The following is a 107,455-nucleotide window of genomic DNA, read 5'->3' as shown; positions in this document are numbered from 1 at the left end:
GTAGCCACAAATCATGTTATCATTAGCATTTATTTTAGATCACTTCAACTCTATGAGAAGCCCTTTAGAGGAAAGCTTGTATCCTAAGACTATCCCAAGTAAAAAGCTCAAAAACAGGCACTAAGATTGGTTAAGATTTTTCTTCAAATGACACCCTTGAGTTTCAAGGGGAAATTCACCCTACATTATGCCTTTGAGCCTCCACTGGCCTAACTCTGTGTCTCAAGACTTTTCAAAACTGATTTTGGAAACAACTTAATGCAGTAAAATCCTTGTAAAAATGTTTTCCTTTCCATGTTCCCTGGGTCATTCTCAAAAGCAGAAGTCTACATTAGGTCAATAAATTCATGCTAGACTTTTTAGTCAACACCATGTTTGACCTGGATTCATATTCAAGGATATTTTTAGACTCATTTCTTAAACAACCAAGATTTATGCAATGGTGGTGAGTGTGTTTGTGTGTGAGTATGCACCTGCCTGTTTCCTCAACACCATTTACCTGTTCCTGACCCCCCTGCATAATTCCAAACACACTGACATTCACAGGTAGGGACATTATTAGTGCTTCAAGTCAGCTTTTATTAGGTGTCAAAGAATCCCTACCAGCCAAAACCAGACTTAATTTATTACAGCACTCTTGGAAACCATGTGTGTTATTAGCTGTTCTAACATTGCTACTAGTCTGTGTAATACCCTGAGCATACATAACACTTGGCATATGCAAAGCATAGGACAAAGATTTTGCCTCTATTTTCCTATTTAAGTACCACTCCCCCACTTTGTTTTGTAGTTTGGCAAACAATTTATTTTAGTAATATAAATATTTGAGCTGCAAACCACCAAAGCATTCAAAGCCTTTGGCACTGCATGGCAGTCATGTATTATTTGCTTCATTACAAAAGGTAATCCCTGTGTTTCTATTAAGAAGCTGGCACCACCTGTAATCAAGCTGCTGGTTAAACATACCAAACAAGCAGCAAATTCTCAGCCATGATGTACAAATTCAACATTATCCTCTAGGACCTGTAGTCCCCTGAAAAATACCTTCAATGTTGCAAGAGAGGCAACTCTTAGGAATTTAAAATCAGATTTAGGAGAAAAAAATATTGTCTGTGATGTGTCTGTCTGTTTCCAAATGCACAGCACCAGCCAAGCAGCACCTTCAAAGGTTTTGTTTTGGAGAACATAAAATTTTTCTTTTCCTTCAAAACTGGCTTTTCCTTTCTTTTCAGCCCAAGCATGTGGGATGCTTTATCCTCTTCCTAGATCTGCCAGCAGAAGCACAAACTTAATTCCTACATGGGCCTCAGCATTGCCTCCAAAGCTCAGCTCTCCCAGTAATGCCTTGTGTTGTTCTACAGCAAAGAAACTCCTCCATGCTCAGATGGGCAGAAGAAAAAATGAGCAAAATTTGCTGCACCCGGCAGTGCAGACCCCCAGAAACAAGAGCAGCAGCCACACTTTGGCTCACAAGAGAAGGGCTGTGAGAGCACTTAAGGTGTCCCCAAACTGGGAGGAGGTTTGGAGATAAGCTCTCAATACCAGGGGCTACCACATTTTCCCTTTGGAAAAGCAGAAAGCCAAAAGGTAACTCTAAGTCCTCATGACTTGTTTTTACTACTTAGAATTAAATCTGCTGGAAAATCTATGGTGATAATCACAGTACTGGTTGCCAGACCACCAGAAGCCAAAGAAAAAGGATGGAGGGAGATTATTCTGTGGAGTTGCTGCAGAGGGCCTGAGCAATTCCTTTAAGAAAACAGAAGTGCAGATTGCTAAAATGGTACTGGAAGAGAGATTTCACTTAACACACAGGCAGATCTTGATGTCTGGAGCTTGGCTATGACAAGGAGCAGGGAAATGTAAATGCAGTGGTTACTGAAGGGCATTATGAACAGGCAGGTAGCTTTGACAGCAGGTTCTCAGCTGGAAGCTGCATTCCCAGGGACTCCTTATCTTCCACATCCACTTCTTTCAGCAACCATATAAATGTAGCAGGCAGATTTGCCAACCTCAGGCATGCAGCTGCTGGATAATGGTGGTGGTTGCCAGTTAGGCCCATAGCCAGAGCTGCTACCTAGACAAACTGAGAAAGCCTGGCCTCCCTGATTCCTATCACCAGCATTTCCACTGACTGCTGAGGCACACAGAGAAAAGATGGGTTTTCAAGGCAGGGACTTCACTGCTATCAAACACTGGTTTGTATTCTGCAGAGAAGCAGTTTGCCTCTCCTTGCTGTGGGGACTCCCTGCACAGGCAGACATACAGTGGAAGAGGAAGAGGGAGGGTACAGGGAACCTCACTGTGACAAGGGCAGATCTGGGGCAGAGCTCATGCTGTCAGCTGGCACTGAGCCCTTTCAGAGCACTCAGACCCAAACACTAGCTGGGAGATTTTAGCATTTCTGCATAGTAACAGAAGGAACAAAAGTAACTACCATAAGTAATGGCTGTATGTGTGTGTAACATCATATTCATGCTCTCATGTTTTTCTCTGTTTACTAATTCCTGAGCTACTAATAATGGCTAACAGGAATGATGGTGCTACAGAGCATGGAAAGAAAAACATTTCACCAACTGAACCTCCCCAAGATGGCCAGTGAGGTGCTGGACAGAAATTACTAGGGCTCCTGAGCAGTAAAACCAGAATTAACCTCTGCCCTTGTGACTGATCAATGCCTAGTGTCAATCCCTATGGATTTCAGACCCACCTTCCCTAAAGGTTACCTGTTCCAACCTGCCATGTCAATAATTAAACTTTCTTTACACATTGCCAAGACAGGAGGAAGAAAGGCTATTGCTATTCCACGTAGCTGCAGATAAGCCTGGCCCTCCTTCCATCTCCTGAAATTACAGCCAAAGCCATGAAGATGGCACAAGGAGGAATCTCTTACTCAGGTGCTAATGTTCCTGCCTGCACTGGGCAAAATAAGAGCTCTGACCCAGCCACGGGGAGAAAACACAGCAGAGACAAAACATTCAAGGCCAAGGTCATCAGGAGGGTGTTGAATTAGGGTTGTTTGCAGCCAGCTGTACCCCTGAGAGAGGACAAACTCGCTGAATAAACCACAGAAGGACATCAAGCTGCCAATCAGGGATTAAAAGAACACATTGTAACTGTTCAGAAAACAAACCTAATTCTGGAGGTGGTAAATATGTTAAGAATTTCAATAGAGTTTTGATTTTGCTGCATTGTCACAGTCGTTGAGTCTTGGTTATTTCTAATAAAAACCAGCTAAGGCAACATGGAACAAACTCGGTTTGTTCAAGGCTGAACTCAGCAATAATAATACATTTCTGTGATAAGGAAATGCACACTAAATTCAACTGTGGAAAATTTCCTATTCTTAGGCGTTAAACCATTTGCAAAACCTGACTTAATGTAGTTTAAAATGTTGTATCTACAAAATTATGTATAAAACCTGCATAGTTTCTGTCAATAAAATGCAAAGTACACAAGCAGTCTGTATTTTGAAGGTCACACAAGCAATGTGAACTATGAACTTCAGGATTCATGAATGTGTGACATTTTAAAGTGGGAGAAGAAAAAAAATATTTTTCTGTCTTGTCCATACCAAGAAATATTAAAATGAACAAACTGTAAATATTAAGATTCAGTAAAAAAATATTTGGAATCCAACATTTAATGTTAATGCATTTTCTACTGAGGAAAAAAATCAACAACTAGGCACCATGAAGTCAATAATCCACAATTTTAGTCTGATTTGCATAATTCAGGAGAATGTCATGTGACTTCACCTGGATGAGTCCTGCTTTTTGCAGAACAAATACCATCTTAAAAGGCACCTCTTTAACTTTGTCAATTTATATGCTATATTTTAAAACCATCTTTCTTTATGCTATTAATGGTAAGGGTTCAGAGTTATTCATAATGTCAAGCACTACCAAATGCAGGGTCTCCTTCCCAGCAGCTCACTAAGTGGTGTTGGCAACAGTAAACTTTAACACTTGTAATTTATTAACCCCCCAGGTGTTGTAACGCGGAGCTAAAGCCACAGACAGGAGGCATTTAGCAAGTTATACGTGCCACATGGTTTTACAGCAGAGGATTTGCTGCTGTGCTTTTCTTGCCTCACACTTTTTTATGACTTTTTTCCCCTCGTGGTAGCTGCCAAGCCTCACATTCCTTGGAGATGCTTCCTTATTCTGCCCTAGCACACTCTCTCATTTCAGAAAGTGTTGCTGTGCATTTCTCAAGGAGACATTTAACATATCCTGAAGAATTTTTACTTTTGTCAAATGCTGATAGTGAAGTCGAAGACAAACTTACATGATGAACCCTCCATCCCTGGAAGTGTCCAAGGCCAGGTTGGATGTGGCTGATCTGGTGGGAGGTGTCCCTGCCCATGGTGAGGGGTTAGAACCAGATGATCTTTAAGGTCCCTTCCTACCCAAACCATTCCATGGTGCTTTAAAGGACAGTGTCCTGGCCAGAACAACCAGCTATTCCACATACTGAAAGGAGACATGCAGCAAGGGCAGCTGCCACAATGAGGGTTTTGATGGAAAGCACCAAGATGTGCACATTTTTCTCTGGTTGCTCCGGCTGAGGAAACAAGCTTGTTTATTGTCACTGTGTGCTACTGGAAGTGGCAGTAGCCCTGCTTTCCTGACTTCTAAGAAAATATCATTTATCAGCCACCTTCTTGAGTGCAGTTCTTCTGCATATCAGACCAAAAATGTTCAACATGTACTTCAAGGTTCAACAGGAGGAATGTCTCCTTTGACCACACTAATGTGATATCAAAGTCAGGCAGGAAAACTACATGTCAAAACTAACTTTAGGCAGGAAGAGATTTAGAGTATATAACATCATTTAATGTCACTACTAGTTTTATTGTCACTCCCTCTCTTTTCCTCTATACTCCCACAGAGCCATCAAGAAGCTTTACAACATTACTGAGTAAGGCAGTGACAGGAACTGAGGAGCATTGCTCTGCTGGGGAATCTTTATAGGGGTAACAGAGCTGGTTGCCCACTCAATTCACCATGTGAGGAAAAAATTCTCTGCCACTTGAACATTATTGACACTCTAAAATATGCAAAGCATTTAACTCCTGTAATACTGTGGGAGTGTAGATGGGAGAAGATGGGAAAGAACAAGAAACAGGGAAGAAAGGATGCAAATTTTCTGCTTTTTCCGTGAAAATAAATCGAGACGTGCATTTCATTCAGGGCTCCAATTCAGCTCCAAAGGGCTGGCAGCATTTTCCACTAAGAACAGAGCACACGCATTTGACACTTGTGTCATCCTTTGTAAGGCACCCAGAGCCACCCGACGCTGAGCCTTTATGACACCGGAGTTAAATAACAGGCTCTTCCCCACACCCCGAAAGCCGGCTGTGCAGGAAAAACACAACTTATTCAGCAACTTAATTGCTTTAAATTCTTTGTATTATTACTTGTAACATAGTTGCTGAGATGTCAAGCACTGGGTCACTGCCCTCCAGGGAGTAGCTCGCCCCCCTCCCACCCCAGAGGCAGAATCTGGGCACACCGGGCAGGACGGAGGGGCCGGGAGAAGGTGGGAGGCCCCTCAGCCCCGGCCGGCCCCTCAGCCCCCGGGAGCCCCATCAGTCCCCGCCGGCCCCTCGGCCCCGTCCCCGCCGCACCGGCCCGGTCTCGCCCCCCCCGGCCCCGCACTCTCTCGCGAGACTCGGTCGCTGTTAGACGCGATGTCCTTTGGGGCACACGCGGGGGGAGGGCACGGGGGAGGGAGGCAAAGCCTTGATTGATAGCAGCTGTAACCAATAGACGAGGGGAGCGGCGAGGTTTTAGCCAATAGCTTTGCTGCGGGGCAAGCGGTGAGCCAATGGTGACAGTGGGGGGCGGGGCGCACCGCTGGCTGATTGATCCCAGCTCTGGCGTTGTTCAGTCGGAGCGAGAACATTCTAGAGGTGAGTACGGGGCAGCCATTGCCGGGTCCCGTCCGCCGTCCCCTCCTGCCTCAGCTGCGCGCCTCTCGCCGCCTCTCCCTCCCCCCTTCCCTCTTCTTCCCCCTCCTCCTCCCTCTCCCTAGGTGCCGCCGCTAACGATGCTCCTGATTGTGTCTTGCCCGCAGATATCCCGGCACCGCTCTCCCTGGTGATACCGCCTCCCCAGGACGCCGGGACCCGGAGGCTGCGGCGTCCGCCTCCGCCTCCCTCTCCGTCTGGATATAAGCGCCCCCTCGGCCCTGTTCTCCTCTCACAATCGGCTTCGTCGCAGCCCGGGGCGAGCAGCGTTGGGTTTATGTCTTTATTGGACGAAAACGGTGAGTGCTAATAGTGGACTAGGGCGTTGGGGGGGGGGGGCGGGGGTGACGGGCGGGCGGTTTGCGCTGGGCTGAGGCCTCGGGCGGTCGGTGAACGGTGGATATTTGGGGAGGTTTTGTGTAACGAAGCGTCCGGGACTGACGGGAGGGGGAAGAGAAGCAATGCGGGGCGTGGAGGGGGGGCGGGGGAGCAAACAACATAAAAACGCCCAGCAAAATTCAACTCTTAAAGCAGCAGACCTTCCGCTGTGAGGTTATTGTTCGTTTTTGGGGGGGGGGGGGGCGAGGCTTTCCTATTATTTTTTAATTATTTACTTATATTCATTTCGCCGCCGCCATGCGACGAGACAAGATGGCGGCGGCGGGGCCGCGCCTCCCGCGCTGTGGCCGTAGCGGGGGGGCGGTGGCGCAGTTCCCCCCGGCCGCGGGGGGGGGCGCTCGGCCGCGCTCCCGAGGGGCGGCCCCGGGGGACGCTGGGGGGCGGCCCGGCCTGGGGGGGGCGGCGGAGCTCCCCCGAACGGCGCGCGGCGCATGCGCGGCCGGCGGTGACTCCCCCGTGGCTCCCGGCGCTGACTCAGTGCTTTAATTGCTGCATTTCTGAGTCACCGCGAGCGGGGCGGGGACGCGGCGCTGTGCGGCACGGAGTCGGTGTGTGCCTTCCCGCTCTTTCCTCCGTGTACGGCATATGGCGGGGTGGTGCTTGGGATGAGGTGGCGTAGGGACCAGGAGAGGGAGCTTCAGCCTGCAGCAGACTAAGTGCTGCGCTCTGGAAGGAGGGAAAAGCGGTTCGCTCCTTCTGGGAACTCGACCGCCGAGAGAGCCGCTTCCTCAGCGTTTCTGCAAACACGTGGTGGTCAGGTTACGCGGTGGTTCTTTTTAGACATCCTGGGGAAGGAGATTGTGTGTTTTAAACGGAGTGCGCGTTGTACTTTTTGCTGAGGAAGGGTAAAACTGTATCGGGGCTAGTGTAGAACACAAGGCACGTAGAGATCTGGGTTCTTATTGGGTAAAAAAGTTGTAAACCTGACCAGAGAAACTCGGATCGTGTTGCACCATAGGCACGCTCTTCCACATAAATTCTAAGAAAGCTTTTTTAATGCGTCAGCGCTTCTGTCATTAACGATAACAACATGATGACGTGTCAGAATAGCCATGCTCTGTAGTCAGGGTTGCCTGTGTACTCAACCAATTGTGGCTTAAGTGCTCTTAGATCTGATTATAGAGGCACGTGTTAATTTAAATATGTAAATACTGCTTAAGGCAACTTTAATAATAGGATTCATCCTCCTTCCCCTTCCTCCCCCTCCTCCCTTTCCCCCAAGAAAAAAATCAACTGGAAAAGCTGCCGCACTGCTCTGTACCTCTGCATTGCTAGGCTTTCTACAGTGAAGCAACTTCTGTCAGACTTTATCAGGCTTATTGTTAAGTCAGAACTCAACAGAAGCTGCTATGAGAATCCATAATTGAGAGGGAGAATTACGTAATTTTCAACTCTTTTCCACTCCGATCCAAAAACTGGTAAGCCATGTAGAAACTATGTTGGGCTACAGATTGCTGCTGCTTCATCTTATATTTCACAACATTTTGGCAGACTTTGGTTTGTGATAGGTTCATGATATGATGTGGAATTTGAAATGGATTTCCAAATCTTTCTCCTGATTTCCTGTGCCCTTCAGCCTGAAACCACACCATGTGACCCTTATGGTGCAAGTCACTGGTCTGCATAATAAATTGAGGAGTGTGCCCTCCCTTAGTGATCCCAGAACTCCTGCTGGAGTTGATTGTATAAAGAAGTAGTTGTAGGCTGTTCAGTGGTTCTAGGGTGGTAGGAGAGGGTGGAAAGCTTTGTGGTGCAGTGATGGATTTCAGTTCCATAGGTTGAAGAAAGCCATAGCTTAACAAATACACTTTTCCCTTTTTCTCAGCCTAGATTTCATCCCTTCTATAGCTTTGTAGCAAGAGTGGATTGATATACATTGAGCTAAACTCAATTTTTTTGTGTGTTAACCCTTGCAGAGCTGTTGCGCAGCCACTGGTACCTGTATTGGGGAAACATAGCGTGCAAGCAAGAACCTTACAGCCTCAGTGGCGAAAATTTTTTCATGTCAGAGACCGAGAACTCTTGCAGTCGTTTATGTCATCCCGTCTTCTCCAGACAGAAGATACCAAAAAACTGCAATCAAAGATCTCTTCATCTTATTGATAAAGCTACTAATAAGGCAAAATGTCTGTCAACGTCAACCGCAGTGTTTCAGATCAGTTCTATCGCTACAAAATGCCCCGTCTGATTGCCAAGGTAACTTCCTAAGCAGCAGCTGGGAGCAGGGAGTGTTCTCCCAGGAGGGGAAAGAGAGGTCATGGTGGTGCTTGGCCACTCAGGGCAGGGAGGGCTCTGCTCCTTCAGTCACACTAAGTGCACGTTAGGTCTTGGGAGGAGATGCGCTTCTGAGCACAATTTTGGTGTAGTTAAATGGGAAATGCACGTTGGGTTTGGATCTTGCAAGCATTTAACCTTGAAATATTGTTTGTTTTCTTTAGGTGGAGGGCAAAGGAAATGGAATAAAGACGGTTATAGTCAACATGGTTGACGTTGCAAAGGCGCTTAATCGGCCTCCAACGTGTAAGTAGTGTTGTGGAATGACACAGCACTTTGTAATGCTTTTCTGTTTGAAGTGGTAGTGTTAATTTGGCTAGCGAAGCGTTAATGCTCTTCTTTAAGGATTTGTAAGAAAAAAATGTGATTATCTCAGGATTAAATAATGGACAGTAGAAATGGAAAGAAACAGTAGCCTGTTTACTTGCTGTTTAAGAATCACAACAAAGATATGAATGTGGCAGTGACTGTAATTCTTCCTTTGCAGATCCTACCAAATTTTTTGGTTGTGAGCTGGGAGCACAGACCCAGTTTGATGTTAAGAATGACCGTTACATTGTCAATGGATCTCATGAGGCGAATAAGCTGCAAGACATGTTGGATGGATTCATTAAAAAATTTGTTCTCTGTCCTGAGTGTGAGAATCCTGAAACTGATCTGGTGAGTGCTATGTCTGCATTAACAGTAACACTGTGGAAACACTGTGTTAGACATTTGTGAAAGCTGTGCAAAGTTTAAAGACTTCAGTATCTATGAACAGAAAATCAAGTACACATTCTTGCACCCTTTGGGAAGGTTTACATCTCTAACAGTTCATAACTTCTGAGATAGATTGCTACTTATAAACTTTGTCTTTAGAGGGTGATACAAAGTATTTAAACCTCTGGCTTAAAACATAGATGCCAGGTTTTGATGCGGTTGTTCTGTAAGTAGTAAATTAACTTGTGGTTGTTCTCTTTACAGCATGTCAATCCTAAGAAACAAACTATAGGTAACTCTTGCAAAGCCTGTGGCTATCGAGGCATGCTTGACACAAACCATAAACTCTGCACGTTCATTCTCAAAAACCCACCTGGTAAGTGCCTTTCCTTACTTCTGGGGATAAAGAGAACTTCTGTATTAGTGGTGTTATGGAAGTAGGAAAATAAACAGCTGACATGTAATTGAAATGTAAACAGGCACCAGCATACTCCTAGAGTGTGTTTGGGGATCCAGATGAAGGAGCTGTGCTGGTAATGTCTTTCCTCGTTACAATGTGTCCCTCCCAAGTAGAGCTATTTGTTAAAAGCTGGATTTGCCTGTGCAGGACAAAACTTACAAGGAAGGGAGGTAGTTAGCAGTAGCTCATGGCAGTTGTTCCTTTAGGTCAGCAAGAAATGTGAGAGTAGGAAGTAAAAACTGTCGTAAACGTGAACTGTAATCTGTGCAAGCAACACTCTGTAGTAAGCATCTAGTTGCCTGCTGCAATTTAAGCTTGCTAGAATAGAAAAGTCTAACCTATTCCAGGGGTCTCTGCTTTGTGAGGTCACCTGTTATATAGACTTGGACAATTTTGGTGACAAGCAAGACATTGACTGCAGCTGGGGGTTTCCCCACCAATTAATTGTACATCTTCCTTGAGTGTGTTTGGGGATGGGTACTGCCCATGAGTTGCAGCTAATGAAAGCATCCAAACCCACTTGGGGATTTGGCAGAGGTGCAGGGACTTTCTAGTTTGCTCTAGTTCATAGAACAAAACATTAAAATTCACTTGCAGAAAGTGGTGACACTGGTACAGGAAAGAAAGAAAAGGAGAAGAAGAACAGAAAAGGCAAGGACAAAGAGAATGGTTCTGTGTCCAGCAATGAGACACTTCCACCCCCACCACCAGAGGAGATTACTCCTCCACAGGTTGTGGTAAGTAGAAGGGAAAGTGGGGAGATAAGGGTGTGTGGTGTGTCGCTCAGATTTAAACCTCTGAAGTCACTGGCATTCCTTGCTGGTCAGCATTGCACCTGAAAGTCTTACTGTGTCCAGAACTTAGTGCTGGAATAGAAGGGTCCCTGATTGTCCTCTGTAGCAGCTTTATCAGCTCATCAGTACCAGCATTTGTGCTCCTTGCTAAGTGAAAGCTGCCTGTCCTTTGTCACTCCTTTTCAGGCACCTGGGTTGTCTCCTGTGTACTGGGTAGAATGATTGAACTGCAGTTCAGGGAGCCCTGCAGATGGCTATAGAATTAGCTTTAGCTTGCATTACTTAGTTCCTGTTTTTGCACTTTCTCCATGATCTTTGACTTGCAAGTTGTACTACAAGCATTTCTTCAGTTTTATGGTGCTGTCGAGTCCATATCGTTTCTATCCTCACATAATACTAAGCCTGCAGTAATATTGTGTGGATCTCTTGTTTTGGTTTGGTGTTGTAGGAGGAGGAGGATGATGATGACTGGGGTGAGGACACAACAGAAGAAGCCCAGAGGCGTAGAATGGATGAAATCAGTGACCATGCAAAGAACCTCACACTAAGTGAAGACCTGGAAAGAACCATAGAAGAGAGAGTCAACTTGCTATTTGATTTTGTAAAGGTAACTATGCTCTGGTTGTTGGCTTGATGCAATCACTCAGCTGTAATTGTACAAAATGTTTGTAAGGAAAGCAAAAGCACTTTGCTCAAGCGTCTGCAAAGTGCTGGCTCTGTCAGCAGTGGGAAGGGATGATTGCAAGGAGCAGACCTCAAGTGGCATTAAAATGGTTCTCCCTGTACCTGGTTCCCTGTAGAAAAAGAAGGAAGAAGGTGTCATCGATACTTCTGACAAAGACATTGTAGCAGAAGCAGAGAGACTGGATGTAAAGGCCATGGGCCCACTTGTTCTCACTGAAGTCCTTTTTGATGAAAAGATTCGTGAACAAATCAGGAAATACAGACGTCACTTCCTTCGTGTAAGCCATCTCTTGTGCACTCATTGTGACAGCTGATCAGAGCTTTTTGTAGCAGTTGCTTGGTACTATGGGGAAGGACTTTTTGTAGTGTTTTATTTTTAAACTTTTCCTTAGCTAGGGGGAGCTGATGGGAAGGGATAGTGTGAATTATTGTAAATTTTGCAATCTCATAGAGCTGCTTCTGCTCTCTATTCAGTCTGGAGAGAGTAAAAAAATTTACTCAATCAGTTTTGCTTTTATCACAATTCTAGTTCTGCCACAACAACAAGAAAGCTCAGAGGTACCTTCTCCATGGCTTCGAGTGTGTGGTAGCTATGCATCAGTCTCAGCTTATTTCAAAAATACCGCATATTTTGAAGGAAATGTATGATGCAGATCTTCTGGAAGAAGAAGTCATCCTTGGCTGGGCAGAAAAGGTAAGGGGCAGTATGTAATGTACTGCAGCAATTAAATACCTGAAGGCAGCCAATTGCATGTGGCTTCTCCATTCTGCTGTAGCTTCTGCAGCAAGAAGCCTCCTTCACAAAAATGGGCTTTGGAAGGCAGTGGTGAGATTAGAATTCCAGTTTAGGCAGTGTTTGGGTACAATCTGGTGTAAACTCCTTCAGTGTTCACACAAAGTATCTGTCTTTCAGGCCTCAAAGAAATATGTCTCAAAGGAGCTTGCCAAAGAAATCCGTGTCAAAGCAGAACCATTTATTAAATGGCTGAAGGAAGCTGAAGAAGAATCTTCCGGTAATGAAGAAGAGGATGAAGATGAAAACATAGAGGTAGGAAAGGCTCATTTCCTGTCAGCAGCTCCAAGGCTGTGCTGTTCCTGCATGCCTGAGTCTTGAAAGCTTGTCCTATGCACTCTGAAATGGATTACTTGGGGTGTTAACACTCCATTTACGCTGTAAGTGTTGTTAATTGTCAGGTGTCTGCATGAGATCACTGTAACGCAGTTGCACCTGGGTGTAGCCCAAGATTTTACCATTCTGCAGTGACAGTAGCAGTCATGTAGTGCAAGGTTGACAGGAGATACCAAGCATCATGTCTTGTGTTGTAGATGAGTTAGTGGGGATGTGTTTGTTAGATAAGCTGATGGAAGAATAACTGACCACCATCTTCCTCACAGTTTAGGCCTAGGTAAAATCTGTTGGTTACCCTCCAGCTGGCTGTGGCTGGAAGTGTTTTTACACAGGGATTGGTTGTTCTCCTCCCAGCATTGTATTATTCTGCTCCTGAGTAGGAGATGCTGCTTCTTCCAGATGTACATGCACAGCTCTGCCTTACAAAGGAGGGGTTCATGGCCGTGGTCAGGAGGGTGGTTGGGTGCTCGGGTGTTGGAATTACTCCAGTGCTTAGTAGTAGTAGGTGCTGTAATTGAAGGGAGTGTCTTGTCTCCACAGGTGGTGTACTCCACAACTGCCAGTGTACCTAAAGTTGAAACTGTGAAGCCTGCAAACAATAAAGATGATGATATCGATATCGATGCCATTTAAAGTGATGCAACATAGCTTCCAGCATAATAATGCAAACTTCTCTGCGTTTTCTGCCAGAAGTGTGACTTGTATGTGCACAAGCTGAAATGGCTTAACATCCTGCTACTTTGTACTCTAAAATGTATCTTTTTACTGTGACTGGTCTTGTGTAACTAAGCCTAATACAAGGAGTCAGCACGTCGGTGAACTGATCTAGTTTGCAACTGGCATGTTCAATTTTGTTTTTCTAACTTGTGTTGGACACATACTTGGAGCACATTTATACAGTTGTGGAAATAAAGGATTTGGTTTTGGTCAATCTTCATTTGTGATTCAACCCCCTTATTGTATTTCAAGTAAGTATTGACACAGCTCAGTGAAATTTGTGAAGCTGATCACACAGTGACAATCTCTGTAATGAGACAAAAAAAGCCACCTTAACCCTAGACTCCACTGTTCCAACAGTGGAGATTTGAAACCTGGGCAAGAAGCAGGTGTTGGATAATCAACAGTGTGCAGCTGCCAGCTTGTTAAAGCAGGACAGCTGTGTCTGAATTCTGATCTTTAGAGGTTTGGTTTTTTTAAACAAATTTCAGTTGTAATCATACATGAGTTGGGTTTTGGCTTGGGTTTTTTCCTTTCCTGTGGTTTTCAACAGCTCCAAGTCCAGGATTAAAGCAGCAGGAGCTGGTCCTGCTGCAGTTGGTGTGTGCTGCCCTGAGGAGCTGGCTGTTAGCAGGGGTCCAGCTGTGCACAGGCCCAGCAGTGTCCAGCTCCACCCTCATTTGGGGAGGGAGGCAGAGGAGATCTGCCACCCTGAGTGCAGAGGTACCCAAAGTTCACCTGCTTGTCTCTGAAAGTGAATGTCTTTAATGCCAATGTTGAGGAGGAATCAGATTCCTTTAGAAGCAGGATAAACTAAAACTTGGTCCATCAAAATCAGGAACCTGGTATGACGTGTGTGACAGGTTTTGGCCAGGCACAAGTTAAGGGTGGGGGTTTTGTTGCCCTTCACAGCTGCCTGCCAGGAAAATCGAGATTGGGTTTGAGTTTTGTTTTTTTTTTTTTTTTTTTTTTTTGTTGGATTCAGTATGAGAAGTTTCAAGAGATCAAGGCTGTGCACAGTGAGCTGCTTTTTCTATTCAGATTGTTCTGGCAGAACTTGGAATTGGACAAAAGCAAAGATGGTGTTTGGGTAATTGCAGCAGGGGTGCCTTGAGCTGCAGTTCTGTTCTGCAGTGTCTTGTGTTGCATGTGAGTCATCATGGGCACTGGCAGCTGTGGCAAACAGCACTGGAACAATGGGGTAGAGCCATGGAGCATTTCAAAGTGCCCTTTTATGTGGGTTTTTATTGCTGTAATACAAACCCACCGTTTTTAATTCAGAGACAGGTTCGTTCCTGGTTTCTTTTGTCTGAAAGAAAATCTGTTCTCCATTGGGTTTAAACCAGGTTTGTATTTCCAAAATGCCCACTGGGAATGCATGTTTGGGAACCTGGAGGATTGATTACTGATCCCTGTTTACCCTCTCAGGAAGACATCTGTTCCTCCTGGTGCAGGCACATGCCTCCTTTGTGTAACTGTTGTGAGCACACCCTGATGATAAGTGTCACTCATGACCAGAAGGTTTCTGCCTGAAGTGGGTTCTTTGTGATGTTGGCTGCAGTGACTGGTGACACCAGGGAGGTCCCATTTCAGAGCAGACTTGGTGGCAATTGCTGGCTGCCACCAATAGGGATAATCTCTGGCTGTTGGTTTTTCCCCCCAGGATGTAAATAGCAAGACATACCTGTTCCTTCCTGCAGGAAAACTAGGAAATAAATTACCCAAAAAAGTGTTTTATAGGGTCAGTGAAGTGATGATGCCATACCAAAGCTCTAGGATGGTAGATTTGCTGTAAAACATGGTGGGGGTACGCAGGGAGGAGAGGTGTTCTTGTCTGTAGTAACCCACAGGTGGATCGGAGTGTATCACAAAGTGGTACCCTAGTCCAGTCATGGTGCAGGCTTCTAGAAGTGCTGAGGCTGCCACTGAAATTCCTGGTGCTGAGTTACACTTCTGACCCCGTTTTCACATTCATGTTTCTGTCTCATTATTAACCACTGATTCCACCAGCTCATAAAAATTGAGTGTTGGTTGTGTGACTATTTCTTTAGGGAAGGAAGTCTGACTTGAAAGATTCATGAGTCTTTGAATGGATTGCCTCGGCTGTCTGATTGAAAATAACAAGTACATCTTCAAAAGGCAACTTGGAGTGCAGATAAAGCCTGCTGCAGGCTTCCAAGTTAGATTCTGGCACCCGGGAAGGAGCAGCATGGGATGGTTCCCCTCACTTGGGGCTGTACCGTGTCTCTGCTGAAGCCCCAGTGTGAGCACTGCCCTTGGGCAGCTGCGGGGGCTCATGGCAGCTCCATCAGCCCCAGCTTTTCAAACCCCCATCTCCTTGCAGGAGCCTGAGATTGGGAGCTTTGCTGCAGCTTGGCAGCCTCTGGCAGCGGTTTCTCTTCATCCAGCAAGGATGACAAGGAGCTGCTCAGCTGCCAGCTCTGCTGGGGGCTCAGCAGCTTCAACCAGGGTTTGAAATCCTGACTGTTGTTGAGCATGTAAAATTGCCTGGTTGGATCTGGTTGGATACCTGTTAGATGAAAATGTGCTTTTTGCTCCTGAGCATGCACAGCTTGGGCTTGTAGTGAGGTGAGGAGTAAAGATGGGAAAAGTGATTTGAAGGGATTGCAGTAGGGACAGAAATGCACTCAATGCTTTTGTTTTACTTTGCTGTGGTAGTGGCTTCCCTTGCCAGTGTTCCTGTGATGTGGTGCTCTCCCAGAGGTCACCTCTGCTGGGCCACTGGTCGGAGGCATCACCACAAGGCTGTTGTTCCTCCCCACTAAGACCTGCCCTGTTCCTTGGGGTAGGAGGTTGTGGAAAAATCCTGATCTCCACCCAAGTCAAATAGCTTGGTTGATTTGTTGCTGTCCAGATGTACCACAGAGTTTAAAAAGTTAAAAATTATTGATGATAAATAATGCTTACGTGGGTGTCTTCCAGTTGTGAAAGTTCTGAACCTTGCTGTTTGAAAAGGAGAGGCACCTCTGAAAAGTATTTAATGTAGTGATCTGTAATAAACTGCCCTTTTGTCTGAGAGCTGCTACGAAGTTGCAATAAAGGTCACAGGACCTCTGGGCTCCAGTGAAAGCAGGGACTGGAAATGGCAGGGAGAGATGGAACAAAAGTAGCTGACCCCCAATTAGTCTTTCCAAACTGGCAGCTATTTTCTCCTCAAACTAATTAGTCCCAAAGAGCCTCTGAGGCCTGTTACTGAGGATTGACTCCTTGGCATTCAGTAACACCAAGGAACCATGAAGTTCTGGAACAGAAAACCCAGAAGTAAAGGAAAAAAAAAAGGCAAAAAAAAAAGAAAAAAAAAAAGAAGAAGAAAAAAAAAAAGACCAAAAAAAACAAAAAAAAAAAAAAAAAAAAACCAAAAAAAAAAAAACACCTTGAAAACAATTAAACAATGCTCTTTTAAGCCTTATCTGTTAAACACTGCATGGCAAAATTCCAGCTTAAGGTTTATAAAGTTGTTGGAGCTGTTGGGGTTACTTACATGCTTGACAGGCTATGGGCATTTTCATTTTGTAAATGATCATCTTGCTGCCACAGAGGTGTCAGAATCTGTCTCTTGCCCTGGAATTGCTGGGGAGATGTTCTGGAGCCACTGGCAAGCAGCTTTCCCAGGATATCCCTTCCTTCCTTAGTGCAGACCAGGGGATCTCCACAGCTCCCTTAGAGCTATTGCAGCTGACCTCCATCAAGGGCATGGCCCCAGTGCCCAGGTGATGCTGCTTTTATTCAGTAAAATTCTAAAACTCTTCCATTTTTTTCAGAGCAAAATCAAAAAGCGTCTTGATAGTTTGGGTTAGGAACCTAAGAAACAGATTCCCTCAGAGGGAACTCTTCTTCCTATTGTTACTTGTGTCAGGGAAACCAGATAAGTGCTAACCCATCTTTTCTGCACATCAGTTTTTCTACTTGCATGTGCTTCCAAGTCATTGCTTACTCAATAACTGGGGCTCTTTAGGCTCATTTGTTGTGGCCAAATTACCAGTCCTGGGTGTCCTGTGGGTGAGATGGCATCAGCTTCCAGTGCTGGCCTCAGGGATCAGCTGTGACAGGGCAGGTTTGGAGTGAAGCCAGGCAGCAGGGTCAGTGAGGCAGGGCTGGGACCAGCAAGGCTCAGGGCTGGCACAGCTGGCACCCCCACCCACGGGGGTGACCAGGCTTTACACGGGCCCTGCCCAAGTGCCAAGGTGCCTTGGCCCCCGGTGTTTTCTCTTGGGACTTTCTCCCACCGCTCCTTCCACGTCACTCAGCTCCAAGGTTACTCAGCTGCTCCACATTTGAGCTTGAACACTGGCAATCCTGCACCTGCCAGGAGGGGAAAGGGGTTGCAGCCCCCACTCCTGCTCCCAGGTCCTTGATATTTTCTGAGTCTGGAGGGGATTTTCTGGTGCTGCTCTCACCCCGTTACTGTGGTGTTAGAGGCATTTTCTGCACATTATTTTCTCAAGGGGAAAAGAGACGATTCAAAGGAGTGCTCTGAGCACAGAGTCACAGGCACTACAGCCCCACATTCCAAATGAGGGAAGTATCAGCACCAGGAACAACTCTACTGGAGGTTTGTGTGGGTATTTTATTATTCTCTGTGAATTTGTGCTTGATACTGTTTTTTATATTTATCTGATATTAATAAAACCAAGTAACTGCATTGACGTCAATGGAGTTTGGCTTTGATTCTGTGCAATTAAGGTAGACATCTGACATCTTGAAAAGAAACATGAGGAAAGTAAACTTCCCCAGGAGAATCCTATCCCTGTCTTGTCAGGGAGTTGTTAATAAATTATTTATTAATCAATTATCACTCTTACAGACAAAGTCACAGGTATACAAATTGTGAACAGAGTAGTTCACATAGGAAAATACTAAATAAAGAAGTAAAATACTATAAAGAAATAAAATGCTAAATGAAAAGACTAAGGGTGGTCTCTGGCGTTGGGAAAACTGGATTTAAAAGCTTCCATCTCCTGCCTCCTTTCTTCCTCCAGCCTGTGCTTACATTCTGTATCACAAGCCAGAGGAGCTGGTGGTTCCAGCTGGATGTGCTGTGGAACTCAGGGTGGTTTTGGATGGTGGGCAAACACACTCAGGCAAAATTGCAAAGAGGAACACAGCTCCAATGACAAAAAAACACTTTGCTGTGTGGAAGTAATGAGATTTTAAATAACATCTTTTAGATTCTTATTTATCAGCTGACATTTAATACAGGAGTTTGCATTCTCCATGCCTTCTCCATGAACAGGATTGGCTAGATTATAGGCTTGATTTATTCTGCTGAAAGATGCCTATAAATGGTTCAGAATGCAGAAGGGGAAATTTTAAAGAAACTTTAAAAAAAAACCCTTGGCTGTTGGTGGACTTCATCAAAATTGCAAGAAACAGTTTAGACAAGGTGAATGATGTGGTAGCTGCATGCTGTCAGGAGCACACCGCCTCCAAAGAGCAAAACTCCTGCTTAGGGGAGCAGTACAGAAACAGGGAGGAGGAAACCTCTCTGAGGAAAGCAGGCTGGAGCCTACTCAACAGAGGTCACAGAAGAACAGCACCTTCACTTTGCAGTCAATGAAGGAGCCAAACTTTTATGAAGTAGCACAGCTTGCTGAAGGGGAGTCCAGGGATGAAAAAACCCCACCATAAAAAAGCAGTAACATATAGAGAGAAATAATCAGCTGTGCCCTCCTCATGCTGACTAAAAATCAAGGAGATGGAGGGGTGATGAGTTCTTCTAACCAGCTCCTGGTCAATCCTGATACCAGAAGATGGGAACAATGCATTTGACTTGGGGAAAAAGTGCCGTAGGAAGCAAGAGGTGCTCCTGGAGTCCCCAGAGCTGTGCAGTGGGCAACCAGCCTCTGTGACCCTCCTCACCTGTGGGGACCTGGGGGTGCTCTCAGTTCTGCATGGCCAGGTTTGTGTGCCTGGGTGAAACATCTGCTCCAGACCTGTCCCTGGGAGAGGCCAGGAGTGTGTGGGCTGGGGAGAGACTCAGGGCAGCCAGGCTGAGCAGCACAGGCATGGCTGGCTGCATCCTGCTCCGGGTCACCGAGAGGGAAGCCAGGAAGGGAAGGTGGCTGCGGTGTGTGGGTGGTGAGGATTGAGAGGTGAGCGGTGAGGCCTTCCTGTTTATAACACCAAAAGGCTTTTCCTGGGCAAGGGGGTGGTTTTATCTGAATCACTGAAGGGGAACTGAGTGTTCCTGGTGGGAGGAAAAGTGGGAGAGCAGGTACCTGTCTGTTGTGAGAGCCTTTCTGGGGGCGTTCAGGGATGTGCGCTGAGGAGCTGCGGAGCTTCACTAACGCAAGGCACTGACTGCTGCAGTTTCTTCTTTTTATTTTTACACTCTTTTATGATACTGTCTCTGCCTTTGTTCCTTTTTTTTTTCACCTCAGCACTGTGGGGTGGGACTGGGAAACAGAAAGAAGCAGTGGTATCGCTAATACCAGAAAACCTGTTCTGCAGGAAAACCTGCAGATGTGTGCAGGATGGGGAAGGAGCACTCATGACCCAACCTGCCCTGCCCTGCACACGGAAGGCCAGAGGGTGCTGGGGGATGACAGGCTCCTTCCTGCCTTTCCCCTTTCCCATGAACCCATTGTCAGCTCTGGGCAAAGAGGCCACGTGCTGCTCAGGGCCTGACCTGATAACCCTCAAGGAGCAAGGGGAAGGAAGGTCTCCTGCCTTTCCTGCTCCATGGGCCTTGCTCTGCTGTGTGTCACACAGCCTGTGACTTGGTCCGGGCTGGTCAGTAATGGTGGATTTGGAGTTTATAAGGGAGATGCCTGTAGCTGTCAGAGAGCTGACATCCTGGGCCATGCCCTGAGAAGGCACCCAGGTGTCACAGAAGCTACCAGTGCTGGCAATTTTCTGTGGCCTACTTTTCTTCCTGAAATTCTGTTTCATGACACTGGCAAAGACCCTTTCCTCAGGAACATCCCCATCCCTAGGAACGTCCCCCAGGCTGCAGGAGGGATCCCAGCCGGGTCTGACCTGTCTCCTCCCATCACCGTGACACACGCACGGCCCCTCAGCACCGTGCTGGGACACAGCCCCGGCAGGCAGGACGGGGAGGGCACAGGGGCACATTTTGTCCTGCCACGAGGCCTGGGTGCCACCTGCGACCCCGAGCATCCGCCACTCCCGGCGGGGCAGGGCTGCGTGGGGCGCAGGGATCGCGGATCGTGGCTGAGATCGTGGCGGGGAATGCGGGATCGGGCTGGGGAATCGTGGCGGGGAATGCGGGATCGGGGGGAGCTGGGGCCAGGCACTGGAACGCCTGCGGGGAGGGCCGAGGCAATGCGGGGTACCGGGAATGCGGGGGCCGGTAGTGCGGGATCCCGGGATAACGGGGTCCCGGGATTGCGGGGTGCCGGGGATGCCGGGTGCCGGTAATGCGAGGTGCCGGGAGAGAGGAGTGCTGGGATTGCTGGGTGCCAGGGATGTAGGATGCCGGACTGTGGGGTGCCGGAAGAGTGGTGTGCCAGGAGTGCGGGATCCCGGGAGAGCGGGGTCCCTGTAGTGCGGGATCCCGGGAGTGAGGGGTGCCGGGGGCCGGGAATGCGGGATGCCGGGAGTGCGGGGTGCCGGTAGTGCAGGATCCCGGTAGTGCTGGATCCCGGGACTGCGGGGTGCCGGTAGGGCTGGATCCCGGGATTGCGGGGTGCCGGTAGCGCTGGATCCCGGGATTGCGGGGTCCCAGGATGCCGGGATTGCGGGGTCCCGGTCAGGCTCCCTCACACCAGGGACCCCTCGGCCCCGCCCCGCCCGAAGCGCAGTGGCCGCCAGGGGGCGCCCGAGCGCCGGCGGCGCCGCCCCAGCCCAGCGCGGCCCCGAGGCGGGGACGGACCCGGGGGAACGGCAGAGAGAAAAGAGAATAAAAATATAAACCAAGGGAAAAACAAAACAAAAAAACAAACCTCAAAAATAAAAACGGGGGGGGGGGGAAAGTAATTTAAAAAAGAAAAGCACGAGGAAAAAAAAAAAAGAAAGCCACCCCAAAAATCTTCCTCCTTCCAATTTTCACCCTCCTGAATATTGTCTGGCTACAGATCTGCCAGAGCTGCACTTCTCCCTCAGGTCACGTTGTCTGATGTTCGTTTTTGGTCAATAACTGCAAAACTCTCGTGTTGGATGGGAAGGGGGTTCCCACCTCACAGCTGCCCCTGCTGGGTCACAGCTGCTGCAGGGCCCAAGAGGTGTGCACAGCCTTGGCACAGCCTTGGCACAGCCTTGGCACAGCCTCGGCACAGCCTTGGCACAGCCTTGGCACAGGGAGGTGGCTCAGTGGCTGGCTTGTCACCTCTGCCCTGGGGTGGCTCTGTCATTGCAGAGGGAGATGTCTCTCTCTCTCTGGAAGGGAACAGTGGGGAGCTGTGTGATGGGGAAGGGCATGAGGGTAGTGAAAATAATGCTTTATTGAAAGCACTGTCAAGAAAATACTTGAGACAGGGAGAGAGAGAGAGAGGGAGAGCTGCAGCTGTCTCTCCATCACACACAATCCATGGGTACATCCATGTCACACTCAGGGAGTGATTGTTTTTTTGCATTCTCCAACCTGTGTCATCAGGATGTTCTTAAAACAACCTCAGTGCACATGCTTTGAGAGCAAAGTGATGCCTTTGGCATCACTGGGGGAAATATTCAGGTCATACAGGGCCTGCTGCCCCTCAGCAGCAGTTTTACCTGCAGGAACAAACCTCCTCACCTCCACATCTGTGTGCTACCTGACTCATTCCCAGTAACACGTCTTGCAATGAGCCATTTCACCAGCTGCACTCACCCAATGTCATGTGAGGAGATCCTGCACTCACAGCCAGTGGCTGCTTTGCCTGCATGGATGCCTGCCCTGCCCTGCCCTGCTGATGATCTCGGCTGTTCAGATTTCCTCCTCCAGCAGGGAATTGTGCTGGGAAGAAGATGGTGCCCTCTCTCACACAGCAGTGACTCCCCGTGCAGCTCCACGGCCTCCCCTCCATCTGCATTGCTGTAATTAAACACCTCTGAAGAGCTGTGTTAGCATGGACATACCCAGAGCTGCAGGGAGCCACAGAGAAAATAAAACTGATGGCAAACACCGTCCAGCTCCTGCTCAGCAGTGCAGTGGGGGAATCTGAGAATCCATTTCTTTTTCTTCATTTTGCTCTGATGTTATTTTTCTGTGATCATATTGCTCACAGCAAAACTGAAATGAAAAGCACAACAGCCAAGAGTATCAGCAGTGCAGGAAGAGAGAGTCCCCCACAAGATCCTACCTCAGGCTGGTGCTGGGGAGCAGTGCTGAGCACCTTGGCTTTGTTTGGGCAGTGAGGGAGCTGGTGCAGCGTGCTGGGATGGGTTGGTGGAGGCTGAGCTGCCCAAAATCAGCTGCTGGCATCTGGCTGCATCCCTGTAGCTCTGCCAGGCAGGTGAAAGGACAGACACAGCCACTATCCAAAAATCATCAGCAAATCATCAGTGAGTGCACACCCACTTTTCCTGGTAAATGAAGACACCAGAGGGGTCTGGGTGTTTTTACAGAATTATTTTTTTCCAGTATTCCTAAATTCTTCAAAGACAAGCATAGGCTCCTTGTGGGAGGGCCTTAAGGTGACTGCCAGCCAAGTGAATTTACGGCCTTGCAGGTGTCAGAGAAGCAAAAACCTGATTGCCTGGGTCAGACTGGGGCAGTTTTAATGTGTGTGAGCTCCTCTGGCTTGACAATTGCAATGTCAGATGCTCACAGAAAGGCTGGGTGGGCACAAGTCTCTCCATGGACCAGCTGGACACCAAAGGCAAAAAGGGAGGTGAGGGATGATCCTGGGCCATGGATCTGCTGCAGGGACAGGTGAAGATGGGCTGGTGTCACCCTGAGCAGCACAGGGGGGCTCAGAGGGTCCCTGCAGGCCCCTGCTCCAGGGCTCTCCATCACTCCCCTGGCCCAGGAAGGGACAGACAGGTCCTGCAAATCTCAAGGTGGTCCCCACATTCCTAAGTAGATTTTTTGATTTTATTTTTTTTTCACCAAAGCAGGAATATGATGAAAGTTGTGTCTCTGCATCCCAATTTTCTTGTTTGGCTCTGAAACATTAAAGCCTGGTCAGGGCCTCAAACCATCCTTTGTTTAGGCTCTCTCAGGCAGGTAAATCCTCTGTGCTGGGGTGCTGATGGGGATGGCAGGTTCCCCCTCCCTGCTTCCCCCACCTCCCCAGGCTTTGATCACAGCAGCTCTGGAAACTAGGCTTTGAAAATGCAGTCATTTCATGGATGTGTTGATTAGGAAATGAAATTCCAAGAAGCAAATGACAGCCCAGCTGCACTGCCTGACTCTGCAAGGTTGGAGCTCCCCACCAGGAAATGTATTCTCATATTTTTTTGACACATCCAGGGTGTTGTATCATTAATAAAAAATGCAGACAGAACTTCTTAAGAGAAAATGACTTCCAAAGAAACTACCTTTTTCCCCCCAGTTTTTCCTGTGAATCTGCAGCTTCCTTGAAGACAGCTCAGCTCAGTTCTTTCTCCCTTTTGCAGTGCAAAATGAAGCACAGTTTTACCCTGGAGCAGTGTCTTCTGGACACACAGTAAGACCCCAGGGGTTTGTTTCTCCTAGCAGGCTGCTAACCAAGGTTTCCAGCTTCATAGGAATTTGGTTTTATTGGGGGACAGAGAGAAGCTGTGGGCCTTCATGGCTAATTCTACAGAACAACAGTGCCAGCCTTGCAGTCCTGTGAGGACTGGATTCTGTCCAGTCCATCCAGCTGGGACAGGGACAGCTCTGACTGATGTGTCTGCCACACACTCACTCCAAGTAAGCCTTTCTTATTCAAATAACCCCAAATCCATCTCTGAAAAAACAATCCTTTCCCCTTCCCTTGTGTATTAATAGCACTGTGCTTTTTTGAGTATATTATATATTATAGTGCTGTGCTATTCTGGGCATATCAGCCCAGGGTGGGAGGGTGTTTTGGGGCTGATTCACCTCAATTTTGTTGCTGAGAAAGCAGGACATTCAACAAGGCTGATGGCAGAGGCTGGGCTGATTTGGTTTCAAAGTGGGTTCAAGGAGCTCCTGAGGCTTCTCAAGACTCACAAAGGCAAAAAACCCAAAAAAGGCCATGCCTGTGTGGGGCAGCCATGTGTGGGGCTGAGGGCCGGTTCAGACCCACTGGAGGGTCACAGCTGCAGCAGCAAGTGGGACTTTGCAAGTATCTAAATTTGCTTAATGTTTAATGGGAGGCTGTTTAAGAAGGGCTGAAAAGAAGATGAGGTATTTGGAAGAACCTTTTTGTGAGTAAGAAATACCTCTGCAGGAAGAAGATTGTTTGCTGGGACACAAAGGAGCGCTCAGCCCCTGGCTGGCAGTTCTGGTTTGTTGTGAAAATGTTATAAAGGGCCTTCCTGTAAAAGGCAGATCACCTTTTCCTGAATGCAAGGAGGAAAGAAGAGCCAGGGGAGCGATACAAAGGAAACCTGTCAAAGCAAGAAGCAGGAAAAGCAGCTTTGCAGAAGGGCTTTGAAGGGCTGCACATGCTGTGGCAGGGGATGTATCAGAGCCAGAGAGGCTAAAGCATGTAAGATGAGAGATGATGCTGGCCTGGACATGAAGGGCCTTCTCCTGCTCTTCTCTGGTTTGTATATCCAGAAATAACCAAGCACACAGGGTCTGACTTCCAAACACTGAGAACTGAGGTAGATACCAACAGCCTTTATCCCTGTGCTTCTTTCCACCCCAGCACAGAGTGGTTAAAACTATTTCTCTCTCAATGGGCTGCCTCCTTTCCCTGGGTGCTGCTTTAAAATCACCCCAAAAAAGGTCAGCTCTTACACCATTAGCTCATTCTGCACAAGACACCCCATTGGGAAGGGAGTTTTACTGGTGATGGCAGGAAACCCATTTAGAGCCCAGAGCACTTGTGCTGCAGCAGCCCCTTTCCCTCCCACTGCTCCTGCCCACAGAGGCACCCCCACAGTGCCAGAGGCTCCCCTGCAGCCGTGGGGATGCAGGAGGAGTGGGGCTGCAGGTGGGGATGCAGGAGGAGTGGGGCTGCAGGAGGGGATGCAGAGTGGGGCTGGGAGTGGGGATGCAGGAGGAGTGGGGCTGCAGATGAGGATGCAGGAGTGGGGCAGGGTGGGAGCAGGCTGAGCAGCCCCAACCCTGACCACATTCCCCTGGGGTATGGGGCTGCTCTGGTCCCTCCAGCTGGTTGCTCTCACCCATCTCCATCCCCATCCTGTCCCCATCCCCACAAAGAGCAGCTTGCAGGTGACATCTTTGACACCTCCAGCTGTCTTTCTGCACACTGCAGCTTTTCATCCCTGGCAGCTAATAGCAGAGTGCTGGGGGAAGGGAACATATGCCAAAGCAGCTCAGCTGAGGTGCCTTCTCACTAATCCCATCACCTGCCCCCCCAGCAGGAGAGAGGGGCCAGGGAGGTTCCAGAATATCTCCCCTTGCTGTAGGAGATGCTTTTGCCTCTGTGTGGGCTGCAGGAGACAGCTCCGAGAGGGGCAGGGAATGGAGCAGCCCTGAGTGGAGGGATCCCACAAAAAGCAGAGGCTGGACACAGCCAGGAGCTCATGTTCCTGACAGAAGTGCCCCGGGAGTGTGCGGGGTTGCAGCTGCTGTGCAGCACCGCAGGGCTCAATAGACCTGCAGGAAAAGCCGCCCTCCACCGCTGCTGCCTGCAGGGCACTGCTGCAAGGACAGCCTGGGGCAATGAGAGGGCATGAACCTTGGGCTCAGCTCAAGGAATCTCGCTCAGCTGCAGGGAATCTCACTGCCCCCCTTGCAAACACCCTTTGTAGCTCGATAAGCTGTTACCGATGTATCCTGCTAATGGCTGATGGTACACGGTGATGCAGGTGTCAGGAATGCGGGATTCAGGCGGCAGCAGCAGCAGCAGCAAGGCCATGGTTTGCACCGGGGGAGGGGAGGAGGTGTCCTGGTACCCTGGGGAGCCCAAGGGAGGGGGAGAATCTGAGCTGCAGGTGACGCTGTCACCATCTCCAGGCCCTGTCTGCTCCCTCCTGAGCTCAGCTGCATCCTGCCTCAGCCACGGTTTCATGGAGCTGGTGCCCAGGGCCTGGCTCTGGGGATGTGGCAGTGACAAGGTGTGGTGCCAGCGGGGGCTTGGGAGAGAGATCCTGCAGAGCAGTGATGGGGTTACCTGTGGGGTTTGGCCCATGAGCATCACAACAGTGCCAAAACCCCCTTCTTGCCCTCTGCTGGCCAGCCTGACAGGAGCTGAGTAGCTGTGAAGGATGAACCGGTGGCCTTTTCCATCTCTCAGTGCATAAGAAAATAAAACTCCTGCACCTTTTCCTAAAGTACATGGGAATGCCAAATGTGCAGGTCTGCTCCTCCAGAGCCTGGGGCTGTGTACTGTTGGCTCTGCTGTGTGGCTGCTGGAAGGAGCTGGGGACCAGCCTGCACAGGAGACAGACAGACAGACAGACAGACAGACAGACTCTCCAGGTTTGCTTCCCAGCTGGGGAATCCTGACCTGTTTCTGCTCTCTTCTGATAGATAACTTTTCTGTATCTCCTGCTTGTGTTTAGGACTCCTGAAACCCCTGCCAACAGTGTGTTCTCTCACCTTTGCATGCCTGGAGCCCTTTGGGGTCTGTGTCTCACCAGAGGCGTTACTACCTGGGGTTTTTCAGTGACTGTCCCCTTCCCTGCTCTGCTTGTCACTATCCAACTCATTGGCCAGAGAGGAGGCATGGGCACGCACATGTTTCAGTATGAGTCTCTTTTTAATGCATTTATTTTTAGCTTGTTTTTGTGGCCCATAGAGGATTCCACAGGAAATCCTGCAGCCATGGGATCATGAAAAGCTCAGGTTCCCGATTGTGTTACATACGTTAACAGAGATGTGATCTATACAGGTTTTTTTAAAAAGCAGCTATAAATACTTCCTCCAGCTGCACCAATATCCCCTCGTCCCTCTGCTCTCCATGGCACCTGTTGACACTCGTGTACCCAGTTAAGATTAGCTGCTGCACAGGGAAGGGGAGCCCTGGCTCTGCAGCCATCCCTCCCTGCTCTGCACAGCAGCACCTGGCTGTCCTGTTTGGGGACACGCCTTGGGCTGGCAAAATCTGCAAAATCCCAAATGACCAACTCCCCTGATGGGTTTGCTTGGGCCAGCAGTGGTGTTGGGCAAGAGCCACAGGAACCAGCCCCATGTGGTGTGGTGGCACTTTGCCATCTGAGCCCCGGGCAGCCTCAGGCTCCATCCAGGCAGCCCCATCAGGGTGAGGAGGTTGCCAGTGCTCAGCCCTGCTCCTTCCCAAGCCCAGGCTGGCTGGGGAAGCAGGGGTGCTCAGGGCTGGTGTGCACACTCACACTTCATTCTGCAGCCAGGGGGTGTGCACTGCCAAGTGCATCATTTCCCTCCAGCTGTGGAAGCTGATGGCTCTTTCACACGACCCCTCCGACCCCTCCAGGCTCACCAGGATGTGTAATGCCTGCAGGGCTGGCCTGTGTTTGGGAAATATGGAGATATGCAGGCATGGAACTGGAGTTCATGGCATTCAAGTGTGTGGGAGACCTCTGGGTCCTTATGACTGGATGCAGAGGGGTTTTTCACCTGAGAGAGGCAGCTCTCAGCCTCCTCACTGCCTTTGAGCTTTGTGGGGGAGAGGTGCTGCACAGGGTGCCCCAGAATGAGCTAGGACATGTCTGGACGAGGAATCTGCTGGGAACATGTTCCATTCATTACATGGTACATGCAGCCTCCAAACTCAGCCCTGAAACACTTTTCCATGGCGAGCAAACCCCAGCAAGGCAAGAGGGAGCTGTGCCAGGGTCCAGCCCCTGCTTCCCTGCAAAGATGCCAGCCCCTGCACGGGGGACACTGCTGGGGAAAGTCCAGTTCCAAGCTGGGCCCGTTTTTTCCCTGCCCATGTGTCATCATTCCTGGCTGCTGGTGAGTCAGCCCCTGGCCCTGCTGGTGCCTCCACAGCAGCCCTGCTCTGCTGCTCTGCAGGAAACCTCAGCCATCAGGGGAGCCCATCATGTAGAGGCTGCAGGCAGTGTTCCCCTTCCATGCTGGGAGGGAGCCAAGACTTTCTTAAAGGTTTGTTTATGCAGAAATTATTCAAATCATAACGAGAGATTCCTTCATTTGCCACTTTCTCCCCTACGCAAGAAGCCAATGCCATAACCCTTCACATTCCTCTGGTCCTGGATTTGCCTAAAGAGTCTGTCCTGGAGCCAGAAGAGCTGTCTGATGAAACTTCAGTTGAACCTGAAACATGAAATATTGGCTGCACCATGACACTTGATGTGGGAACTGGAAGATGTACTCAGTTCACAGTTAAAGCAATCAGAAATTTACCCCAGCACTTGGAAACTCTTCTGATCCCCTCCTACACTCTCCCAAACTACACCTCTGAGTGTGCCACACTCCCAGGCTGGATGCTGGGCTGTGCCCCTCTTTGCCAGTGAGGGGGATGGATTGTGAGCCAAGCAAAGTCCTTGTGCCCAGCAGGCCCTGCTGGGATCCCAACGTGGGTCCTGTACAGGGGGGTTCAGACAGGTCTTGTCAGCCCTGTCAGTATTGCTGTACTCCAGCAGATCCAGAGCTTGTACAGATGGGATGGCAGAAATCCAAGGAAAGGCTCATGATACCAGCTCAGAGAAGAGCAGAGAGGGGAAAATGGGGTTGTGCAGGCTGAGCTGATAGAGAAAATGGCAAAGTCAGAATCAGAAGGCAGAGGGTTAGAGGTAAACTAATTCTGTTTATGTAGATCTGATGTTCATTGGTGTTTTGGTTGTCCAAATCGCCACAGTGAAGCCCGTCCTGGGGAAGATGCTGTCACACACTGTGGCACACACCAGGACTGCCCTGGTCCTCTGACTGACCAAGGCTCCTGGGTCTGGAGAAGGTCTTGCCAGCAGGATCAAATATAAAGAGTGGAGGAAAAGGAACAGAAGTATTAGCTTTCTTCTGCCCTCCCTGCTCCCAGGCTGTCACTTTAGTCAGGGCTCCTGACAACCCCTTCAGATGAAGTGTACTCCAAGAATGCACGCTGGGGTTATGTAACACTCTGGTACCTTTGGTGACTCACAAGCCTTGTCCCAGCACGCCGTTCCCCAGAGCCATTGTGTAACCTCACTGGGAAAGCACGCAGCGGCCAGCCCGGGATGGGGAGCTGCTCTGGGATGGGAGCCACGGCCCCAGAGATCTTCCTTTGTGCCCCAGGGACAGGGAGCTGCTCTGGGATGGGAGCCATGGCCCCAGAGATCTTCCTTTGTGCCCCAGGATGGGGAGCTGCTCTGGGATGGGAGCCATGGCCCCAGAGATCTTCCTTTGTGTCCCAGGGACAGGGAGCTGCTCTGGGATGGGAGCCATGGCCCCAGAGATCCTCCTTTGTGCCCCAGGGACAGGGAGCTGCTCTGGGATGGGAGCCATGGCCCCAGAGATCTTCCTTTGTGCCCCAGGATGGGGAGCTGCTCTGGGATGGGAGCCATGGCCCCAGAGATCCTCCTTCCCAGGAAAGGCAAACCCACTGAAGGACCATCCCATCCCTCTCACACATGGAGATGAAGGAGTCCTGCTGCAACATTGCTCTTGCAACTGGATTGATGGTCAGGGAGATGAAAAGTGTGAAATTTGTGAGACTAGAAAATTTCTGGTTGGCATCCAAACCTATGGTTTTCCCTGTTGTGTGCCGTACTGAAAGGTCTGCTAGTACTTGTAATCAAAGGGTTCACTGGTAGGAGAACAGGAATAGGGATATCTTCTTCCCTTGTCCAGGGAGCCTTCTTCCTACAGTGAAGGAGCCTGAGCTTTCTCTGGTTTAAGCATGGAAGCATCAGCATAGACTTTGCAGCCAGCAGTGGAGATACTGCCTGTCCCTCTGGCACAAAAGGAGGACCAGGCCTTTGAGCAGTGAGGGGTGCAAGGACCCAGGGGCAGCTGCACTGGAAGTGGGACAATATTCCCAGCAGTGGGGTGGGGACAGAACAGCCCAAGGGTGTCAGGATTGATAAACCCATGGGGACAAATCACATGTGTGTCTGTCTCGGTGTGAGAGGCTGTGAAGGAGAGGGACTGTGCCTGTGTATGAGGAGCAGCCTGCCTGGGGCTCCTTGCACACAGGTCCAGTCTGCCATGTTCTGCCATCTCCTGGGACAGCACCCCAGCAGCACAGGGCAGAGGGCTTCAGCTTTCCCCCTATTCTGACTCTGCTGGAGTCTACACTTGCTGGACACAGCTATCAACTGGACAGCTGTACCTCACTCAGCATTCTGTGTGGCTGTTGTTTGGTTTGGATTTTCACCCTGCCCTTATTCTGTGTTTGAATGCATGTGCTGTGAACCCAGCCCAAACACCTCAGCCCTCAAAGCAGCAGAGCTACGGTAATGTGGGTATGTCTGAGGAAGGCTGAGACTTGGCAAGTCAGCAGCAAACTCTGCTTCTCTGAGCTCACAGTGCTGAGAAAGTTCAGACTTCATCCTGCCTTGCACTCGTGTCTGTCAAACAAATGAGAGGCACAGAACAGCATGCTGCAGGTTTGGTGCTGCCTTGTGACTCCAGGGCCAGCTCATCAGCTGGGACAAGTGAGGGTAGCTGCCCTGAGGCAGCCCAGATGAGCAGGTATTTTCCTGACATCTTGCCAGTCCTTGATTTCTGTCCAGGACTCCACACCTACCCCAGCCAATCTTCTGGTGCAAAAGTCAGAGGTTTGAATCATGCAATGGATTTACTGCCTGGCTCATAGGCTGAACTGAAAAATAAAGTTTAAAGAAACTTTTCTTGTTTGACTAAGGATCTGTTTTCTACTGTTTTGTAGCTCTGCAATTGAGTGATAACATATTAGGGCTGAGTCTTGGCTTCAGGACTCCACTTTTAGACTTGTATAAAATCACAGTAACACAGGCATCAGACTCATTATTTTTTATACAGTTATGAATTATACAATTTTGCCCCCTCAGTCCATAGCTAGAAATCACCACTTCCCACATACAGCATATGCAATGCTTTATTTTTAAAAAACAACTTCCATCTTTCTAAAGAGTAAAGGCAGAGCAAAAAAACGAATTTATATGACCTATTATTAAGTTATGAAATGCTTACAGGCCCACAAAACCATGCATGGACTGAGCTTCCTCAGGAGAAAGGGCAACTGCAAGGAATTTCAGAGCCAGCACCTTGCCTGATGGAAAGCAGAAGCCACTGACTTCAGCAGGAATGTCTGCTCCTAACTGCAGAATTGGTTCCCAGAACTGGCTCACCATGAAGCCCAGAGCTGGTGGAGCTGAGGGATATTCATGAGAAGCAAGCCAATTATTTTTCCTGATTAATAAGGCAGAATGATCCTCAAGCCATGCTCCAGTGGCCACAACCACATGGGCACCAGGAGCCAGGGCTGCAGGAACACAGAGGCCCTGCCCCTGCCAGGCTGCTCAGGCACAGGGTGTCTCTGCTGCTGTCACCATGGCACGGGTGCTTTCTCTAAAACCTGCTTCAGACACATTTTGTCAGGCTCTAACCACCAGGGCTAGCCCAACAGATACCAGCTGGCTGCCACACCAGATCTCAGGCAAGGTAGTCTGGAAAGGGAGAGGCTGGGAGATGACACATTTTGTCCCTCACCTTTTGGGATGAAGAGGTAAAGAGAAAAGATATGGGCATCCTGGGAACAGAGGGGGAAGTCTGAGATAGGGTGGGATGGCTGATGAGGATACAGAGCTAGGGGAAAGGAAGGAGTGCACTTCAGAGGAGATGGGACAGCAGGAAAGAGGAGTCCCTTCTCCCTATTAGCATGTGTCTTCATAAATGTCTGGGGAGAATCACATGTTCCCACTTGTGTTTCTCCTCCTTCATCAGCTGGAACCTTCTGGCCCCATGTCTCACGTTGGCTGATGCTTTGTGGCTGGCAGCCTTTCACTGGGCTAGATCCCAAAACACTTCTCCCTGTAGCCTCTGTACTCTGGCTGTGCTGCTGGCCCTGTCACCCCCAGGTGGGCCTGCTGGGGACTGCCATGTGCTCTGCTGGAACCCAGGAGCAGCCCCACAGATGTGAGCATGTGTGCAAGTGACCTTCAGAGAGCTGAGGTCACACAGCCACTCCAGGGGCACGAGGAAAGCTGCCTCTGCAGGTTTCCCCTTTCACTGTTTCCTCAAGGCTCCCCACCCAGGCTCATCTCCATGCACAACATGGATGGCTCCTACCAGCAGAACAACACCAGAGCCACAATCCTGCTCTGAGAGATGCCTGAAGCAGCTTTGTGTGAGCCCTAAAGCAGTGTAACTGCTGAGCAGAGAGGAAATCAGCCCATTCTGCTGTGCTAATATTGCATTTATACTGCTCCTGGTAGAGGTACCTGCTGTAACCCAGCTAACCCAGCAAAGGGAATTCCTCTCCCACACACAGCTCGGCTCCCAGTGCAGGGAGAGTGTGCAGGGGCCTCTGGGAAGGCAGCATGAACTCCTGTAATTAAAGCCTGGATCCTAATATGCAGGTACTGAGAGACCACATGCTGGCTGGTTCTCTTTGTAGCTTGAATAGTGTTCCTTTAATGTAGGTGGGTTGTTTTTTTGGTTGGAGGGTTTTTTGTGCGTGTGAGAAACATAAATAGGCCTTCATCTTTTATGCATTTCCTTGTGCCTTCCAGACCCAGAGCTCCTCTCCATCATTTGACATCATTTCTAGCTCTGAAAGACGCACTTACTAGAAAAAGATAGAAAGGCATTTTCATTGCAGTACATCATATTCACATACATAAAATATTAAAAGCAATATAGATGCACCCAAAAAACAATGCAGCACTTTAGAAAATAGTATTAGTGTTTTCCCTAGGTGTTAGAGAAGGAGATAAATCCTACCCTGAGAGACATTACAGCCTCCATGGACACCCAAGGGGAGTGTGTGTCATGCTTAGAGATACCAGGAGGGTCTTTTACAAGGGGAGCAAAAGATTTCCTGCTATATGCATGCAGACATAGAGGAATATAAATGTGTGTGTGTGTGTGTGGATGCTTACACAGCATTTGTCAGCACTGCCAAGGAGCATTGGCTGTGCCTGCCCCACACTGCTGTCTCCTGAGGACAGAGTGCATTTCCTGAGCCCTCTCCCAGCCTGTGCTGGGTCTCTCCAGAGGTCCTGAAATCGGTGGCACAGTGCCATGGAGAGGCCTGCAGGACACTGAATGGCAAATGCAGCCCAGTGGAAACAGCAGGTTTTTCTCTAATGGACAGCCCCACTAAATAGCTCTCCAATGTCCTCCAAACATCCTTGCTCAAGTCACTGCAGTCAGACTTTGGCCCCAGGTGAGCCCAGGCTCGGTCTCAGGTGACTAAAGGTGATGGATGTGTCTGACCTTCAGCAGCACCTGGAGACAAGTGCCCTCACAGGTCATCTCCCTCACATAAGAAGGCAAAATGGTTTTCTTCCCCTTAAAGGGTGTCCTAGAAGCTCAGCCCCATAATAACCAACTGCAATACTCACTGAAGCCCAGTAGGATGAGGAAACAAGAACTCAAACCATCCAGGATCACACCCAGCATGGGACCTAATGCAGCTCTGAGTTCACTCCTCTTTGTGAGAAGAGATTTACTCCCAGGGTTAGTGTCTGCATGTTTTTCCAGCTGCTAGCTCTCTCCCCATCCCTCAGACCCATGTGCCTTCCCAGTCTGTCAGTTCTTCATTCATGTCCACATGTGTGTTCCCTTCCTGCTCTCCCACTGGGAAGCCTCCCACAGCCCACCCAGCTCCTCCAATGCCATCCTCCACTTCCCCTCCTGGGACAAGGCAGCAGGAACCAGCACTGCTCCCACGTCCCTGCTTACTGGGGTTAAAACCACCTCATCTGCTAATGTAGACACACAGAAGTGCTTCCAGGAAAAGCTCTTTGGAAAACAGGAGCAAGCATTTACTGAACATTTAAAAACCTGCAAATTCCTCTCCATTCCATTATCTTCCCTTTTTTTTCAATCTTCCCTCTTTTATTCCCCTTTTTTCAACAGAAAGATCTTATATTAATAATTATTGATGTCTCCTTTTCATGGGTATTTGATTCCATATTGCTGCTGAAAAAAAAGGGTAAATATAAAAGGTTCCTAAAGCATTCAGTCATACACCCACATTTCTCTCCAATATTATCTTGCTTTGCAAAGTTAGACTGAAAAATCTACAATTATTGTAAAAGTTTTAAAACTAATTTAAAGGTCTGATTCCTCGAAGCTCAGGTCGTCCAGGCTTCAGTAGCCACCAAAGAAAGTAAAATCAGAACCAACAGAATATATGAAAATCCTTTTACAGGCAGAAAAAGTTAATGGGAGAAATGTTAAAGGTGTTAATAGTACCAATGCCATATTCAGCATCTCCTATAAATGGGGAAGGGAATGTTACTGTTGGCAACCCCAGGCAATGACAGGAAGTATTTATTAGCTCAACGGGATCCTATATTTGCAAGGGTAAATCCAGCCAGCAAGAATTATCACTCTGCTGACAGACAAGCTAAGGGGCCAAGGAGAAGGTAGGTGGCAAAGTGGGCACTCACTGAGGGCAAGGGAGGGGTGCAGAGCCCCCAGAAAGCAGCATTTCCCAGGCATGAGGGTTCCCAGGGCTCCCCTCCTGCCCTGCTCAGAGCAGCTCACAGCTGTGGCTGCTCTGGTGGTATTTTTATGAATGGTGAAAGGAGATTTTGGTCCAACAAGTCATAGAAGTGTTGGGCTAAGAGAGAGAAAGGCAAAAGAGAATAAAAGCAGTAAAAGGTGATTCATGCTATGTAGTTGTAGATAGATGCTTGCCTATAAATCATGTGATGGTGTGTAATGTGAAAAGAAAATTGAAGCATGTTATTCAAAGGGAAACTCCATGACACATGGAGAAAACTCTTCAGGTGTGCACCACAGGCTTGATTTTCTCTGCTCAGAATACCTGCAGCAGGAATGGACTCCACTGCCAACAGGGCCTATTCATTTATTACAGTTATATAGTGCCAGGCACTTGAAGAAAGTCCTACAAAGCTCTGTGATTCATACAGACCACAGACCTAATCCCAGAATGTTTATTGTCATCAGTGAAAAAGGCTAAGCTGTGACAGGCACTCTTGGCCAGGAGGAAGCAGAGCTGGTGCCCTGACTATTTTGGGACAAAGACGTCCTGTTCCTCCGTGGCCTGGGCTGGGAGTACATCTTTCCCACTGGGAAGCACCAGCCAGGCTGGCTGCAGGGCAGCCAGGGGGAACCTGGCCCTCTACAGCAGCTTCAGATGCCTGCTCATAAATACAGATGAATAAAGGACTTGAGTTTATTTTTTGTGCGTGTGTTTGAAATGATGATAGTCTTAATACTTGTTTTTCATTATGATAATAATAAAGCATTCCTTCTAATTCATCTTGCTGTTCTATGCATCTTGAAAACTGTCCCATGCTTAGATGATAAAACAACCCCTCTCCCTCCAGAAGTGTTTTTATGTTCTTGTGTGATGTGAATTATAATCAGGATTGGGGCAATAGCATTAATGTGGTATTTTTCCAATTCAGTTAGAAGCTATTGACCTTCTACCCTTTGTAGCCATAACACTAGGTTGTGATACAGAAACTCAGGATAAACACGCAAATAAAATATTTCTTCTTTCCTTTTGCAAAGGTTATTTATGATTATAGAGTTATTATAGTATATTGTTCAAATCCCCCTTGTTTCAGTAGCACATATAATGTTGCTGACTTTGTCTGGGTAATTATCAACACATAAGCACAGCAACACAGATGCCTGTGATATCCAGTAACTTTTTGGGCAGTGGGAAAGCTCCAAAGGAAAGCAAATGTTGGAAAAGATTTTGGGAAAGGTAGAGAGAAGGATCTAAGTAATTACAGGCCTGCCTCCTGACACGAGTCCCAGCAGTATAATGGAATGACTCATATGGATCCAGATTAACAAAGAATCAAAGGAGGAAAATATCATTAATGCCAATCAACAGGAGTTTATGGAAAGAGACCCTTTCAAAGTGACTTGTTATCTTTCACCAAGGAGATTGTAAGGGTGAGTGATAAATGTAACAAAGCTGATGTAAAACACTTGGATTTCTTTGAGGCCTTCAACTTGTTGCAGCAAGACATGGTGATTAAGAAACCGGAACAATCCAAAGCCAACGTGACACATACAAATTGGGTGTCTAACTAATCATCCCTGAGACACCACCATGGGTTCCTGGAAGGGTGCTTGGGGCATTGTGAGCAGCAGGCACTGCTGGGTGCCACCCTGGGACCTTCAGCTCAGTGTCCCACCCCAACCATTTATTCAGTCCTCAGTCCTTGCACCCCTTCCCTTTGCTTGCTGGAAGACCTCATTAATCAGCTGTGTTTTCTCAGAGCTGTTAATTTTTCCTTTCCCACCCTGGATGGCCCATGCATTGTGTGAATTTTCAAGATGGTAATTACTTACTGACAATTTTTAAACATCAGAAAAATGCAATATGGTCCCATAACACTGCACAATTAGTTCTTCATCTTCACCAGGTGATATTTTATCAAGAACTGTAAAGAAACAAAAGGATTGTTGATAAGGTTTGTGGATGGTACCAAGACAGAGAAAAAAGGCTAAAAATAAAAGATGTGTCACCAGTACAAGCAAACCAGTTTACAAAATTGCATTCAGATGAACAATAGACATTTGAGTATGACCAAAGGTAAAAATCACACCCGTAGGAATAATAATAATAAAGAGTAGTTTCAATATGGGAGATACCAAAGGGGAACATAAGACACAGCTGAATGTGAGTCTCCAGAGTTCAGTTACAGTAGCTGAGAGGGCTAAATGGGTTCTTTGGCATCAGCTAAATAACCTATGTCATATCTGTATTTGGGTTTCATGTTATTACAGATGAAAAACCATGTTCACATCTGGTATCCACAGCACAAACCAATGGATAAGGCAGAAATGAATCAGAGGAAACATGCATGCTACTGCTTACAAATTTGAATAGGATGCCTTTGACAACAGACCCCAGGACTTCAATCTCTTTAGTCTGTTGAAGAGATGGATGTGGGGTGAGCTGGGTCCTGATTTGGAGTAAAAGTCTGATCATCCATGACACAAAAACAGGAAAGTTCCCACAGCTGGAAGATGTCATTAGCAGGCATACCCAGAAGAGAAGCAAAGGTTTCTAAAAGCAAGGAGGAAAAATCACATGGACAGTCTTCCTAAATTGTTCACTGATTCCTTGCCTCTGGTAATATTTAAATAAAAGATACAACCCAAATCAAACACAAGTTACATCAGGGAAATACACAGAGGGACTTCAGGGCTTGGTTCTGCTAAACTTGGAGACTGTATGAGCAAAAACCTGGGTCTTCACCTAAAGTGCCTTCAGAAAATGTTGAAGCTCAGCCTATGTCTGGACCTTGACACACACTCTAGTATGAAGAAGGTGAATTTAACAACTGTGGGCAATACCAATTTTTAATACAACCTGTACCCCAAAGCCCTGAAATTTATCTTACTGCTACAAAACACTTACTTCCCACGATTGCTTGGGCACCCCAATTCTTAACCAGCACTTGAAAACATGACATTTTCAGGAGTCATCTATTCTTTTCCCATCATTGTGAATAGAGTCATTGATTTAATATCAACCACATAGGAAATGGCATAGGAGGCACAGTAACGTGCCTGACTTAGATGGCAAAGTATCTAGGATGTTGCTTTGGTGGGGTCATGTGCTAAGGAATGGAAGAGGCTTGCTATAAAACACCTCTTTTAGCTTCAAACACACAGAGTCAAATTCAGAGCTAGCACCACCACCAACTGGCTACTTGTCCTTTGCGTTGCCTTCGTAACCCACATGGTGCCAGGGTCACAGAAAGCCAAGGAGGTATTTTCCATCCTCTGCTTCTCTAACAGTGACCTTGTGCCAAGCCATGGGAGCAGTGCTCTCAGCAGCTCTCTGCAGCACTGTGATTCTGTCCTGGAGCCATGATCCATACAGGCATTTGTGTCAAATGGCACCAGAACTAGTGCAGTTCAGGCACTCGGTAGCGATCCCACCATGAAGGTTCACGTGCCTTGCACCACACTGCATGGCTCTGCAGGACAAGCACAGCATGCCTGGCCCTGCAGGAGGGGAAATAAATGAGGCATGCAGTCCAGGAACCAGCACTGTTTGCTCCTGTTTGCCCACGGCTGCAGCCCAGCCCCTGAACCTCTCCCCACCTGAGCAATGCAGAGCAGCCGCAGTGCCACGGCCACTCTGCTGTCCCCAGGCACTGGCATGGACCAGAGGGAGAAGCTGACACACACAAAGTCTTCTCCCACCTCTCAGATCTCAGTCTCTGCTTGAAGGAAGATGTTTTCCCTTTCCAGTGTTTTCTCTGCTGTCCACACCACATTTTGCTCCAGCCTTGCAGGAGGTTGCACTTAGGCCTCATCATAACTGAGTGTGGACTATTGATTCAGGTTGCAGACAGCATCCAGTCCTTTTCCATCAATAGCTTTGCCACTGACATTTAAAAAATCACACTGTTAAAATTATGTATTGCCTGGAAATTAAGATTTTAAAACCAAATACAAATGCCAATTTCAAATGCAAGGAATTACTTCAGTTCTAAAGACAACTCTAATGATAAAACAATCATGGAAATCTTTCACTGCATGGAATTACCCTAGAATTTCTACAAGAAAAAAAAGGCATTGGAATAAGAATGAATAATATTATCTATATCCCAGTGGATGTAGCATATTTTAAAATGTGTTTTTCAAAGGCTTAAGGAAAAAACCAAAAAGTTTCATCAGGGTTAAAGACTATTAGTCTAAACTGGAATTTTGTATAAACTAAAATGATTTAATACCTGGGCAGGTTTCCAGCTGGTAAGCACTGTCATAGCTGCAGAACACAACAGAGCACCTATAACAATTACATTGGCTGATTCTCTACTTGTCTCTACCAACTGATGTCTTTCAGTCCCCAGCCTTTAAAGAGCAGTGAGTGGAATACAAATTCCTCAGTCAGTTCTGCATTTGTAATCCTTCTTCCAGAATTAAGACTCAAAACCTGTGCATATGAATACATTAAACTTAATCCTTATGTTTTGCCCAGCAATTGTAATCAAGTCCAACATTTTTTGCTCTGATTGCAAATGCTGTTGGACTCTACTCTGTGCAGTGCAGTGTTAAGGGGATCTTAGCATGGCTTTTAATGTCCACAAGAAAAAATTCTAAATTTTTCCCCACAGTGATGTCATTCTGTATCTTATTGTTTTTTCTGTGAGGTGGCAGCCAAATGAGTGACATAAAAACATTACCTTAACTGGCAGAATCTGCTTCCTGTATGTTTTTGAGTGATATTCTCCAGCTGTACTGCCAAAAGTTTTCATAACTGCTAGCACTGCAGCCAGTACAGCTCAAAACACAAATTGCTGCCTATTCTGGTAAGACACAAACACTATCACTGAAGTCCCCCTTACAAAATCACTGCCACTATTACTAGTGATAGCACAAGAACCAGAAAGCATGATAGGATTATCAGACTGCTTTCTGAGTTTTCAAAACCTTTATATAGGAAAAGAAATCACCTTGTGATTTGTGAATGTGGCTTAAGCAGTACCTGATAATACACAGAATATTTACGGACAACAAAGAAAGACAAAACCCATACAATCAGCTTTTTTCTATGGCCCAATTTCTAAGAAGAATATGAATGCATTTTGAAATTAACTTCTCTGTTCAAATGGGAGAAGCAGAATATAGCAACAATGAAATGCAGAAGAAAGCACCTGCTATGCAGTTTGTCATTCCCTGTGCAAGTTTTGCTACACAGTAAAACCAGCTCTAACCAATGTTGTCATTTAATGGCAATAAAATAGCAAAATCAGCTACTGTTATTTTTGTGGTCTTAAGCACTTCTTCTGAATTTCTTACTTCAAAATCCCTTTGCCAATCAAAAACGTGACTCTGAAAGATAGTCATCCCCCACAGCTCCCCTGTTCCCTTTGCCCTTTAAATTTGGACTGCAAGTATTAAATGTAGGCTTTATCAAGGGCAATAGTGGAACTCCTACTGTATCAACAGGCCCAGGAATTCCATCTGACTATCCACCATTGTACAGCTCAGATTTTATCTGAGTGACTACTGCTTCCACAGAGCAGAAATGCAAGTATGTAAAACACAATGCTGCTTTGAATGCCTCTTCATGCCCGTGCACAGAACTTGCACAGATCAGGGCAGGCACACTCCTAGGTGCAAACAGCATTACGTGTGCTTCCCACGCTGTGCCAACAGCTCCAACATGGGCAGCTCAGCCTTCCCAAGCTGGCTGCAGTGCCCACGAGTGCAGGGTGAGAGCTCCAGGCTGGCTAACCACCCAAAGAAACCTCTGCCCAATTGCTGCCCTTTTTCTGACTCTGTCATAACTCAATTACAATTTTTTTACAAACACATCATAAAGAACATATTCTACTGGCAACCAAAAAGAAAAAAGATGAAGCAGCAGCCCTGTGGCAAAAGCAGAGTCAGGAGATCTGGATACTTTTCCTGGCTTTGCTTTAGATTTGTGACTGACCTTGACGAGTCAGATATAGACAAATCCCACTCCCTGCTCTGTGCAAGGGGTCCTGCTTGCTTCCCAGGGACAGTTGCTCTGCTATGAGCATGTATTGCCTGAGCAAAGACACACATGGATGTGCAGGTACACACAGAAATACAAACATTTGCACAAGGGGTGAGTCCTGAAATCCAAAATTCCTGTCACTGACACAGAGCAAGACATCAGCTTAATGAGAGGTTGGAAGGAAAATCTGCAGCTCAGACATTGTGGAGCATTTTGTAGTCCTGATGATGAAGTAACAGACATACAACATTATTGGGGGGCATTCAAAGGCCATCTTTCCTTGTTCATGTCTCTAAAAGCAAGGGAAATATCATCTACATCATAGGATGGATTTCAGGGCTGAGCTGGCAAATATTTATGAGAGTCATAAAGTTTAGAAGTCTAGTCTAATCTTTCCACTTTAGAAAGACAAAATGTTACTGCTAGGCTGCCAGATCCACAGATATGCCAAGTCTCTACAAATCCCACCAGACCCAACATTTTTTTTTTTCTACAGAGGTTCATATTTTTTCTGTTAAAAAAAAGGACAAAACCAAACAGAAATAGGTTTGGTTTTAAACCATCTACATGCTGAATATACAGAAGTTATTTCTCTTCCTTGTTTTTCATTCATAATTTGATCTACTCATGACGATCTTCTTCATAGACTTGAAAAGGACTATGCAGAGTAACTACTGGATACACAAAGAATGTTTTGATAGCTCAGGCTTCCACCCTCCTTAAACAAATGAGCCAAGCATCAAGCTGGTATGAAAACACAGTGCTGTAACACTGTATGGGTGTCTGATGGCACAGGTGAGATCTGCCAGCAGCAGCCTCAGACCCCCGCCAGGTGTGAGCTCCCTTCTGTAACACACACCATCCTCTGGGCTGGGAAAGCCCAAGGAAAGGAAGGACATGCTTTGGCAGATGGCCCAAGGACAGAGCCCTGAACATGGATGACCACTCCCGGACTACACTGTCTGTGTCCCTTCCCTGGCTGTGAGCGGGCAGTGGGGTCTGTTCCCTTCCCCAGCCAAGGGCTGGCTCTGTAGGGAGATGTGCCATTTCTCCAGCCACTCTGTGCACCATCCCCTCTGCCCCACGGTGCTCCCCAAAACCTGAGCTCCCCACCCCACATCTCTTCCCATGGCAGGGGAGCCACAGCTCCCTGAGGGCCTCTTTACAGAATCAGAATCAGAATCAGAGGCTTTTGAGGGGTTCGAAGAGCCCAGTGCCAACCCCCTTCCATGGGCAGGGACATCTCCTACCAGACCAGGTTCCCCAAAGCACTGTCCAGGCTGGGCTTCAACACGTGCAGGGATGGGGCATCTACAGTTTCACCTGTTCTGGTTCCTCACCACCCCCACGGTAAAAAATTTCTTGCTAATATCTAATCTAATTTTCCCATCTTTCAATCTGTATCCATTACTGTTTGTCCTATCACCACAGCTGCTCATGGAGCGTCCCTCTCTAGCTTCCCCGCAGACCCTCTCAGACACTGGAAGGTTGCTGAGGTGCCCACACCACCTTGTCTTCTCCAGGCGGAACAGCCCCAACCTTCTCCATCTTTGTAGGGAAATGCTCCAGACCCCTTAACAACTTCAAGGTCCCCTCTAGACTTGCTCCATGCCCTCCTTGTATTGGGGACACCAGAACTGTATGCAGTGCTCCAGGTGGGGTCTCACAAAAGCGAACCCGCCCCAAGCCGTGCCCCCCGGGGCTGCTCCGATCCCCGGAGGGCAGGGGCCGATCCCCGAGGCCAGCGGGGCCGGCACGGAGGGCAGGGCCGGTCCCGAGAGAGCAGGGTCCGATCCCCGAGGCCAGCGGGGCCGGCACGGAGGGCAGGGCCGGTCCCGGCCCCGGGGCCCCCGCACACGCCGGGCGGGGGGCGGGACCTTCCGGTTCATGTCGGCGCTGGGCTGGCGCGGAGGAGCAGCGCGGCCATCTTGCCTCGTTCGGGAGCAGCAGCAGCGGCGGCGGGGCGGGCGGGGGGCAGGCACGGAGGGAGGGAGCGGCGGGCGGGCACCCACCGAGCGTCCGCAGCCCGCGGGGCGCCGGCCTTCTCGGAGCCTGGGGCGGGCCGCGATGCGAGCGGCGGCGCGGTGAAGGGGGGCCGCGGCGGGGGAAGGAGAGGGCAGCCCCCCGGGCGGCGGGCCTGCGCTAGCCGTGCCCCGGCGGCAGCGGAGAGAAGCCGGGCTGCGCGGCGTCCTGCCGCCGCCTCCTCCCGCCCGCCCTGCGCTCACCCCCTCCCCCCCGGAGCCGCTCCCTCGCCGCCTCCCTTTCCCCGGCTCCATCCCTTCCCTCGGCTCCATCCCCTCCCCGCTGGATGAGGCGGCCCCCTGCCCGCTGCTGACCCCTGCGGACCCCGGCTGTAGGATGAGCCCGAAGGACTCGGAGGGGGCGAGGCCGCTCCGCTCCCCGAGGAGGATCTAGTGGGGGGGCACCGACGCGACGCCGCCCCCCGCCAGGCACCTCGTCCTTCATGGTGGCTCCCTGCGACCACCATCTCGGAGCAGACGCGCAGCCCGGGGCCCGTGTGTGTGTCTGTGCGCGCCGCCGCCGCGGCCGCCCGAGTGAGGGAAAATGTCCACTCGGACTCCATTGCCCACGGTGAACGAGCGCGACACCGAGAACGTGAGTACCGCGGCCGCGGGGGACCTGCCGCGCCACCGCACCGCGCCCGGCCCCGCCGCGCGGGCATCGCCCCGCGGGGCGCTGTCAGCAGCCGCCCGTACGCTGCCCAAATTGCCGATTTATGCTGAATTGATTGTTTTTTTAACCCCTCCGCAGCACGGTTCGCCGGCTCCGTGGCGTTTGCGGGCATCCCTCCCCCCTCCCAAAGCCGGTGTCCCCTCTTTAATTTCCCCGGTTCTATTTGAGTGTCGCAGGGTGGTGTGAGGATCGGGTTGGTCGTGTCGGTAACGGGGATCGGGGTGGGGAGGGGAGCGCTGGGGGGCTGCTGCCTTCTCCTGATATGCCAACTTACTGCCAAAGCACCCGAATAAACCTCTGGTAAACAGATGGGAATAATTCAGCTTGGCTAGGGGTGGGCTAGGTGACCTAGATAATAGGCCTCTTCCCTGCTTAATTTGCAGGGTTCTCGATGGTAATGACGCTGTGAGACTAGTCACCTGTTCAGATGACATTAAAAGGGTTTCTTTATTGGAATTACCCTTTGCGGAAGGGAGCCTGTTCCCTTCACACCGAATACCCCCTCCTTTTTTTTTTTTTTTTTTTTTTTACCTTGACAAAGCCAAGGTTTGGGAATTGACACTTTATTTACAATATTAAGTCAGTCGCAAAGGTCGTATGCTAAAGGAAGAAAGAACAAAAAAATAAGCTAGTCCTACCTACCACATGAGCATATAGCAACAAACGAACTCGGTAGGAGACTCCCTTTCTGCAGATAGAAACTGTGTTTCTCCTGAGTTAAAACTTACTTGATCCTGGTGTATCCTGTCTGACCATTTTTCTGCATAGGCTCTGACATGTCCCCGAATGATAAACAGAAGGGAGTTGTCACTCACTGTGGTCTAAAATGAGTTGATAGGTGAACTTTGTATTCAGCTTTGTGTGAAGGCTATCTGATATTCTTTACGCATCAAGATAGATGCTAAGCTTGACAGAAGAGGCTTTTTTTTTTTCGTTTTTCTTTTTTTTTTTTTTTATGAGGGTTTCTTATGTTTTGGACTGGCATAAAAGGTGGAAACTTTGGTTAAAGATCAGGAAAAACTGTTGGATTGTTCCAGACCATAAATAGTCTGAGAAAAGTGATGGTAGCCCCATTGTTTAAAACAAGACCAGACAAAGCGTTAGAAAACATGCTGCATGGAACAATTACTGCATTACCAGGGATTTAGATTTTATTGACATAATAGGCACTTCTAACTTCTGTGATCTTTATTTGCTTTAGCACTACATGCAACCTGCAGGCTAAGGGCTGTATTGAGCAAAAAGCCAACTAAGCATATTTGGTTGTAAAATCTCAATGAGCTTCCTGTCTTGTGGAAGAAAATAATTAAAATATTATGCAGCCCTTCCTATGCCATGGGGAGAGTTGAAGTTGAAACATACTCTACAAAATACTGTGCAGAGTTTATTTGGATGAATTTGGTCGATACCAAACCTGACTGGACTTTTCAAGCTCCATGTGAATGTGTGGAGGCCACATAGTAAATAATTTTAGAAAATGTTCTGATCAGATTCCCCAATTAATTCAAACTCTACTGTGGATAACTTAACAGTGGAAAGACTTAATGTGTGCTTGAGGAAACATAATTATTCACAAGCTGTGTGTTCTAGCACTTGAAGTTAGGTTTTTACATGTCTTCCACTTAAGGCACCTTATTCTCACTTCAAAATATTGGTCTAACACTTCTGTTTAGTTATCTTCATAATCTGACATACATGGATTGTCTTGCTTGCAGAAAAATTGCCTTAGGTTTAGAATGAGGCATATTTTTAAGCTGCTGTATTCTGTGCTGGTGTCCACAGAAATACCTGTAGGCAGTGATATTGACAGGGAGTGATTAATGCAAGCACTCGCCAGATCCAGTCAGCCAAGCCCTCCCCAGTACAACGCATATTCCTCTGGAAGCTCTCTGATGTTTTGGCCATCAGCTGTCTAGAAATTTACCAAACTCTATTTTGTTATGCCTTGCTTAAAAACTAAATTTAAATCTGACATTTAGTCTATCTGAATTACCCCTACAGCTGAGAACACCAGATCTCTTTTTTTAATACCAAATGCAATAATTTTGATTCTTCAGCTAACTGTTCTTTACCCCAAATCTGGGTGTGTTATGTTGGCAGGTAAATTGAACCTTGATTCATTCTCTTTCACATAAGAGAAGTCTAATTAGTTAATATTCAGAGGGCTCTTTGAAGAGGCTTAGGAGGTGCCAAAGTATTCAGCTAGCCTTTGGGGCCATGGTTGTGGACCCTGTTAATGCCTTCTCTCTGCTTGGAAGGCTACCACTGCTGACAAAGGCTTGGCTGGTGTTGAATCTGGTTGAAGTGTGCTGATCACAGCTTATCCATGCCTATACTTGCAGTTTTGAAAATGAAGTTAGCCTCCAGAATGACAGTGAGTGTAAATTATCATTGTCTGTGCTTGCACTTAACCACGTTTAGTGGTTGGCAGGTCCTGTTGAATAAAAAAGTGTAATTGCCAGTACTTGATTTTTATTTTTTTTTCCCTAAGGCTTCTTATCAAGACATGCTGAAGTGGAAATACTGACTGTCACAGTGGCTTTCCCCAAAAGCTACTCAGAGCTACCAAGGCTTTGGTGCCTTTGAGATTAAAGAATTTGGCTGCGAGTCACCTGGTTTTGAGAGGAAAGGCATCCCAGATGATCTGTGATCATAGGAACTTCACACTTGGACAGTTGGAAGCTGGCTGGTGGCCTGCCATGAGCAGAGACACAGCAGCTCCTCTCTGGCCATGTCTTGTGCAGCAGGGGCTGCTCAGGGGACAGAAGTGCAGGACAGGAACAGATCTTCTCTGTCTTTTGCAAAAATATGTCCTGCATGTGAGAAAGAAAGCAGCAGAGACAGCAGAGACCTCCTTCGTGCGAATCTGGGAGACAGGATAGACACAGAAGAAGGACTTTAGATGACAGAAGAATGAGTAAACCTGTTTTACTAGTGATGAGAAGGGAGAGAAGATGGAGGAGAATAGAGTGTGGCAACACAGTGGAAAAGGAAGATAGAAGGTGGAAAACAAAAGATGAGAGGAGTCACAGAGGAATGTGCATATGGCAGGATGGAGGACAGCCAGTGACAAAGAAATAGGAGCAGAAGGAACAAGATTGTGAGGAGTAGGACAACTATTCATTAAAAAAAATATTCAAAGAGTGGGAAGATGATAGCAAACTATAGATAGAAACAAGGAAATACAGGTGGTATGGAGGTTGGAAGATTACTTTTTTTAACAGCATGAAACAGAAAAGAATAATCTTGCATTAAAGAGTTTAATTAAAACCTCTGTGTTTGTTGCACAGCTGTGTTTTTTGGGGGGGAAGAAAGAGTAGCTCTTTTGAATGTGTTGGTTCTGCAGGCCAATCTGAATAAAAAATTTAAATAATTTGAGGGAAAGCAAGACTAAAATATACTCTTATCTCCATGACTGTGCCTAATGTGAAAAATTTGCTATTGAAAAATGCCAGCATGATGGCAACTGTGCTTGCACAAAAGGATTCTGTGCGGCAGTAGTACCACCCCTTTTTGGTTTTTATTTTTTTCTTTTATTTAAAAAGATTTAGCAAAGGCAGAGTTAGGTACAAAAATGTATTTTGAGCTACTGGGAAAGTTAGTGCAGTATGTCTTGGTTTATTACCAATTAACTATGAAATGCATTAGAGCATTTGCAGACAATATGCAAGCTTGCATTGTTCTATATATTATTTATCAGTCTTCTCCTATTACAGATAGATCTGTAATTTGAATGCTTTCTTCCGTAGCATGAAATCCTGTGGGGTTTTTAAAGAAGGGACTGAGGAGGGAAGCGTTCCTGTGGCCAAGACTTCTGACAGATTTTCTTCTACAGGGCCGTCTACACTATTCCATATTTTTCACCAGTTGTAATAAATGTTCTGGTTTGAATTAAATTGGGCAAAGATGGCAAAATAACTAGAAATAAAAAATATTTTAGGAATTCACCTGGCATGTATTTTATAGTGCCAAAATTCCTCAGAGCAGAAAAAAATGCTGATGCTCAATAGGCCTGGTACTGTGTCCTCAGAAAATACCTGGTGAGCTGCATGACACTGCGAGTCATCAAGTGCTAGTATTTTCACATTTTTGCAGTGAGACATTTAATTCTCAGCTGTGCTGAGCAGCCTGTGCTGTGGTGTTTAATCACTTGGCTCACAGTGATGGGAGGCTGCTGGGGGCAGCAGCCTCGGGTGCCCCTTCCCACCCGCGGTTTGTGCCAGCTCTGATTATCACGGGCCTCTGAGATGAGTCTGGTCAGCTCTGATCCGACTGGTAGAAACCCTTAAGAAAAGTGGAGTTATCCCCATGCTGTGGCTGTAAACAGAATGCCCAGTGCAGGTGGGGAAGGTTAGAAATGCTTCCTAGTGGTTTTGTTTTGGTTTGAATTAAGCCAGTCATAGCACAGCACCCTAGGGTAGGGTAACTTGAGTTGTGCTGCAACTACAAACAGATACATATTTACAACAGTGTTATTTGGATGTTTTATTCCTGGAAAGAATCTTATTTTCTTCCTTTCTTACATTTTTTCAATAACTCAGAAAAACTAGGTTGCAGGACCTTACTCCAGAAAATGTTACATAGTTAGACTAAATTCATTAGCACCACCAAATGTGGCTTATATTGTGGGCTTAGAAGTAGCAGTCTGAAAAACAGAACACAGCTACAGGAATTGCTGAAAGAAAATGAGAGTAAATACAGTATTTAGTACACTGAACTTCACAGCCTTCTTCCTAGCTTTTGTTACCCACTCACCTGGTATCCTTACCTGCTTGATTCTCCATTTTAGTTCTAGCCAAAAGATATATTCATGTTGATGTAAGCGGACAGTTCCTGTTGACAACATGTCTCAGGTGACTCAAGTCAAAGGAATTCAAAGAGTGGAGACATTTGTCTCTCCCAGTCTCCATTTCATATGATATATAAGTAGCATGTGTCTGCAACTTCCTCTTCTCCTCAGTCAAGTAATGCTGCCTCATGGGTGTCAGCCAGATCAAAAATGGAGGTCACTTTTTTTTTAGGCTCATGGCGTATCAAGGTTGGCTCTGCTTAGCGTGGAGATCATCTGCCACTAAAATTCTTTGGAACCTATGATAAATAGGTGCATGCTGCTCTTAAAACATAAACCTGAAAGATACTGAGAACACCTGTGATGAGGAAGAAGCCCTAACCCTCCTTGGGTTAGGAGGAATTCTCGCCCCATAAAGCAGCGAGTTGCTGAGCTCAATATGTGTATATATACATATAAACAGAAATTGACTTTCAAATAAAATTTGTTCCTGCAGGGTTTAAGCCTAAGCAAAGCTTTCTATCTACAAGCTCAATGTGGTTTTTGAAAACCAACTGTGAGGTGGTTGGGTTTTTTCTTTTTTGTTTAGCATGTAATTACTGACAGTGATGATTCTGGAAACAACTTAGTTGGCAGTATTGTTGATGAAGAATAGAATATGGTTGGCTCTTTAGCTATTATTCCCCAGGCTGATGTCAATAAATATCCATTTTAATCAGCAGTAAAGGAACTTTGGCTGGAAAGATATGATGAATGTCAGATCTTGATAATGTGAAGCAACAAAAGAGCTTTTAAAGAGCTTTTCTAACCGGCACCAGACTTATCTTTTTGATTATATAAGCAGGATTTCTTCACTGTTTTGTTGTTCAGTGCTAATCATGGAATTACAGATTCACTCTCTTTCATATGCTGTATAGAGCATGAACCAAATACTGCCAAACCCATCTCAGAGGCTGTAGTGATTTTGCATGGGAGGGCTCTTGAGCCAGAGCCTGTGTGTCTGTGGGGGGAGCATCCTGCCTTTGCTGAGGATGTTGGTGCTTGGCTGTCAGCACTTCCCCACTCTGGTCTTCAGGGCACTGCTGCACTTGTCACTAGCAATTCCCACTGCAATTCCCACTGCTGGTCAGTAGCCAGAATTAGGGGTTGCTTTTGTGGCAGTGTTCCCTCTGCCAGGTGAAAGTGTCCTGTGTCCCTACTGTCCCCCTCCATCACACTGCCCAGTGTAGGCTGTTCCATTGCTATGCTCACTTGGAGCTGTGTCCTGAGCATTACTGCTGTTTTTTTTTTTCTTTTATTTTGCCTTCCCCACTGAGGTGTGGAGGAATTAGGAATGTGTGTCAGAGGTATAGCTTCCATGTGCTAAAGGCTGTTTACTCTCCAGGTTCCCCCTTTAATCCAGTGGTTTGACAGATCTGACCTAATTAAAAGAGCCACTCGTTTTCATGAATGTCATACCAATTACATGAATGAACACTGTGACAGGCTGAGACTGCACAGTGAAATCTTCCCCTTTTGACAATGGAAGCATCCCAATTAGTGTTTTCTCTCCCTTAACATCTATATTATATTTCTAGAAGGTCTGCTTGTCTCCCTTGACGAATTCTGACCCTTTCAGTTGTTCCTCTCTATCACAACGTCCGTAATGGTTGGGCTGTAGCCTACATCAGTGAATAAATCTGCCCTCATGGGTTGATAGCTTCAGTGTCACTTTAGGTGGATAGCATTTTTCTTCTTAGCAGACCCTTTAAAATTTTGTGAGATGGAAGCCATGACTGTTTACCTTTAAGATTGGTTATGGAGCAAGCTAGTCTAAAAACTGCCTTTTAATTATATGTGTTGGAACCAAATAATTGGTTATGCAAGCATCAACATATGCATACTGGATCTGACAAAACCCACCTCACTCCATATCCTGATTTGTGCCTTGGTCACTGGTAGGAGGGAAGTAAAATCAGGACAAGTAAAGGGCATCTTCACCTGATGTATTCCTGTTTATAATTTAGGAAAATAATATAATATCTTATAATACATGATGATTTAGGGAATCCCAGAGCAGTAACTGGTATATAAACAATTGTGGATGAGTGTTTGCTGTGACACCCTTTGGTGGCTGCCAGAAACGTAAGTCTGTGTTTTGACTTTCCAGCAGAATTCCTGTGTCAGCAGTTGCAGGATGCCCTGCTGTGCTGTTTCAGGGATATCTGTGCTCAGTAAGATGCTACCCCTGTGCATATCCTTAGGGCTGCATTTTTGCCTTTACACTGGTAGTACTCAGCAGTCTGAGTCTTCCTAAACATGTTTATGAGAATGGGAAATAAAATACATCACATTGTTGGGAAGGGCTGCAGTGATGTTTTGTCTTTGCATGTTTGATTTAAAATATTTTTGAGATTTTAAAAAAACCAAACTATTGTACGTTTCCTGTTTTTCTGTAAATACAGTGCTAATGGAAAGTGCACAGGCAGAAATTACCATTTATTTGTATATTGTGTGCCCAGGTTAAGGTAATGAAGCAATTTAGTGTCTCAGAAATTCATGTCCTGAAATGCTTACATTATTAACATTATAAGGTATAGGCTTTAAGTACAGTTTTTTCTTATTACAATTAAAAAAGCTGAATGAAATGAGGCTGTCATGATTGTTACTGGTCTGACAGATTTCCAAGAAATTCTGTAATATCACTTTGTAGTATTTCATGCAGAGGTTAGGTAACAGCTAAGGTAATAAACATGCCTGGAGACTTCAGTAAGATTAAATTTTATTAGTTCATTTTTGCTGATGATACACTAGTTCTCACTATTTAATTAAATAAATACTTTTTTAAAATGCCATTTGTTCCCTACATTTCAGAAAGAGTTTCCTATTTACTGTAATTAAACATGGATTTTTGCATTGCATGGATTTTTTGGACATTCTGATTTCTTACTGTTTTTCAGCTCTTTGAATGCATATCAGATTCTGTTTCTTTCAGGTTTTTTCCTCAACTTTTGGCACCTTCTTTAGCAGTTCAAGAACTTTGATACTATTCATCCCCTGCCCTGTGTGTTTCTAATTCTCTGAATGTTAAGATATCTTAAACCATACAGATGCTGGATAAAACTAACATCTACCAAAGAGATTTCAGTTGTTGACACCCTCATACTTCATTTGCTTTTTACTTTTTTTCCTTTTCTTTTTTCTTTCTCTTCATGCTAATCATTATCTGGCTATGAAAGGATGTCGGCTCATCATTGGGGGAAGGCTTTTGCGAAAAGGTGGGTTTTGTGTTGTGTTCCAAATGTAGCTGGTCTTGGGTGCAGTCCCTCCCTTGCAGTAAGGTCTCTCACAAATGGACATGTTTTACTTCATTTCCTTCTGGGTTGAGTAATAATAGGGTGGGGCTGAGGGGAGGAGGAGAATGTTTTGTTTTGGGGTTTTTTTTAATGACAAAGGTTGTCCTGTTAGCTTGAAAATGGATGGTGCAAAAAAGAAACAAACATTTAAAGTATTTAAAAGATTTTTAAATGCAATCTGGTGCATGCCAAGACATGGAAAAAAGTGCTTTACTGTCATGAGTGGATTTCAGGAAATTTTTCTTTTAAAAGAGGTGGTGACTGGCAAACCTGAAGTTGCACAAAGTACCTCATCTCCTTGCCTTAGTTTCCCTCTACAGTGCAATGGTCTTGCTTTACATGAAGACAGATATTTTGGGAATCACTTAGCCCTGGTGAGTTCATTAGCAAGTGTTATTCTTACACAGAAAACACCTCCAGGAAATACAACTCACCTACCACAATATATGGAAACTTACTAGAAATGAACACATGCTGATTTTAAGTTGTATGTTTTTAAGACAAAGCCTGTATCTTCTTGAAACCATATAAATGTGGACCTGGAAAAGAAGCCTGAAATTGAAGAGAGTTTTGGAGGATCAGTATAGTGAGGAAGGCAAAATCTGGAGATTTGAGGGAAAAGATAAATGACATTCATCTCAATTTGGGGAGCAGAAGATGCTATTGCCATTTCTTTGGGCTGAGATTGGCACTGTTAACATGTTTGCTGAGGAAACTGCCCTGGGAAGTACTTGAGCACAGCCAGATGCTGTACAAGCCAATGCATGATTTGAGCTTCTGTTGGACCACCTATATTTTGCTTTTTGCCCACACCATTTAGCTTTCCATCTGCCTATCATGGCTTCTTGAAAATGACTAGGCTGGGAGAAACACTTTCGCTCAGTTTTGAGTTTATGCTCTTCATTTCCATATGCAAAAGAAAATCCATGTTGAAATGGACAATCTGTTTTCTGTGGTTTTTAGAAAGCTTGTTGTCTGTTCAGTGTAATAATGTAACTGACAGAGGAAGGACTTGCTGATAGATTTATTTATGTGAAGTGGAATATAGTCCAAATTAGATATGGTTGCAAATGGCTGGATTTCTATAGAGGGAAGCATGGCTTTGAGCAAATCAGTTGGAGAGAACTGAACTGCTTAGGAACACACAGCTTGATACTTAAAACCCACAGCTGAAAAAGGTCATATTCTTGAAAAGAAATAATCTGGGTTGGAGTGGAAATGCAAACCTCCATACAAGGAGATTGTGTTCAGTTTATCAGCCCTAGTCCAAATCAGTTCACAGCTTTTCATGCTGCCCTTTAAATGCAGAGCTAGGAAGCATGAAAAAAGTATAGGACACAAGAAGTCATTTCTCAACAAGAGGACAGTGAAGCTCTCAAGACACAATTACTGTGTGGTTTGCTATGTGGAATAGAGTTTGTTAGTATAACAGAACCTTTCCTTTTCCTGATAGTGCTTATGTGAAGTAGATATGAGTCAGATCAATTTTGGCTAACCTGTTCTCTGGCTTGTGACTGTGTCGTGCCTGATGCCCACATCTCAGCTGCTTCCTAGGCTAGCTCAGGGCTAACAGTGTTTTTGTTCCAGCACAACTACTGTGTTTTCAGAGTCAGCTGTGTGGTTCAAAAGCTGTTGAATTGAAGTTGTTGAATGTGTCTGCTGGAGAGCCTAAGCTAACAAGCCCTGCTGGGAGGCAGTCTGGCTCCTGCTGCAGGCAGCTTGTGCTGAGTGCCCAGGTGTGGAAGGGCTGTAGTTTAAATAGTTCTGATACACTTCTTCTTTTGAGGAAGGTTATCAGCTGAGTGAAGTGCAGTGTAAGTAGTACAGCTGTATTCCTGGGATGCTGTACTTGAACTGAAATGAACCTTCCTCTAATATATCCAAGAAATATCCTTATGGCCCTGTACAGAACATCCTGGTCCCTGATCACCAGGGGTGGCAATGTAGGAGAATGTTAGCACCTAGAATCAGCAGTTGCTGCTTTTTTCTAGCTGGTCTGAATAATTTGACACTGAAAGGTATGAAAGGAGCTGACGGAGAAGTTCTCTGCACTGTGTGTTGCAAGGTTTGTTAGAAGTCAAAGTTTAGGGAAATACAGAGGATTGGCATTGCTATGCCAGTACACACAGGGGTGGCTAAGGTGGCCTGAACAATCAGCACCAGCCTGGCATTAAGGACATGCAAAATACTGACACTGTTGATATAGGATTTCACTGGCTTTAGTAGGTCCTTCAGTTGTTGACTGCTTGTCCTTCCTCTCCTTGAGAATTACTGATTGATAAACACCCCGTTGTTGCAGGTCTCAAGATATTATTGAGAACACTGAATTATTATCAAGTCTTGAATTTTTAAGGATGTCCTTCTTGTTCTTGTGCCAGTTATTAGTGGTTTGGAAAAAAACGTATACTCTTGCTCCTGAAAACTGTGATAAAGTTGCTAGACTATGAAATAGGGCAGGATGGGCCTTTTATTAGGAGCACCTGATATTCTGCATGAAAAGAAACTTTGCATTTCACTTCAGCCAAGTGTGGTCATGCATGTAGGGATCCAGGAATGAGAAGAAGCAGCAGATGAGGGTTGGTGTTGAGTGGTCAGGTACAGCTGGTCTTCTGCAAAGAGGGTTGGTTCTGCCCCTGTGAAATCAGTGGGGTGTTGAACAGAAGATGCAGCCTCTCTGTTAGTCCTGCTGCACCTACTCTTGGTATGGTAGGTCCATGTCTACCATGAGCCCCACAAAAAGATGTTGGAAGAATAGAGGAGGGTTCTCAACAGGAGTACAGAAATGTTTCCTTGTCTTTAATCATTCATACAGCAGCCTGTTCAGGGAGCTCAATGTACATATCACTTACTGAAATGGAAGGGTGTTGTCACCAGAGAAATGAAGTACCTCCATGGGAAGTGCAAATCTTGTGGCAATGCAGTAGCCAGGCAGTAAGGAGAAGCTAAAGCCATATTGATACTAAAACATTGTGTGTTTTTTAAAATAGTAACTATTGAAACAATTTTCCAGGAGTTGCCATAGACTCCTATCTGTAGCATTTCTTAAATGAAAGTATTTTTAAAAATAATTTGATCGCAACTGTTGCACTCAAACGAACAAATCAAGGAGCCCAAGATGGGAGAGTGTATGGTCACAAGGTTACATCAGGCAAGTGAAACTCGCCAAGTGTCATGCAAGCACGGATTTGTTCATTTGTGCCTGTACCATGGTTGTTAGCTCTTGAGGTATGATCTCATCCTCACACACAGTGATTTGCAGACTGAATGTTCCTCTATGCCAGTTTCTTGGTTGTCCCAAATGGGTTTCAGCAAGAGGAGGAGTAGTAGAAGAGCAAGATCTGGGGTTTCTGGGATGACTATGAATTTAATGTGTCATCTTTGGTGGAGTCAGATATTTGTTCCACCTTTGAAGGCCCCTAAACATTTTTAACTAATACTTTAATGAGTGTGGTTGGTGTATGGGCCTTAACCATGAGTGAAGAATGTAAGAGGGCGCCTGCTCTTACATAAACAGGCTATCAGGAAGTGAAAAAATACTTAAATCTTAACCGTGTAATCTAATGAGTAAGGACTGTTACAGATAATATATAACCATTCCTTTTTGCAATCAGTAGCTGTTCAGGGAAACGAGAGTGAAAGGAACTTGAAAGATTGCAGACAGTGTCTCAGATCTCTGTAACTGGCTTTCAGCTTATCAATATTCAAGGTTTCAGTTATATTAGGTAAGATTTCTTTCCTTGTTCTCCAGGTCATCCTGGGTGTTTGCAGTCATATGGATCTGTAGGAACACAAGTTTAGTACCACAGGAAAGAAAAAAACCATTTTTTTAAATTAGTGTAAGTTGTCCAGTAAGGGTTAACAATTTGTGATCTTGGAAAATCTGTATTCGTGTTTCCTTTCCAAAGGCTTTCCTGCACTAGTTATGCAAATGGGAAATAACATTAAACACCTCTATATTTTGTGCCTGATGTGGCAGTCCAAGTAAGTTACGTAGAAATGCTCAGCTGTTGCAGTGCAGGTGATGTTCCACTGTCTTGACCAGGTGACGAGGTGAATTCTGTGTCACGAACTGGGCCCCACTTTCTTGCCCCATCAGAACAAAGTTCAGTGTGAGCGTGAAGTTTCAGTTGGATCCTTTGAAGGTTTCTTCAAAGGCATTGCTGATGTTTTTGAATGCTGTGTGCTTGTCCTCATTGCTGTGTTTTGTGTGTGTTGCTCAGCCTTACCCTGTGTGTGTTTTTGTTGCAGCACACGTCCCATGGAGACGGACGGCAGGAGGTTTCCTCCAGAACTGGGCGCTCTGGAGCTCGCTGCAGGAACTCCATAGCCTCCTGTGCTGATGAGCAGCCACACATTGGAAATTACAGACTCCTTAAAACCATTGGAAAGGGGAATTTTGCAAAAGTGAAGCTGGCAAGGCACATCCTAACTGGCAGAGAGGTAAACAGCATGGTATGGGTGTAAACAGCAGTGAGTTGCTGTAGGTGTGAAGGTTCTCTTGGAATAGCACCATCTAAGTTGGTGAACACAGAGCACATTTTACTAGATATTGCCACTGATGCAGAAAAAAGCAGAAATTGAAAACTTTTTTTTAGTACGATTACAAAACAATTTCTCTTGGAAATGGTTTCTTAAACTTGTATTTTTGGCGAGTCTCTGTCCTGCTGAATTATGTTAAAATTTGCTTCTAATATTCTTGGATAAATCCTCAATTTTCAAAAACCAGATCAATATACAGCAATTAAATAAGCTTGTTGGAAGGACTGCCTCTTAGTGTCTTTATACTTCAGGGCTGTATTGGAGGTAAAGTCAGGCATGAGAACTAAATGTTGTCTTAATTATGTTCCAAGTAGCCCAAATGCAGTATTTTCTGGCCAGAGCCATGTCTGTCCCAGGAATCCTAGGGTGGATCATCCTAGGGTGTGTTTAGTGCTGGGTGGCTTTGGGAGGATGCTTCAGTTTGTTCAGGGATAGTCTTGTTTCAGTGACAGTTTCCTCAATGTGTGCAGTATAGACAAGCTTCCTCTTGCATCTCTTCTGGGAGTCAAACTCAGCTCCATATTTAGTTCCTACATGCCACTGCAAGTAATTAATCCCTGGCACTTAATGGTGGTTCTGATTTAGTGATCTATAGTCCTGTCTGCTTGTTACTAGAAGGTGTTTCTTGGTGCTGTTTTATTAAAAGCAACCTTGAAGTACTGAAAGAGGGAGAAGCACCTTGCTAACCTTTTCTTGCCAAACCTGTCTGATGAAGTGAATGTTTGCTGATACCAGCAAGGACTTTTACAGAAACTGTGCTGCTGACTGCAGTGCTTTGAGGGAATTTCTCTTTTCTGAGGTAATACAGGGCTCAGTAGCAGGAACAGAGGGAAGAAGAGAGGGGACATAATTTTGCAAGAGCTATTGAGATAGATTTTATTTTTTTTTTTGGCTGACAGTTCCCTTTGTCTTCTGATGTTAAAGTTAGTTCTCATTTGTAGAGAAAGTTTTTGATTAATTCCTTTCCCCTTAAGTTCCCTCCTCTTTTTACTGATGCTTAAGATGGGATGTGCAAGTACTTGGTTGGTATTTCTTTGCTCTTACTATAGGTATAGAACTTGGAGATAGGTATGTGTCACACTTTGCAAAAAGCAAATTACATTTTTCTTTACTTGCAGATAACTGTGTTGACCTCTGGTTCATTATTTTTGTTTGAAATTTCAACAAATAAAGGGGACAGTGTAAAATTTTTGGCTAAATTTGGAAAGATTTGAGTACTAAGCTTCTTCCACTGTCATGGAATTGATGTAGTTTGATCAACTGAGAGCATAAATACTTTCTGGGTTGTGGCCATTGGAATGAGTATCATTCCTTAGAAGGGAAAAATTAAGTTAATTTTATAGGAATATCTTCAAGATATTTCAAGCTTTTTTCTTTTTTTTAAGAGGGAGAAGAGTAAAATTTCTCTTCCTGCTGGATAAACTGTACAATGTTGATAATTTTATATGCCTGTGACCAGAATTGTTTCCAATATTCTGGAGAGCAATTTCCCCAATGTCATTACTTCACCCTTGCCCTTACTTTTTATATGTATTTATCTGATCAATCTTCAGATTGCTAGGCTTTCTCATGGCTGTTAAATTGATGTGTTTTGCTTGTGATCAGCAGCAGCACCAACCTTGTATGTTGAATCTCAGTTTCATTGCTAACTCATCTCCAAGGCTGTTTAAATTGGTTTTCCATTGTGTTTGATGGTGCCTCTTAACTCCTTCAACAGATTTAATCATTATGCTTTGACATCCTCTGCTAAGGCCACTGATACAGATATTAAACAAGATTGGCCCCAAAATCTTGTCCTTGAAAAACTCTTACTCATTTATTTCCAACTTAATACCTCTTTAGCTTCTTTTTAAAGGAAAAAATAAAAACAACTCCGTGCACTTTTCAGCTTATCTAGTTGAAAAATTTCCATGCAGCCTCTTAGATGAGGCTTTTCATTAGTCCAGGTAGTCATGTCTTGTGTGTTTCCATAGGGTGCAGTTAACTGTAGGAAAATATGTTGCATTTAAACCTTCTCTTTCCTTGGTTTTCCCTGCCAGTTTCAAGTTCAGGAATTTTAGGATGAATTGGAAAAAAAAAATTGTCTGCTCATTTCTAAACCCAGCTCTGCTCTTCTGTTCTTGGTAGATGCTAGGAACCTGTGCTGCAAGAATGTTTTTTTTCTTTCTCCTTTGAAAATCTGTTTCTTGTAAGAATTCCAGGGTCATATTCTCAGCCTGGCCTCAGCCAGATGGCACTTAGCTTTCTGAATTTGTGATTTCCTGCTTTACACTCTTTCTCCTGCAGCCTGTCCTGTCTTTGTTCCTGTTCTTTTTTCCATCTTATGTACCAAAACCTAAACTAAGTTGGGAGTTACACTGAAATGAGTTTTCATCTCTGCTGTGTTCTTGCTGTATTTGAACCCCACTTATCTTTTCCTTGTTATCTGTGTCTCTGTTCTGAATGTCCTTTTAAGCAACCATGTCAGGTTCACTTTTTGGCAATTGCTTCTTTATATCTCTGTGCTGAGTAGTTTCCAAATCCTGAAGCAGATCAGCACTTTTCTGTCCCTTCCTGGGAGGAGGATATGTTTGTTTAAGCATTCTTTTAGGGTAGCTGCTCATCTCCTTGCATCTGGAGTCCTTCCCTGGGAGTTTTCCTGTTGCTTGAGATGAAGATTTCATGTTTTCAAGTGGAGTAAGTTCTAGGACTCCTTTTCATTTCCATTTTTAGTATGTCTAAATGAGTGCTCATCTTCAAATTACTGAAAGGAACAAATGATCAGAACATCAGCCTAATTTGAAGGGGTTGGATTGTCTTGCAAGGAGTGTGAGGCCAGAGATCAGCTTCACTGCATCAGGGCTGGTGCTTGGACACACCATCCTTCTTGGTCCTCTGCCTGGGAGAGTGTTAATTGTAGGCTGTCTGCCCTTTTGAAACCACAAGTCTTCATTGTCAATCTGCTTTTCTTAATTCTTTGACTGCAATCCATGTATTTGCTGTTGTACTTTTATCAAAAGGTGTTTCCTCTGACAAGTTTTCTGTACTTGCCAAAATGAATCTAAAAGATAAAACTACCTTTTGCTATTACTGAGGTGGCCAAAATTATTCTGGACCCTTCTGTTCTTTAAAGACATGTTCAGTTAATAGCCAGGGAGCTGAAGTTTCCCAGTGAGCTGAATTCTTTCAGAACTCAAGTCTGACTCCAAGGAATCTATTGTCATCTTCTTTCTGTTCTTCTCTTGGAAAAAGTGAAATTTAAGAGGGAGAAAGCGTTCTGAATAGTAGCAGTTTGGCCAATTTGCTCAGTGTTCCAACTCCTGATTTCTTTCACTCCCTTATTCAAATCATGTAGGAGGGATGTTTTAAGTCACATTATTGTGAATGGTGGAAGCAAACTCAGTTCTAATTCTATTAACAATTTCACACAGAATATCATGGCAATGGTGTAATAGTGTAGGTGGATGTGCATTTTTCAGCACTGGCCCCAGCTCACAGTGCATGAAACCATTCCAAATGCACTTTATGTAAAGAGAGCAAAGTTTCTGCTTTAAAAGGCAATTTAATGTTTTATTAACTGTACTTAGAAAAGTCTCCATTTAACTTTGTCAGAACTGCTCTTGAGGGCAGGCTGCCTTTGCCTGTGATTTGGAGACCTTATCAAGGCACCTGAAGTTGTTCCCTGTTCTAATGATGGGTTCAAGCTGTCACAGCCCATGTTAACACATTGTACTCTCAGTGTTCATGTGGATAGGAATTCTCTAAATTCACCCTGCCTTTAAGGCTATAATTAGTGCACTGAACAGGCCTGAGAGTCTGTGTTCTGGAAAACTGAGGTCTCTACCTTCCCTTTATCTCCAGGGCTGAATTTGCTTGACAGTGTCAGAGCTGAGGTGAGCTGGTTTTGCAGTAACATGGCACCTTAAGGCTTGGTGGGTTAAAAAAAGTTTACATCTTGTAAAGATTCACCAGAATGGTGCAGCCAAGAACAAAAATGCAAACTTCTCTGAGTGGAATGTGCTTACTAAGTGAACAGCTGTGGGTAGTCTTGGGGCACCAGGTCACTTTCAAATAACATTATCTGCTGTTGACAAAGGCAGTGCTCACTACATCCAGCATTAGAAGAGTCCAGCAGTATAATCCAGAATTATAAGAGATTGCAGGAAGTGAGTAACTTTGAACTATTGTCACAAAGTTAACAAGAGGCATAAAGGTAGAGATAAAAATCTTTCTTGGTTTTGTACACAGCTGCTAATATAAAAATACCTATTGCTTAATGCCTTTCTCTCTTGTTTGTATTTTTGAAGTGATTTCTCAAGGTTTTGCAATGGAATTTTGCCTTGGGAAACAGTGATCTATAATTTCAGTAGCTTGCCTTAGAAGAAAACACTCCCCAGAGTAAAAACATTCTTAGATGGCTTCTCAGTCATGTCTCCTCGTATCTTGCAGCTAGAAGAGCTCAAAATAAGTCTTGAATATCAGTTTCAGAAAGCACCATATCCATTATATAACTCTGTGATGCACCCAAGCGTTGAACACCGCTCCCCTCTTACCCTCTCCATCGTGACAATCCATCCCTGTGTTTTTGCACTTGAATGTAGGGATATAAATTGGCTTTGATGTAAGATATTCTTTATTCCATATGTCACCAACCCCAAGTTAATGAGGTGACAAAGATAGCTCAGAGTGATGCAGGGAAATGGGAGCTGTGGCATGGGAAGGAGCAGCATCTACTGTTTGAGCCAAAAACTGGAGTTGAAAGCCTTTGCTTTGCACCAGTGAGGTATTATAATCAGCTGAGTTGCAGCATCTTGCCTCTTTGAGAGGCACCATCTCCTTCTGTAGAGCTTCTTCTGGTGTGTTTAGTCTCTAATTTAGAAAGAAAAAATACCAATTGGCATGTAATTCTAGAAAGATTCTCATTTCTTGTTCTACCTCGTCCAGTATCCAAACTGCATTGCCCTGAAGTTTCTGTTGCCTATTCATTGCTTCAAATCTTCAGGTTCTGACTAGTTAGCATGGTATGGAATTCTCTTCTGTTTATTGTGTGAATTTTTTATTATGTTCTTTAATATTTCTGTGCAACATTTACTGAAAAGAGGAGAACAAGGAATGTACTTACCCAGAGTGTTGTACTACAGCCAATGTGTTTTTGTTGATTTCCAAGTGATACTTTTTTTAATACCCATCAGGGAGCAAATTGACACAAATATTTAGTGAATTTCCAAAGATGAGCTTACTTCTTGCCAAATTTGTGTGGAAATGCTTTCAATATGCTCTGAAATCTCTGCTTTTAGAAACTGCCAATGCCCAGTCACTACTGTGTAATCTGTTGTGTAATTAGACTGTGTAAATATTATCTGTAGGCACACTGCTCTCTATCAGGGCACTGTCTGCTGCTGGAGCTTCCACTGTCATGACTGTGATGGTCTTAATGTCAAGTCAAACACTCAGCAAGCTTCTCATCTTAATATCCTAAAAATACCAGGCTTTTTCCATTCCTGCTTCTAGTTTAAATACAGTGTATAATTTGCAGAAGGACCTTAAGCGTTTTTTGTGTAATTTTAATGTTTTCCATGTCTGTTACTGGATTTGAGCATGTTGTAATAACGTGTATTGTTCCTATGGAAAATACTGATCATGAACTCTTCCTTTAGGTTGCCATAAAAATAATTGACAAAACACAGCTGAACCCAACTAGTCTACAAAAGGTATGTTTTTACATTTAATCTTTCAACTTTATCATAACTTGTTTGCTTCCCCACCTCCTTCCATTAACCCAGAATGCCTGTGCTGGAGAATCTGAAGCATTGCATACCTTTGCACACATCTGACTACTGTATTTAATAACTGGTTTTGTAACAGATATTTCTGACAGCCCTGCAGTTGTTCAAGCTGAACTCATGTGGAGCTGTAAACTGAGAAAACAGTGGTATTTGCCACTTCCTTTGTCTTCCAAGCAGAGCTGACTCTGTTGAGAGGACCTGTGGTTTGGTGTCATGCCCCCATGTCTCCTTTGTGCCGGTTGCTTTGTTAAACTTAGAAATGCAAAACTTATGTTCTGTCCTCTTAAACTGGCCTTGAAAACACTGCCTGTGGACTGCAGGCCAGGCAGTATCTGTGCCTTTCATGTAGCTTGCAGCAGGAGAGGTGATGCAGTTGTGTGAAACAAATTGGGCCATGTCTATTCTGGTTTCTTCCCTCTAGCTCTGAATGTTTAATGTGCTGTTACAGTTGTATCACCTTATCTTTTTAGTACAGAGTGATAAACCCTGCTCTTTCATTAGGCAACCCAGTCCGTTTGGGAATCCGTGCAGGAAGTACATTTAAATGTTACTTTTACTTGGGACTTCTCTAGCTCTGTCCTTTTAAGTTCTGCAGTCAAAGGCTTTTTGTTTACTTTTGAGTACTTTGATAAAAACCCCCTTGAAATATTTCTGTTTGAACAAAAGAATATGCAGAATTTACCTGCAAACAAAATGAAAGAGGATAACTAGAGCAAACTGGAGCATATACACATTTGTATTTTATGCAAATACTAAAAAGATCACTTGACTAGACTTTTTATCAAGATTAATGGTGCAAAAGTAAATTGGAAAAACACACAAGTTCTTATATTTTATGGTTTCATTGAGAGGCAAAGAATAACCTGTAGAAGAAAGGCTCCGTCATCCAAGCAGGTGGCAGCTTTTTGTGACTCTGTAGACAGGGTAAAAATTGATAATCTGATTCCATTTTTCTCAGAATTTTTCTCAGTTTAGTCCCTGAGGTTACTGGTGGTTTCTGGGTAAGCAGGGTGAAAATAAAGTGCAAATTAGGTAATATGATGGATCAGGTAAAGTTGATTTCTGTGGCAGATTGCAACTTGGAATGCCTAAATAAAAATGGTTGAATGCTTGAAGCGCTTGAAAGTGAAACAAAAGCTGTGTGATAAAAATGGGAAATACCAGGGAAGAATGGTCAGAGGGAAGTAAAGAGGCCATGTTTTCAGTTAAAAATGTAAAATCATAGTCCTTCGAATAGTGTTACTTGAAAGTGGGCTCTAATGCCGGCTTGAGCTCATGTGGGGGCACAACACAAACCTTTTACACATCACAGATGTTCAGTTGGAAAAGCTACAAGCTGGCAGTGTGCATGATGGTCCTTTGAGTACTGGGTTTCAGCTGGCTCAGTGTCCGCTAATGGCTCCATCTCTGTTGTAATTTAATTTTCATTTACAGTTTATAAAATTCGATTATGAAGTGTGATTTGTAGTGTGATCTTGTGTACCACTGGATTTCTTAACTGGAAATCTGGAAGAATAGTACCGAATTCTTCCAGGGCAGTACCAAATATCTATCAATATTTGGTATCAATAGTACCAAATATCTATTTGGTATCAATAGTACCAAATAGCAGGGCAGATATCAGATCAGATTTTGGAGTGAAATTGCAAATGTGCTCTCGTCTCTAAGCTCGTTTGTTATACGAGCACAAATAGAATTTAGTGAGGTGTATCAGTTTTCACTTCAAAAACTGAAAGTAGCTTTATAAAACTAAATTCCTGCTTGCCATAGGAAGCAGAGGGAGTGCCCAACATACAACTTGCCACCTTTGCCTGACCAGGGCTTTTTGTGTTGCGAGCCTTTGCCCCTTCCCCGAGCGCTGCCGGCGGCGCCGCAGCCTCACAGCTGCACACGGGACCTGTGGATGCGGGGGAAGCTCAGAGGGAAGTGCTTCTGATCCTGCACTTCTGCAGAGGGAGATAAAATATTTGAGGTATGGTGGGGAGGGAAGGGCTGTGCCCAGAAGAGGGTGTGGTGTGCAGCGTCTCAGCTGCGGTGTAGCTGCATGCCCGAGTCATCCTTAGGTGGGGAAACAAATGGTGATTAAAGGCTGCCAGTTGTGATTTCTTTGTGCTCCATCTTGCACATCGATACTTCAGCTGCCAGGAAGAAGTTAACCTTGTTAGGGACAGGCTTTGCTTTCCGGAGCAGCCATTCCTGGTATGCCCTCCCTGACAGCTCTGTGCTGACACTCAGGCTCTGAAGGGTCGGGTTTCTTGTCTGCTGCTGAGGAAGTTCTGTGGCAGCCACATGCAGCTACTCTGTACTGTTGTTTTAGGAGCCAATTCCTGCTCTGCTGCTCTTGCTTAGTGAAGAGGAAGCTGTAACTGGTACTTCCCTGCTTTGAAAGAAAAGGGAATTCTTAGAGGTTTTTTCCCATGCTGGCGGTGTTAGTCATAGTCACTGTTCTCCACAAATGGACTCGTGTGTGCAATTCCAGTGGATATTGGTCTCACTGCAAGCAAGTGCTGATGCTACAGAGTTCACTTCCTCCTAAACAAAAAATAAAACAGTTTGGGGTTTTTTTTTCCTTTGATTTACCAATGCCGTTATATGCAAGGGTTTTTTTAGCAAGCCCGTGTAATAGCACTAAATCATTTCTCATTTTCCTGTTTTAGAACTTGGCTCCTCAGCCAAATATTTTTGTTCATTATGTGCAGATGTTTTGCCACTTACTTGGGCAATATTTATTGTTAAAGCATTTAAGTGTTCTTAAACATCAGTTGTAGCATGGTTCATGTCCTTTCTGACCATGGGTCAATCAGTGTTTTAAGAACTGCAAGAAAAGTATGAGAATTTTAAATGCTCAGGCCCTTCTGTTTGTAATGAGTATCCCTTTCTGTTTCCAAGTTGTGCTTAGTTTGAGGCAAACTTGTATTGTGTAAAGGCTTTTTGCTTGAGGTTCTTTATTAGTTGTGGGGCATATTTCAGTGAGCAGTTACCAGGAGAAGCCAAATACACAGGTCAGGCTTGAGCTGGCTTGGGACAACATCCTGTGAAAAGCCTCCTCCTTTAAGGGACAAGGTGACCAGGAGAGGTTGGTGCTCTGCAGCTGACACTGACTCACTTTTTAGCAAACTTTTTCAGTATTTTTAAAATAATTTGTTACAGTCTTTTGATAGCTACTGTGGGAGCACTTCTAGTCTGTCTTTTGCTGCGTTCAAAGAGAGTTAACCTAAAAGAACCAGCTTCCATTGCTGGTTCGTTGGGGTTTTTTTATTCAGTTTTTTGGCTCACAGCATTAATTAAATGGCATTCTTTTCCTGTATCTGACATGGCTTGCACTCAAAGGACCAGACCACAACAAAGCTGAAAGCCATTTGTTTGGCAGACTAAGGATGTTTGTCTTTGCCTGGAAACGTTTGTAGAGCTCCTGTTGATGGAAAATGAGCTGTTCAACAAGCTGGGAGTAGTTTTGGATCTCAGTATTAGAAATTAAACTGATGAGAACTGTTTTCAGTTGTTTGTGTGCCTTTATGGTTTCATTATGACCAGTAATTTCCTAACACTAAGAAAATAAGTTTCTGTATTGAGAACGTTCGTGTTACATTTTCTGATATTGCACCTTGTTCTGTGTTCCTGTGAGCAGGGAACCTCAGAGGTGTGAGGTTTTATCATACCTGGCTGTTTGCAATGAATTTTATTGTGTGATGATAGTTACCAGGTCATTTCCTAGAAGCTGATGCACATAATAAAATCTGTAAAACCTTTATCCAGCATACTTTGAGAAAGTTTTATGATATGTACATTTTATTCCTCTGTCAGAAACAGACTATAACACATATTACAATGTCAGGAATTTATAGATAAATATATCTATTTCCCCAGATATCCCCATCTTTGTCAAAATGTGACATATAACAGATAAACTGACTAAGGATGCATGATCTAAAGTGCATTTATCTAACTAAAATTACAGTTTGGTGGTGGTTGTATCCTATTCTCAAGTATTTTTATTTTTAATTTCCTCTGAGGCAGAAATAGTCTGTTTTTTACAAGAGCTTGTTCCTAGTCACCCACTTGAACAAATGGCTCATGAAGGAGAAACTGCTTTTTGACATGCTTCATTTGGGTTAGTAAAGCAGAGCAGTCATTTTGTGGACCAGTGTTTTGGTGAGGGTGTGACCCTTTAGGCTTTATCTGGGTATTGGGGGTGGAAGATATCAGGTACCGATTGAGAGTGAATTAATCCAACTCTCTTTGAAATTGTAACAACCGATAAGAGCCTTTCAGTTACATAAGCTATGATTAAAAGTATTAATGGAGCACTCAGAATATATTATACACCAGTTCAGCTGAAATGAATGAAAAGCAAGAAAAAACAGCTATAGATTCAACTGCTTTTAAATTCCTGATGATCAAGAGAGAGATGATGTAGTCTACCCTGTCTGATTACATATGAAAAAGCTCCAGAAATAACATAGTTTAAAAAAGAAAAGAAGGCAATTTTACCTCTCTAGAGGATAAAGCAAACGTGTGCACAGAGGTTTTGAAACTATTTTGCATGGCCAATAATTACTTGATAAATCAATCGTGATTTCATTTAAGCAGCTTGTCATGTAGCAAAGTGTCAGGCACAGACCTGGGTAACAAGATAATTAAAAGCATTTGGAAAACTGTTTGTTTTTTCTCTGTTCAGGTAGTGTGCCAATCCCAGCTGGTGCTGTAGCAGAGAAATGGTCTCCTGGGCAGTGCAGTGAGGATTGCTCCCCAGATGTTGGCATTTCAGAAATTCTGTGATTCTGAAATATCAGAAAGCAGAGCATGGTTAAAACAGCCGGTCTCCAAATTGTGAATTTGTCTTATTGATTTATTTAAAACTCACCCCTTGCATTTTCTTTTATTAAAAATCACAAAGGCACAAGGATTTTGCTTTGTTGACTCTTTGGTTGTTTTCTATGTTTGTTTCTAATGTTTCACCTTTTTTTTTATTACAAAGTTTCCCCTTTTCTTTGCTATTATTGAGTAAATACACTTACAAGTTTTTGAGTTGTTACTAATATGTGTAGACATACCAAATTTCTTCACTTTATCTGAAGTCTAACCTGAGCCAAATCCTCCAGCAGCATTTGTTTTTCCCTACTGTAATTAACTATGCTGTTCTCCCTATTCTATATTTACAAAACTGTTGGGTTTTTTCCTATGTCTGCATTCACCTGGAGCTGTGGACTTCTATTCTACTTCAGTCTCTTTACATGAAGTTCAATATGATGTTAAGTTACTGATATTCCTGTAGAAATTTGTGTTAGGTTTCTCATAAAACCTCTTGATTACTCCCACTTTTTGAAGCATGCTGTTAGAAAATAATTGACACTGAAGAACATCAGCCCTCTGCAGTCTTGGTGAGCTGCAGAGGGAGAACAGCTCCACACCTGGCTGCCATGCAGTGTTGTGCATAAAAAGAGAATTCTTTGGTTTTCTGAATACAAAAGTGTTTATGCTTTTTTTGTAATAATATTTTATCTTGGAACTGCTTTTCATTTATCTGCTATTTACCAGCTTTGTTCAAAGCAATGTTTCATATTGCAGAAACACCACCTGTGGCATTTTTAGTATTATGGTTATGAATTTCTGTGTATCTTACAATAGTCTTTTGTGGAAGAGAGGTGAAAATAATTATCAACTGTTCAGTCATGACTTTGCTTTCATTTCTAGTTTGTTAAATGTCACTCCCTATTTTCATGAAGCTGCAGAAGGACGGAGTTTGCTCTGTGTGACAGGCAAAATTGAAATATTCAGAAATAGTTACTCAAGCAAAGCGCTCTTCACATAAGTATTGGCAGTGGGGGAGGAACAGACAGGACATGAAACATGACAATATCCTTACAGTCAGTACACAATCTGGATTTAGGGCAGGGGATATAATCTCATCCTGCAGCTTGAAATGGGCAGTTGTCCCTCACCATCATCCTTCTGGGATGGGCTAGAGATGGAGTGCTTTTATATGGGGAAGTTGTGTGTTTTGTGAGGTATTTCTGTTAAATCATCCCTGTACCTTGTGTGTCAGTCAGGGTTAGCAGCAGTGCTTGCAGGAAGGGAAGCAGCAGACGGGGTCAGGAAAGCACCATTTGTGTTGTGCCCTGTTAATTTTGGCCGGTGCATTCATTGTGCTGCACCTGGGCAGTGTCTGGGGCTGATCAGGGGAGCTGTGCTGGCAGACCAGGCTGCTGTGCCTCTGTTGCCTTGCAGCAATGCTTCTGAAGGGCTCAGGGCTGCCCTTGTCTTCCCTGCTCTCTGCAGAACCTGCTGGTGTAGGTGGATAACATGGTTTTTGCACAATATAAACAGCTGATGTTTCACCTGTGAGCTGCTGCTGTAGCACAGGAATTCTTGGGCTTTAACAAAGTACAGAAGAATGCTGAATTCGTACCAGTAACATACTGCAGTGGTCTTCTGAAGGTGTTCTGGTGGGGATTCACAAGAATTTGGAGCTGTACTTTTTGTGAAGGGAGTGAAAGATGTGTGAGATGTATTGGTCAGCAGGAAGCTGCATGGGCTCACAGTACTCTTCTGACCCCAAAAGTCTGCAAACCACAGGGCTAAGGTCACTTCTTTCCTGAGCTGTTTAGAGTTCTTCCTGGGTGTTTGCAGGTTTTTGAGTGTTGATTTGTTTGGGAGGGGTGTTAGGCAGGCATTTAACTCTTCCCTTCAAAAAGTGCCTATTTAATGAACTTCATTGATAATGTTTAATAATGTTTGCCTTCTGTTTAAATGACTGTATCAAAGTCTTTAATCTTTAAGGAAAATGGCTGCTTGTTAGTGATTTCATTAACTTATTTCATGTTTTATGTTTATTTCAGCTCTTTAGAGAAGTAAGAATAATGAAGATCTTAAATCATCCAAATATAGGTATCGTGTTTCTTTCACATAATTTCCGTCTCTGGAGAAGTTTTAGCTTTTTTACTGTTAAGATTGCTGTGGCATGAGTTTAAAAGATTATTTTGCACTGGAGTGTGAATTTACTCTAAGATAGCAGTAATAACTGGTATTTCAGAACTGTGTGTTTAAAAAAATAAAATAAACATTGGGATCCCATTGCACAGAACTGTTATTTGCATAGCTAACTGATAAATTTGCTCCTTTTGAATATAGTATTGATTTTTGACTGAATTCAGGTTCTCATTAAAAATTAACATTTAAAATTTAAAAAATAAAAGATCTCATTAAAAATTAGCATATCAAAACGAAGAAGTGGTCAAGAATTTTTTCAAGTTTGTACATTTAAATGATGTGGTACTCCTGTGGGAGTGTCAGCAGGCTGGTAACTGATTTGTCACCACGTGTGTCAGTTCAGTGCACGTGTGTGGCTATTGCTGATGCTCAAATCTGTGCATGTTCTGCTTAGTTCAGTTATGTTCCCATGTAAATGAAGCAAAGTACTGATTCTTGAGAATATGTTGTTCTGTATGAGTTGGCCAAACGTGTTAGAGTATTTTCTGCTTAGGAGCATTAGACAGAAAGCTTCTTTAGAATAAATAGTCTGATATTATCAAGTGGCAGGCAAACAGTTTGGGCATTTTTCTCTCACAGGATTCTGTGGGGTGTTAACATAATGCTTCTGCAGTAGTTAACTGATGACTAAATGTCTTTCTCTTTTAGTGAAGCTATTTGAAGTCATTGAAACTGAAAAAACTCTCTATTTAATAATGGAATATGCAAGTGGGGGTAAGTACCTCTTTGCTGCAGTGACACTCTAAGCAGATTGCCAAGTGAGAGAAAGCACTTGTTTTCTTGAAAGCTTTGCTTTCTTTTTCAGCAAATATTTATGTCAAGGTAGTGTAAAATATTAAGCAAAATCTTTAATATTCACTGGGACTTGTTTGGTCAACATAAATAATTCATGTAACTTGTAAAACCAGCTTCTAAATTTACTATAACTTAGTAACATTTGCTTTTTTTTCACAACTCTAATTAACTGGGAATCTTTTCTCAGCCACTGATTGTTCCTGCCCATAACAAATACTAATGTTCTCAATTTACTGTATTCAGTTCCCTACCTCTGGTGTCCTGTTTTGTATAAGATATTTGGCAAAATCATGTTCAGATGAAACATTTCTGTGTTTCTTTAATTGTTACTTTCAAAAGCATGAGCACTGCAACTTCTGTTTTTAGATGTTGATGACATCTTACATATCTTAATCACAGGCCTTCTACTGTCATGAATTGTTAGGCTTAGCCTTATGCCATTTTAGAAGGAGCTTAAATGCTCTTCCTCATTCTGCAGGGGATGGAAAAATGCACATTGTGCAGTGTCAGATATTTTCACCAGAGCCAGAATTAAGGTATTCAGGCTTAAGTTACTCCTTGCTGGCTAGAACTTAATATCACTCAGCTTGTCAGTGTGACCCTTGAGCACCAGCATCTGGGAATCTCAAACACTTGAGGCTTTTCTTTAAGGAAAAGAAAGGGGCAGGAAGGAGATAGACTTTTTTCAGAGAAAATCAGTGTTGAATTCAGACTCTTACATTACATCATGTGGAGTTTAATCAATTGCTGCAAATAAAGCAAGATTCTCTACCCACCTGTCTTTTCTTCCAGCAGCTTCCTAAATGCTCAGCCAAGGTTTGCCTAAACAGGAACAGAGTGGGAATAGTCCCATTAAAATATTGACTAGTACAGGTGTTTGGGGAGACATCTTTGTGTTGTTTGATAGTCTTAGACTTAAAAGTGAAGTCTTATTGCCATCTAGTGATTGGCTTCTAGGAGGAAGAAAGGCCAGTGGTTCTCTAAAGGAGTGAAGACCTTTCCTGGGGTGATAAGGGAGAGGTAAGCACTGTTCTGGTCTAAAAGGCCAAGAGCTGTGCCTTTGATGTGCCATGCTGTGCAAGACAGGAATGGCTGGCAAGCACAGAGCAGGCATCACCTTCCCTGTTTCCTCTTTATCAAGGTAGAGGTCATCTTGTTGCACATGAACTCTGGCTGCAGGATGAAAGACATGATTGCTACAGCTGCAGCACTTCACATAAATTTGGGATAATTCTTTCCCTGGTGTCTTTTCCCCTGAATTATGAAGAAGTGTTCAGGTTTGCTGCTTCAAGGTTTTTTGAGAAGCAGCTGTGAAATACAGCTTGGGAGAGTTACCCGAGTTGAGTATTTAAGGATACCCTGCAGAGAGAAAACTATTTTATGGAAAATCCTGACATTCCCTCAGATGGCTCAGTGCTTGCTGTTCCTGCAGCATGACTCCTTTTTTTTTTATTGCAATCTGGTGGAGTTGCATCTTTTAAAAAAATAAATATGATATTACTCAGCTCTTCCCTTGTGAGGTGGCTGTCTACAAAACCATGTTTCCTTGCTCAGTAGGGAATGTTTAAATATTTGAACCACTTCTGAAGATTTTATGGTTTTTGCATATGAGTGAGTACTTTTAAAAGCTGTGTTATTATTCTGTGTTTGTAGTTCTTACCTACATGACTGTTGGTTTTTAGTAAAGAAAATCTCCCATGCTTTCACAAACATGCCAGTGTTTCATAGGCCTGCACCTAAAGCTCAAACATTGTAGTCTGTGTTGATGTGCTCTAAAATGACTGCATTGGTTAAAGAGGGGAAAAGTGAAACACAGATTTTCAGTAATCTTTGGTCATGCACAGCTGTACAACAGTGGCCTTGTTCTGTGTGCTTTACAGGTATGATGGTTGTGTGAGGGATTTATCAGTGTGTCCTGCTGTGCTTATTCTTGACCCTCCTTGTGGGTGCCTCTTCCAAGCCTAGGTTAAAGCTAAGGCTTTTGGTTTTGTTTAGAACCATTTTATACACATGCACAAATTAAAATTCTAGTGCTGGTATGATGGCATTTACAAATATCATCAATTGTTCTCATGTATTAAACTTTTTTTTTTCTGAAGCCAAAGAAACTCTTGTGAGAAAGTCTGTGAAGGGGTAGATGTCATCTTTGTTTACAAAACAGAAGTATGCTGCTCAGTTTCTATCCTAAGTAATTGGAAGGAAATGGTTTCCTTTGTGTATATCCAGTCACTCATTATTTTCTTGTAAAAGAGAGGATGGTGTAGTAAATTGCACAGCAGTTGTGCCTTGTTCTCTTGAGCTGTCCTGTAATCATAAACTTGAAATACAGTAATTCCAGTGAAGCTGCTGTGGGCAACTGCTGGAGAAGAATCTCTGCTTTCTGAAATTGGCATTAATGTATCTTGTTATTGGATTGTAGGGGAGGTGTTTGACTATCTGGTTGCACATGGAAGAATGAAGGAAAAGGAGGCTAGAGCTAAATTTAGACAGGTATGTATAACATTCCTATATGTCAGCTTTCCCCTCACCCCTGTTTTTACTGGTGAAATGAGTAAAACAGCTGTCCTTTGCATTTGACTTAGAGCAGTGTTCAGCATGCTGTGGGCTTGTAGCTCTGAGTTAGAAAGAACTTGTGTCACAGCAGTGCTTTAAGGAGTCAGAGTCTGTTCAGTGGTGCTGTTTCCTTAGTGCTGAGTGCCAGGGTGTCCAAGAGTGCCAGAACACAGAGACTGCTTGGTTTGGAAGTGTATTCCATTCCAAAATGCATTTCCTCTGGGCTGATTTCATATGTCCTTAGCTCAGCAGGTCTGTAACATTTTGGAAGTTGTTCAAATGTAGCAGGCTACCAACAGGCCAGTTTCAAACTGCAGACAGTGCCTGTAGTAGGGATCCATTCACATTCATCTGCTTACATGAGAAGATACTGTTTAATAGTTGTTCTAAAAAGTCACAGAAAAGTAATGTCTAGACTTGTTAGTTTAGCTTTCTTTATGATGGATAAGCTAGCCCTGCCAAGGTGTTAGAATTTCATTGATCTGCAAAAAGCATTTCCATTCTGCAGTCAAGCAGTACTGAACAAAACCAGATATTTTTGCATAGCTAATTTAAATCCAAATGTCTGCTCTTGTAGCATGTGGAGTTTCAGATCTGACCAGTCTTACACACTTGTTTTCTGCTCTTGTGCTGAAATTTGTAAATGCCTGTTCCCTTTGGCCACTTGGATAGATTCAGTAATGTTGTGACAAGTAATAAATGTCAAAATTATGCTCCAGCTTAATGGCTCTTGAAAATAATGAGTAGGGACAAGAGTGGTTTTTTGAATGGTGTGTAGGGGTTTGGAACTGCTGGATCAGGGCAGTGATGTTGCCCTGTTGGAAGGGGAGGCTCTGATGGTTTCATTTCTTAAGCATAGCCATACATAATAGAAATTTGATGTAAGATATGAGACTTCCAGGAACCAAGTAATTGATTTTGCTTTGTTTTCTCTCATCTTATTAAGTCTTGTATTTACCCTTTTTAATCTTTTGGGGGAAAAAAACCCACACCAAAACCACCACCACCAAACAAACAAAACAACCTAAAAGCAGCTGTAGACTTCATCTCCCCAGAAGACATTTGTGATTACTGGAGTTATACAGCTTGACAGTAAGGAAAACTTTTCTCACTCTTCAACAGTCTTATGTGTCTTTTTAAAGCTGCTGCCTTCACTTTCATACTTTGGTAGGTAGGGAGTTTTCCTTTGTGATTGAAGGTTTCTGGTGTGTGCTTCTGTGCTGTGTTGGCAGTAGGAGTGGTGGGACAGCCATTCCCACTTCAGCCATCTCTTCTACATCCCTGCCTGTTGCCTTTGTAATGTCACTTGAAGAGCTTCAGAGTAACTTGAGAGGATTGATTGTTCTCTCTCAGATGTGAATATTGGAAAGTTCTGCTGATGGACTCTTTGCTCTCAGTCCTCAATTTCTTTCATCAGGAGCTATGTGGAAAAAAGATCTTGCAGTAATTACATTGAAATTACATGTTTCTTCAATAAATACCTATTTTTTTCTAATGATTCTACTCCCCTTTAAGTAAAAACATACTTACAAACAGGTCAAACATGTTTTACAGGTACACTTAGTGCTTAATTTTATGGGATAATGTGGGTAGTACAGGATATATGTAGCTTCATTTTCAAAAAGAAATGTGGAGGAAAAGAATTTAACAGGGAGTTACCTGCTGAGCTGAGTGTTTGACCCATCAAGAATTGGGTTTATGTACTCTCAGCCTGGTGATTTTTTGAGTTGGTTTGTAGAGTTTTTTGTATTTCAGTAGAATAATTGCAGTTTATAAAGATATATAGATGGGCTCACTTGTTTGCACTGGAATACACTTCTCAGTTTTTTCATGCAAGTCTCCTGGTGCAGCCAGCTGTGCTCTGTCCTCCCCCAAGAGCTGATTTCCTGGCTGCTGAGCTCAACCAGTTTTAGAGGACCTTGATCTCAAAGAAGGGAGGTTCTTTAAAGCTTCAAAAGCTTCAGTTCCTGGGAAAAAAGAGAGAAACCTGGAAATAAGCAGAGGAGAGAAACTGTAGCACAAGCTGATTGGGCTGAGCAGGAGAGAAAAGCATTGATGCTGGATGAAAGTCAGGTAACTTTGATCAGAGCTTGGCATTTTATTAGATGCTAAAGCTCAGCCTGAGGGACAGTGTCAAAGGAAACAAGGAAATTAGATCTTGCTGGGTTCACAGGTCATGAAACTATTCATTTCACCTTACTGTAGCCCTGGAATAGCTTTGTATCACTTTTGGTCATTGTTGGAGGAAGAATGCACTCTGCAGACCTTTTATCTGATGCAGTGCAGCTGTTCTCTGTTAGATGGAGACTTGTGACATAATAGTCTTTTTTTTTTTTTTTAATTTGTTAACTGTTTTAGCAGACAGTGGCTCCTTCAAAACTGAAGAAACAGTTGTGCCATGGTATTGAGATTAGTTCTTACAATAGGTTGTATTATATCTCGTTTTCAGATCATGTTTCTTCTTCCAGTAGATGTGATTTCTGGATCAAACACTTGTGTTTTGTCTGAGGAGACACTTCCTCTCTAGCAGGCAAAGAGCAGGTTTTGGTAATTCTCCCTTCTTTGTTTGTTAAAGATTTTTAAAAAATGGTTTTTAGTCCATTTTGTTAAACATATGTAAGGTTTTCAGCAGGAAAAGGGAATATAAAAGACAGTAATCATATTATTTCAGTTGCACTTGACAAGGAACACAGGAGAAGGTACAAAGTCTAAGAATACAACTATGCTACACAGTTCTCCATTTCAAACTCCTTTTGTGTAGCCATGTGGGAGAAATTCAAATTGAGAATGTTTTGCATTCTTAATGTCACCTTAATTCTTCTTCCCCATTACAGACTTCCAGGCAGTTCTGGTTCAGTTTCATCCTTTTTCCATCAAAAATCTGATGCAGAGCAGCAAGTCTTGTTAAATTTGTGTGTATTAATTCCCTCTCTTTTCTGCAAGCAATAAGGTCTGGCCTTTTTCAGTGTTCTCACTGTTTCCCTGCTGAAGCAGTTTAGAATTCTTAATGCTGATAGATGTTAGGACAGATCTTAGAAAATTATAAAATCCACAAAATACATCTTATTGGTGTGTTCCAATAAAGCAACAGAATGCTCTTAGCAGTGTAGAAGGGGCCTTAAGAGGTCAATCATCCTTTTGTCATTTAATCTTTTTAAAGAATGGTTCTTCTGCCTAGAGAGAACTTCTTCAAAACCTGTATTTATCCAGATTTTTAAAATCACTCTTTAGAAAAGTTTTTCAATGTTCCAATTGTTACTTCTAGCAAAGAGCTCAGATGCCTCTCCTCCCCTTCTCTTCACCTGCCAAGTGTCAGAAAATTCCTCACACGAGAGGGTTAGGAAGTGAGGGAGCTGTCAGTGGAAACAGTGATGGAAGCTGGAAGACAAAGGTTTCAGTCTGGAGCAGCCATGCTTTGTGCTATTTTTCATTCAGTTATGTTCTTCAATTATTAATGTCCTACACGTTTGATGATTTCACTTCACATGGATGGGACTCACTTCTGCAGTCTCTGTGCCATCCTGTTGCAGTGCAGAGGAGTTCAAAAGCATCTCCAAAGGAAGCTGCTGATTGATCATCTGCTCAGCCTTCTGCTCTTAGGCAGGCACAATAAAGCAGCTCAGGAGTGAGTGAGTGGTGCTGGTGCTGTGTCTCTGCAGTCCTGAATAAAGCCTGAGGTGTTTGTCATGCTGTCAGCACTGGAAGCCCCTGCAGAGTGAGCTTGTGGCTGGGGCTGAGGTAATGGCAGCAGAGAGAAAAGGAAGGGAAACCAAAGAGGGGACAAGTGGTGGCACGGGAGCACCTTGGCAGTTTCAGTAACTGGAAAAAGCTGAACTTGGAGTCTAAAGAGGGAACCAGCATATAAAGGAAAAAGCCAAACCAGAATGAAGGTGTAAGGAATGGAAATAGTACTTCAGCTTTCCACCGTCTGCGTGGTTTCTAAGGTGACATTTTGCATGGGAGTGATTCAATGTTACAGGGCACAAAGATCACTTTGGTGCTTAAGTTTCAAATACAAAACTTACTGGTGCATCAGTTATTTGACCTACCAAGAACCTACCAACCCCCTTCATGTGCTGTAAATGCTGAGGGAGAGAACCTTTGCTCCTTCACCAGTGCAGGGGATCCTTAACTAAACTGGTGATCTGATCAGGAGTTATTTTCTTGTAACAGTAATGCTACCTCATCTTTCTGCTGGGGAAGTTTTCTTACTCTTGAATGAAGACTGAAAATATATTTATTTAAATATAATTACTATTTTTATGTGCACTTCCACTTATTTTAACAGGTCATAACATCTGCCTCAATTCTGACCATGCATGCATGACAAAATGCATTTGACTGCATTTGTGGTCATGTCAGAATAATACTTTATCCAGCTTTTCCATACATGTGAATTTCTGCAGCAATGCTTATGACTCTGAGAAGCAATGTACTATGACACTGCACTGTGTAAATAGCTTATATGGTTTGCAGGAAAATCTTTATGATATTTGGAAATTATCGTGGAAGAAATTATTCCATTGCACTTGAGAGACACAAGAGAGTTTTTCTACTGAGCTTGCTATGGTATACAAAATACACTAAACCATATGCACTTAGCAGATCTCTGTCAGATGCCTAGTTGCTTCTCATTGCATAAATTTTGACAAACAGGCTGTTTCCCAGTAGTTTCTCAAGTCATCAAAGCCCATTTCTTACCCTTTTCTCTCTGGCATGGCATGAAAAATCACTTTTGCAGAGGGCCTGGAAAACCTCAGTCTAGGGGGAAAGCTTTTATAGCTGTATACAGTATTGGAATGGAAATACTTCAGTAACCTTTCTGAAAGTCATTGCTTCTACTGGTCTATAATTAGCCCCACAGGAAAAACAAAATCCTGGTTCAAGTATAGGAGAAAGCAAATAGATCAAATAACATTGAAGGTATTCAGCAGCTTTTCCCCAAATATACTGGTCACTGTAGGAGTTGGTTATGTAGCTCTGACTGGATAACTTCACGTCAACTTCAGTAATAAATGTTGAAATCTTTGATTAAAGCTACTGCTTCTTTGAGATGTCACTTACATAATTTGGCTTGTTTTCTATCCAGATAGTATCTGCAGTGCAGTATTGCCATCAAAAGCATATTGTTCATAGAGATCTCAAGGTGAGTAGGAAAAAGTGTGTGCAGTGTTTGTGTGTCAGCTTCTGTACCTGTGGGTGTGACCTGTATTGTTTATAAAATACAGTTTATACTGAGCTTTCTGATTTATTTATTTATATATTTGCATATGTTATAGTGAGTCTTGAGAAATATTTGCAGCTTAGAACCAGTTTAAATAAAAGGAAGAGGATTTATAAAGCTTTTAAATGCAAACATTTAATGGCTGCTGAAAGATAACCTCTCCCCCAGTGGTTGCATTCAGATCTGATGCAGGTCAGTGTTAGATGAGAAATCTTTTTTTTTTTTTTTTTTTTTTAAGTGATAGTTTGATAGAGATATGACAAGAATTGATGTTGAACAGAATGAATTACCAGTAGTGATAATGAAACTGAAATATGGCTTCTTTGTAGCTTGGCATGAAACAGCATATCTCTTCTTTTAACTGTGCCTTTTATATTAATAGTACTGCCACGTAATTTGTTCAGCTTGTCATAGCTTTGTAACTTATAAAAAGCAAAAAACAATACCACCATTAAAAATAAAAAACACTTGAAAGCACTTTAAATGTTACATTTATTAGCAAATTACTGCAAGAATACCACATGCTATCAAGTATGGGTAGTGAGACTATATCTTATTTTCATCTGAATAGATCAAAATGTAAGATACATTTCTGTGGAGAAAAACATGGTAACAAGTTTTTGGGCAGTGAAACAGCTCCCATAGTCTGAAGCCATTGTACAGAGATTTTTAAAACAGGACATGCTAATGATTGACTAAAGCACACCTAAAAACCTTGCAAGGAAGGGAATGTTCATGGGTATTTCAGCTTCTTGCCTTTAAAGAATGAGTAAAAGCAATCAACAGCATTTTAAATCAAGTATTTTATTCATCTGCAAACCATTCTTTCTCTTCCAGGCTGAAAATCTATTGCTAGATGCAGATATGAACATTAAAATAGCTGACTTTGGTTTTAGCAATGAGTTTACAGTTGGAAATAAACTGGACACCTTTTGTGGCAGCCCACCATATGCTGCTCCAGAGCTCTTTCAAGGGAAGAAATATGATGGACCTGAAGTAGATGTTTGGAGTTTAGGTGTTATTCTTTATACTCTTGTGAGTGGATCTCTTCCCTTCGATGGACAGAACTTAAAGGTAGATTTTTGGGGACTATGTTGGCCATGTTTATCTAATATTTTATCTAATATTTTAAGTAACTTCCTGCTTACAACTTACTTTCTGTTCTTGTTCTGTTGCCAAGGAACTTAGAGAAAGAGTGCTAAGGGGAAAATACAGGATTCCTTTCTACATGTCCACAGACTGTGAAAACCTCCTCAAACGTTTCCTGGTGCTAAACCCAACAAAAAGAGGCACTCTAGAGGTAATTGCACAAATGAGGTGCATCAAATTCTGCAATGTGCATTTTTGAGCTGTAATTTATTATTTCCATGCTGTTCCTATGCATATTTGGGGTGGAGGTGGGATTGTTGATGAAAGCACATGACTCTTTGAAGATATTGTTAACTAGGGTTGTAATATACCTGTTTTGTTACTTTCAAAATCAATGTGTCACAACACTTTCTATGTCATATATAACTTTTCTTGGTGGTTAGCTTGTGGATTCCTGCATCAATGGATGATCCACCACATTGTTTTCCACATTTTCAGTTGTGAGCTGGAGGTATTGGCTGTTGTAGTTGCCCTTTGTACCCTCATGGAGGAGTCAAGACCAAAACAGGGCTTCCATGGAATTCTGTTGGTGGGGCTTGGAATCCCAAGCCATGTCAAAGTTGTCACGCTGCTCCTGGTCTGCATTGCAGGCTCTCAGCTGTGAGCTGGAGTACAGCTGACTGTGGGGAGAAGCTTGGCTTCATGTGTGTAGCTGATTCTCCTCACTGGAGCAAAGCAAGAGGTGCTGGAAATGTTCTGGAAAACAAAAACTAGGAAAGACCTTAGTGTTTGTTGCATAAAGAAGTTGTTCTTCTCACAGCTTGTTTTCTTTGCTGCTAAGTGTACTGTACTAACAAAACCTTTTTTTCTCATAGCAAATTATGAAGGACAGGTGGATCAATGCAGGGCATGAGGAGGATGAACTTAAACCTTTTGTTGAACCAGAACTAGACATCTCGGACCAGAAAAGAATAGGTAATTGGTTACTTTCCAGAACCACAGTACTGTTTGCATGATGTGGGAGGGTTGTTTTTTTTTTTCCTCTATCACCACTCTGTATTTGTTTGACATTTGGAAAAAGTAACTAAACCTTTAAAACTGATACTTGATCAGGTTTATGTTCTCAAAATTAATAATTCTGTTTTAATTTTTTAAATGTTCCATCCTTTTTTTTGAATGCTCAGCCAGCCTGAACATCAGAGTTTCAATTACTTACAGAATGTCTGCTTGGTTTTAGATATTATGGTAGGAATGGGATATTCTCAAGAAGAAATTCAAGAATCCCTTAGTAAAATGAAGTATGATGAAATCACAGCTACATACTTACTGCTAGGAAGGAAGTCATCAGAGGTAAGTGCCATTCTTAAAACTGCAAAGAAGCAAATCAGAAAGTGTCCTTAGCAGAGTTAGAAGCAAAAATTAAGTCAGTTACTGTAGGCATTGCATTCCTGCACAAAAATCCTTTGCACTTAAAGTCATGTTGTTCTATTCATGAGCAGTCCAAATTAAGCAAATTTGTTCTCACCTGATTTTGAGCCAGTGAACTCTTGCTTTTAGGCTTTCCAGAACTGCCCTGTTTGCTCAGCAGTTACTGTCCTGGCTAGTCTAGGAGCTCAGGTGTGAATGTGCCAGCTGTAACTATTTTAAGAGAACCAAGGAGCAGGACTGACCAACCTGAAGAAGTTCTTTCATTGTACATTGCCTTTCCATGCAATGCTGAGAGGGCTCAGTATCAGCAAGGTGCTCTTGGTTCCTCTGCTAGAGGAGTTGGTGTGGTGGCCTCTACAAAGTGTATCCTCTCTTCCTGTAAAAATCTTGGAGACCTCTGAGGGGACAGTTCTGAAAGGGCAAATGGATTTTCTTTACTGATTATCCTTTGAGGAGCTGAAAATTCCACTGAGTTTTATCTAAGACAGTTGTACAACAACCCTAAAGAAGGTGGGACCTCTAGGCAGCTGCCCATGCCATCAGTAATTTCCCATATAGAGCCACCTTCCACCCCCCTGTTCCTGCTCCCAGAATGTGCTGGATGTTTTAACTTGTTTTGTCTGAACTTCTCATTTTCATACTCTCATTTCTATCGTAGTTGGATGCAAGTGATTCAAGCTCCAGCAGCAATCTTTCACTTGCCAAAGTTAGGCCCAGTAGTGATCTTAATAATAGCACTGGACAATCTCCTCATCACAAAGTTCAGAGAAGCATATCTTCCAGCCAGAAGCAGCGGCGGTACAGTGATCACGGTGAGCTTTTCTCATTTCCATCTTGCAGAGTACAGTGACTGCCAGTTCTGCTCAGTTTCTGGGTTTGTCTCCATCCCCCAAGTGTAAGGAGGATGACAACAGCATAGTTCACAGCATGGTGTTTAAATATTTTAGTGAATAATTGATTTTTTAAAATTGGTTTTGTTATAAAGCCTTCAAAAGAGCTTTTAGAGGAGCACTGAATACACCAACTTAATTCTCTTGTTCTGCCTTGTGTTGTCCCATAAATTCCTGACTGTGCTGGCAGAATCTTGTTACACAAATTGAAGAGAATGTTGAACCCCCTTTTTCATGAAAAGCACAGCACTCCTCCCCCATCCTCTTGTATGTCTGTTCATCTTTTGTTTTCTTTTGACACTAGTAGGTCAGCTTGTGTCTAAAACTTGAAGAAATGTCAGTTTGCCAATATTTCTGGTTTCCTGTTTCCTGAGGCTAGTGTCACTTGGTTGTCCCCCAGGAATTCCATTTCTGAAGAACAATGACTCTGACAAACTTACAACTTTTCTGCTTAATGAGAGTGCAATGTAGTAGATTAGGATTTTCTAAATGTCTTAAACATCCTCCTGCTCAGACACTTAACTCATGAAAGGAATCCCGGTTTAGGCATTCTCTGCATTCAGAGGTTGCTTTGCTTGGGGAGTCTTCTGGGATGCCAGTTACTGGGGTTTTTGATACTTGTAAAACATGTTTTAGCTACATATTATATATTTATATGCTTATGCATTTATATGTATTTTTTCTGTGTGTGTATATACATACTTACACTTTTTGATTAATTCTGACTAAAACATTTAACTAAGAAGTTAATGTAACTTGGTGTTACAGAGGTAACATCCGAGGTCTGAGATGTCAGAGAACCCAATCCTGCCACACCCCACAGACTTTTCCCAGTCTGAAGAAGGTTGTTAAAGCAGGAGGGAGCCTGGCACTGTTGAAGGGGCTTCCTCATTCTCAGGTGTGGGGCAGTTGTGTGTTCCTGGCACACGTGGGAGGCTGAGCCACTGCCGCTGGTGCAGGAGCACAGAGCAGCAGGCACCAGTGCTGCTGTGCCCCAGGGCTGTGTCACCACCTGCCTGTCTCAGGAAATTGGCTTGAGCAGCACATGGCAGCTCTGTGCTAATGAGGGATGCTCTGGTTTGAATGAGTCAGTTGCTTGTTAAGTGTCTTTAAGGTGTCTCTAAAATGTTTTTCTAGCAGCCAAATGAGAAACCTTAATGAAATTCTTGGAACTTTCATGGAAATCAAGTTGTACCTTCGCCTTAAAAGGTTTTTGTTTTTCACAATATTCTACTGCTTCCTGAAATACATTTATTTCAATAATTTAATTATCTTTTTGCATCTCTGGTTCCCAGTGTTAACTGTGTTGGTTCTCATGTGAATACATTTCCATTGTGGTAAAAAAGTCACTGAACTTCTGAGAAGAAAAATCCTTTTCCTGTTTCTTTTGTTTGTTTCTGAAGCTGGACCATCCATCCCCTCAGTAGTGGCATATCCTAAAAGAAGCCAGACTAGTACCACAGACAGTGACCTCAAAGAGGAAGGAATTCAGTCAAGAAAATCCAGCAGTAGTGCTGTTGCAGGAAGAGGAATTGCACCAGCTAGCCCAATGCTTGGGAATGCCAGCAATCCCAACAAGGCTGATATTCCTGAACGTAAGAAAAGTTCAGCTGTCCCTAGTGTAAGTACAAACGTTTATTTATCAAAACCTTGAATTTTTTTGAGGTGTAAAAAAGTGTTAAATGTGTGATTTATCAGTGGTGCTGATTTTACTTTTCATTTATCAAGAGTAAATGTAGGTGTTTTTTCCCTTGCAGTGTCAGCTATTCAAGTTACCTCTTAATAGTCTTGAAGTAGTCAGTATTCATAATTAGCATAAAGTAGCTCTTGGTAAACAGACATGATTTGGGTATTAAGAAAAAGTAAAACAGAAAAAGGTAGTTGTGTTACTCCTGATACCAGCCACTCCTCTGTGGCCTCTGTACAGAAGAATGAAATCTCTATTTTTGTTATCCTGTTTTATAGTTTCATGTGTATAAGGAGCCACCTAATCTTTGTCCTCAAACATTACTATTTTAAGTCATAGTTATGTTGTTAAGAATATCAAAGAAATGTAGTTCTAAAAACCCTTTAAAGATGTATTTCAGCCTGTATTCAAAAGGAGTGTTCCTGGCTTTTGTCCTTGTGGGCTTCCCCCACCTGCCTCTAAACCACAACAACAACAATAAAAACATACAAAGGAGCAAAATAGTAAATGTTCATGGTTTAGCAACAGGCAGTGTGCCAAAAGAAAGAAAATCCTTTGTTCATTTTGGCTTTAACTTGTGTCCTCTGTGGTTCCTCCCTCAAAGGCAAAGTTGGAAATATGTTTTCACATAATGCTTCAGTCATGTGACATTTAATTTCTAAAACTTTGGGATTTTGTATTGAAAAACTTCCCTCTTTTCAGAAGAAAAAAATTCTCAGTTCTTTATTCAATTTGTTCAACTTGCAACAGAACTTTTATTTTTTTAACTCATCATACAAAGCTGTCACAGTTGCTTTGGTCACAATAATTAGCACCATTACTTACAGCAAATAGGAACATAACTTCCTGAGCTGCAGGACAGTCTGAAGCAAAAGAAGTGAAATGAAATTTGGTTTACTTAATTGGCCCTGTATTGTCAGCTGACTCAGTGGCTAGTAGTGACTTGGCTCTAGGATATCAGCCCAAGAGTTTCCTTGGAAAAACACATCTTCTACTGTAGCAACTGTTATTCATAAATGTGAACAAGAATTCAGGATTTTGGGGGACCCTTTTTGTTTTTGTGGTCTTCCATAGTTTCCCTTTGTTCTTGATCAGTCCAGAAACCATTCAGATTTGGTTTTCACTTAAAAGACAGTTCTTAGCTATGGAATCTCAAAATGGTAGGATAATCAAATGAGTTTTGTCCTGCTTTGGCCTTCACTTGGTATTGTATGGTGCCTTGTTGAAAAGATTTGTGTCACAGTTACAACATACTTTACATTCAGTATCTTTTCATCTGCTGTTCTGTGCCGCTCCCAAATATTGGAGATTTATTCCAGTAGGCTTATTTCAAATTTCTTACTACTGTACCTGAAATGAAATTTCAGCTCATAATCATTCGATACTTCCCTGACTCAGTGTGCAACTGGTCCAGCTGATATTTTACTAGCAGTGATACCAGGTGGTGAACAGGAAATCAGACTTATGTTGTCACTCAATAATTAGTGTTTAAAATTGTCTCTGTTTATAGCTCTTCACACCAGACAGTTCAAATTCTTTTTTTTTCCTTTCCTTTTTCTCCCCCCTGCAAAAATGACACTTTGGCTTTCTGGTTGTTGGGAGTGAAGGGAAGCACTGAAAAAATGAGTTTTTAGTCATTTCCTGCAGCTGAGTAGGGAATTCTGTTTCTTACAGTGTTGGCATGCATCCAGAAGGAAAAAAATACAGGAGTTGCCATATTGTCCTGAGGTTGAAAAAAGTTTGAGGTGAAGAGAGTTTCTGTTTTACTAAGCACTGAAGTCCTGAAATTTGTAATATGACGGAAAAGCAATGAAGAGATGTAAAAATATCTTACAAAAACAATTAGTATTTTCACAGAACAGCAAAAGCAGTAGAACCAGTCCTTGCTGGAGACCCTTAGTCAGATGTGTGCTGCTGTTATTGAGTAACAAAGCACAAAAGCCTGCACTTAAGGATAAGAGTTGTGCTTGGAGAGCAGATAGCTGAGTCTGGGACTGGAGTGAGGGGCTCCAAGCTGTACTTCTAAAGCTGATAAGAGTGTTTAAACTCTTGTAAACAAAACTGTTCTGCAAGCTGAACAAGTACAGATCAAAAATCTTCAAGCTGTTTGGGCAAATAGCAAATTAATAATGAAAACCTGCTACAGACATTGGATAGTTAGCAGGAACTGATATATCTGTGTCTTAATAATTCCTTGATTGTTTATTAGAGCTTTGGATTTTTTCCTCAATGTTGTAATAAAGCTGTGCCAGAGCCCTTAGAATAGCTTTGAGAAAACTGAAATAGGAGAATAGGTGGTACATTTGAAAAGTTATCCAGGACCAAATACCATACTAGTGCTCTTAAATAAATAGATTGGTTCACTCTTGTTAGTCAGAAGCTTTTTATGAAAGTTTTTCGTCAGTCCTTCCCCTGGTGTCTCTTCATGGGAAGCAGCCTGCCTGAGCAGGGCACACAAGACTCTCTCTAGGAAAAGAGGAGGACTCTGTACCACAAATTCATCCTCTGTGCAGTGTTGGACCTTGAGCATGTGCTCACAAGTCTCAACATGTGCTGGGCTGTGTCAGTTCCTCCTGCAAAGAAGGCACACAGTGCCGTGAAGATGAACTTAGGCAGCCACCCCTGACCCTGGGAGTTGTCATTCCATCAGGGAATGCTGCTCTCACCAGTTTCCAGGGCTGTGCACCTGTGCTGTTTAGTCATGTCCAGAGATTAACAGTCTGCAGATTGGCTGAACAAAAAGTCACAGCTGAAGAGCTCCCTTGATGAATCGTGAAAGGTCATGCACTAGAAAGTGTAAAGGCCCCAATACCAAGACTATTCTTGCCAAAACTGAAATTTGAAACCTTGAAGTGCTTAAATCTCTTCCTCTGACCTCTGAAATCTGAGTCAAACAGGAAAAAAATGTATACTGATGCTTCCATCTTAGCATTTCAGAATGAGCTGGGAGAACATGTCCTTGCAGTCCTCTCATTTCAGATATGAATACCAAAACTCCCAAACCTGAAAATGCATAGTCTTAAAAGTCTGGTCCAGCACAGAGATTGCAGTCTTGTCTTTCCAGATGTGCCACATGACAATACATTGTAATGTTATGTGGTGTTTTCTGAAGGGAAACCAACATTTCATGTTCAAAGGGAGCAGGTGGAAAGAAGGAAGCCACTGATTATTGTACTTATTTCCCACCAGAAGACCAGTGTTGGATGTTTTAGGTGCTTCATCCTCTAGTATGTTCAGAACACACAACAAAATGATCTGCAAATGCTAATAAGCAATATTTTGCTGTACCATTGGTTTGTAAGGCCTCCAAGAAGAGTCCTGCACAGTGTGGCCTCCCAAGAGCAGATAAACAAAACCTCACTTTAGGTGCACAGCTTTCATTGCTGGCATGCTTAGTAAAGAGAGAGGAGTTTATACATTGATAAATGTCAAAGTGGAAGAATTGGTGGTGGAGTATTTTTAAAATAAATAAATGTATATGAAGACAAGGGATGTCTAAGGAATAAAGTACAAGGAAAGGGCCAGGAAGGCATGTGATGTTTGCCACATGCTTATCCCTAAGGAATATCTAGTGAAGAATACTTGAGAACCCTTTAGACAGCTGCATGCATCTAACATGTTAATTAATTGTTCTACCAATCTAAATTATCCTTTGTCTTTGTACTTTTTAACACTAGGAGGTTGTGCACTTCACTGTTGCATTTTAATTTGTACATTTGTGTAAAAGATGTGTAACAGACAGGTCAGCAGTCCCTTAGACAAGATGGCTTCAAGGTTAAATAGCTCAGGGAATGTGTTGCTTGAGACTCCCTAGATAGCAAATATTTTGCCTTAAGACCCTGGAGGATCTTTTGGTATTTATTGAGAATACGCCACTTAACAGTTTTATTTCAGGTTGGGAAACAACAAAGGTTTGGCTACTCTGCTTTTGTGCTTGAACTAGCTTTTCCTTTCTTTTTTTTTTAATCCTTCTTGCCATGATTCTCTCCTGTGACCGTTTATGCGAAACCTTTTCTTAATGCTATTTTTAAAATCCACTGAGTTTCCCTTGTCCGTCATAGCATAATTCTTCAAAGAGCTCCAAAAGGTTAGTTGAGCATGAAGCCCCCTGCCTGATTCTTAGTGGCCCTCCTTACTCAACATGTGCTTATCCAGGTGCTGACCAGTCATTCCCTTAAGCTGACCTCCTCCAAGACTTTCCCCAGCAGTGATGTTTGAAGTTTATAGCCTTTTCTGCTTCCCGCTTTGCCCCGTGATCCTTTTCTTTAAAGAAAACTTTTAAAGATTTTTTTTCTACTTTTTCAACCATTTGCAGTTTCCTGTGTTTTGTTCTTGGGGTGGGGAGAAAAAAGTACAAAGGCTTGCCAGCTTTTACTTCCTCTACAACCTGGGGGTGCATGTTTGTCTGGACCACCCTGCTTTTCCTACAGTAATTGCATCTAACTCTCTATAATTCTGTTATCTGTGAATTACCTATAGCTTCTCAGTCGTTCCTGGAAAATTGACCGCCAACTTGGGCATATCTCCACCCTCTTTCTCTGTAAAGACAGAGGCAAAGTAATTCTATTTCTTTTCTCCCCTCTAAAGTAAGGTCTGTAGTTTAAGTCCCCCTGGTTCTCTTGTCCTCAATGTATTATGCTTGTATTGAAATGTGTATTTTAAAAAATGTCTTACTAAAATTCTCTGCAATTTGTCTCTTATTCTTCCCTGTTTTTAAAACTTGTCTAGTGTTTCATAGTATCTTAATATTTAGAAGTCCATGTTTACCTTCCCACTGAATTTTACCACATTTGTTTGTTAAGCCTTTGCTTTTCCTATCTTGTTTAAGGGTATGATTTTAACTTAAAGGAAAATTCTCCAAGCTACAAGTGGTAAAGTATTTCAAAAATAGGTTATAAAGATACAGGTTATGCAGATGTAGAAGAATGCTGTATATACTCAGAATTTATAATTCAGAACATTTGTAAATAAAACCTTTAAGGAATATTAATTTTGAGCCATCAGTATGAAATACAAGAACAACTTGTTAGAATTATTCTTTCTGATTGCAATATTCCTTACAAATACTAGATGGAGTTTGTATAATGAGTTATTTCATTATTTTAAGTTTTAGAGCTGTGTAGAACTAGCATTAAGTAAAAAGCCTTCAGTTGTATGCAGACTAACCTCAGAAAAACCTTCTGTGGGGAATAACAAACCTGTGTTTTTTAATTGTAGAATAATACTACCCCTGGAGCAATGACACGGCGCAACACTTATGTTTGTAGTGAAAGAACCACTGCTGATAGGCATTCAGTGATACAAAATGGCAAGGAGAACAGGTATATGAAATGTCTTCCTATGGTGTATGTCACTTGTCTTCACCTTTCCAAAAAAACTCTAATGGCTAATTTAAAAATAAATGGTATTCTAATGTAATTCATAATGAAAGGTAAGTACAAATCTTTGGTTATGGAGCACCTGTAAGTATGTTGGGGCTTTTTTTTTCTATATTTAATTTTATAGTCTTTATACTTAGAATGTAAAAGGAAGTTTCTAATTTCTGGTTAAATACATGAAATATTTGTAGCAGCCTTCATCTTAAATCTTTTGTGAACTCCTGTAGCCAAACTCTTCTGCATGTACTTGCAGAAGAGCCTTGTTTAGTGTCAGACTACAAAGTCCATCTCTCTTGAACCATTCTCTTTTTATATTTCACTCTAAACTTGCTTCACTAGGATTATTTGAAATACCATTTTTGCTGCAAAGTCTCAGGGAGAAGGTAATTTTTTCTGAGCAAAGATGAAATGGGGATCCCCCATTATATGGGACTAACAGTGTTCCTTGCTGATACTCTGGCAGTCTAATTGTTTCCCAGGATTTACAGAACTCAGCTGCTTCCCTCCTCAGGCTATCTCCATATTCTGAGTGAAAACAGTCAGAGAAATAACACATTTCTTTTTAATTTACTGAATGAAAGCCTGAGTAGAGCATGCAGTGGAACTGGAGCTAACCACTGTATGTGTTGGCACTGTGGTCACATCTACTGCCAGCCTGTGAAGACTGAGAAGAGCTGTCAGAAACAATATTTTAGTGAACACAGATATCAGGTATAGAGTAGCAGCTGGGAGGAACACCACCAAATTTCCTGCCTGCCTGAGGTATTTTAATTTCCAGCCCCTCTTGTCAGAATTTTACTGCTGTCAAAAGATGGTAACAATTAAGTAGTTAACCCTTGCCAGGAGAGCACTCAGCTGGTACACTTAAAAGAATGTGTACCCCTCTACTGTGCTTCCCAATTTTTTCCAGCCCTTCCTGATATTATGATATTTTGTAAAGGCTGGGAAGAAAATACCTATTTTCTAACTTGTGTCTTTGAACAAAATTTTTTTCCCTCCTTTTGGGAGTTGATGAGGAATTGTGATGTTGACTGGAAAGCCTGTCTATTCCCTGTTTGATTCCTGGAGCCTAGGGATAGAGAGCATGATTTTGACCCTGTCTCTTCCTCCTAGCTCTCTGCAAGTGGAAAGTGATTAAGGGAGCAGTCAGGTATAAGTTTGAAGAGTGCCAGAAGTGCAGTTGGCCAGCTGGGCCTGCAGTCACCTGTCCTGTGAAGCAGAGCCCAGCTCTTTGGTGCTGTCCCTTAGTGTGCCTGTCTCAGCCCTCACTGGTTACTCCTTGTTAATGGTACCAAGTTGTTTAGGGTAAAGGTCACCATCCTTCCTCTGATTTGATGTGTTAATAGCTTTTTCTTTCCAAACACTCTTTGAAAAAATTAATCTTTCTGTCCGTAATAGTTTTGCTAATTTTTTATTACTTGATTACTTGGTTTAGTACTATTTCTGTTCATAATTAAATTAATATCTTGCCTACAGTTTCTTTATTGCATTTTTAAAAGCTACTAGATATTGCTTACTAGGAATGCTTGAGATTTAGATATTCCCTTAATTCAGGAGTAAGTTCATACTCATAAAGAACTATCTTATGAAGTAATTTTGTTTCCCCAATTTTCAGTTTCTCAGGAAACTCATGTTTTCTGGTTTGTCACATATAGACCTTAAACTCAAAGTTAAGATTGAGTAGCACTTGACAACTGTATTAGTTATGGTTTATATTCATAATTGGTTATCCTTGTGTAATTTACCTTTTATTGTCAATATGGTATTTAAAAATCATTAGTTTTTCGATAAACTAGCCTTATTTGGGTCATTTAAAATGTCTGAGAATTTATATTTGCACAGGTAAAAAATGTCTTCATAGCTTTTATAATGCATTTTTTGATTTTACATTCATTACTTTTTATAGAGGTTTAAAACCAGAGAAGGTAATGAGAATGCATTGCTAATTGTATTATAGTTGGAGACCTTTCATTGTCTGAAATGCTTCAGTACTAAACTGCATGTTCATTTTGGCACAGTTTCAGAATTACTGTGATTTTGGCACAGATTTCAGAATTTACATCTGAATGTATTTTGTTGCTGTAACTGGGTGAAGCATTGACTGGTCACATAAAGTGCAGGAACCTTTAATGCAGGAAAAATCAACATGGTGATTGATGGAACTGGCTCTTCTGAATTAATCTTTAATGTTTCTGTACTCTCAGCTTGGCAGAAAGTAACTCTAGAAACTTATTCTTTTTTCTTCTGTAAAGCAAGATCTGAAGTTGAACCCGGGCTTTGTACATATCCAAGGTTTAGTTAAAAATTACTTCTATGCTTTTGAAATATCTGTTGGTGGCACATGTTACAGGCTAGAGTAATTGCTGTAATTGGTTTATTACAGATTAGATTTTAGATTTTCCATAGCTACTCAGATACTTACTGTGACTCAGTGAAAAGCTGGGAGACTTACCATAAAAGGCAAGATACACACATTTAAAATCTCTATTTTTCTGTAGAGAAAGCATTAAAATATTGCTTATTCTGCTTTTATCTTGAATTCTGAGAAGGCATTATTTCTGAAAGTATGAAACCTTTAAAGAATCACTAGTCAGTAGATCTGATGTTGGAGACAATAGTCTTGAAGACCCATGCCAGACTGCCAGACTGGTGGAAGCAAAGAGTTCTGAGTCTCCCATCTCTCTTTAACACATTGTGTGGCTGACACAGGCGTTCTGCTGGAGACAACTCCTTTGGCTTTCCTCCAAAGCCTGAGCATTAATTAAGACACTTGGGGACTCATGAAACACTCTTCATAATGATAGGCAATTGCTTTAAATCATTTGTAACACAAATGATTTACAACAGCTTCAGATTTTTAATAAGCCTTGGCACTAATTGGTGATTGTTAGTTCACTGTTCCTGTGTTCCCAGGCTAGTAATCCAAAGAAGCTGATTTCTAGCAAAGCATTACAGGAGGAGAAGGTCCTTTATTGATACCTTTAAATGTCACATCTTTGGAGGCAGGTGACTTGGGTCCTGTGTTGTAAAACTAGAGTCTTTATCTTTTGCAGTAAATATAGAGGAAATGAGCTGGAGGAGCTTGAGAGGCTAGTGACCAGTTTTGTGACTTCAGGGTATTAGTTTTGAGACGAATGTTCATTTTCTGAATATTCCTTAAAACCCCGGGGTAATGTAAATCCTGGGCCTGTATTGAAGGCTTCATTGTAAGTAGTGCTTGTAGGTGTCATCCTGATGCATTCAACATTGTTGAGATGCATGCATGAGTCAGATGAAGTTTTTCAGATCCTGAAAAGTTAAAACCAAACCAAAACCAAGTATGTTTTGCTAAGCATTTTAGCTAACAGTTCAGATGTTTGAGCTGTGTGATGCTTTGCACTGGTAATTTGGGAGCCAAGCCTGAGAAGTGGGGGAGCTGACACTTGTAGCTGCACTAGCATTCCAGAGTCTGATGTACCAGAATTCGGTAACAGGACTTGAGGTTTTGTGTGTAACCAAGAAGTAACTTGGAAGTGAACATGCAGTGTCATGAAACTGTCGCTGAGAATTATTGATTTCTTAACCTTGAGCAAAATTTCTGAATTATAGCTGTCTTTCTTTTAAAGCAAACTTCATGTGAATGAGGTGGTGGTGTAGTCTGAAAGGCCCAAAATGTCTTGTGGCTTCTCACTTTTCTCCTATCCTTATCATTACTAGATAATGTGAAGGCTGCAAAGAGTATTTTGGCCTAAATAAATAACTAAATTTAATGCTCCTATTTGAACATACCATGCAGCTGGCAGCTTAGTGGCCGTTCTGCTAAGACAGTGCTCTATACTTTCCTTCAAAGCCTGAATGGTAATTTGGAAAATTTAATGTTCATGGTCAAAGCAATACGAGATACTCTTCAACAGTCATTCTTCTTTCTTCAGGGAGCAGCAAGCATGTTCAGTGCCTGCTACACATACAGGTTGATTATTAGCAGCCTTTCTCTTTTGGCCTCTCTGGAGTTGTTAAAGATCATGGTATTTTTGGTTTTGATTGTACCTGTGAAGTCTCTCAGTTATCTGATATAGATTTAACAGCTTGCCCAGCTTTCGCTGATTTCTTTTAACACTCTGAAAACAAAGGATTTTGCTGTAGTAATGGAGCTATCATGAGTCCTTTAGAAAGTGCCTTTGGTGGGGGTTTTAATGCATTGTTTACTGTTAAGAGCAATACAAGTTATATCAGTGCTTTATCACAGAGCTTTGGCATAGAATTCTGAGTTACTCAGGTTCTGTACATCAAGGAGGGAATCACTGCAAACTAATGCTAATGGTAAGAGCATGGGCACTTAGAGATGTGCAGTGCCATGCAAGTAAGGATGCTTTTTAAGGGGATCTTTTAGAGATGTGCAGTACCGTGTAAGTAAGGATGCTTTTTAAGGGGATCTTTTAGAGATGTGCAGTACCATGCAAGTAAGGATGCTTTTTAAGGGGAGTGTAGGGCAGTTACTGCTGTTACATAGAAGAGGAGGGCTGTTAGAGTTCGTGTTCTTTGATAAACCAGTTAATAGAAGGAAAAGTTTGCTTTTTTTTTCTATGCAGTAGTTTGTTGTTGGTCCATCATGCTCTTCTTTCTGCCTCTGCCTGAACCCAAACCCCCTCGCAGCCTGACAGAAATGTTCGCTTACGCAGCTAGCCCTGCTTCAGTTTGTACCACATCCTTCTCCAGTGTTCGGCTGCGACATCAGAAGTCGATGTCCATGTCAGCCTCTGTGCACACGAAGATGATGTTGCCTCCAATAGACAATGGCGCAGATAACTTCAGGCCTATGTAAGAACCAGAAATCGTTGTGACACTAACTTATACCCACTGCTTCTTAACTTTGTGCTGTGGAATTTTAGTCCTAGATTGTTCTAGTATATTTTGCCCACAAGATGTGTGTTTCCTCATTTTTTTAGTCTCGTTTACATTTGTCTTGTGGTGTGTCAGGCTGTCTGTGACATAATCCTGCAATAGTGAACCTTAATTTTTTCCTATTGTTAGGAGTATTGGACATTCCCTATTGTCAAAGTTTGTGGGAGACTTTAACTGTGTATCCCGAAGGACTTCACTACTTGGAGCGGTTTGCTTGTAGAGAATTTTTTGTAGGATACTTTCAAATTAATTTTGTGTAGGATACTTTCAAATTAGCAAGACTTTCAAAGTTGTATGTACAGAACGTGGAGGGAGAGACATTAAAGTTACCTATTCTCTTTCCTGGGAGGAAACTTTACCGATCTATTCTTTTATCAATCTTCTCAGCAAAACACTGTAGGCCTGGTTTATCTGGTCTCTTCCAGGATACTCCTGTTGCACTTTTCTGCCTATGTAGGTTTCTGTTTCGGCAGCCTCTTACTCCTAACTTCTTACGAGTTTTGATTCCATACGGCGCTGTAATAACGTTGGTATTTCCAACCCGGGCCTATACCAAAGTGTGTGCTTATGCTTGACCGTAGAACGTAGCGTTTTGTGTTTCCTGCTGAGCCGCAGTGCCCGTGCGAAGGCGTTCTAGCGTTGGTTTCTTTGTTTTGTTTTCTGCCCTAGCGCTATTCCCGATCAGAGAACTCCCGTTGCTTCCACCCACAGCATTAGCAGTGCGAGCACCCCTGACCGTGTTCGTTTCCCCAGAGGGACGGCCAGCCGCAGCACGTTCCACGGGCAGCTGCGCGAGCGCCGCACCGCCACCTACAACGGCCCGCCCGCCTCGCCCAGCCTGTCCCACGAGGCCACGCCGCTCTCGCAGACCCGCGCCCGCGGCTCCACCAACCTCTTCAGCAAGCTCACTTCCAAACTGACCAGAAGGTAAGCCTCTGCAAGTGCCGCTGCAGCGTGTCTTTTGTCTCCCTTTTGTAGTAGGAATACTTCGCTGATTAATGGCTGAAGTTCTGCAGCTTAAAATGCAGTTGCATGGGATTTTTTCATAGGTCTACTTTTCACCCATTTGTTTTTGGGTGTTGAGTCAAATGGGATTAAATGGGAGACAGTTTGGTCTGTGCTGTTTCTTTTGTGCTCTTCAGCCTCATATCTGCAGAGATGAAACATTTTAGCTCAGTTGAAGAGCTGCTCATAGTCCATCAGTAGACAGCATAAACTAGGAGTCCAGTCTAGATATTTGATGTAGCATTGACAGCTCAGGTTGTGTTTCCCATCAGTGTTTCCAGCATCACATTGCTAGCAACACAGAAATATCCCAGGTGAAAGGGTAGGGGCAGGAGACAAAAGCTTCTGTTGGCAGTAGTGCTGTCACAGGCCGTCTTAAAATAATGGCAGTATTAGTGTTTCAGTCTAGGCAGGAGTCTGGTCAAACATAAAAAAATTTATTCCTACTTTGGCCTTTAGTTGATGTGCAGATTCTGTGTTAGGTGTGAAGGTGTGGTGGTCCAGCCAAAGCCAAGCTTCAGCAGGTCTTGCTCCTGCACTAACAATTTTATTCTAACTGAACTTCTAGTTTCAAATTCATGTATTATTTAGATCAGTTATTACAAACCCTAAAATTGATTTTTTTTTCCTTCTGTATTTAAAACCTGTCAGTTGCCACACCACATACTTCAGAACATTGATCTCCACAACTTGCATTTGCAGAATTGAGGGCTTGTTTGTCTTTGCTGTAAGATAATCATCAAGCTTTTGTACACTCCTTATCAGGTGAAGTTTTTTGGACAAGATCATTCTGATCTTGGGCTGCTAGCTTTTGTTTTAAGCTTATACCACGTCAGCAGCAAGCCATTTCCTTCCTGTCTGCATTATGGCTATGGATGCCTCCCTCTCAGTATCACCTTTGCAGTCTCCCATTCCTACAAAATAATGCTAAGCCACACTCCAGTTTTTCACAAATGGCTGATTTCAGTTTAGAGTGTGAATTTCTTTAAAAATGTAGAAGTTGCTTCTTTGCAAAACAAGAACATGAGAGTCTAGCCTTTTATAAATGTTTTAATTTGCTCAGTTCTCTGCCAGGTAACACTTCTCTGGGAAAAACTGTGCTGTAGGAAATTTGGTTTGGGTTTTTCCCCTTCTTTTTATGTTGAGAGAGAGAGAAGTTTAATTTGAATATTTTTAAAGTGTTAAGCCATCTGCTTTATGTCAAGTGAAGTCTTAATCAGCCACATCCTTTTGGCAGGTCTTTCTTTCTGTACTTTTGTTTGTAATATCCTTACTTAATTTTCCATTTGACGTTCCAAATGTGGACAGTCAAACTGTGAACATGCAAACTTTTCACTCAGTTGTTTAGGCAGCATTCAAACTTCTATCATTACCTCAGAGTTTCATCTTTTGCAGTGCAGTGTGGTTTTCTTGAAGAAGTCTTTCCCCACGACTTTTGACAGTAGTTTAAATTCCATCTGGACTTGATTAAATAACATGCAGTTGTAACACAATAGCACAGTTACGGATGATTAGTTTGCTCTTGGAGGATCTCTTGCAGCTGGGGCTCTGTTATATTCAGTGCTGTACAAACTACTGAGGAGGTGGATAGTGCCACTGAAGGACATGGTTATACTTCTTCCTGTTAAATTGATTTTTTTTAAACCTTATTACTCATTAATTTATTGTAGCATTCTCTATGGGAAATCAGAATTTTTTTGGTTATGAACTACTTATGTTCTGGTGTAGACAATTATTACAGCTTCTGCCACTAAAATAGCTAAATATTTAAGGCAGTTTTTAGCACAACATGGCTGATGTTATGAAGAAAGGAAGCAACCTAACTCTGAAGATACTCAAGATAGAATTATGGTAGTGTTACTGATTTTTGCTTTCCATGGGAAATATATGAAGAAAATCCGAACATATTTTTACTGACCTTGCAGATTTTGAGTTTTCAAGTATTTTGACACCAGTATGTATTTTAATTCATAATAAATACTGGTTACATATTTCCCAGAAAAAATTGAAAGTAACAGTGCCAGGAGTTTGACTCGTCAGCCCCTAAATCATCTGCCTAATCTGAGAATGTATTGAAGTGTAATTTAATTGTGCATTTAAAATGAGATATTTTTGCATGTTTCGCTTTAAATGCCTTTTTCAATTTATTTTGTACAAATTTTTTTGTTAATTATTATTTTGGCTTAATTTCTTTTAGAAACATGTCATTCAGGTTTATCAAAAGGTAGGATTTATTTATATTTAAAAAAAAGTGGCTCCTGCAATTAACAAAAGATTTGGCTTTTCTAGCCTTGGTTTTCTGAAAACTAAACTTCCTGCTGAGAACTAAATACTTTCTTTCTTCAGAGGAAAGCATAGAATAAATCCATTAACTCATGATGATACCTAAGAATCTGTGGCACCATCTGTGTTGTATAACAAGATGCTAAGCATGCCTTGTGAATTCTTCTTTCTTTGATAGAGTTGGTAGTGCCAAAGTAATTCTGTTCTCTGTACTAATACACTTAGCATGCTTATGTTTGAAGAATGAGGTGTTTGATAACAATGATGAAAGTATAAACAAAACATAAAGTTACAAGCAAATAAAGGTAAGTGTTGTTAAATTTATGTTATCTCTCTGTTTTGTGATATTGAAGAAAATAAAAGGTTTGAAACATTGCCTGCAGCTGAGCACAGCTGTGAGATGAAGTTTTGTGTGGAAGATTGAATGAAGATTCAATAGCTGTATATTTATTTTAAAATGGGGTGCATTTGTTGAAGTGAGTTGCAGCTGAAGTGCAAATAGAGCTCTTTAGTTCTAAACAAAAAGTACAACATTTATGCAAATTTATCAACAAAAGGGAAAAGCTCAAAAGTCTGATTCACATTTCAAGCCAAAGGAATGAATTTAGTTTTGCAATTTGGGAATGAATCAAGCTGCTATATTTCTCATTAATCCATTATGATTCATGAAAATGGCTTATACAATTTTGATGTGCAGGTCAATTTTCCAGTAGAGTTTTGTAATAGCCTGTTTAGTTGTACCACATCTTGAAACTTCTTAAAGGGTGGTACTTCCAGTTTCCTGCTACTGATCAAAACCAGGGAGATAGGGCCAGAAACCAGGCATCTGCTTTAACCTTCAGAATACAAGGCTGAATACAAAGATTAGGGAGTCCTGACATATGTAAATTGCTGCCTGAATGTGGATTTATTATGTACAGTGCAAGGCTGAAAGTACCCTACCTGGTGAACTGAGTAAATCCCATGCCATGGTGATGATAATCAGTGCTCTTCCAAACATGTCCATGTTTGGAGCTGGTGTGGCTTGGCTTGGCTGGCATTGTCACAGCTGACTTGAGAAAAGGAAAGAAACCATGCAACTCAGCCTAGAGCTGGAACTGAGCAGGAACAGTGGCTTTAACCCAGTGTGCATCATCAGCTGTGGGCTGCAGCCCACTTCCACAACAAAGCACTTTGATCTGTGCAACCCTCCACAGCTGGGTGCATCTACATTTGTTCTGAAGAAAGATGGAAAATGCTAATATGGGTGCAGTTTTAAGCTAAAAGGTTATTGTTTAAACTTGAGATTTCAGGTAATTTTTAGGTAATTTTTTAAAAATTACCTTTGACTTGAGGCCAGGAGTCTTAGACCATGTTGGAAATGTCTGCTACAGCTTCCATGAATGTGTCTTTTTGAATAAGAATTTTTTAAATCTTACACAACCTGCACAGGAGCAGTGTGCTTTTTAAATTCTGTTTTAAGAATGTGTCCCTCCATACCTGATCTGTATGTAGGTACAAAAACTGAAAATGCTGGGACTTTTGGCAGTTTCTCCTGGCTATATTTGCTGTGAATCCTACCTGAGCTCACTATCTTTGTGGTTCTGAAAGAACTACAGTAACCTAGTAGCATGTATACCTAGTGCCACAACATCAGTGCTAGGGAGCTGAATGAAAGTTGATGATCAGTCACTCCTTGTTAAACTGCTGAGTTTTAATACTGTGCTCAGTACACAGAGGTATCAAATATATATATATGTGTGACTATATATATATATATATATCTATCTTGTACTATGCACTGTCTTTGCCAATCTGCATATTGTGGAAGTCTTAACTTTTTTTTTTCTCTGACAGCAAAAATGACTCAATGTTCTGGATTTTATTGCAGCATCATTTCTCTGTTTCCATAAATTGATCTTATTTTATCATCTTGCACTTTTTGTTGATTTTCAGTATCTTTTTAGACAGTTTTCTTTGTGTTTATTTGGATATTTAAAACAGCATACAAAGATGTAAAGAACAGGAAACACAGCATAATCTGGGACAGATGTGTGGAAACAATCAGATTTGTGAAAGCCCTTCATAAACCATAAGGTAGATAATGTGTAAGCAAGGCATGACACATGAGAACAGAACTTGTCTATGTATTTGTTCCATTCTCAAGACCAAGAAGCATCTTGGTCCATAAAATCAGTTTATGTAAAACACAAGCAAAAGCAGAAAATTTAGAGCATAAACTAGCACAGAAGTGAAGATTGTATTGGCAATTGAGGAGGCCTCAGGGCTGCCTCTGACTCACAAAGCCCAAGCAGAGCAATCCTGGCAGTACAGGCAGTGCCTGTTCCCAGAGCAGAGGGCTGGACCACAACCATGTCTGCCATGAGGGAAGGAGCACCTTGAGACACTGGCACTGCTCTCCTAAGCTTGGCATGATGGCTCACACTTGAGGTTCTGTGTCACTTCATGCAGCTCCCCCTGCTCGATGAATGGAACATTGATCATGGAAAAACTGAGCAAAGTGAGGGTTTTCTGAGAGGCTTCCATGAGAATGTTTATTATTTCAAAGTGGCAGGTATATTCTAAATAATGACCTTTCTTAGATTTAGAGTACTGTGGTTTACAAACTGAACACTTTGGCTTAATTTCAAGCTGAAAAGTGTGTGAGACCATCACTAGGGATTTTTCCTTACAGACTTTTCTGGACAGATTCCAGCAACAGTAAGACTGTTCATTGTTGGGGAAACTGCTTGTGCTCCCATTTTCTTCAACGTTTGGCAAGCTTCAAAACAAAACACGAAAAACCCAACAAAAATCTGTAAATGTTTGCGGCTCTTAAAGCTGCCATCTTCCACTTCCTAGGAATACAGAAGGATCTCTGAAGTTTAAGTACTCTTAATATTTCAGTTGAGGAGTGTTTTCTAACTTTTTGGTTGCTTTGCCCAGTAAAATAATCATCTGAAAAGGGAAGATCTGTTCAGCTGGTCCATGTGGTGGTTCCTACCTACCCCTTTTTTGGTCCTGTAGAGCTCTCCTAGGGGATGACTTCATGCTTTTGGTATATACAGGCATGAAAAATCTTTTTCCACCTTCTCTTATACCCACCATAGATTAGCAACACAAGATCTCATGAAAATAAATTCAATAACTGCTCACTTTGCTCTGGGACTTCCAATTATCTTCTTCTCATTTTTTCTGTATCTTTTTTTGTTTACAGCTGTGCATTTGCCAGTGGCATTGTCCCTGTTGTACCACGAGCTGTGTGGTACCTCAGAGAGCAGGGTCCTGCTTGGATGCTGCCATGACCAGCACCTCTCAGCTGAGCAATTTTGCACCCTGTTGAGTGCAGTTGCTTTGCAGTAGCCCCTGAGTTGAATTTGAGCTGATTCTGTGCAGCCAGTGCTGCCACCCTGCCCCTCACAGTGCCAGCACTGCTCCTGGTCCCCTGTGACACGGACTGCCAGACTGATCAGACCTTGCAAGGCTGATCCCTCAGCAGAGCTCTCAAAAGGAAGGAAAGGAGGAAATCACGCCTTGTAACACCCCACACACCCTGATATAAATATCTCTCTGCATCAGAAATCAGGTTACTGTCTTACATTGCTGTCCCTAGACACCTGCCACCCAAACTGCAGTGTTTGTGGTACTCAGGGAAGCCATGTACTGCCTTGGTCTGGATGAAATCAGAGTACTGGAGCATCCCCCTGAGCAGAGTTGATGCTGATGTGTAAACCATCCTCCTTCAATGGTGGGAAGGTAGAGAAAGATAATTTCCCCTTAATTCTTCTTGACCCTGGGCTTTCAATAGATGGTAGTGACCAGCAATGTAGCCTTAAGCACTGCAAGAAGACAGAAAGCTTAAGCTTGTTCTTGGGTGGGGAAGATGCAACAGTGTGGAATTACTGGGATGGAGTTACCACAGCTTGAGAAATCTTGGATTTGGCTCTTAAAGTTCTGTTAAAATGTATTATTCATCTTCTTCTTTTGCATTAAGGTATTTTGGTATTGTTTGAACATGCAGATCTGATGAACATGCAAATACACAAGGTGATCAGACTTGTCTGCAAATAGTTATGGGGATTTTTTCAAATATATACTTTATTCCAGATAAAACTTCTAAATAACATTAGCTTAAAAATATTTGGGAGTTATTTCTCTTTTATGAGGTACTTAGTAGATAATACAGTCACTTCAATATGCTTTGTAACTTTACTTCCACATTTTCTGCTTTTAGAACTTCAGATTTATTCCATGAGTTCTGTAGATTTAATATATAAACATATACTGTTAAAATACTGTTAAAATTAGTTATGGTCAGTTTAAAAACTTTGAAAATGGAAGTTTATAGACTTCCATTTGGTTTGACAATATGTTACTTTCTGTGTTTGTCCTGACCTACCAAGTTCTTTACATCTTTGTTGTTTTGCATTTTAACACACCTTTGGTATGATTGCAGTATCTTTTAGCAACTACTCAGATATTATATATTGTAGTGTAAGATTTGTCTTCTCTTTCCCACTTCCTTTTGCTTCTGCATTCTTTTCATTGAGGCTCCCGACTGAATATGAGAGGAACGGGAGATTTGAGGGCTCAAGGTGAGGGTAAAATTTTTGTTTAAAACGTTGCTTAGGTGAGTTTGAACCTTTCTTCCCTTGACTATGTGGCATAGTGGCTTCAGGCAGCAGCTTTTTTTTTTCATGTAAGTCATTGGAACTAAACAAAGAAGCATTTCTGTCTGCAAAACAGCTATTAAAGCACTGACTGACTTGGTTCTAAACTTTCATCTTTCCTGTTGCCTTTTTCCTTGTGTGGTTTTTCTTTTTTTTTTTTTTTGCATTTTAGTCATTGTAATTTGCTGTTGTCGTGTAGATGTGTAGATGAGTGGTCTCTAGTGAGGCTGTAAATGTGTGGAATAACCACTGAAAGGTGATAAGATATTTCTCATCTCCAAAATCACAGGTAGTTAAATATTTTTCATGTTATACTTCTTGCAAAATCAGCATATAAAAAATCTACTAGAAATTATTAAACTGCTGGGTTTGCTGACTGTTTTCAAGTAGAAAAAGCTTCCAAAAATAAAATGAGTATTGAATAAAAATTGGGGTTTTCCCTGGCCCTTTACAGCCCTATTAAATTAAAACCTTAAAACAAAACACTGTTTAATTTGTGTGATGAATTTTGTAACATCTGGCAAATCACATTGTGTAGTCTTATGATTCTCACAGTCACAAGAAATCTTTTAATAGAAGAATTATGAAATAGGTTATATTTGAGAAATATATTTATGTAGTTGTGGCCTTGCTATCACTTTTTATTTAACTTTTTCATAACTGCCTGCTTAATGATAGTAGAAATAAAATGTGGTGTAACCATTGCCATCTATTTCAAAGAGCAGCTTGGCTTAATATGGAGGCTCAACATGAGACCTAAACTGCATGGTTGGGGGCCAGTCAGGTTAGCTAATAGTTAAGTATGACAGTCAATATATTTAATTAAATTTAAAGAGGTGACTGGCAGTGTACAAATATTCATAAAACAAATCTGTGTTTTGTCCCTGGAGGTCCAAATGTAGTTCCTTATTCTTTAGCTGCATGACTACTTATTTTAATTTAAGTAGAAGAATGATTGCAAACTAGAAATTTCTGGAACATTTCTTTCCTTTGTCCTGTTTAACTTCACTTACCCCTACCAAAAGAAAAAAAACAAGTTGCAGATTTGGGAACACACCCTAGATATTTTGTGCTTCATCTCTTAAAAGTGTGACAATAATGTTACCCTCTCACCATCTTTACAAAATGTGTTGTAGAGGTGTCTAATAGTGACTTCCAGCTCTCTCTATACACATCCCCATCAGAGGCACTTAACTGCAGAGCTTGTAGCTGCAGAGGATTTCATCACTCTAGCTCAGTGGTTGGTATTTAATGAATTACTGACCAGCTCAGGAGGAGGCATCTCCTCTCTGGGCAGCCCCCAGGGTGTGTCCCCAGGGATCATCTCAAACTCGCCCCATCAGGATGGCCAGAGTGGAACTGAGCCAGCCCAGGTCTGGGGCTCAGGGTGACCCTGGGCAGCAGGAGGGTGACCCTGGTCCTGCTGTCCTTCCTTCAGCTTGCATTCAGCTGCTGTGGGGCTCCAGGGGCCCTCCCAGGGCTCTGTCTCCTGGCTGCTGCCCAGGAGGAGGTGCAGAGGAACACCAGCACCTTTGTGCATGGGCTCACCCCATTCTGTGCAAGTGTCCACCTCCCAGGGCCTGGGCTGAGCACATCCTGCCACAGGGAGCTGTTATTTCAATGTTCCAGAAACTTCTAACAGGGAGCTGGTGTTTCAGCTGTCCACATGGCCCGAGAGTAGAGTTTTGAGCAGAACCTGCCTTAAAATCGAGTTGTAGGTGCTGCATGTAGTTCTGCCTCCAGAAGGTCATTGCCCCCGTGCTCCTGAATCCAGTGAGTGCCAGTTGTGTCCCAGTGAGTGCCAGTTGTGTCCCAGTGAGTGCCATTCCTTCGTTCCAGCCCCAGCAGCTGCAGCTTTCCCTGTGTGTGTGTACAGCAGCTGGGGGAGCTGGGCTTGGCCACAGCCAGAGCCTCCAGTGCTGCTCTGGTGTGGGTTGAGTGGTGGCTTCACTGAGGTGGCCCTGGGGAGGGTGGCTGGCCCTGCTCACTGCAGAATTCCTGTCTTTCAGCCGCAATGTAGCCGTGGATCAGAAGGACGAGAACAAGGAAGCCAAGCCTCGGTCGCTGCGTTTTACCTGGAGCATGAAAACCACCAGCTCCATGGATCCCAATGACATGATGAGGGAAATCCGAAAGGTCCTGGATGCCAATAATTGTGACTATGAACAAAGAGAGCGTTTCTTGCTTTTCTGTGTCCATGGAGATGGGCACGCAGAAAACCTCGTCCAGTGGGAGATGGAGGTGTGTAAACTGCCAAGACTGTCCCTGAACGGAGTTCGCTTTAAGCGGATATCGGGAACATCCATAGCTTTCAAAAACATTGCTTCCAAAATTGCCAATGAGTTAAAGCTGTAACAAGAAAAACATAGTTAAGTTGTAAATTAGTTAGCAATTTAAAGTGTTTTTGAGAATTCCGATGGAAATGTATAGAATAACATTTAGGCAATAACTTCTGCATCCTTCTGAATAGTGATATTAAAAAAAAAGCTGCTGAGCTGGGAGGGAGAGTTGGACTTTTTTATAAGTGCACTACAGCATTAAAGTTGCCTACTATGTAAAATATTACCCCTTCTGCTTTATTTCCATTGCTCCTAAGTCTTTGACAACAAATTGAAACACAGAATATATTCATTTAAATATGCCTCCTGTTTGTGTGGATGTGTGAATGTACAGTATGTGTGTATAATATATAAAGTATTATATGTAAACGATTCATTTACAACATCGAGCTGTACCAGTACCTCTTTTTGGGCTAATTTTGGTGCTAAAAATTGAAATGGCCAAGGAGGAAACACTTGAGTTAATATTTAAAATGACTGAAGCATTAACCAGTAAACGCAGGTTTACAGTTCACTGCTGTGTTAAGAAAAAAGTGTGTGAAGGGTTTGGATTTATGGTTGTGAACATTATTAGTCCTGTTTTCTAAGTAGATCTCATAAGATGATTAAAAATTCACTTCTACTGAGTAAGTCTTGCATTATATTTTGCCCACCTATTTATTATTTAAGTCTGAAGCAAATTTTAATAATGTAGTTAATTTGTGCATTTAATATTTGGGTAAACGCTTCCATTCTTCTGCTTCTGCTAAACTACTAAAACTGTATCTTTGTCCTTTTGGCTTACGAGTATTGATCGCAGCTACGAACGTTTCTCTGTTGTTCCTCTAGGGAACGAGGCAGTGTAAAAGGAGGTGCTAATTGCTGAGTAGTGGTTTTCTTTCAGAGCGAGTTTGCCACGTTAGACTAGGTCAGATACAAAGCACAAAGGGACTCCCAAATCATGGCCATTCTCTGCCAGCTCCGAGGCCTTGCTGCACATGGGGCAGTGCTGTCCCTTGCCTTCCAGGCACCCTCAGCATTGAAACCCAAAAGTGGGAATCACATTGGCTCCTGATCTGCTCTGTCCAAATTCCAGCTTGCCAAACTACAGCCATAGGAGGAGCAGCGGAAGCTCTTCCTTGCAGCTCTCCCAGCGTGCTGCCCTTGGCTGGGGCTGTGCTGCTGTGGATGGCTCTGTGCCAGCGTGTCTGTGTCCCCATGCTGCCAAGGGAGTCCCCTGTCCCTGTCCCCGTGCGGTGTGGCACCTGTCCCGATGAACTCTGATGGCCAGCTGGCTTTGGGTAGGACGTGGAGCTGCTCTGGGACAGCCCCCACTTTTTAACCATCCCAGCGGTGAAAGGGATTTGATTTTGCAACCTAGCACGAGGAGATTTCTTCACGTGTTGTTTCCTACTGATACTCGGTTTATTTCATCGAGGACTTGTGTAGATAATACCCTGCATTATCTACTTGACTTTTTGTATTAATGTTTTGTGGTTATATTTCAGTGAAGCACTTACGCATGTACTTAACATGTGCTTTAAACTGGAGCCTAAATTTGCATTTTAAATTTGCAGTGAGCTAATAGTTACTCATAGTACACAGTTCAGATTTGACCCGAGGTGAAAATGCAAAGTCCTTAATATTTTGCAAGTTAGTTCTTGTGATCTGTAGTCTGTGAAGGCAGCAGACTTCCCCTCTCTTTCCCCCCTAAGCATTGGTATTGATTATGCTAGTTTAAAGGGTAATCATAGTTGTTAAATGTAGTAAATATTCCTGAATTTGCATTTTATTCTCTGTATATTCTGTATCATGCCATGGCTTGAGAACTCCAGGTGCTACCGGAGTTCAGTTGGCTTTCAGTGCTCTGCCCATGCCTGTGCTGCTCAGTATGGGTTTTTTCCATGAAAACTCCATTTTGTAATAGCAATAAGACATTTCAGGGCAGTCATTGTACTTTCTCAGGTGAATGGTCACCTATCCTTTCACTCCCTACATTTTAAGCACTCCTCCAAATGTATTTTTTTCACCTGGCAGTGCACTTTGTTGTCTGAACTGAAAAAGTGTTCTGATAAATTATGTAAATCTGTATTCGATGGAAGTTCCAAAAGGTTTCATATTAAATGTTTTCTGAAATACTCTCTTCCTACTTCACCTGTTAAGTATGTAAGTGTTTCTAAAAAGTGCACCAGTATCATACTTTGGATATTTAAAGTTTGTACTTTGGTATTTTTCTTAAAGTGTTCTCAAAAGGTTCTTTCAGTAAATCTTTATTTGAGGTATTAAAAAAAAATCACTTATTATAATCAGAAAAATATTTTTAACAGCTTCCTTCCCAAATGCCTTGTAAAATTACCTTGTGTGAGAATATTTAGCACCCTGCATGCTTGGTGTTCAAGCCTCTGGGAGCTGCCTGGGAAGGAAAATTCTTTCTTCAGCTCTCCAAACCAAAGATGAACTGCTTCCCCAGCACAGGCTTTTTACCTGTTCATATTTCTTGGGAATCTCTGTAGGTTTGCAGGCAGCACTGCTGATGGGACTCCGCAGAACCACACCTGGTTTTTCTCACCTTAAGGGGCAAGTTTTAAAAATAATCAGAGGTCAGTGTGTGGTGAGGAGGCAGCAGCAGCAGGTCTCTGTGTTTTGAGACACCTGAACAGCAACCAAGAAGTGTTTTTATTTCATGACATGACTGAGTCCTGGAATGTGTGGTCCAAGTGCTGTGTTAGGCGCTGATTGTAATGGGCTCATGGCTGAAGGTTTGCATCACTGAAACCTGTGTCAGCCTGCACTGACAATGTCTATTGATTGCTGGATCTGGCAGAGAAAAATGTATTAAGAGTTTGGGTTGTGGGGTTTTACTTTACTAATTAAAAGCATTTAAAGATACATACATAAAACAAAACAATGAACACTGAGCAGGAACAAATTCAGATACACTTTTTCTTACGCAAACCTTCCCTGTACTTAGAATTTTTAAAACACTTCAGCAGTTTATTTGACCTCTTTACAGGACCTGAGGTCCTTGACCATATTGAGAAGTAGAGGGAGGTAGGCTGGAGGAACAGCTAGTCCTGCTGGGCTAAACGTTTTGCACACTACTTTTGTTCTGATCCAATCTTTGGGGATTTAAAGATGTATAGTACAGATTTGGGCAAGGTTGAGCTTTTTTTCTTGCATTACACTGAGGCTTCAAGATCAAATATAGCAAGATACTGTATCCTATTTTTTTTTTAATTACAGAAGTTTCTGTCAAGATAGATTATTTATAAAAATATGGAATTCATATCCACACGTTTATGTTGTAGGAATGAAGTGCAGGGTTCAGTAGTCCTCCCAGTCATATGGAAAGACTGTGGCATATCTGGAATTTAAGAGCTGTCTCCAATTCAGTTAAAAGCTCAGCTATACATGGGCCCGTTGGGATAATGTGTAGATGCTTTTAATCAGTATTTCCCACAGCTGCTGTGTCACAGACCATGTTGTGGATTGCAATTTAATTAGGCCTGCAGCCAGCCCAGAGGGCTGTTCTCCCTTGGAGCAGCAGTGTGTGCCCCTGGGCTGGAGCCTGCTCAGTCACAGTGGGCACTGTCCCCAGAGGGCTCAGGTACCCCTGGGTGTGGCAGAGGCCCCTTGAGCCAGTGTCACTCTCTGGATCTCAGGGAGGGGCTGGTTGGCTGTTTCTTGCTGTGCTATCCAAGACCACATCTTTTCTTAGTAACCTAAAGTGTTAAATATTTAGAGAATTTCAGTAGTTGATGGTATTTCTGCCATCTGGGCTGGGGGTGGGGGGGGTCATACTAATGTAACATTTTGGTTTCTGATTTACAGCAGATGTTTAGGAATAAATACAGTTTTGGAAAGCTGGTACCACTGTGGATTAACATTTAATTTTAAATATGTAGGCTTGTAACTGTCTATACTATCTCATTTCTGTAAGTTTTCACAGAAAAGTCCTGGAGCTTTCCAGTAAAGACAGGCTCATGTTATTACAGGTCACTGGTGCTGCCAATTAAACCCCTGATTTGACATTCTGATGAAGTGGAGTTTTGAAAATTGCACCTTTGACTGGAGTTTTTCCCCTCCAGTAGCAGTGAATCATTTCATTGATTTCACACTGACAATTACTCTATCACTTCATAGAATAAACTGTTATCCAGCAGGAAGGGGCGTGAGCTTTGGATAAAGCTCAATACAGAGAAATGAATAATTTGTTAGAAGTTCAACTTTGTCATACCCAAGACCAATCAGAGTCCTGCATTGCAACAGCAATAAGTGCTTAAAGAAAACCAAGAACAAGGGGGATGTTGGAATTGCTGTCTCTGTGCATGCTCCTTACTTCTGGCAAACTTAAGAGCAAGAAAAAGTTTAATTTTTAAAATTTTAAAAATGTCTGTCTTTAAGAAAAAGGCAAACCAGTAAACTTGGATAACTTGCTGGTTTTTATGTTCCTGTTTCTGCCAGTCTCTTGTTAGTGCACTACCA

General features: G+C 43.2%; 2 protein-coding genes, 1 long non-coding RNA gene and 1 other non-coding gene across 18 annotated transcripts; 3 read left to right on the top strand and 1 right to left on the bottom strand.

Annotated features, from left to right (window-relative positions):
* The first annotated feature begins 5,789 nt into the window (after positions 1 to 5,789).
* Positions 5,790 to 13,350, top strand: EIF5 (eukaryotic translation initiation factor 5). 2 transcript variants are annotated; one of them, XM_063159889.1, is made up of 12 exons: positions 5,790 to 5,917; positions 6,082 to 6,273; positions 8,290 to 8,569; positions 8,812 to 8,893; positions 9,135 to 9,307; positions 9,611 to 9,722; positions 10,404 to 10,543; positions 11,049 to 11,207; positions 11,401 to 11,562; positions 11,814 to 11,978; positions 12,198 to 12,332; positions 12,954 to 13,350. In XM_063159889.1, the coding sequence occupies exons 3-12, from the start codon at positions 8,498 to 8,500 to the stop codon at positions 13,044 to 13,046; spliced, it is 1,293 nt and encodes a 430-aa protein (XP_063015959.1). In that variant the 5' UTR covers positions 5,790 to 5,917; positions 6,082 to 6,273; positions 8,290 to 8,497; the 3' UTR covers positions 13,047 to 13,350. The 2 variants fall into 2 exon arrangements, with proteins under 2 accessions (XP_063015959.1, XP_063015960.1); XM_063159890.1 differs by lacking the exons at positions 5,790 to 5,917; positions 6,082 to 6,273 and adding an exon at positions 7,636 to 7,791.
* On the top strand, positions 10,075 to 10,198 carry LOC134420436 (small nucleolar RNA SNORA28). The gene has a single exon (XR_010028353.1). It is a non-coding gene; the product is annotated as a small nucleolar RNA SNORA28 (small nucleolar RNA).
* A 17,733-nt stretch (positions 13,351 to 31,083) lies between the features above and the next one.
* LOC134419749 (uncharacterized) lies at positions 31,084 to 37,488 on the bottom strand. The gene is made up of 3 exons (XR_010028134.1): positions 37,049 to 37,488; positions 36,520 to 36,611; positions 31,084 to 32,800 (listed from the first exon to the last, which is right to left on the bottom strand). It is a non-coding gene; the product is annotated as an uncharacterized LOC134419749 (long non-coding RNA).
* A 5,415-nt stretch (positions 37,489 to 42,903) lies between these two features.
* Positions 42,904 to 103,621, top strand: MARK3 (microtubule affinity regulating kinase 3). 14 transcript variants are annotated; one of them, XM_063159877.1, is made up of 20 exons: positions 42,904 to 43,294; positions 51,380 to 51,418; positions 55,745 to 55,936; positions 61,672 to 61,725; positions 68,640 to 68,688; positions 69,439 to 69,504; positions 72,005 to 72,075; positions 77,228 to 77,284; positions 78,200 to 78,436; positions 78,543 to 78,662; positions 79,327 to 79,426; positions 79,689 to 79,801; positions 80,538 to 80,691; positions 82,173 to 82,390; positions 87,674 to 87,777; positions 92,467 to 92,631; positions 93,427 to 93,642; positions 95,918 to 95,944; positions 100,533 to 100,577; positions 102,662 to 103,621. In XM_063159877.1, exons 1-20 carry the CDS (start codon positions 43,244 to 43,246, stop codon positions 103,005 to 103,007), a joined length of 2,424 nt encoding a protein of 807 aa, XP_063015947.1. In that variant the 5' UTR covers positions 42,904 to 43,243; the 3' UTR covers positions 103,008 to 103,621. The 14 variants fall into 14 exon arrangements, with proteins under 14 accessions (XP_063015947.1, XP_063015950.1, XP_063015943.1 ...); XM_063159880.1 differs by having other exon boundaries at positions 42,905 to 43,294; positions 93,469 to 93,642; XM_063159873.1 differs by having other exon boundaries at positions 42,905 to 43,294; positions 93,385 to 93,642.
* The last annotated feature ends 3,834 nt before the right edge of the window (positions 103,622 to 107,455 follow it).

Source organism: Melospiza melodia, chromosome 6 (genome assembly GCF_035770615.1).
Source record: "Melospiza melodia melodia isolate bMelMel2 chromosome 6, bMelMel2.pri, whole genome shotgun sequence".
Lineage (NCBI taxonomy): Eukaryota > Metazoa > Chordata > Aves > Passeriformes > Passerellidae > Melospiza > Melospiza melodia.
Note: the sequence above shows the minus strand (reverse complement) of the source record. Positions and strands in the feature narration are given on the sequence as shown.

Coding starts and splice junctions, on each gene's coding strand:
- EIF5 (XM_063159889.1), top strand. CDS start 8,498: ATGTCTGTCAACGTCAACCGCAGTGTTTCAGATCAGTTCTATCGCTAC. Junction 8,570..8,811: donor TGCCCCGTCTGATTGCCAAG/GTAACTTCCTAA, acceptor TGTTTTCTTTAG/GTGGAGGGCAAAGGAAATGG. Junction 9,308..9,610: donor AGAATCCTGAAACTGATCTG/GTGAGTGCTATG, acceptor TTCTCTTTACAG/CATGTCAATCCTAAGAAACA.
- MARK3 (XM_063159873.1), top strand. CDS start 43,244: ATGTCCACTCGGACTCCATTGCCCACGGTGAACGAGCGCGACACCGAG. Junction 51,419..55,744: donor GGGAAGGCTTTTGCGAAAAG/GTGGGTTTTGTG, acceptor TTTTTGTTGCAG/CACACGTCCCATGGAGACGG. Junction 93,643..95,917: donor ACTTCCAAACTGACCAGAAG/GTAAGCCTCTGC, acceptor AATTTCTTTTAG/AAACATGTCATTCAGGTTTA.